We start from the raw sequence: 144,179 nt of genomic DNA on the forward strand, positions 1-144,179 counted from the left end.
GGCAAAAGGTCTAATTGCCTTTGTTGCTGCGGCTCCCTGGACAGCAATATCCGTGGGACCTCTTGTGGACTCTCTTCTAAACTGCATTTTGGGTGTCCAGCACTCGGGAAAATGTTTCTGTGCTCATTTGTAGGTACATCAGAGAGCCTTTTACTTCACATGCCGAAGTGTGGATTCGCAGGAGCTTGACAATAAAGTGCATCTAAAAGGAGCAATAAACACAAGGAAGGAGCTGCATTTTAAGAGAGGGAACTTAATTCCTTAGCGATCTCGTTTGTGCTTTGGCTCCTTTACACAGACAGCAATGATTATAGAATCACAGAACACTTTGGGTTGGAAGGGACCTTAAAGAGCATCTGGTTCTAACCCCCAGTCGAATTGCTCAAAGCCCCGTCCAGCCTGGCCCTGGACACTTCCAGGGATGGAGCATCCTCGGCTTCCCTGTGCGCCCTGTTCCAGCGCCTCAACACCGTCACAGTAAAAGACGTCTTCCTTACAGCCAATCTCAATCTATCGCATAAACATCTACACCATGTAAAGGACTTCTTTGCAAGGAGGGCAGGGACAAGTCAGACGAGGCTTGCTACCTTATACTCAGGCAGATGTTCCTAATACACCCCATCGCATAAAGAGAATGCCTAAGGTACTCCTCCTCCGCCTGCCATTGTTTCTATCCTCCCCTGTTACCTCCAAGGCTACCAGCCCTCACTCCTCCTAACCCCATCCCCTGCCGGCCCTGACCCCGCAGCGCAGCCGCCATTGCCACCGAGGCGGCGGCGCGGCCGCCCCAGCACTTCCGGCCCATCATGGCGGACGCGCTCTCTATGCCCGTCTCTATGGTCAGGGTTCCCGTGTCTGCGGCCCGCCGCGGGGCATTGTGGGTGCCTGGCGGAGTTATGGTGGCGGTGTAGGGCTCGGCCGCGCAGGGTGGAGGAGGCTGCGCTGTAAGTGCCCGGGAAAGTGGCGGGGAGGCTGCGGGAGGGGTCTGAGGGCGGAAAGGCGGCTCCGGGGCAGGGGGTGTCGGGGGGGCGGCGGGCCCGGCCTGACGCTGCGATTTGGATTCCCCCGGTGAGGGCTCAGCCCGGCAAGGCCAAGGCAATCCAGCTGCAGGCCGAGCTCGGTCATTCCCTTTTGGCCAACTCCTGGTACTGCTAAAGAGGCTTCTTCAGGTATTGCTGAAATCTGAGAGGTTTAGGATTGAGTCTGGGTCTTTGAAGGCCAAGCTGAATCCAGACTGAGTTAGTCCTGTGAGGAGCGGCTGGGGCAGCTGGGCATGTTTATCCTGGAGCAGAGGAGGCTCAGGGGAACCTTATCGCTTTCCACAAGTGCCTGGAAGGAGGTTGGGGCCAGTTGTTTGGGATCTTTTCCCAGGACGTGACCTGAAGTCGTGCCAGTGGGGGTTTAGGTTGGGCATTAGGAAGAGTTTCTTCACTGAAGGGGTGATTGGACATTGTATGAGCTGCCCAAGGATAGTGGAGCCGTTATCCCTCGAAGTGTTTAAGGATGGACTGGATTTTGGCACTTACTGCCCTGGTCTAGTTGACAAGGCTATATTCAGTCACAGGTTGAACTCAACTCAGAGGTCTTTTCCAACCTGGTTAATTCTGTAAATAAAGAGAAGCAGGGATGCTTTCCAGATGCTTCCTGAAGCTACTGCAGCCCCACCAGATCTTGTTCTTTACCTGATTTCATGGATCCCCCTGTTACACATAATTAGCACAGATAAGTTATGGGAACAAGTGACTTTCTTGGATCATGGGTCTGGCAGAATGTGTGCCAAGAGATCTAAAATGGCTCACTGATCTTCAGCTGACTGGTACAGTATCACTGAAAAGTGTCAGCCAATGCTAGTTACCATCTCGCTTCTTTTTAAAGGTGTTTCCCTCTGTTAATTTTGGTTTTTTGAGTAGTAGTTCAGTGGCAGTAACTGTTCTGCCTGATGGGGTGTTACTTTGAGCCACAGAATATATTATCATTTTGATGCTGAAGTTGGGTATTTTGTGCTCTCATTCAAAGTGACAAACTAACAAAATAAGCTTGGTTTGGGCTTGCAGGGTCTCCAGGTCCTGTCAGGCAGTGCTGAACACGGTGTGTGCTCCCAGGGTGGCTGAGGCTGTTTGGAGCCTGTTTCACCCTTAGGCACAGAAGAGCTGATAGTAGAAATTTGGGCATCTGCCAGTTTAGTTTTTAGGGCATGCTGGGTTCCTGCAGTTTCTGAGGGAGAGTTGGTGACAATTTTTCCCTTTATCCAAGCTTTTTTCCTTGCACTTTGTTTGTGTTGCCTGGTGTTCATGAGTGGTTAATGATCATGCTGTGGTCTCTGTGCGCCAGCGTTCCTGGTGGTGGCACCAGCAGTGCTCTGGGGAGTGATGAAGGGCTCAGCCCAGCAGGCAGTCATTCTTGAGGGTGGTTTTTCAGGAGGGGAAGGAGTTTAGTTACCAGACTGTACTGCTTGCTTTAAGGATGGGAGATCAGTTCCTGGCTGGTGTTATTTACTTTACAAACGTAGCTTCATACTTAATTAGAGTCCATGTATCATTTCCCAAGCATATTGGAAAAGACTCTGTTGTGTGAAACCTGAATAGATTCTCTCAATGAAATGCTACTTAAATTTTCAGGATCATGAGCTGAGTGACAGCTGGTATACCAGCTGTATGCTACCACTGGGGCTTGTCACTGCTTCTGCAGTTCCAGGAGCAGAGTAGCTCCTAAGGATGTCTTACCCTGTGAATTGTAGTAACAACTTGTTTCATCCCTTGATTCTGTAGGAGTGAAGATGACGACAGCAGCCAGGCCGACGTTTGAACCTGCAAGAGGAGGAAGAGGAAAAGGTGAAGGAGACTTAAGCCAGCTATCCAAACAATATTCTAGCAGAGATCTTCCTTCTCATACTAAAATCAAATACAGGTTAGTATAATTTTTTGATTGTCAGGGCAAAGCAGGCTGGGAATGACTGTTTTGTTGTGAGTGGCACTCTAAAATTTTCTCAGTATGTATTGATGTGCTTGACACCGAGCAAGGTCCAGAGATTGTGCAGGAGTGCTGAACAGATGGGCTAAAAGTGAAAGTCTCTAAAGCAGAGCTGGGAATTCAAATGCATTGCAGGTGATTTGAGTAGGTTTAATTTTAGTGATAATTTGTTGCTGTTTATGTACATGAATTATCAGAAGATGAACTTTGGAGATGAACTTCTTGGGCAGTGAAGTGGAAAGTAAGTTGGCACTGTGGGTGAGCCGCAGGGAGTACTGTCACTTGCAGAGCAGGTTGGGATCAGAGAAATGAAGTTGAGCGCATCTTGAAAGTTGGAAAACCATCATGTATTTGGCAAAGGACCACTGTGTAAGGGCATTGAGGGGAGGCAGGGGAGCCATGGAATAGCACGCAGGTAGTGGGATATGTTGGAAGAGCTGATGTTAACCTGCAGGTAGTTTACATGGGTCCTGGGAGAAGAAATTTCTTTAACCAGTGAGAAAGATAATGTGATCTCAGGAATATTTTCCTATGTTTGAAATGCATAATAATTTTTTTTCTTTTTGAAAGAGTAAATAAAACCTGGAGTCAGTATGATAAAATTTAAATTAAATGTGTCAATCTAAAAATGCTCGTTTTATCTAATTGATGTTACTCTTGTCAGTGAAATTACTGTTAAGGTTTTGCTTTTGCACTTTTTTGTGTAGATATTTACCCTGCCACCTCTTCCCTCCTGCCCCTTTGGTTTTCAGGAATATGTATTCATAAGGGAGCTGAGTGTTTTGGAGAATACCAAAACAAACAACACAAAAAGTGCTGCCAAATGGGGAAAATTTCTGGTGGTTTGTTTTGTAAAAAAAAAGTGGGGTTTGGAGCACCAGTCTGTTGCTTTGGAAGATGTCAGTGGGGACAGGAATATACAATATATGTTTTAAATCCCTCCTTTTGTGTGAGAGGGAGAGATGGAGGGAGCATCAAGTGTCTTCTCTTCTTCCTCCCAAGTAGCTAATAAAAAGTTGTCTTTGTTAAATTGCCAGGACTGCATCACTGCAGGAAAAGTCCAGTGTTTCAATCCCACTCATGTTTGCTTGCATAGCACAGGGTTTGGGGAGATTTTGCAGCTCTAACAATGACACCAAATTAATTTTTTTAATTACAAAAGCAAATTAAAGGCTTCATCATAAAGACGGGCTGTGCACACAATGTGTTTATAATGGCTCACATGTGGGTTTCTTCCAGACACTCTTACTTCCAGCACTGGGTTCACAGAGAGCTGAAAGCAATTGCTGCTTGTTTTTATTCACTAGTTCTTTTCAAGATATCCACAAAAATTTCAGCAGCGTCTAGATGGAATTTAATCTGGCTCAGATATATGTAGTTCACTGGTGTGTTGTTGTATAAAAGAGGGGTGATATGTATTACAAGGTGTTTTGCCTGTTGTCCTAACTTTTTTATTATTGGTCATGCTCGGTGCTCCTGGAGAAGAAAAGGTTCATGGAGTGGATGTTCTAGTCTTGGTCTTACCTGTAAGCCTTAGAGGTTTGGGTTTGCAGCAGCAGCTTGGGGTGGTAAAACAATGGAGAAAGGTGACCATGATGTTTGTAGATGTCTACTAGGACACTGGGGTTGGACTGCTGGAGAGCAGAATATTTCAACCTATTGAAATACAGATGTTACCATGCTGTTTTGTAGGAATTTAAGCAGGGTCTTTTCATCCATTCAAGAGCCACAGCCACCGGAAGGAGCAGGGGTGTGTGGTTTGGCAGGTCTGTGTGTGCAATACACACACAGGAAGGCTCTGCTGAAGAGAGAATAAACGTGTGTATGTGGAACCCTGTTCTTGTTCCCTGTCCTTACCCGTTCAGCCCAGGATTTACTGGCCTCCATGAAAAATTTGTCCCCAGCTGCAGAGTGTCAAACTCCAGGCTTTTTCCCTGTTTGTTGTTTTAGACAGACCACTCAGGATGCTCCTGAAGAGGTGCGTAACCGGGATTTCAGAAGGGAGCTGGAGGAGAGAGAACGAGTTGCTGCCAGAGAAAAGAACAGAGACAGACCAACCAGAGGTAAAAACCAAGAAACAAAAATCTTAACTCCTTTGTGAAACATTGCTCTTGCATGAAATTTGGTGTTGTAAGTAGTTTGCAGTTGCAGACAGCATGTCATGAGAGTAGAATTTAAGGTATTGGCCTGATAGTTCAGAGCTGTTGACCTGCAAGGGAATGTCCATTGGCTTTCACGCTGGCTTCATGCTAGCAGAAATCTAGAAAAGCATGCCCAGCTAATACAGTATAATTGTAATGAATTGGCAACAAGCGTGTACAGCTAATAAAGGGCTTTTTTTGTACTTGGACCAGCAAGACAGGAAGGAGAAAGAGTAATGACTCATCTTCTGCTGTTATAGCACCAGTGTAACAAGAAATCTGTTTGAAAGTATGCTTTCAATTCTTTTCACATATGGTGAAGTAATAACAAAATCGAAGAGCCTTTTGAGAAATACTCATTTTTAGTATTTAAGTACAGCCTCTTGTATTTTAGGTTTAGCTGTGAAGCTATTGCATGGCTTTCAAGTTCACAGAAGAAAGTAGATGTGGTTTGGACCAAACTAGCCAACAATAATGCTTTGGGATCATCCTAAATGGGAACCCTCCAGTTGGATATATGTAATAAGAATGTTTTTCCACTTCTGTTTTTTATGGCTTTTTTTCTGATTAATAATAATGTCAATAATAATGACTTAAAAAAAACTTCTGGAGGCCAAACTGTAAGTGTGGGATGTTATTGCTGCTCTTGAGGCTTCCTAGTGGGAGGAATTAACATGGACATTAAAACTGAGAAGTGAGGGGAAAGTAAGCATAAGCTTGTTTCTCTTACTGTAATGCAAGACAAATTGTGAAGATTTTTGCTTTCTGACACTAGATGCTGTTAAATGACATGACTTAAACGCCTTTTTTTTTTTCTCTTACACCACAGAACATACAACATCATCTTCTGTGTCTAAGAAGCCTCGGCTAGACCAGATTCCTGCGGCAAATCTTGATGCAGATGATCCTCTTACTGATGTATGTATCTTCTTTTCTGTCTTCTTTCCTTTTGTTACCCTGCCTTAAGGATTTGCTGTTAATACTATATGTACTTCTAGGTTGTCTAAAGATTTCAGACAGGTTCCAATGTATTTTCCTTTTGCAGCTTCTGTACTGTGGTGAAAGTCCAGAGTGGTTCGGAGGATTCTGGTCCATGCTGTAATGGTATTCTTGGAAAGCACAAAAATCTAGGAAACTGAAAATACCACTTACAGTATGGGAAATTACCACTGGCTTAGTAAGAATTCCCCAAGAGTAGAACAGTTGAGGTACCTCCAAATGAGCCACCAGTGCTTGCCTTTGACTGTGCTTCTTATTGCTGACATCTAGGGAGTTAAGTCAAAGGCTTGACAGTAAGCTCTGGGCTTTTTAATTTGGTGGTTTTTGGTCCCAGCAGTACTGGACAGGTTAATCAGGCACACAGAATGACTTGTATCACAATGATTGGAGAGTGACAGCCATTCTCTAGAGTCTGTCAGTTACATAGCATTTTTAATTGCAGTCATCCCAAAAGCATAAACATTTTTGTCTCTTGACTTTACTATAAAAGAGCAAAAACCCTATTTGTATTGTATTTGTTGCTACCCAAGTATTTCAGAAATCAGCCACCAGCAAAATTGTAGCCTTAGTTGGGCAGCCTGGGGCCATTTTTTATTAAATGAAATGAGCAAGCTGATTCTTGCTTTCCATTTGTTACTTTTAGGAAGATGATGAAGATGAGGACTTGGAAGACAGTGATGATGATGACACTGCAGCCCTTCTGGCTGAACTGGAAAAAATCAAGAAAGAACGAGCTGAAGAACAAGCTCGAAAGGTAAAATCTACACATTAAAAAGCACTTGGTTTTTTGTGAACTGATATCTATTAAAACTGATGTGCCTTAAGTACTTGGGATGAGTGAGAACTGGTAAACAAAGTTCAAACCTCCTCTCAGATATGATGGATTTGTTTTTCTGTCTAGTAATTATTGGGTTTTTTTCCTATATAAGACATATTGGATGTTTTACTCACTGAAACATTTTATTCCCTTTTCCTACACTTTGTACATGCAGTGAGTCAAGATAATATTGATTTCATGTCTAAGTCCTCTGCACCCAGCTATCATACCAAAGGATGTAGTAGCATTAGTGAGCTGCATGCAATCCAGTGTAATTTAGTTTGCTAACTAGCTTTAATGAAACAAGAAATACTATTTTAATTTATGAAATAAAAATGCATGCTTTTTGGTGCTGCTTCTTATGGCTGCAGGTTTTATACAGTAGTTGTCCTTTTACAGCTTTGGTGCTGCAAGGAGCTCCAATTTGAACTGTAAGACCAGAACTATTTTCATGTGATTATACACAGGCAAATTCATTTGAAAGTTGTCTCTGCAAAAGCAAATAACAATACAGCAGTCTTTTCAGAACTGGGAAACTCCATTCACATGCAGCTTTCATACCTCTCTATAATCTCGCTCTCTACATCAGCTTCTGCCCTTGAAAGGGGGGGAAAGTCCCTGTAGTTACAGATGTTTTCCTGTGGGTGGGACTCAATCCTATGCTAGTGGTCCTTGGTGTAAGAGGGATTGTTGTGTGAAGTGCATTAGAAAAATTCCTAACTATTGATTGGACTTGTAGGTACTGGGAGTTCGGACTAGTTTCTGGGAGTGGTTCGTGTTGTCAAACTTATCAGGTTTTAAGTTTATATTGGGTACTGGTTCTAATATTATATTGCAACAGAATTTAGAGTCCAGATATTTAATCTGCACTGCTGAAACGCTCTGGTGGTGCAACAGAAGTAGTGGGTATGTGCAGCATTCCCTCATCTGCTTTTACTAAGAGCTTTCTGGTTTTAAATAGGGCTTAAATAATTTTAGTACTTTTGTGAAACTTTGGTTCCTTCACCTGGAGTGGTTTTGTATGTTTTTATAAGTATACTTTCCATTTGTGTAAATCAAAACAAATACCCCAAACCATCAAAAAGTCTGTCAGAAAACCAACCCACCTGTCACCTGTGTATAAACTTATCTGAGGTATTTTTTAGAACATGCTAAATAAACACATTAGATGCTGATCAGGAGACTAATCAAAAGCTGCTCTGACAACATAATGCTTTAGTGCTTCTGTACTTGTAACTTTTCCTGTAGCTTAACATACACATTCATAGTTCAGTGTTTTTCATGAATGCTTAGCTGGCAGTGAACAGGGCTGAGCTTCCAGCAGACACTAGGAACAGCTAGGAGAGGATAATGTTTTAGCTGCTGTTGGCAGCATTGTAGTTGTGAGCCTGTTCTTGCCTAACAATATAAAAATTTACCTTTAGAATCAACAAGGCCTGTAAAACAAGTGAGCTCTGTGGTTTTGCACTTAAATAGTACACAAGGCTAAAAGCTGTACCATGCTGCTTCATTGCAGAAATTGTGCTGTACAAGACTGTTGCTACTTGACTGCCCATCTCGCCTGTGAGAATCTTCTGCATTAAAGGATGTCTGAAAGCATCTCTTGTGTCTTTATCTAGGCATTTAAGGCACATCATGAATTTGTCTTTTGTAGTAACAACTTGGTGAAAATTACTTAAAAACACTGCCAACAATTTGGCCATGTATTCCTAGGTGAAATGTACTAAACTACAAATTAAGTTTAGCCATGTGTAGGAAAGATTTTAAGTTCACTTGTCCTTGCACAGTGCTTAAAATGAAATTGTAGGTCTGTGTGGATTTTCCACTTTGTTTGATAATTCTAAGTTATGCATTAAGATTAAACAGCATAACTAGTCACATTTCAGTGTAGAAAACTTGCATTAGGAAAGTAATAGTAAATTGCAGCTCAGATAACCAAGTGCTTGCTTCTTTTATCCTGTGTGGAAAGTAGGAATATCATAATCTCTCTGAAATTCTCATTTTGTCACTAGATGGTGCTAAAAGCCACAAAGTATTTGGGATAGCACTTGTTTTGCTGTCTCTTACAGGTATTATATGTTACTTTCATGGATGTTCTCCTAACCCAGCAGCAGGGCTTGTAATGTCCAGTGCTGCATGCACAGTGAATAAAATTGTGTTATTTATTTGCAATAGTGCCCACTATTGCACAGTCAGAATCTAGTCCTACAGTGTTCATCCTTTCACTGGTTGGTGGTAGGTAGTCTCTCTTTAAAATTGACATCTTCAATAAATAGAGGTGCTCTACAGGTACCTGGATTTTTATTTTCTTGTGGTTTTTTGGGGAATAGGAAGCTAAGACTATTTTGATGGAAAAAGTAAAAGCCAAAATGGGCCACAGCCTTGGTAAGAGTCTTTAGGAGTAAGGGTCATCTTTGGAAAGAAATCTTCTGTTTGTTGGCTTTAGTGTGCAATCTGTTTAGGTTATGCCTTGTTTTCCACACCTTTGGAATAAGGTGCTACTGGCTAAGCATTTCAGAGTTATTCTATATAAAATAAAATCCTTTTCCTTTAAGGTGCATGTTATTTCATGTTACTATGTACTGCAAGCCATGATTTAGACCTAATTTTGTAGGTAACCTTGTATTAATAATTCAGATGACTTCAGGATGGCATCTCATGTAAAGTCTTAGCTGTGCAGTTGCTGTTAATCCAAATCCATGTACAGGAATGCTTTACCTGCTGAAATGCTGCTGTCCACAGTAGACAATGTGGATAAGCCAGTGGCCAGGCAAAGAGAAACTGTAGAGTGAATACCTGTTCTCTCTTCACACTGATCATCATTCTCTGACCCCATTGTTACACAGATTAACGTGTCTCTTCTTGTCATCTTCTTGGAACATCCCAGGGTCTTAACAAGATTAAGTGGGTAAACTACTGCAATACATCCTAAACCTGTGCCATATGTAGATTTTTCCCTGATACTTTAGTTACTTTGATTTATTAAAATGCTGGTCCAATTACTTCTAAGATTTCATTTAGAGTAAACTGTATTTTTGTTAATAGTCTTCACTCATCACTTTGGTGTCCATTATTTAAGTTGCCATTAAAGGAGAATGGCTTCTTTCCAAATGCATCTGTGCTGAAACAGCAGTTAAAAACAAAATATGAGAATCTGCTTTTTATGGGGCGTCCTGTTCTCTGTTAACTTCCCTTGTGGGTAACACCAATTTCCATAGAAATCCTCTAAATCTAATTTTGACAATATTAATATTAAGAGGTTCTAATAGTTTGTCAGTCAAACAGTTCCTCTCAAAATTTGTTAACTTCTCAAAATGCTTAGTTCCCTGAAGTTATGTAGAATCATTAAATAAATACTATGAATGTTTTTAAAAAATTGTTTGAGCATGGGAGTCCTCTTGATGTTTCCTTTACAATTGTAATCTCAGATTGTTTCTGGTAGACACTAAACTGACCAGGAAATTCTAGTTTTGAAAGCCCTTTCTGTGGGATTATTCTAGGTCTGTATAAAACTGTACAAACACTAAATCAGTGTCTGTGTTTACCATCCACGGATAGGTTTCAGGAAACATTTCAATATTCTAAATTAAGCTTTACAATGCTCTTGTTTTTCAGTTTTCAAGTGCTTCCTTAGAAAGTAAGTTGAAATAATTAAAAAGAAACTTCAAACTAGTGAGCAGCTGAATGTATGTGTGCAGTTCTGGCAAACTTGTTTTAATATCTAATTTTTCTTTGCTTAGCTTAGAGCAGAAAAAAATTTCAATTTGTTTTCTAACAGTTTTATTTCACCAAGTTTCTCTGTAACTGAATATATTACTTTACCAGTGATCAGAGTAAATCTTAGCTCTGCCCCTGTTTTAGCCATGTCACAGGCTTTCAAATAAAACATCAGAAAATGAGTCTTGATAGCTTTTAACATTTTCACTTAAATCTCAAGGGTCTGACTAAAACTAGAAGATCAAATCAGTGATTAAGAAAATTTCAGTAAAGAGGCAAAAGCACATGGCAGAGTATGTTTCTTCATTCAGTGTTTGAGACATGCCAGGAATACTTAAACCTTGACAAGAACTAGCGGTAACATCCCTTTCCTTGTGGACAAAATCACAACAAAGCTGCGTGTGGACGCTGCCATTGTGATTACTTGGTGCTCTTTGTTTTTGAAGTTCCAATTAATTTTTTCAATCTCTGTGTTGCACAGTTAGTAACTTGCACAGGGTCAGATTACAGGGGTGTGTCTGTGCATTCTTGAATTTCATTTCCTGCTGCTAAAGGCAGTGCTGTCATAGTTTGTCATTCAAAAATTACCATTGAAATCAGGTTATGCAATTTATATCTTTAAACTTTTTCTAGCCTTTGGTGAAATTGGGTATTTCACGTTTTTTTCAGCTGCTCAACATCTATAAAAGCTGAGTAGGATAACTGACTTTTATACAATGGAGTCATTTGGGGAATTTCAGCACTTTCTGTAAAAGTAATCTTGCTCTGTGCTAAGGGTAGGAACTATGCTCAAAATAAACATGGTAACAATGTTTTTCTTTCCTTTGCAGTCAGAAACAGATGGGCCAAGAAAAGAAATTCCCAAGATTGCCTCTACCAATTATTTTATCTGCCACTTCTCAGTCCTCTGCAACTGTAGTTGACTTAAGTCAATGCAGTTTTTTTGCTAGCAATAATTCTGTAGACAGAATTTACTTGAGCCCAAAAAGCCAAATTATTGGGGCCAGTGTACAAGTTGTGTCTCATAGCCTGCATGGTGGTGCAGTGGAGATGCAGTCAGTAGAGCCTGGAGTGTGGTTGGTCTCCTTTGTCATAATTTAGTGTGAGCAGTAATTTATTGTGAGCTCTAAAAGCAGCCTTGGCTCCCTCTTGTATCCTCTAGGTTTCTGCCAAGGTGTGAGCTCAGGTGCCTATGGGACCATGTCCAGCTGTTGGTGTCTTAACCCAGAGCTAAATCCCTCTTTTAGTCTTACACTAGTGCTTGTAGTATAACACTTCTTAAAAGTGTTATTTCAGCTTTGATTTTTTTTTCTATCACCACATTTTGTCACTTAATGCTTTTCTTTGTTACTAGAAATTGAACTATGTCAGGCTGATTGAAGCTGAAGGATATTATATGGGTTATGTCAAAGCAGATAAAGGTTAGGGTGAGGTGTAATTTCAATTTATTTTTAAATAAGAAATCTTAGTATAGAAGATGTGTAATTTTATTATATGTAATTTCAATTTATTTTTAAATAAGAAATCTTAATATAGAAAATTAGAATGTGCATCTGTGTGTAGGAAGTACATGGGAGTACTGTATGCCTATTTTTTATGATTCTTAATATTGGCTTTATCTTTCTCTTGTGATTTTGAATATTTGCCATTCAAATGACTGAGTGCTTTTTGCTTCTCTTCATGCATGGTGGAGAGTGCTGTAGTGCATCAGTTTTGTAGGAATTGATGAGATTAAATCTGAAATGGGGAAAGGGAAGGAAGAGGAACTGCAATTCCTCCTGAAGAGGTGCTGGCTGACTCCAGTCGATTTTTGACCACTAAAAAAATCGTATGTGAAGTGCATTGTAGTGTATGTCAGTGGTGTGTGGATGCATTTTCATGCATCATAAAAACCCAAACCAAAATAGTAATGTCTGCCTCAGATAAGGTAATGCATGATGCACAGGTTCAGTGACTTTGGAGCATGGCTGCAGTTAATATCTTAGAGGATGAGACTGTGCCATGCTCTACCTGCCACCTTCAGAAGAGTTCACCTGGACTCCAGCTCTAAAATGAGAAACTGCTGCATCTGTTTGCATATAGATGCTTGGAACAAGTTCTCTCCACAGAGCCATTTTTCAAGAGAGGACTATTAATTTCTTACAATGGTCTTAGTAGTGCTGCCTTCTCTTGATTAGGAATTTTTGGTTTGTAGCCTTTTCATTTGCTCTCAGTGTTTTTTCCTGGCCTGTTGTGTTTTCAAAGCCTCACTTTTAGTGGAGCATTGGAGATTAAAGTTAGTGATGCAGAGCCCACCTCATTTTGGACAACACTGAGAAAACTTCACATGCTTGAATCCAGCTGTAAATTTGCTGATGGTCATAAGCAGTACCTGATCACCTCCTGGGAGGTACCTGAAGATCAGTACTGGGTTTTTGCTTGTTCCAGTGCCCAAGATTTTGTTTGGTTTGAAAGCAGTGCTTTGCATGCATGTGCTGTACAACAGTCTGAGGGCTGCTGGACTTCTGGTGGGAGCACATGGCAACAGACTGCAGTAAATGGGATTTCATGGCTCTTGGCTGTTCCATGTTATGTGGAAGGAAGATGGTAAATCAAAGGTTGGCATTCTGTGCTTAAGCAGCTGCATACATTTCTTGTCTCTGATCCACAGTGAAAAGTATAATTTGAGTTTATATTTCTAACATGGGAGGAACTTGCTGTTCCATATGAAATATTTTTGTTCTCCGTGTTACCTTACTTACTGGGGTGATAATAACAGAAGCTGGACTGCAAATGTTAGATTTAGAGCTGTTTGAAAATTCAAAACCTCAGTTGATTTGTGTTAATAACTTCTAATTGTTGTGGTTTGTGTTAAAGCTCCATGGATACAGTAGCAGGAAAGAGCAAGTTTTTCCAAGGCATATATTTTAATAAGGGTATTACAGGGCTTGTCCTGAAGCTGTGCTTTGTTTTTGAGCAATGTGCCCTTCTGGGGAGCTTTTCCCATCCCACTGGCAATTCATTGCAGCTGGTTCTACATTTTGTAAGAAGCAGTGTAATGGTAGGTGTTTTTTCATAACTAAAACTTGAGTAGATTTTGAGAAGTAAAATCTTTACCAGTGATCCTGCATCATCTGCTATTTGTGTGTACATTAAATCCATGTTCTTAAGAAAGCTGAGGTATTTTAAAAGAAAATTTAATAGAACCACAGGATGGTTTGGGTTGGAAGGGACCTTAAAGGTCATCTCCTTCCAAACCCCTTGCTATGGGCATGGACACCTTCCACTAGACCAGGTTCCTCAGAGCTCCATCCAGCCTGGCCCTAAACACTTCCAGGGATAGGGCATCCATCCAAAATGTCACATATCTGATCAATTTAATGGAAAAATATAGTAAATTTAAGGTAATAATAAATAACTTAGTATTGATTAAATGTTTGAAGCTAGGGAACTCTGGCTAGCATCAGCATCAAGTTTAACATTTAAACCTTGTAAACTCCAGCAGCAAGGAAACGGCTTCCTCTCTTGACATCCTGTAGAAGTTTTCAGCAATTAATTTTCTGCAGGTTTTTTTTCCCAGCTTGGAGAAAAACCCTGACCTCATGATTTCTTTGTTTTTAGTTTATATAATTTTTAAAAGCCATGGTTTGATTCTCCTGCAGTGCTAATGAAGCTTCCATTTATTTTTTAACCAGTGTCTTCACGCCATGCTTCAGAGTAGGAAACCTACTTAGTCATCCTAATTTAAAGAATTACTTTTTTTTCCTACTAGTTCTTTCATCAAAGAACACTCTTTTCAATATTTGTGGAAGCTTGTGGAAAAATATGTAAAAATAATATTAAACATTCATTTTGAAGTCTGAAAACATTTAAGTCACTAGATGTGCTAATAGAGCTTGAAAGTGTGGGCAGTGAAATTACTTTGTGCAGTGCATTGCTTCACTTAGGTTTGAGTTATATGCATTTGACAGTACAAGGACAAGAAAATTTGTCTGCTTCTTAATATTGAAACTCTTAAATAGTCTTATGACATCCTCTGTTCATTTCACTGTGGTGAGATTCTCAATATTCTTTTTAATTGGTCCCTAGGGAAGTTGTAGTTGTAAAATCCAAACAGCTGCTGAAAATAGGGAAGTTTTAATATGCTGTATGTTTTCTTCTGCCTACTGAATATTGTATGATGTACTGTCTTTTCTCATGAGGATAAAGAAAACCTTTTAATGTGTATACAGTTTTTAATATAATAAATATGTATATGGCAAAGCTAGAATTTACCTGAATATTTGATGGCACATCAGAGCTAAGTAGAGCCGATATGAGTCTTGCTAGTTAGACAGTTTATTAGCAAAATCAAGCTCTGTAGAGTATCTCTGCTTCTGTCCTTAATCTCCTCATATGCAAGTGCCAAACACTCTGAAAAATCTGAGCTAAGAATTAAAGCTCCATCTGTGTGAATGTTCAAAGCTAAATAGTGTGTATCTCTACCAACTAGAGGAGAAAAGTGGCCTAGAAAAATAATATATCCATTTCTGGTTCTCAGGAACAAGAGCAAAAGGCTGAAGAAGAGAGAATTCGGATGGAGAACATCCTGAGTGGTAACCCACTGCTGAACCTCACTGGGCCAGCACAGCCTCAGGCAAACTTCAAAGTTAAAAGGAGGTACTGTGCAGTCTGTTCAGTGACACCCATCCCCTTGCTGACTCTCACTGTTCAGAGTCAGAAAGTGTTATCACAGTAGCTGGTTTCTGTTTCCTTCATCAGATCTTGTCACAAGTGTGTAGGAGATAGCTTGGGGTAGAAAAATAGATCATCTTAATGACTAGTTGTTCTGTAAGAGGGTCAAACTCCATTTATATGTTTTTGTATATCGCACCTAATTTTCATACAAGCTTACTGAAATTAAAAACTTCTGTTTTCAGGTGGGATGATGATGTTGTCTTCAAGAACTGTGCCAAGGGGATAGACGAAACGAAAAAGGACAAAAGATTCGTCAATGATACTCTGCGATCAGAGTTTCACAAGAAGTTCATGGAAAAATATATCAAGTAGTACAGTTTTATGTGCAGTAGTGCAGAAGGACTTGGTAGGTCGTGGCCGTTCCCTCCCTTTCCTTCAGAATTTAAGGCTGAATGTTTGGTCATGGATTCACAAATGCTTTTCCAAGATCAGCAACAGCTTCATAATCAATAAGTGCTATGTATCTGGAGTTTTTATTCCTGCATATTGTTTTCCTTTACAGTTTTAATTAAACCAGTTTGTGTCTCATGGATGTGTTTTTTTCTTCATGTGTGTTTAGTTTTACTGTCCACCTGTAAATCGTAAAAGAGGGAAGCTGATTTGCAATAAATACTGCTGATCATTTAAATTGCTTTCCAAAATGCCCTCTGTTTGTAGTGATGATGGTTTGTAACTTACACAACTTAGATAGATGTCAGTATTAATCAAGGGTGAGGAAGAGCTGAGTATGGGAAGCAGTGTGAGCTGAAAAGAACTATACTTTCTGTAGCAAACTGGACTTCTTCTTAAAAGCTAGTTAGAAACTTAGTTAATCTTTGTTTTTAGTGTCTTTTTTCAGTCTGTGTGTGTGTCCTTTAGTGGTGGTAATAGAATTGTCAGAAACTTGCAAGTGCTTTTATCAAACAAGTGATACCAAGATACCATAGTACACTTTGTTTACTCCTCTAATGTCCATGTTAACACTCAGGATGGTATAAAATAGGAATGGCTGCAAAAAAAAAAAAAAGAAAATATAAAGGGTTTATTTTTTTTCTGTTCTCCTGTCATCTCAGTTGCATTTGAAATTTTGGGCAAGTGATGCACTGAATAGGAACATAACATTTTCAAAATGGAGCAGTTACCTCTCTGCCTAGGAGGTGACAGTGGCAGAACTCAGATGTATTTATGTAAAATTCTTGCCCTTTTCCTTGCCTATGTTATGCTCAGTTGAGTTCGTTCTCACAGGTGCTGTTTCTTAGCATTATTTTCAATTTCTTAATTTGAAAATTTACCTGATTTTCTTAAGAGAGTAAATGTAGAGCACAACATTTCTGATTTTTGTTTGACTGGTATCCTGTAAAAGCTTTCCTTAGCTTTAGCTGTATTTGCCACCGTTTCACTAAGCCACGCATAGCTTACTAATGCCAGCAGCTCATACCCGCCTTTACTTGGAAATGAGATTTTCAGCATGCTTGGGGTCATGTGAGCTACTGGAGGAATATGTGTTTGTGTTATTTCTGTTGCCTGCCTCACAGCAGAAATTATTCTTGGGAAGCAGAAAAATGGGTGTAGTTTGTAAGTGTTTAAAAGAAAGTGACTAAAATCTTGGTATATAGGCAACATGTTTAGAAGGTGGGAAGAAAAAAAGTTGAGGGCTGTACTTGTCAGGGCCTGGCAGTAGAGAATCCAGCTGCTGCTTCAGGTCCAACCTAGCAGCACAGTTGTCATGGCAACAGCAAAAAAATACATTGGTCTCACAGTATTCCGAAATCTAATTGCTGTGCCAGAGTGAGCACAGTCTTATTGGATAGAGAGTCAGATGGAATGCCAGTTCAATGCCCTCATGGAAAGTCACACATGCAGAGTGACCACCATTTGTGTTCCTGAAGTAATGTAATTTTTCTTGGAAAAAATAACTTTAGAGAAGTCAGATGGCTGGGGTTGAATGAGGTCTTCCACAGGCGTGCAGGCAGCTGTTCTGCACACCTGCAGGAGCATCCCTTCCTTAAATTGAGGCATGACACAAAGCTGTGCTGGGTCATTTCTCCCAGTAGCTGCCTCCCTCATAGGTTCTGGAGAAAGGTCTGTAGGGACTGTAGAACTCCAGGCTGCAGCTTCATTTGAGATTTTTTGTTGGCCTTGTTTTTCAGCTCCACCACAGAATTTGCAGACCCCGTCTCTGATGTTCTCCCTCAAAGCTTTTGTATTTTAGCCTCCTGGAGTGTAAGCTGACCCACAGTCTGAGGACTCAGCAATACATCAACACAATATGCTAATTAAGGAATCTCAAATCTTACCTTTTGGTGGGTTTTATATCATTAATTACTGAACTTCCTTTACTAATACTGGAAAATCTGAAGTGCTCTGTGATTTTCTGTCAGGGAAGAGCTTTCAATATTGATGCTGTATTGATGTTTAATTTTCTACTGTGCTCCTTGCATGCATCTAGGAAAAATAAGCAGGTCATTTGTTTTTGTAAAACTACAGTGTGACTGTGAGTTCTTAAAAAAATCAGGTTGACATTCTACACCTCTGCTCTCAGCAGAGTTTTTTTCCAGGAACCCCTGTTCAGTATGACAAATAGCTTTCAACAAGCACAGTGGACCTGGCAAAAGCAACTTGTTCCAGGAGGTGAAGTGGAAGAAAGTTAATGTTCAGTATTTCAAGGAAGGCATTATTTTGCAGTTCTGGCAATCAGGATTGTTCAATCCTGTATTTTTGTAAGCAACACCTGAACTTACTGTAACTGGTAGGTATAGACAAAGCCTATCTGCTTTATAAACAGTTTCCCTATTGCTTATGGCTACCTTTGGAATAGCATTGCAACTGAAAACTAGGATCTGTTTTCCATGGGGGCTAACAGTTAAACTTCTAAGGTTTTTTACAAAGCCTCATCTTCCAAATTTTTCTTGGAGTATGTTTTGTAATTCTGAAGGGATTAATAGTATGAGGAATAAAGCCTAATGGTAGTCCTGCAGCTGGAAATAATTGTGCTGTGTGTATACAAGGTTCTAAAACATTTATTATTTGTCTTTCTCAAGTACATGGCTGAATATTACAGCTTCCTACTACAACCAGCAGGATTGCTGTCTGAGTTTTTCAGGATTTCTCATTGTTGCAGGTACCAGGTAAGCATCCTATGAATGCCTGGAAGGAGTTCTTTTTTTTTAAAAACCCATCCAAACAAACCTTTTTTGGTGAGTCCCAGTTTCTCTGTTCACTTGCATTTTGTTTGAAGTAAAGTCCTGGGGCAGGGGTGATCTGGTACTTGCTCTGTTTCCCTTGGGGTGTCTCATGGGCAGCCCAGCTGGTGCCTGATGTGGTGACAGCCCAGTGTCTCTTTTCAGCCAGGCAGGTGTCAATTCCCACTGAGGTGCTGAAATTGCTCCCTACAACTACAAATTACTACAACTACAATTACCTGAAGTCTTTCATGCTGGAGAAGAGATCTGAACACAAGGTCAAAGCATCAAATGCATGGGGGATGTTGCCCTCAAGTGTTTCACTTCAAAGAAATCTAGGATTCAAGCCTTGAAGGGATGTGCTGATGCTCAGAAAGTGCTTCAGACTCAAGTGTTTATTCATATCTGCAGCCAGGGCTAGCTGGAGTGTGCAGCTTTTTTTGTTTTTGTAAGGAAAGTCAGAATCACATGTAGGTGCTTCTCTGATTTTCTTTCCTTACGTAGTGCTCGCAATGCAATAGCAGGAGGCAAAGGAATACCCACAGAAATGTTTTCATCCATGTTTTCATTCCATCCTCATTCCGTCTCCTGTCAGCTTCTAGAAAGGAGTTTAATTAGTTGTTATTCAAAAACAAAACTCCCTGTCTAATTTTGTCATGCCTGTTTGGAAGAAAAATTTTGGGCAGCTTCTTCCAAGGAAACAAAGCCTTGTTGTGAGTTTTGTTGTGAGTTCAGCTGTATCTTCCTTACCAAGGCAGATTGACACATCGTATCTAGTGATAGAAGCAATTACAGCCTTGCTACCACACTGTATGTCCCAAGATACAGTGCAAGCAGAACATAAATGGGCACATCTGGAAAATTCATATTCCCTAAGAAAGGCTTCTCTGAGCTCTTTTTTAATTGTTAAGCAGAAAGAAAATTAATGTTTCCATACATGGCCCAGTCACTCAGTTGAAGTAAATGAAAAAAAAAATCAAAAACCAACGAAAACCGCATTGAATTCTTATGTTGTTCAATCACAGATAGATATTACCATTGCCGCTTTCCTCCTTGGACTGAGGTCAGACAGGTTGGCTTTTCTGTATCTCAGACTTGACTTTGTTTTCTTGGCATAGGTGGGTGTATCATGGGATGTAACTCAGGAGTGACAATAATATTGTGGCTGGTGGGGAAAAATTAAATAGTGACTATGTCTAGTTTTAAATTGCTTTAGTTCAGAGTTGGAATATACCAAAGGGTTGTGTAGTAGTTTTCTTTCCCCTTTGTAGCATCTGACCAGTAGCTCAGGACCAGAACCTTCATGTCACTGATTTTACCAAAACTTGTCATTTCAAATGGGGAACTTTCATTAATAAACAAAACCAGATGAAAAAGCAAGCACAAAATTGCTTGGAATTCTAATGTGCCTAGTGCAGCTCTAATGAGAAGAAAGGGTCATGTATATCTAAACAAATTTTATGTCTCCTAATCCAACTCCCAGTTTGCCACCAAGCCTAAGAAATACATTCTGCAGTAGAGGGAAGAGGCACTGTACAGTAGGTGAAAGAATGGAACAGACAAATCTGATTGCTCTCTGTTGAAATCGCTATCATCTGCATAGGAAAAGATTATTTCTAAATTGCACACTAGAGTATCATTTGAAAGACCACAATGGGCATCTGTTATGATCAGTTTTATGGAAACGAAGGCTGTAAAGCAGGCTGTATTCTGAAGAGCTTAAATGCTCAGCACTCAGGGTGAAGGGCAGAATGAAAACAGGGTCTTCAGTGCCACAAAAAGCTGTATTTGGATGCTGAGTATTGAGCTCTTCTCCCTTTGGTGGCTGCATTACTTACAAGTCTGCTACTTCAGCTCTTGTCTCAGAAATACTCCTGTTAAGAAATTGGACTGTTTCTGTTTTTTCTGAGTTGTTTCTAGTGGATGGGATTTCAAGCAGTTGGGCTTTCTCCAGTGAAAAATTGTTATTTTTCCTGCACTGGGAGAACAAGCTGTGAATTTGAGTAGGATGAGGGTGAAGGATACATCTGCCAGTTAGTCTGCTTACTTTCAGATGGGGTCCCTTGTGGCTGGTCTCTTTTTTGGGGCTGCCCAGTTGAAGTTAGTGGCACATGAGTGGCTGGGATTCGTGGTGAAACCAGGCAGCAACAGAGGTTGTCAACACCAAACACAGAGGGGAAGAAATTGGAGTCTTTTGGGAAGAAGTTTGGTTTCTTTGGCAAGAAATTGGGTTTCTTTCTTCTGGTGATAAGAACTGTCACTTACACCCCTAAAAGGACTGTGTTAAACCAACTTCCCCAATTACTCCTCCTAGCAATAGATGGATTCATCACATTTCTCACTGCAACCCTTGTTTTGGGTAGTGCAGCATTATGATTTATTTTAGAAGATAAGACTTCATTGGAACTTCTTTGCAGTTTGAAACTTTGAATGCTGAATTCATTTCATTTGGAGCATAGGTAAGCTGATGGTAACAACAATCATGTTTTGTGAGAACTATAGAACTTATTCGTAGATGTTGAAATCCTAGCTGTTGTATGCCCACCTCATATTTTAATTTTGGCATGCTTTTAAAAATGTATATTCTCTCTTTCAATGCATCCTCTTTTCAGGTGAGAGAATGAATAATTTTATAAAATTCTGGGGCCAAATAATTTTTTTAAAAAGCAAATAAAACTCCTTCTTTATGTAATATACCTTTCTACCATTTGTTCCAATATAGAATAAAAGCCAGATGGTGTCATGTGGACTTTAGAGCAGAGGATTGTAACCAGGGCTCTGGAGTCTCTTTGCAACCAAGATGGTGACCTGGATTTTATTGCTCTTGATGGACTTGTGTTGCAAAATTTGTTATATTCATGGAGTTGGGCATGAAGCAAAGAGATGAGGCAATGATTTTAGCCCTGCTCTGAGATGGGAGGGAAGCAGGGTTCAGGTTTTGGCTCTGCTTCAGCTTTTGTGAATTTACAGGAGTGGCCCAGGCATGTAAACTCTTCCAGTCGCAAGCCTGGATCTGAAGAGAGAACAGGGTGCTGGCATCCCAGCTCTGTTCCTGATGGAACTGGGTGTAGTTTACCCTTGTGGTGCTGAACCGCTTGGAGCAAGACAAGGACCCTCCTTAGAGCATAAGGTGGTCACAAGAGAGATGCAGAAGCTCAGAGTTAATGCTGCTCAAGGCGGGGGATAGCAGGAGAAGTGCTCAGCATTGGTCACCTGGGGGAAGTTCACGCTTGCCAGGTCAGACTCCTGCAGGAGGATGGAGCTTGGGACATTCCTTTGGCTGCTGAGATGTCTCTTAGCTCAGCTGTAGCTGCAGAGCATGAGAGCATGTCTGGATCCAGAGGGAGAATGCCTTTGGCATGAAGATTTCATTAAAATTCCACATTTTCAAAGTCAGTATTTTTCATCAATTAGCAGTGATATGTATCAGAAATATTTTTAATTTTACTCTTCCTTTTAATAGAAAGCTACTGGCAATTGCTGGTTGCAAATGGGAGCATGCATGGATAAAGTTACTCCATTCCTTACTGCTGTAGCCTTGCTGGCTCCTCTTCAGCAGTTGTTGGTTTGGAGTGGGTTTGTTATTTAATTTCCCCCACAATAATTATTCCCTGCCAAGAGTATCAAATCTGAGAACTGGAGTGAGTGTGTTGCAAGAAAATGGAGACATGCCACAAAGTGCCTTGGTACAAGGGAATGTGAGGAGGGATTTCACAGAAGACCTGGAGGGTGTTTGGACTGCACTTAACTGGAGGGAAACACAGTGCAGAACTGGCAGATGTAGAAAAAAGATAATAAAATGGTGAAATTAGTTAAAGGGAATAGATCTTGAAAGCTATAGGGAATAGATCAGAAGGAGTGTGATGGATAAGCAGGAAAGATGAGCAGAGTAACAAGGACAGAAAGGAGCTCTTCCCACTGCTGCAATGTGCTTTAGGCAGAGAGGTGATAACTCACTAAGTGGGACCAGGTGGACTCTTTGTGTGCTCTCCAGGGCTCAGCAGCACTTCCTTCAGCTGCCCCAAAGAATGAGTTCCAGAGTCAGCACAGACAGTTGCTCCTTAGCCAGCTCAGGGGCCTGCCTTTCAACCAGGCTTTCCAAAGGACTCAGCGTCTGTGGGAAATGCTGAGCAACATCTGAGACTGTGGTCAGTTAAGAGCCATCTGAAAGGGAGCTGGGAGATTTTAAAGCTCTGATTTCTGTCCTAGAATGCTCAAAAAACCAATGCTCTGAGATGTCAGTCCTATGACTGGCATGGCTCTGGTATTATCCCAGTGTTTTACTGCTGCCTGTGGTGGAGTTAGTCTTGGTCCTTGCTGTTGTAAATGGGAGAGCAAGACCAAGATGTTTCTAAATACCTGGAATTCTTTTTTTTTTTTTTAGTGAAATACAATCTCTAGAGTGAAAGTAACAATAAACTAAAGAGGTTTTTCAATACCCTGGACATCCTAAGAGTCAGCTATGTATTTTCCTGCCAAGTGCAGGGAGTCCAATAGGATAAGCTGCCCCTGGCAGCTGCAGGGACAGCAAATAACTGAGTGTCTGAGAAATCATCTCCAAACCCAAGGCGACAAGCTGGGCATAGGAAAGGTGGTTTGATGCTGAATGGCATCATTATGGACAAACCCAGAAGATGCTCTTCCTAAGAAAAGAGATGTGTCAGGAATCTGAAAACTCTCCACAAGTTTTCTTGGCCAATGCAGCAGAAACAGAGTGGAGACACTCTGGGGACAGTGGAGTGGGAGCATGAAGGACAAAGTGGGACAAGCACTGGGTCTTCAGCAAAACCAGCTTCTGGGAAATGGAGGAGTGAGTCCAGGGCTTGGTCTTTTTGAAGTTTTTTATCCAGCATTCAGTAGGCCAGAACACATTTTTTTCAATTTCATTTTGTGGCACTTTATTTCCTTTTAATTTAATGAAATAAATGAAATGAAGAATCAAGAAATAGTGAAATAAAATCTTGAAATTTCAGTTAAATAATTTCAATAAATGAAGGATTTTTGTGAAGGAATTAAGTGAAAACAATAGAATGGGATTGGAAGAAAGGAAGTGCATCAAAATGAAGCTAAAATAATGAAATCATTTTCATTGAAATCTCGAGATTTTGTTTACTTTCATGAAATGAAGGGGTTTTGTCACAGCAGGGTACCCAGATTGCTCACTGTACACTATTTGAATCCAGCCATGGTGATGTGGATCTCAGCAGCAGCAATAAGCTGCCATTAGGGCTTGGGTAGGGTTCAGATTGCTGCAGAGCCTGCAGCTCCAGGGACACTGGCACTTGGAAAGGCAGTGCAAGGCATCAGGGCAGGATGCTACACTGCCAGCTCAACACTTTTTAATCTGTACACCTGTGGCAATGAGAACCTCTGCCCCAATGCCAAGCTGCCATTAGGGTTAGGCTCAGGCTTAAGCTTAGGCCTAGAGTTAGGGTTAGGGTTGAGAGAAAAGTCTCTTCTACTTCAAGCACAACTTTAAGCATGTTTTTCACATGGGAAAAATCTTGCTGCTGGTGAAAGATCGAAGGAGAAAGCTGACATGAGTGGGGTGAAGGCTGTTGAGTGCTAGGAAATGTTTACTCTAAAGGGGTGTATGAAATTCCTCTCTAAAACTGAAATGAACCTGGTCAGTGGTAGCTGTTTTGGGTCTGAACAGTTCAACTGGATGATGCACAGAGAACTGTCACACCCAGGGGCTATGTAATAAACTAGTGTTCAAATGCAGACCCAGTTCCCACGATCACACAATCCCATTTTCTTGCTGCAAGCTCAAAGCCCCATGCTTAGGTCGAGCTTTTTTATCTGGAAAGGTCTACATTTGAGCAGGCCTGGCCACAGCCAGGGATCACTGGGGAATAACAGAAAAATTTCCCTTAGCATGAAGGTCTAGCTCACTCTAGAATCAAATTCTTTGTACTCAAACTTTCTTCTGCCACTAGCAATGACCAGATTTCTTTTCCTCCTTCTTGTTCTCCTTCTTCTCTTCTTAATTTTATTGTTCCCTATAATGAACCAAATTTTTTATTGTGCTTATTCCTATTCCTGTTTTTCTTATTTTGTTTTTCTGATTCCTATTCTTATTTTTTATTTATAGCTTTATCATGGGATGATTTGGATTGCAATGGATTTTTGAAGGCCATCTAGTCCAACCCCCATGCAATGACAGTGGACATCTTTACCTCGATCAGGTTCCTCCTAGTCTGGCTTAGTTTTATCCCTCTTGCTCTCTCTCTTCATCTACTACTGCTGCTACTATAATTGCTGTAACTATTATACTACTGGTATTAGCATCTTCATCACATGCTGGACTCACCCTGCAGACCAAAACCCCCATCCCAGAGCCCTTCCAGTTTCAGTGCCAGGTAAGAGCAGGCGGGATGAGCCGGCAGAGGGAGCGGTTCCTACGCAGACGCCTTGTGCCAGCTGGCTTTGCCCAGGAGTTGGCCCATGGCTGCCGGAGAATGGCACAGGAGTGGTGGATGGAGACAGGGATAATGTAGGCTGGTGCTGCAGTCCTGTTTGGGGTCAGGTGAGGCTTCAGAGCCCTGCAGGCAGAAGAGCCAGCACACACAGCCATCTGGGTAACACGATAAGGCACTCATGGCATCTGAAGAGAAAGGCTCAGCCATCTAAAAAAAGCCCTGTGGTGGGGATAAGGCATTATTTAACACCTTAACTGAAAGGGCTCTGAACTGTGCACCAGATTTAGGCTTGAGGAATGTGTACAATGATTTCATTTTAAAAGCAGAGGTGCACAGAGCTGGCATAATAATAATCTTCAACAAATATTTACAGCTTGAGAGTGTGATCTAGGGCTACCACACATGGCCCCACTGTGCAAGGCACTGTACAAGCACCTAGATGAGAGTAGCTCCTGCCTCTTAAGCTGTTCAGTCTTAAAACTGAACAGTAAAACTGGTGGCACATGAGAACCTGACTGCCTGGGCTTTCACTGCCTGTTTCTGGCAGGGTTGAGCTGGAAAAAGATGTGGGAGGCAGCAGGGTGAGAGGGTGCAGCAGAGCAGGGTAGGATGTGCACTGAGAGGATGAAAGCCTGAGCTACAAGAGGGATGGAAAAGAAAGGCAGAAAGGGAGCTTTTACAAGGGCATGTAGTGATGGGACAAGGGGTAATGGCTTTACAGAAGTTTAGACTGGACATAAGGAAGAAAATCTGTGCCATGAGGGTGGTGAGATAGTGGCACAGGCTGCCCAGAGAAGTTGTGGATGCCCTATTCCTGGAAACCTTCAAGGCCAGGTTGGATGGGGCTTTGAGCAACTTGGTCTCTCAGAAGGTGTCACTGCCCAGGGCAAGGGTGTTGGAACTACATGTGGTCTTTAAGGTTCCTTCTAGGAATTCAGATGGGATTTACACCAAGAAGCAATTTTTTTGCGCACCAAATTGCAATTGCAGTTTTAATAGCAAGCCTACCAGAAAGGGTCATCTTAAAAATGCTCCAAGTAACTGGCCAAGCAAGAGGACCTCCACCTCCTCACACCTAACAATACCTTTCTTCCTTCTGGAGCTTCCTCCCAGCAATATTTTCCTACCTGGGCTGCTCAAGGCCCAAACCAGGGACCAGCAGAGGGACGTCAGCTGCCATCACAGTCCCCTCTTCTCATTCTGAGCCCAGCTGTCCTGGAGGAAGCTTCACATGCCTGGAGGGTCACGGGCTGTCCACAGACACAGGGCACACAGGCACCAGGGGAGCCATGGAGTCAAAGAGTCCACTAAGCAGCTGGAGAAGCCACCACAATGGTCAGGTGAGGCGTGAGTATGACTCCCTGAAAGGTGGTAGCACTGCCATCCTCCAATGTTTAGCTTACCAAAAGCTCCATCGCTGCCTCATCATGTGGTACCAGGGGGAAAATGTTCCCTTTCAGCACTACACTTTGCTGCAGGTTCAGCCTCTCACAGGATGGGGGCCAACACAGACCTGGGGCTCATCTCTTAGTTGCTGCCCTGCTTTGTGTCAGACTGGAGGGCACTGGCACAGGACTGGGTCCTGGACTGCAGCAGGGCCATGCAGGGTTACTCTGGAAAATATACACACTGATACTTTGTTCATCTAAAGCTGAAGTGGTCGGTATGAAAGAAAATAGCTTGTGGTCTTCGTACCTCGAGTCAATGAATTCCTGGGCCTTTTATAGCTCAGGAATGCTGGGCACTCGTGTTTGGTTTTACGAGGCTGCAGCTTAAGGTCTGCATGAACATTAATCACAGTGGCATGACGGCAGCTGCTTGTGTTTTTGCCCCTCCCTCAGGTGGGACTGCACTGTGCACACTGTGCCCTGTTTTCCCCACTTGCTTTGGTTTGCAGAGAGCGGGGTCACCACCTTCACGCTGACTTACCTAACCCAGAGTGGTCGAGGAACAGCGGAGTGCTCGAGACCAGCCTGGGTTGTTGGACTGCATCCAGACCCCAGACTGGGGATCCTGATGACAAGCAGGATCCTGGCAGCATCCTTCCTGCTAGGGAATGAGATCTGAACTTTTCATGTTTCACTGCAATGTACTTTAAGTCCAGACCCAGAGGGTATTTAAAGATGTGTAAAATCATAGCTTTTCCCCAAGAACGCATCTTGCTACTGTTTGTATGTTTGCCCCTCTCAAACTTTGGGAGGAGAAAAGCCCTGAAAATGGTAACAAATCAGCACAGAAGAGATGACACAGCTGCACAGTGCACGGAATCCAAGTGAATCCTGAAAAGGTCCTGTCATTTTGGATGGGACTAGATTTTTGAATGCTTCTACATGGCAATCTTGCTAATATTTTTAGCTCTTCTGAGCTCTTTCTTTACACAATGCAGGTCTGTTACTTACTTTTGGAATAATGGACTTTAATCAAACTGACTCTGGAAGTTTGCTTCTTTGTATGTTTATTCCTGACATTAATATGCAAAATATATTTAACCTGCAGACAATGTTACAGTGACATTCTGGTTTTTGGCCAGAGCATCTCTGGTGAAGACACAACCCAAAAGTAAATAAGCCCCCTCCTTGTTATACCTGAACACAGCTGGCCACGAGGCTTTTCCCATCCTAATATTGGTTTGGTCTCTGTTAGTTTCCTTTTCTTCCATGTCTTTGGCATGTATCTTGAAAAACAAGATACATGCCAAATTTAACTGTCAAATCTTGACTTGAAGGAAGTCAAAAAGCCACAATCTCAGCCATCACCAAACTTTGTTCTTGTCACAAAAAATACTGCCAGCTGCCATATCTTCAAGATGGAGTGATCAGATGGGTCAGGCTGACCTGTGCTTGCTTGCATGAGGAACACAGGGTGCTGGGATCTGGGTCAAGCAAACTTCTCCTCAAGCTTCTGCAACCCCCTGGATTTTTGCTGACACACTCCTGCTCAGGACAGGTTGTTTCTTTTCAATTGTGGAAGGATCAGGGGAGAGAAGGTTGGGACAGGCAGAGAACTCATAGGAGAGAGAGGCCCTTAGTGGCATTCATGCCTTTCATGCCTGCAGCTCCCTGGGACCCGATTCAGGAATTTTTTAACAGACACTTTCAAGAGCATGTGAGAGCCTGCTGAGCAAACCTCCCTAACTCAGAGCCAGACACTTGGCTCACTTTTGCTCCCTTCCCCCCATTTATTTCAGTTGCATAAACAAACATAGGAACAATATTTCCACCAGGCTGGAGCATTCCCCTTGCCAGCACTACAGCATGAAATGGGATCTGATCTTTATTCCTTACTGAGCACAGTATATAATTCAAGAACATCTAGATATAAAAAATATTTAGGTACCTCACTCACACTGATCCAGCATCTGTCAAATAAAGAAGTCCCAGACCCTCAAGAAAAAATAAAATAAAAAAAATCAGTGCGAGTTCTATGCTTAGCAGGAACATAGGGCTAAAAAATATTCATATCTTCATCAAAGTATCTCATTAAGTTTCCCCTCTCATTTCCTTCCAGTGAAGACAATCTCACTAAAATCATATTTCTTCTTGATCATCTCTAAAATCATGCTCTTCTTGCTTGGCCAAGTTCCCAGTTTGATCTTCTGCCTTGGAGACCCACAGATTTCATGCCCACATACACCTACTGGTGTCACTTGCTGTGGGGCCTTTCATTAACACCTGTGAAAAATGGAGAAGATGCAACCTTAAAAATCCCTGAGGTATCCCCTCTTAGTCTTAACACATTTTTTGCAAAGCCTCAAGAATTTTTTTTAAGTTCTTTCTTCTGGAGGACTGAATGTATTCACACTGGAAAAGTGAGAAAATAAACATGTTTATACATTTATTATCTACAATAATAAGGCACAAATTTAAACAGCAAAGAATAAGAAATCTTTGGCTGAACAACAATATCAACATTTGCTGGGGGTGACACATAACATCCTTCATTTCCCCCGCTATGTACAAATAACCCTCCAGCTGTAAAACACTGTACACAAACTTCTCTATACAACCAACAGCAATAAAAAATGACAGTATTTTACAACTAGTTACCACTGACATCACCTGGAATGGCTACAGCACAGTTTCCCTAAACCACAAAACAGTTCAAAGAGCTGGGAAAGCCAGCACAAATGGAGCTGGGCCGCTCTGCTCAGCGGGGCTGACATATGGCAGTAGTACTCCATCCAAGTCCTGCTAGTGCTTGGGCTGGAGGGAGACACACCACTCCTCCAGACCTTCCCTCCAGGAAAACTAACATCTCTTGAGTTCAACAGAATTGGTGAGAATTTGGTTTATTTGAGCTGTTGCCTACACACTGTCTCTAACAGTTTCCTATATCTGGGGCAGCATCAAGTGTAAAGGCAGCTTTGGATAGCAGAAACTGGAGAGACTGTGGTCTCCCCAAGGAGGAGTGCTGTACTCTAGCTGACTTGGAGAAATCGAGCTGAACCACTACCAAACATAACTGAGAGCTGATCCATGCTGATCCAGCACTGTTTCTCCTGGACACCTCACTGTCTGCCTGCACACAATTTACTGAAGAGTTTCAGCAAAAGAAATATTACAGCTGGTAACAAAATGCTTAGGGACTTCCAAGCACCTGGGTATCCTTATTTCTTGGATTAAAAGTGATGCCATTAAAAATTCACCAACATTTTACTTGTATTCCCTTGATTTGTCTTTCTCCTGCCCCATTCCTACCACAGATGCTTGAGGAAGAGCCACAAAAGTGGGTCAGTGGCGATGTCACACGTGGTCCCGGCTTTTATGCAAACAATTACAACGTTTAAATTAACTTCAGAGGGAAAAAAATTATCTTACAAGGCATATATTAAGCTGCATAACATCTTCCAAGGGTTTTACACCTTTGGTTTCACAATGCAAAGCTGCTAATACTTGAAACACAGAGTTTGCTTCCTGCACAACCTACCTACCACTACTTTGTTTAATAAGTGCGAAAGTCAGAAAGAGGGTGACAACAACATATGTCTAATTCTAGGTACACACAAAAATAAGTGCATAGCTTTAACATAGCAATTTTGTTCTTTTTAAAAACAAAAGGTATCGGCCAGGCAGTACTGAGCACAAGGCTCTGGCCTGTGAAGGCTTTGAGTTCACAAGGGCTTCCGTTTTTGGCAAAAGCAGAGTTTAAAATGCCTGGTGTTCTCAACAGTCAAGGGCTCCGATTTGTCACCTACGGGAAGAGATGACCTCGAGCCAGCCCTGAGTGCACGATTACTTCTAGCACCCATCACTTTTCCATGCTGGGCAGCTTCACATTAGATCCCATTGCTCCTTTTCCCAAAGCCAAGCTCTCCTTAAAGTGCACCACAAGCAGGAACTGCAAAGCCAATACAGAAATGTCTCGCAGAGGAAAATTTCCCCATCGGCATGTGCAGTGCATGAAGCCACGAGTAACACAGTGGGTGAGCTGGCTGCCTCTTACTGAATTCAGGGACAAGGCTGAAAATAAGAAATGTTCCACCCTGGGTAAAATAAGGTGAAAAGAAACCGCAGCTCAGCACAGAAAACACACGATGCTCACGTACTGCTTTGCAGTTAAACCCTTCCCTGCCTGCTCCTGCACTCCCTAATGTCTAGTCCTACATCAGCTTGAACAGCAGGTTTGTATGCTCAAAGAAGCTAGGATTTGGCTATAAGAATTGAAAGTAAGGAAAAATCTTGTTCTTACCACAAATACACTGATTCTTCAAACATGATGCACCAGTGCCCAGAAAGAGGTATCTTCTGATCTCACATGGCAACCCAGCTTAACTCCTCTAAAAACAAACCCATGCAGCTCCCCTCTGAGGGAACTCTATAACTCACAGCTCTTTAGGGAGCTGCTGGGATCCTCCCCCAACTTTTCCTCCTGAAACTTTCCTATGGTTACAACAGGGTTTGCTTCAGTAGGGTCCCCCCTCCCCCTTCTGCATTCATCCACCAGGAGAATTGCAGCCAACAACTGCTCCTATCAAAAAAAGAAGTCTCAGCAAGCTCTGAGGTTGCAAGACATGAATATTTGTACTGTAAATTCAGCTCCAAGAGAAACACTTGTCCAGCCAGCAAAGAGGCACCTGACCTGCCTGCCGAGGAAAGCCACACCAATGCCACTTCAAACAAATACTTACAAGAACCTGCCGTGTACATCTACAGACCAATTATTCACAAAAATTAAGAAGTGAAATTTTTGAGACTGAAACCTTTGAGAAATGCATTGATACAGAGGAAGATGCAAGTTTTTCCTGGATTATTCAGAAACTTTCTCTGGCCTCCAAAGAGACAGGATTTCACTCCCTGTCCTGGTTGCAGAGGCAGGAAAACAGAGCAGCAGCGTGCAACCAGTCTGTAACTTCACTACTTTATGCCAGAAAACACAGTTTCCTTTTTCCTCAACACTCCCCTTCTCACATCACTTTCCATTTTCAACGACCCTTTCTGTTCAGAAAATGTCTGACGCTTCATTTCATCCCTCCTCTTCAGTGCTCTTGACTTCTCGCCTGGTGAAAAGTCTCAACATGTCAGACTCTAGCTTCAGTTTGGGAATAAACTTTGTCTTTTTTCAGACTCTCAGGGTTAGTTTTCAAGGTTGGCACACCGAGGACCATCTTGGGCCTGGCTGTACACACACAAAACCCCAGAGATGCTGTCCTCTGCTCAGATGAGGACTTCCATCATGTCTGTATCTGGAAACTCAGGCTTGTGGAGCAGGCTGCTCACTCTGCCTTTGCTGTCAGGCAGCTTCCCATGGCTGGAGTTCTCTGCAATGGAAAGAAGAGAAAGTTGGTCTTCAGTCCAAATTCAAGTTCTTCAAAGCAAATATCAACCCATTCCTTGAGGGTGGGGCATGTATTACCTGTACACCCTACATACTGAAAGCCATATTTGTTCAGGACACGAAGCATGTGTGATGCTGAATTCCCAGCACAATGACAGCAGGTGTGCTGGTGTACACAGACCCCAAGGTGGTATTTAAGAGATACACACCAAAGAATCTCTTTAACTAAAACCATAGAATGGTCTGGGTTGGAAAGGATGCTAAAGACCATCTAGTTCTGTGATAGTCAGCCCTTTTAATGATACATAGCATGTTTTTAGAGGGAAATCTTGCTTTTGAGTGGAGAGGATTGTGTAAGAAACAGGCTCTTTCAAAATAACATGCATAAAATAAATATCTCCTTTGCTAGGGCTGCAAACCATCAGTTTCCACCTTTCAAATATAACTAAAATTGTACATCTTCATCCCTCCTAAAAAAAGATCTCCACTTTCTCCTTACTATTGCCCCCAGTTTTCCTTTAAAAATTAAGGAGAAAATGGTGGTTTAACCAACCATGGTTTCAGCTGAAAAAAGACAGAAGAGTTCGCGAACAGGTGTGGAGCATTTTCAAGGTGTGAAATTCTAAATTAATATCTAGCAGCATAAATATCTAGCCTGCCACAGACGAACGGAGCTTTACAGAAGCTGCTGAGCACAAAGCTCTGCAAAGCCACCCTGGGCAGCCTTAGAAAGTTCTCTCTCTACAATTTTAGTTTCCCTGAAGAAACCCCCACCATACCTTACAAACTGTGGCAGCATCACATACCCACACCTTGCCCCCATTAATACTGATGTGCCTCTGGGGATTGCTGATAGCCCCGGGGGTGCTGACATTTTGCACTGACAGGGATCTGGCAGAACTCACCCAGTTTCTCGCTGGCCACCCGTGTCCCCAGGGGCCGTGGGGCTGGGCTGTGTGACGGGGTGGCACCCAGGCGTCCCCGGCCGGGGAAGGAGGCGGTGGCGGGCCAGAAGAGCTCCGCGGTTTTGTCCGTCTGGGTGCTGCTGTCTTTGCTGCCCGTCTTTGTGTGGGAGGCTGCCAGCACTGGGACGGGCATGCAGGACAAGGAGGGCAAAGGAGGAGGCAGAGAGGGGCCTGATGGGTGGTCATGGTGCTCCTTTCCCAAGAGCAGCCCTGAAAACACAGAGAGGTCAGTCACATCCTGGCTCAAATGCATGTGCTGTCCCCCATCCCACCCCGGAGCTACAAGATGCTGGGTATGGCTCCAGTCATTTCATTTGGCTTAGCTTTTCCCCTTGATGCTGCTTTTTCTGGCATCCACATGGTACTTTCCTACAAAACAGCTTTTTGAAAGCAGCTTCCCCTCCCTGGCTCCCCTCCTGCACACCTATCCCAGTGGCACTTACTCCTGACACTGCCTTGCACACCTCCACACTCCCATCCTATATGGCCCCAAACAACAGGCAGTCCTGCACTGATTTTCCCATTTATCTGCCACATCACATCACTTCACGCTGTCCTATCCAAACGGATCCTACCCTCTTGATTAACTTTATTCAGGCTTTATTTCTAGTCCAAATTTACTCCCGTAGTTACAAACATTATGCGCTTGTATCTAGGAGGTCTTCCCTCACCTATGGCTTTCTATAATCAGTGCAGAATGATTTAATATGATTTAAAATGTAATTAAGATACAGTGCAAGGTTAAAGAATTACTAGGTTTTTTTTTTCTTAAGCACAAGGACACACATTCTGCCCATGGAAAGTGCTCTGGAAATGAGCTGTCAGGGCAATGTGTGCCAAGGCACTTTGGCTAAGCTCAAGCAGAAGGATTAGCATGAAGTGATGGATGAACCAAAGCTTAAGCAAAAGCTGAACTCACCTATGCTTCCCTTCCAGAGCTTTTCCTCCTTCCTCTCCTCAGCTATCTGGTTGCTGGTGAGCGAGGTCTGGCGCGAGTGCGCGCCGGCAGCAGCGGCGATGGAGGGCACGGAGCGAGCCGGCCGCAGGCTGGCGCTGTCAGCTTTGCCAGGGTCCTTCCGCGACCGCTGCTGAAGGACCTTGATCATGGCATCCTTCTCAATTATTTTGGCGTGGAGATTCTTTATTCTGCCAAAATATGAATGCTCTGCTTACAGGAATGGAAAAAACATTCATATGGGCAGGTCTCCACACCTGGAGGGAGATGCCCAGGCAGATGCCCTGCTGCTCTGTCCTCTCTGCTTTTGGATACTTGGGCAAGACAGCTCCCAGCAGTTCCTCCGAGGATAACCATGCACTTTAAAACAGACAGCGCTTCTAGTTATTAAGCCAAAACTTTTCTGCAAGGTTAACTGAACCCATCTATGCTATGGTTTTACTAACCAAGCAGGAGCAGCGGGCAGTATCCTGACCAGGCTGCACATTGCTACCTTTACAACAAAAACACATAGGCAATTTTCACCCCTGTAATGCATTGGGGCCAAATCTGGAAACTATGCTTTGGCAGACTGAGTTAACCCCAGGATTCAGGTCTGTTGTCAGCTGGAGTAAAAAGACCTGCTGAAGTGAGTTCCTTTTGGTTTCTCTAAGAGGTGGTCTGGGCTCTTCCTTCTCCCTCACTGCTGCAAAAACAACCAGCACATGGTATTCAGAGCTGAGCAAAGTTCACTACTTCTCTCATACAGACCCTCAAATCACTAAAAAAATGGGATTATCTGAACTCTTCTCCAGGAATGATTAACACCAAATCATACTGAACAACTACAAAACTATGTTTTTCAAAAATCTGTACACTTTGACAGTCAAATGACTAGCCTGACTGTGCTGTACAATATATAATACAATGCAGGTGCATTTTGTGAAGCAGTGAAAGCATTAGTTTTCATCATCACACATTTAATGAGCAATTTAAACACAAGATGTTAATCTATATTTATGAAGGCAGTGGCAAAACTCCGCTACTTCCTTGGAAGCAGGATTAGCTTGCATCTGTGAGTGAAAAACAAAACCCAAACCCAGTAAAAACAATCACTGGTATTTTCCACAGCAACAAATACACCTTTTTTATAAAACTGTCTGCAAATTTGTGTCCTTGCATGCCAGACTACTTTTAATAATGGAACAGCCTCTGCTTTGTAAAAGTGTTGGGTTTGCCACAGAAGGCTTAACAGGAAGGTAGGGAGGAAGTTATGACAACAATTCTTTAATCCCTGTTTGAATGCTGAAGAGCAAAACTAAGTCAAAGTGAAGCCAAGCCCATCCTTTCCAGGCATGTAAGAAGGAACAGAAGGGCATCCTGATTTATCTGAACCCAGCCCCAACCCCACAAGAAGCAGGAATGGCAAGGCATATCCCTTACGTGTACTCCATGTCCTGGCAGCGGCGGTTGGCTTGCACGATCTCCTCCTCCTCCTGCCAGCCCCGCACCTCCAGCGCCGTCTCGCCGTAGCTGCCATTGTGCGAGTGGCTCGGGGCCGAGGCATCCCTGGCAAAGGGTTCACCACAGTCAGTCAGGATCCTGAGACTGTGAAGCTGCCTTTTGCAAGTGACATTGAAACTTGCAAATAAAACCCCAAACCCATGTTCAAAGAGCAAGCCAGGAATGCTGTCCATCAAGTGGATGGATACCTGGCATCGGGGCATCCTGTTGTAGCAGGCTACTCTCAGCTTGGGCTGGGTGATTAATGCCATTCATTTAACTGGGTTAAAGGAACAGAGAGCATGCTGGAATCATGGGTGACCCACACAGGGATAACAGCCACCCAGAAGGACAGGGTCAGACATCAGAGGGACCCACGCACCAGATTCCCAGTCAACAAGACTACATAATGAACCAGTAACAAAGCTCTACGCTTTGGAAGTTGAAAAACAGCACGGTAATTGCCGCCTAGACTGGAGTGCGAAAGAAAAGTCCATCCTGAGTCACACATCTAAATGCATTTCAAAGGGAAAATTCACTTTAGGATGTTTCCTGGGGATTTGGTTCCTAAGAAACTGGGTTGAGAAGTTAACTATCCCATCCTCCTGATCACTGGGAAGTGTCACTGCCTTTTGTGCTTTTGGCCACCACGCTTTGACACAGACAAACTGGAGACAGATATCCAGACATATGCAATGTGAATGGGAAAGGGTTTACATTAGGTCATGTCAGGAATGGCTAAGGAGAAGAAGCTAGTTCAGACCAAGGAAAATACAACAGGGAATATCTGTCTTCCAATATTTACAAGGCTGTTTAAACATCAACAGTGGTCAGTTGTTCATCCTGTATGCCTGGGAAGGACAAGAATCAATGCAGATAATTGGCAGTGAAGAAGTTTAGCTTAGCTATCAGGAAAAACATTTTAGTTTGAAGATTAATGAAGTGGTGAAAAGAGTTATTTAGGCAATAAAATTTCCCTTACTACAGGTTTTTAGAACTAGGTTAAACAATCTTGTTGCAGGCCATGGGATGGGTGCAGCTATATACCATGTCCCTGCTCACTTCGCCGGGGTACTGGGAGGAGCTGCCTTACCTGTGCTGTGTAATTTGGCACCTTCAGGCTCCCAGAAGCCATTGCTTCAATCTGATGTCTAGATCTGATAAGCCTTTGGACCCAGTCAGAAGGATAAATCCTGTCTCAAGCAACTATTCTATCTCACAGGCATGGCACCCAGGAGAAGTGCATTAACCCTGGCAGTGTGACTCAGCAGGGCAAGGCAAGCAACATCCACCCTCAAGAGAACACCCATTCTGTACTATTTTGCCACGCTTTCCATGTGAACAGAGCTGCCTGCTTGCAGCAAGGCCATCTTACCTCTCTGTGGCAGCTGTGGCTGCAGCGTTCATGGCAAAGTGCCGGATCGTACTCTCCTCCAGGTACTTCTGCTCCCACTTGGTCATGTCAGCTTCCAAGGCCAGGATCCTCTCCTCCTTCTCCCGCACCAGCTCCATGAGGGCTGGGGCATTATGCTCTGGAAGGCTGCTTGCCTGGTAGCTGCCCTGCCTCTGCCAGTGGAAACAGTGACAGATATTCATGCCCTGCCAAGCACGGCACGCTGACCCTTTTTTCCTCAGTTTTCTGGCACATACAAAGACACCTCCATGTCTTTTGACAAGGGCAGGTGGAAATCCCAGGCTAAATCCCTTAGCTTGCAGGAGAACAGGCACATTGACCATATGTGTAGCCCTAGCACACGCTTCCCCCGCCCATGCTGACAGAAGCAGGGATTTGGCTGCTATCCTGGATGTGCAGAAATTTCCTGGGATAACCCAAGCTAAGGGAAAAAGTAGAAAAAAAAGTTGATAGGAAAAGAAGCAATGAAGCTTTAAAATACATTCTTCTTGCTGGGACTTCATGCCCATGGCTGGGCAATGCTAAGTATGGACAGGCAGTTATTACCAGAGGGTTTATATATTAAAGCTGAAAAAAAGCACCTTGTGACCTAGTTACATGTACCCTTTTTAAAGCAGCAGCTGGGAAAATATCCCAGCCATGCATTTAAGCTTGTCCCTTCTGGCACATTAGTTCTCTTGTGCCCTCAGGGGATGCTTTCCGTGGTGTAACAGCTAACGTTCTAACTAGGGGGGCAGAAGACTCCCAGGCACCTGTGGGGTGGCTCCCATGGGATGCTGACAAGCAGCAATGGGTGCATAACTCTTTCCATCTATGCTGCAAGAAAAGTGCTTGTCCAGGCAGGATTTATTCCACCCAATTACAGCACTTTAATTTAAGTCATCTAAGCAGCATGGGTAGCTACCCCGAGCTCCTCTCATTGCTGATAGGGAGGCAGAGGCAGATCCATTCCTTGGCTCAGCAGAAGGACGAGTGCACAATGAGGGGAGAGGCATGAAGCTCTGGGAGAACTCAGTAGAAATAAATTAATTAAAAAAATGCAAGAGATTTGTTATACTCCATGGTGAATGGTATTGCGCTAAAGAGGAAACTATGTCTCAGGAGCACTGGCTTCTCATTCATGCTGCACCTTGAAGGTTCCACTGGCACAGCTGTACCACTGAAACTAGAGATACCAGGAAAGGGCTGCAGCCTTTGCCTCTGGTGCAGTAACAACATGTTTGGAAGATGCTTTCTGGAAATGCAGTATGGAGCAGCCCTTGGGAACAATGGCTGTGACTCTGCTCCTACAAAAATATTGTCATACCTCTGTCAGGAAGGTAGTATTTTGGAAGTGTGGTCCTGATCTACAAATGGTATCCTGGGACACCACAGGAGCTTGTAGTCTTCTGAGTCAAAACATCTGCCAGCCCTGCACACTGAGCCTGCAGTGCTGACTGGAAGGGCTTGTTTATTGTTCCCAATTAGTGTGTCAGTGATAAGGAAGATTTGCCATTTGGACTCAGCTACCAGTAAGCCAGGGACAGAAGAGATTCTGGCTCACTGTCTCTTTGTGTGCTGAGTCCCTTCTGCTCACTCTGGTAAAAATGAGAAAGGAAATCACCTTTTTTTCTCTATAATGAGAAAATGTTTCAGTAGCTATAATTTTGATTACTCAGAGAAGACAGCTCTGAAGCAAAAAGCTGGGGTATTTTGAAGTAAAGTGAGTCTCTGCAACATTGTGGTTCATAAACAAATAGTATAGATAAAAATAGTAAAAATACCCCAAAGTTTTCTCCCAAAGCTTATAGGAGAGACAAGAAGTTAAGAGTTATCTTTCCTCTTAAAACTGACTAGATGGAATGGATGCAGGCATTTGAAAATTATGCCAACCCAACAACCAATTGCTAATTACAGTACCAAAAAAAAGTTAAAAATAAACAATCTGTAAATTACAGAAGAATTTTCTGCCAAAATGAACAGACATAGCCTGAACTCGCAAGACAAGGATTTCAGCAACAGTCCATCCCTGTTACTCAATATATCAATCTGTCTCAGCCTTGGTTCTAGTTTTACATTCACTTGTATTTTAATTGTATTTTTCTCAGATGTTCTTTTCTCAAATGGCATTAGCATGTTATATTCTACATAATTCCTTTGTTAAACTGGAAGAGAGCTAGCTGAGGGGGAACTGAGAAGACCTGAACAGCAAGCCTGTGGCGGACTGGGCAAGAAAGACTGAAAACACTTCTATGGCAGCAAGAAAGAGTAGAGATGAATGAGAAGGGTCTGCAGGGAGCAGCAGCAGAGTGAAACCTTGGGCAGGGTGCTGGGGAACCTGCCCTGCCCTGGGACTGCCAGAAGGAAAGGGATGCTCTCAGGTCTGGCTGCTTCATGACTCTGCAAACTCCTGACACTGACCCTGACCGTAGAGCTATTTCCCAATGGCACCCTGCCAGCAGGATCAGCCCCTCTGCTTTCTGGCAGCACAAGCTCTGTGTAACAGCTGCTTTGGTGTCCACTAATGGCTTATAAATAAGGAAAGGTTATAGCAGCAGATGCGTGCGATGACAGATACGGGTGAGTGCTTCAAGAGTTTCAAGAGTTCCAAGAGCATCATGCTTTGCTTATGTTGCTGCTTTTTCCCCAAGCTGTAGTTTGATACGTTTAGCATATCTGCTCACTCTCCTCCAGGGCCAATGCCCATGTATTTGGCATTTGGTGTGGGCTGCAGCCTGGAAATTCTCCCTGCAACCTCATCATTTTTTTTTTTCCTTTTCAAGATGACTGGACTTTGTGACTTTGGGATGAAGGTGTTATAACAAAGGGGTAACTGTGCATAAAATACAAGCATAGCAATACCCCTCTAAGGACACAGGGCTGCCGAAAAGCAAGGGGACACACACAGAAATTCAAAGCTATACTGCTAGCCCATTCTGGACTGGACTGATATATAAATAATTTATTGTCTGAAGATGATATCACTTGGCTCCAGATCTCTCATGGGCTGAAGTTTCTGTGAACCACATACATCAAGCTTTGCACAGAACAAATATGGGCCTAGATCTTGGTCCTACCAGATCCCACATCATCCCACTTGGCCTTTTCAATGAAACATCGGTTAAAATTTTTGGGGTGAATCTCACATGTACTGCACCTTTCCTCTCCTCCTTCTGTGTGGAGCTGGTTTGCACAATCTATCATTGCTAGAGAGAGAAACATGGAAGGACATTTTCCCCTGCCTGCCCTTGGGCAAGGGAGCCAGGACATCTCAGCTCAGCAGCAGGCAGGGTTCAACTGTTTTTAGAGCTCCACAGTAGAATGGCCCCATCCTCTGCTGAAGATTAGGAATAAGAATCATAGAGTGTTTTGGGTTGCAAGGGACCTTCAAAGATCATCTAAATCCATCCCTCCTGTCATGGGTAGGGAAAACTTTATGAGTTCAAAGCCCCATCCAACATTACCTTGAACACTTCCAGTGATCAACGACCCTATCCAAAGGAATGGTTTAGGAGAAAAGCCCGACAACCCCAATCAAAAGATAAGGTGTCACCTGGCAGGACTGCAAGTGACCATCTCTGTTCAAATCAACACCAAAGGCCCCGTGCTGGGGTCCTGCCCATATCACCCTGTGCTCACCTGCTGCATCCTCAGCGAGTCCAGCTCTCTCTCCAGGCGTGTGCGCGGCCGCCGCTCCATCTGCTCCCTCTTCTCACAGGCTGCCTGCAGCTGTGTCAGTGCCTGCTGCAGCTTCTCCACCTTCTCCACGTAGGCCTGCTTCCTGCGCAGCTGTGGGGCACAGGGCTCAGCAGGCTGCAGGGCACTGTACCCCACCCTGGGCTGCTGGGACCCCTGAGCACTTCAGGCACACACTGAGCTTGAGCATGGCTTGGGTCATTTGCTTCCAAGAGCTCCTCTAGGGAAAGGATGGTGTCTTTGATGGGCAGGGAATGTGCACAGCAGGCATTGCTGGGACACAGCTACCCTTTTTGGAAGGAATGCTGTCCCAGATCTTCCACCCACTGGGGATCTGCTAACCATGAACCCCCCAGGCCATTTCTAAGCAAGAGCTGTGATGTTGGTGGACACTCTTTGGGCAGATGCAGGACAGACCCAGTTAAGAGGAATCGCCGTGGGTTTTATTGACTGCTGACACTCAGCACACTGCCTGCACCCAAAGAGAGGGGTTCTTTCTTCACTCCAGCATATTTGCTCAGCACAGGTGGAACAAGTGGAGTGCCAGCAGCCAGAAGCACTCCCACATACTCTATCATGCTCACAGGCTTGTCCATGGTGATCTGTAGATGGGATGTCCTGGCAGCTAAAGCCAGGCCCTCTTTACATCTATAATGCAAGTACTGAAGGGCTAAACCATGACACAAGGATTTTGCAACGCAGTGTTCTACAGCCAGAGATTGCTCAAGCAGCATACCCCAAAAGGGGTACAAATTCCTCTTCTGTCACCCTAAATCCATCCATGTCACAGGTGAAGTGAAATACAGGCTTGCTTACAGCAAAAGCATAGCTTGGTCTAAACAAACCTCCCTAATGCCTGGCACCAACAACTGGCAGAGTGACCTCCTTAGCCCTGCTGCAATCTAGGGTAATGCTTACAGCTCCCTGGGCTTTCCCTGAAAATTAATGAGATTACAAACCCCACTAGTCTCTGGCAGCAGCATGAAGACTGCATTCCTTAGGAGCTCACGACTTGGCAAGACCCATACAGCAGAGGCTCCTTGCTGAAAGTGCTATTTTGGCAGTAAGAAGGTGTTTGTGTCACCTCCAGCCACACCAGCGTGGATAGAGAGGGACAGGGAGCTCCCCCAGGGTCTCTCTTTGGCAGCAGACCTCATCTGCTCCCCCATGTCCTGCCAAATGCTGCAGGGTCCATCTATATCACAGCAGCCACGACTTGGCTTTGGGGTACCCTCTAGGCCTCAGGGTTCACACTCACACACCTCTGCCCCTGTGGCTGAGGCAATGCTCACGTGCCCACCACTGCCTTCAGAAACAATTCTGCAGGAGATATGCAACAAGACAGTTCCCACATTCATAAGTTTATAGGAAGGTTCTCAAGCCAATTCTGACTTTTCTAGTCTGCATGTAGATTCATAAACAAAAAAAAATCACCAATGAATTTAAAACACAAAGTATAAAATGTTGTAATTCAAATTAATTTGGGTTGCCAGTGAAGCATGGATATAAGGGAAGGATGGCTAAAATCAGAGACATGTGATGCTAAGCTCCAACACCTCACAGACACACAGACTCCAAAAAACCCCAAAACTGGATGGCAACTGGAGAGGTACCAATCCATCCTCCTGCTGCTGCATGGTAGGATCAAATGTACATAAAACTTGGCACATATCTCTATAAGCTGTTTACAAAATCACCCAGGGGTAGGAATTACACGACCTATCCCTGCAAACTACTTCACAGCTTATTTTTCTTTACTGCCAGAAAACTTTTACCCTAATGCCTAATCTGGCTTTCTCTTATGCAATTTAAGCAAATTACTTCTTGTTCTGTTTCCAAACTGTGATCTACCAGAGCAAGAAGCATTTAATTAAACAATTCACTTCTTCACTAGATCAGCAAACTTGCCTGAACACTGCCCTTGTCCTGGGGATTAGGAAAATAAAGATAAAGAAGAGCTAAGGCTAAAAGGAGATCATCCAAGCAAATAAATCTGAGTAAAGATGAGTGGGTCTTGGAAAAATATCTGTGCTAGAAATGTAACTCCAGTTTGAACAATTGAATTCTACAGATATGAGTTTTGAATGAAAGACTAAGAGATGGAGAACCCACTATCACTCTAAGTAGATTGTTTCAGTGTTCATTACTCTTAACTCTTTATTTTCACCCTGATTTGTTCAGCTTCAGCCTCCAAACACTGCATCTCATTATTTCCTCTTATATTAAATAGAAATGTTTAATCTCTCTACAACAACCCTTCTTCATCCATCCCTGGATGGATGAAGGGAGAGCAGTGGACATTGTCTACTTCGACTTCACCAGGGCTCACCATACTGTCTCTCACAACATCCTCATGGGTAAACTCAGGAACCATGGATGCATGGACAGTGAGGAGGATTGAGAATTGGCTGAAGAGCAGATCCCAGGTGTCACAGGGTCTGGTTGGAGGCTTGTCACTAGTGTTGTCCCCCAAGGTTCAGTATTGGGCCCAGCTTTGTAAACCTATGAATCAATGACTTGAGGGAAGGTGCAGGTGCCTCCTCAGCAAGCTGCCTGCAGACACAAAGCTGGGAGGAGCTGATGATAGCCCAGAGGGTTGTGCACCCCTCCAGAAGGACCTTGACAGGCTGGAGAGACGGACATAGAGGAACCTTCTGAAATTCCACAGGGAAAACGCAGAGCCTTGCACCTGGGGAGAAATAAGCCCATACTCCGGTACAGGATGGGGGCCGACCTGCTGGAAACCAGCTCTGCAGGGAAGGACCTGAGGGTTCTTCTGTGGGTGATGGAGCACTGGAACAGATTGACCAGAGAGGTTGTGGAGCCTCCCTCACTGAAGATCATCAAGAACCATCTGGACACAATCCTGTGCCATGTGCTCTAGGATGACACTGCTTGAGCAAGGAGGTTGGACCAGAAGACCTGCTGTAGTCCCTTCTAATCGTAACCATTCAGTGATTCATGTTCATGTGCACAGTCTGAAGCTCAGAGAGCTTTTCACTTTAATTCTTCCCAGCAAAGAACAGCTTCTGGACCCCAAATAAATTGTACAGCTGCTTTCTAAGCCCTCTTCAATTATTCAGTTTTCTATTCAAAGCATGGAACAGACACATGATTCCCATAGCAGTCTGCTAAATGACATGTGGTAATAATACCACCTACACATTTTGAATTAAATCCTTCTACTAGCAGGCACTCAAGGATAATGCAGATTTATATAGAACACTATTTTATGCTAATTCAACTTACTCGCCACTGCTTATTTCTCAAGGCTTGATTTAAAATGCTGTTAATTACATGCTGGTGGTAGAAGAAATCTGGGCAGATTTACAAAGCTGTGTATGAGCTAGAGCTCTGCTAACAATAATAACAGTCATTTTGATTTGACTGAATTTGTGTTTTCCTCAATATATTCCAAATTATAGTAAAAATCCCTGGCTTAAAATGAAGGTTTAACACTGCAGCTTATCTTCTGCATGTGTCTAAATAAGATCCAGAAACATTGGAGACTGTTGAAAAGGTGCTTGAATTCAGCCATGAAAACAGGACGAAAGGGAAAGTGAGTGCTGGAGCTTGGGCACGTGCTGGCAGCCTCAGATTAACTGCACTTCACCCAAGCTGCCTGACACTGCCTTGAACAATTAAAACACACAGCTGGGCTAAAATTCATTTGAACTGCCCCTAGAATGAAAAAAGAAGTTAAAAGATACCAGATCAACATGGGTTTGTCAGGCTAAGGACTCTGATATACTCTGGCAAATACCAAGGCATCACTTTCATATGTCACCTCTGAGACCTACCATGCCCAGGGCAGGAGGTTACCACCTCTGTAACACCTACAGTGCCCCAGGCAGGAATTTACCACCTCCATAACTCCTGCCATGCCCTAGGCAGGTTAGGAGCTCCCTAGAGGGGAACATCTAACCTCTGCTCAGCTCTACCAGTCCACAATCCAGGATCCAGCAGAGGCACATTTCTGTTGAATGACTAGACTAAAATCTGACTACTGCCAAGCTCTTAGAGCCCTAAGGCTGCAAACATATTTACTACAACACAGCAGGCACAAGGTAGGTTCTTGAACCACCTGCCTGGAGATCACTGTATAAATGCTTCTGCCTTCACTAGTCTACTCAGCAAGTCAATATTACCTGCCAGTACCACACTGACAGTCTGTGGGCCAGACACAAGCTAAACACTTCTTCTTCCCATCCCCTGCATGATGCCATGAGTGTAGAAGCAGGCATTGCCACCTAAACCATTCCTTTATTCAGCCCTTTGTAATGAAATGCAAACAGAAAACCTCAGGTGGCCTTTCAGCCAAAGAGTGTCAAGTGAATTATGTACAGATTAAAGATATGCTGGCTCCTGCAGCTACCCCAAAGGGACTGCCCCAAATACACCCAGATGGTGAGCAGGCTTTAGCCTAACTAACAAAGGAGCACTTAAACTTAATGTGATCCTCTTCTTGCTGCTGAGTGCATCTATCCAAGGAAATGGAGTTTTTAAAATGTTTCTAAACAGGGAGTCAGAATGGGCCAGTGGTCAGGTACAAACCAGCAATGTCTTCAGCACTCACATATAGCACTTTAAATCTTCCAAACTCTAAGTAACCATTGGTTTAGCCTGACAGGGAGTCTGTCATTGTCATTTTACTGTCAATAAAAAACATTCAAAAATCACAGAGGTCAATTCTCCCTTCATCTTTCCAAGGCAATGAATGGCACTTAAGTTAATCGCAAGTATTTGGGAAAGGCTTTCTCTGCTCCCCACAAGACCCCTTGCATCCCCTGGCCAGCCCTGGGGAGGGAGCAGGTGGAAAATGAGGCTCTGAAGAGGAGCAGAGCTGCCCAAGATCCTGCCAACAGTCTGTGCCAGAGCCTGAACCTCTACCTAATCTGCTAGGGCAGAGGGTCATCAACAGCCTTCCTGTCACCGATGACCTGCCACTTAGGTAGTAAAGATCAGGTTCCTTTTACTTCCCATAAAACATTCTCCCTCTCTTGGTCCCAGGGACAGAGATTTTAGGGGTCTGAAAGGTCAAAAGGGCCTGTTTTGACAGTTTTACCTGATCTGCTACCATGCATAGACTTTCAACTAGTTACTAGATCCACACCTTCTGATTTGAAGGTCCTTAAGGAATACATTAAATTGAGACTTTCTTCACCAGTAATGGAGAACTGACAATGTCACACATGTAGTTAAAACTGAACATTATTTCCACTACGAATTTGTCCAGTTTCAGCTTCCAACTACTAGGTATTGCTCTGTCTGTCAGTTTAAAGAGCACCTGTGCCTGGGATTTCGCTTCCTCTCTGAATACCTATTTTCACTATCAGGCTTATATGATTACTTATTGGGATTCTTGCACTTCTTGGGTCTCACAGTATGATAGGTTCTCTTCAGCTCTCAAATGAAACCTGTAGCTCTAAATCCTGGTCAGTCAGTCTGCTTCCAGCCAGATCAGTCAGATATTTTAAGATGTGAAGTCACCAAGTCCTGCACTGCTGTGTGCATCTCAAAAGCTTCCTGGTATTCTTTGGTGAGAAATGGGATGCACTAACACCACATGTCTCTATCAGTCCCAGGCCAGTGAGTAGTCAGTTTTTTATTCAATTTTTCTGCTAAATCCTACCATGACCTCAGCCACTAGCTAGCTGAATTTGATCTTGTTCCTGGTTCCATGTTGAAGGCTTTGCTCTAGACACAACTATGGTCTCCTTTGCTGCTTGTTTGGTTCAGTATTGTGTAACTACACATTTTCTCTATAAAAGGGCAAGTGCAAGGGAAACAGGAAGACCTAGCACCCTGTGGGTAGAAGAGAATCAGGACTTGGGTGGAGAAAGGTCTAACCATGAGCCATGTCTATCCTCAGAGTACAGAAATATTGTCCATGCCTCACCTCCTCTTCCAGCTTGATAACTTTGGCTTGTGCATTGTTTAGGGCCTGGTCAAGGATTTCAATGTGCCTCCGCTGGTCCTCATTGGCTGAACGCACAGCTGCCAGTTCCATCTCCAACTTTTCCTTCTCCTTCAAGTTCTCTTTGTCTGAAAGAAAGACAGGAACAAGAGCCACTCCATGAGGACAGCTCACAGACCGCACACCAGAGGAAAGCTGTCACCTCCCTAGAAGAACAGAAATTAAGAAAAGCAGCAGCGAGCAGGGCCTCTACAACACAGTGCTGAGATACAGGGGGCAAGGAGCTGCTACTGCCAGGGCTCAGCCCCTCAGTGCCCAGCCTTACACCAGCAGCAGAGACCAGTGGCAGCTTGGGCTGCAACTGCACCAGCAGAGCTTGTGGCCCCCAGCACTACCTCAGAGCTTTCCATTCTGCTGAACTGCTAGCACATCCCCCAGAAACATTCTGGCTTGCACCAGCTACCCCTTTTTTACACAACACCTGCATCAATAGCTGCTGATAGCTGCCAGCTTAAATTCTGCTGCCTGCTGTAATGGGCAAGAAACCTCAGCCCCATGGATGTGGGCTGTGCTGAGCCTCATGCTTTTTATTTGCAAAGATGGAGATCATGACACACAGAAAATTGAAGAAGTCAAATAGCAAACACAAATCTGTGCTGGATAGCCTGAAAATGGAAAGAGGGGAAAACAGTAACAAAGAATATGATAGGAGGCCTCTGTACACACTTCTTTGCCCATGCAAAGAAAAGGGAGGCTGTGGGAGCCATTTCAGGCCTATGGGGGCCCTGGGTGACCTTCCAGACCTGCAGGACTTAAGGATCCAGTGACCAGTGCTCCCCTTCTGTTAAGCATTATGAGTGAGACTAAAGCATGTAGATAACCTCTGTGCTGAAAAATCATCCCTTTTTTGGGTAAGATTTAAAACAACATTAAAAAAATAAACAACTGGCTAAATTCAGTCTGCTCTGCTCACATCTTTGTGTTTAGCAACAAATTGCAGGCCCACCATTGACTTTGCTGGCAAGCTGCCTGGTGAAATGCTTGGCTCCATCTGCTTCTGCCCTGACAGTGCTGAGAAGCCATTTCTGGGAACACAAGTGTCACAGGCCAGTCACTGGATCCTGATGTCAGAACACAAACAGTTAATGACTGAAGTGAGCAGGGGATTGAGGATTCTTTCAGTGACATCTGAAATTTCAAAATCTGGCCTTTGTTCTGAATGACAACAAAAATAGATAGTTGGAAAACCTTCAGGAAGGAAAACTTCCTCCAAAAATTTATTTGGCATCAATTAAATGTTGTTTTGATTTTTTATTTTTAAAACATAGCATTACATAATTTATTATTTTTTAACTGAAGTGAAAAGTTGTTTCAAAACACTGAAACTTGGGAAACCTGCCCCAAACATCCAGCCCATGTCACCCAAATGTGGCCACTCAAGCTGGAAGCCCAACCATCCACCTTCCCCCAGGCAGGGTCAGAAAACTTCTCATGTTCAAAGCCATTCTATTTTAGACCTGAACTACCCCCAGCAGGGCCACATTCTTCCTTAGTGTGAGGTGGGATGAGAACAGGTTTAATTCACACACTATCAGCAGGTGCCTGCAGCAAGGTGAGATGGACACAAGCTGAGCCACAAGGCAAAAGTGGACGAGGTGAGCCCAAACCCACCCACCTGTCTTCTCATTTATCCTACCAGGGGGAACTCAGCACCTCATAAAAACTGCTGGTGGCAATACCATCATGCTGGTCACTGCAAAGCCCACAGGCAAAGCCCAGGGAGTGCTGTGGACACTGCACCACTGACTGCCACCATGAGCCGTCTTGGGATGATGGTGGCCTTCCTCTTCCCTTGTTGGCAAGGGATTTTATATTAGATATGCAGACCTCTTCCTTCAATGCAAAAATATTTACTCCAATCGGATTAGCCAGAAGGAACATTGGTATCTATTGTAGAAAAGTGTAAATCTGGGCAAATTATCAGGGAGCTAATGTCATTAGAGGGTGAGGAAGCTGGAAGATGAATGCTATTTCAGCCCTCCACTCCACCACCTCATGCTGGGACCACACATACTCTGCTCTGGACTTGAAACCCATGTTTCGCATTACACATGGGGATAACATAGCAAAACAGCACTTGGGATCTTCATTTTCAATTTCCATTCATGGAAGTTGAAGTCCTCAGCCTACTCTGTTGCATTGTGCTTTCTATCCTGCCAAGAGGGCTAAATATACACAAATACACAAAATAATTACCACTAGAAAGCTGGCAAGCAAAATTTCCTGAACAGCTCTCAACATTGCTCCATGTCAGCTTCATCCTGTAAAATTCTAGATGTATATTTTATAAGTTCTTTACTTGCATTAATTTTTAGTGATGAAGGACTTAGTTGAACATACTTTAAATTCTCTTCAAGTACAAAGAAAGTATCCTTAAATCTAAAACCACTGTTTTACTGCACTACCCTTGCATACATCTTTTTAACTAAAGGACTCAAATTAATAATTATTTCTGTGTTCTGCTGGGTCACTGCCATACCCCATTACAGAACAGCTCCCAAAAGGCTTCACTGTTGCAGCTCACAGTTGTAATCTCACAGCTTTCTACAGACTGCCTCTGAGTGTTGTACCTCCACACACTGTGGATATTACACTTGTATTCCAGCTGGGAAGACAAAAGGGGGTGAAGCAAGGAGGCTGCTTCAGTACTTCTCAAACAGGCTTTCTGACTTGTCAGGCTGGGTGAGTACATCAAAAGTCTTGAATCTGCTTTGAAATGGAAACTTCAGACAAAAAGATACAGGCATGAGATGACACAGACTCAGTGTAACTCAGATGTGACTCCCACCTTAGCACACATTACATCTGAGTATCAACTTATTTGACCTATTTAATGACCATCTCAATACATCCCAAGCTGATTTTTGCCTTGCTCTGATGCTGCAGAGTGGCAACATGGACATATTTTAAAGACAGTCCTTGCTACTACAGAATGACCACTGCTGGCAGAAGAAAATATATTAAATTACAGCAGCTGGAGACTAATTTGGCCGCAGGAGATTTCCTGCAAACAAGAGTGGTTCCCATAGCACATCCCTTGCAGCACTCCCAATAATTTCTCTTATGCAGGTTTTCATTTCCCAGTGGTGGCTCTTCACTCACAGCTGTTAATTCCACAGATGCCTTCCAGTGACCATGCCTTTCCTCGTGAAACCTGAGGGACTTCTTTAGCCTCTTGTCACTCTTGCAGCTCCTGACATGGCAAGTGTGTGGAGCAGCTCTGTCATCTGCCATCCCTGGTCACAGATGTACACCATGGCAGCTGCTGCCAGTCACCCTTGGACCAGCTGATGTACCAGGATGGGGCACAAGAGTCACCTCTCCTGCTCACCTAGATCAAGCTGTGTCCCAGCCAACTCCAGTGGCCCAACCTTCCCAAACAGCCACGGCTGTGAGACAGGGGATCAAGAGCAGGATGGGCCCTCATGCTCTGACAGCCTCCCCAGACCGACTGTCAGAAGGAATCTGAAAGGAGGACAGGACCTTGTTGCCTGCTCCAAAGACCTCTCAGCAGCTGGTATCCGCCCCATAAGAATAAGTAAAATAAATCAATCAGTATTTATACCAAGCAGCCAAACAGGAGAAGGTTTTCCACAGCTTTACTAAATTCTCCACACATTAAATAGACTCAGATTGACATTTCCCTGCAGAAGAGCAGCAGAGCTACTGTCCATTAGTCCAAGCCTCACTCAGTGCTCTGCAGCTGTGGTTTGATGCTGACAAAGTTGGGCCAAAGGAGGTCTGGAGCAGCAATGCAGATTATTTCCTGATTATTTCCTGTCTGGAAATGGGAACATTTCTTTGCCTGGGATATTTGGGACAGAGATATATGCACAAGTTCATGGCACATGAACTGAACACTCCCACAAAGTGTAAGGCTTTATCAACACACTGCTAAAACTGCCCATGTATCCCCACTAACAGATATGGAACCATGTGGATGGGAACAGACCTCAATTTTTCTCAGACACCTGAAAAAACAGTGCTCCCATAGTTCAGAAATCCAAAAAAAACAGACAGAATTCTCACACTCCACCAAAATATATTTTTCCCAAGATATGAGGATGATAAGCTGCATTGTAAGCTTTCTCTCAGCCCTATGTCCTTGAAACCATCCTCAATCTTCCTGCCTCTTCCTTTCCACAGCATCTCTCAGCCTCCTCCTAAGTGTCTCTTCTCTTGCCTGTATGGGCCTATATGCCTCCATCAGCCACTGCTTCACGGCCTTCCTTAAAAAACCCTTTTCCCTGACAAAACATCACATAATTATCTTTTAAATAATATGGTGTGAGTATTTTCCAGCCCTGCCTAGCACTCAATACTTAGAGGCATGTGGCCTGGCTTTAACTATTACTATTGCAAAGAATAAGATTTTTTTTGTCACCTGCAGTCTCCATCTCAGAGCACATGACTGCTCTGTACTGTTGCACTGCTAATGGAAAGCTCTGCGAGGAACTGAGAAATGATCCTTGAACATCCTTCCTTGCCAGATTACTTTTTCTGCGAGTCTTTCCCAATACTGGAGCTTTACCATAAAAAAATTGCTATGCAGTATTACCAGCCTCAATAATCTTATCTTTCTTCAGCTCATCACCAGAGTGGCTTAAAAATGACAACTTTTAGGAAACTATGAATGTTGGAGTCTTCTTATATAACTTGGGTCATGTTTCCCAGCTGTTTTCCAAAAACATAGGGGCTAGAAATCTGCTTTCCTAATGAAAATTTAGATTTGCATTTACTAACCTGCATTTACGTAATAACCTGCTACTCTTCGGAATAAAACCAAAATATCATCTTCACAACAAAACTTTTTCTCTTTTTCTAAAATGACTGTTTCAAGCTCAGTGCATATAAAGCAGCTAAAACTCAGTTTCCTTCTTCCCAGTTTTCTGCCTGTGCATCCCATTAAAAGACATGAGGAAGGTACAAACTGTGCTTGCAAAAACCCCCAGGTCAGCGGTGAGGTACAGCTGAATCCCAGTCACAGTCTGTCCCAGGGGAAGACTCAGACACACACAAACATCAGGGTATGAGTGCAGTCAGCAACAGTGGATTTCCAAGCAGAACCTTTTATGGACTCTGAGAGGGGTGTTTGTTAGGCAGACACCCTGATACTCGAGGTCAGGACTGTGCATGTCCCAGCAGCCCAGAGAACATTACTGAAGAGGACCTGCTTTACATGTGCCCGTTTTTCTATTCTTGGAAGCACTCTGCATTGCATTAGTAACATTTAGCTTGCTGGCCTAGCCAGGAGACACTCCAAGCATCCAGACCTTCTTACGTGATAGGATCCAAAAAGCTATATTTGTTTGTAAGCTGTGAATTGATTGCAGCAATATGCTGAGTGCACAGCACAAAGTTTCACTGCTAGGTATTTATCAGCAGAAGCACAGAGCATGTTTATGTACTGGAAAAGAACTCAAACTGAGTCCATCCTGGGGATTTAACTCCTCCTTGTAGCTAATAGCATATGGCAACACTGCCAGGCTGTCTCTATGTGAAGAGAGCAGATCCCAGTCTCCAATTTCTACTGAGCAGCTTATCCCATCTGAACTCTTCCCGAGGATGATAAGATTTATACAGCAATGCCATTTCCTTAAGAGATCATCCCATTGCATTTGCAGCAGTATCTGCACACCTTTATGCCATTTGCTAATACGGCAAAGCTAACGTGTCATGGAAGAGATCACTGGATTCTCTTCTGGGTTGTGCACACGTGTACGAAACAATCAGCTGTGCTGGCATCATAGCTGCTGGTGGGAGCCAGGAGAAGGCTCTCCAGCATTTGGAGCAGCTGCTGGACATTGCAGGGCTGGTGGTGAGGCATGTTGAATAGTACCAAACTCTGCAATGCTAATGGAGGTGGATGGTTCTCCACTGCAGTTGCAGCTCATCTTCCAAGGAAGCTCTCGATGTGATAAAACAGAAGGATGAGCTGTACACAGCAATGAGCTTCACTGGGATTTCAGCTCACAAGATCCTGCACAGCTTCCAGGTGGCCAAGCCCTTCTGGAAGCATGCTGAAGATGCTTAGGATACAAAAGAAGCCACACACAGCTACACAGCATCCAGCTGCTCAGGTTGGATGGTCACACACACACCAGTGCATGGCAAGGAAATCGGCAGCACTATGGCCAGTCATTATGGGAGCCTACACTGCATTGGGAACGGATGCTTCCATAGCAATAGAAGCTGTAAAATCTCTGTCACTTCAGTCCTTGGTAAAAAGCATGGTTGAGCTCTGCTCTTTCTGCTGGTAGTCAAACCATGGCACTGACAACTAGTCAGCAGAGCTCGTTCTGAGCTTCTCCCAGCCAAGAGAAGAATCTGGCTTCTCTAAAAAGCATGCATCTTTAGAGATTATCTCTGCAAGCAACACTTCACAATTTCAGATAAATATTTATCAAAAATAAGCTAAGTTGTGTTACCATTAACTCCCACTGCTTGGTTCTGGTGCTCAGAAGGAAAAAACCCTACCCCAAACAATCCAGTCTGCAGCTTAAACAAGCCTGTGTGATGAATTAGCTGAGTAAAACCAAACCACAAGCAGGGTAACAATTAATAGCAAAGTATTCACCTCCACTCCACAATGCATATATGTGTGCATGTATATATGCATATATCTATATTGGCATCTTCCAAACAGATCAGAACAGTACTCACTCTGAGTGGCATAAAGGCCCTCTGTTGCCTTATCCTCGTGCCCATCGAAGTCTCGGCTGGCCAGCTGCCTATTGGCTGTCTCCAGTCGTTCTGCAAAAACACAGGAAATACTTCAAGTATAAATATATGTATATAAAATTGTAGGCCAACCAAGAAAATAAGATGCATGCCAGCAGAGAAGTATAAATAGACTCTCTGAAGGAGGATATTAAAATGGAGGCTGACACATACATAAAAGATGAGGCCTTTGACCTCTTCCATGAAGCTGTGTTATTCAGATTCACAGAAACTGGGAGCAAAGTCTCTGCCATTCACAGCTGACATGCCCAGGCACTCATGTCTCACACTACTCAAAATGCACAAGGCATTTGCAATCTGAATGACCCAGCTGTGTAAGGAGATGGCTGCTTTCCTGCAGCGAAGAGCTGCCCCTGGTGCAGCAAGACATCCTGGGGAACAGGAGCCCCCAGCCCAGTGACACCACTCCTTGAGGATGCCCTGGGAAAGAAGGCATTTTCTGCAGCCAAGGACAGCTTCCCCTGGAAAGGTCCTGCCTTCAGAAACTTCCCCCTTCAAAAAGACAATGTGTCCCACTCACACCATTGCAAAAAACATAAAAATATAAGTCAGCTTGAAAAAGGTACCCAAGTACCCCCCATCAGGAACCTGGATGGGCAATAGGAAATGGAGGATATGTTGGGTAACTTTCTCAAAAGGATACGCTCAAATTTAAGCTTTTAAAAAAAGGGATAACTTTGAAACTGGCTACTGGCCTGTGAAGGCACTGACCTTGGAGATTTATGGGTAACACAGCATTGTTCTACACTGCAATTTGCTCTTTAGGAGTGGGCAGGTGTCTCAGTTTGAGACAACAGGATACTGTGACTGGTGGCCTCACTGTCAAATCCGTATTTTCAAGTGCTAAACACAAAGGCACCATCTGGAGCTGATTCTTACACTTTGCCAGAAGGTTTTTTTGCCACCAGGAGGGTGACAGCAGTTTTGTCTAAGACCAATGAGCAGGGCCTTATTTCTCATGATGTGTATCTAAATATTGTGTGAAGCCACTCCTCTAAAGCCTGCTGCTCTGGAGCTTGTTAGTGAAACAGCATGTCAACCAAAGGGGGAAAAAACCACAAGCAACTGTAACGTACCACGGAGATCCCTGTTGAAGTCATGAAGTCTCCTAATCTCTCCTTCGAGTTTGTTTCTCATCGCTTTGTCCAGGGACTCCCTCTTAGTGGTGGTCTTCACCAAACCCTCATAAGCTTCTGAAATCCTCTGAATCTCAATTTCAAACTGAAAGGAGAGAGAGTTCCTGTTAAAGCCCTGCAGGAATGTGTCCCGTTCCAGTGTTTGCCCAGCACATTCCAATAACACAATGGGTCAGGGCAATGCTCATGTCCAGTGTCACACCAGCCACCAACTCTGCAATGACCGATCTCCCTGGCAGACAATGCCATGAAGCCCCAGCAATGCTGGTGGCTCCTGCACTGGGGACCCCTGTTAACACCCTGTGGGGCAGCTCACCATGTCACAACACCTCAGGACACCCCACTGGCAGCTCCCAAAAAAGCCTGAGGTGGGCTAGACTTGATGGAACTGCTTGGTTGCCTTTGGTCTATGTCCAAGGTGACTGCTTTAATTACACCCAAGAGGAGAAAAAACAAGAAATGGTGTACTTGTGTGGGCTGTATTTTCTCCTAGAAAGGGTGTAGGAGGCAACATTTATTGTGCAACAGGTCCCTGATCCAGAACTTATCTCTGAGCTCTGAATGCCACCAAAAGTATTTTAGGCTCAGCTCTGGCCTCCTGTCACTTTTAAACTACTGTGATCCATTCCTTTCCATCCTTGACTGAAGACTTCTTTATACAAGAGAAACTCTCTGTGACAAACAGAACCAATTGTCTTGGATTTTCAATCTTCTTATCTTCATCTTCTTGAAATGCGGAGAACTGCAGGCAGGGTATGCAGAAGAAGCCCTTAGTGGTGAACTTGAATCTTAAGACCTGAGCCCAAAAGACTGACAGAAGAATAGTCCTGGGTAGAGTTTTGCTGCTCAGCTCAATCCATCCAACTCTTTTAATAAGATAATATCATGTTAAGTGATACAGCTTTGCTAAAATTATTGCTGCAGAGATGATCAATGCTGATGTGGGAATCTGTTCCTGCATGCCTGGCCCTTGTGTTCATCGAGAAAGGCTTGATAATGTGCAGGCTGGAAAACCAGAAGACACACATAGCCTCCCAAGTACCTTTCTAAATCTGGTGCTTTTTTGGCCTCTTGAGTCATGGGTGGGACAGATTCATGATTTTTGAAGCCAGGGTGCAAGCTCACCTCCACTTGCTGAAGAGTTATTAGGTTCCTCTCAGTAAGCTTCAGGCATGATTTTCCAGCTGCAGCACTTGCAGAGTGAAAGCTCCAGCGACACTGGAGCTGTCACCCCACTGGGTGTGTAGGAACGCACAGTGAGGCTCCAGCAGCCTGGACCTGCACCTCCTACAATGCTGGAGCCACTCTGTCAAGATACAGCCCATGGGCAGGCAGCATCTCCAAACCACGCACCAAGGAAGCCTGGCAGAGCCATGATGGCGAAACCTGATTACCTTCCCCAATTTCTGCTTCCAGCTTGTTCACAAGTACAAAAGCTGAAACAAGTGGGGAGATTCAGACTAGCCATGAGAAAGAGTTTCTTAACTGAGTGGGTGGTCAAACCCTGGAACAGGTTTCCCTAGAGAGGTGGTCAATGCCCCAAGCCTTTCAGTGCTTTAGAGGCATATGAACAATGCCCTCAGCAAGATGCTTTAATTTGGTTCTCTCTGAATTGTTCAGGGAGTTGGTGAGCCACTATCTGCAGGAGAAGACGCTTTCCCCAGACAGCTCCTACCAAAGCAGAGCAGATTTGCCAGCACAAAAGTGGCTTTCCACAGCCTAACAGTCTGGCCCAATGCAGCTGGTTAGCACAAGGGCTCTGCTTGTCCCTCTATATGCTGGTATTTCCCAAAACACATCACCACACTCCCTGCAGCCCTGGAGGCAGAAACTTCCTGTAGCAAGTGCTCCATCAGCACTGAACAAAATTAAAGGAGAGCAGAAGAACAGCCATAAATTGTATTGGCGTTTCTCAACAGCTCTGGGATTTCCTTCTCCTTCTTCCATGGAGGAAAAAAAACCCACTTCAGCGTTTTCTCTGCCTGGTAGCTCCTGGAGCCAACCCACTCAAACAACCCACACATGTGGCATGGGGAAGAGCCAGCCCAGCCTAGCAATTAAACTTCAGCAGGTAACACTACTCAGAAAAGGGAAAATCATCCAAAAAGCTCAAAATTAAATGCACACAATTCCTCTTCCAACTTTTTTTAGGTAAGAAAAAAAGGCAACTCATCAAACAGCAGAAGGACTCATCACCTCTCTAGAAAAAAGTCTGTTCACACACAACTGAGAATGTGACAACCCTCAGAACTGACCTGTTTGTACAAATGCCCAGGGAGTCCTACAAGTCGGGCTGACTTTCTCTAACTTCTTCCCCTGTTCTGTAATGAATAAAAGTGATGGGAAGGTTGTCCTACCTAGAATAAAACTCTTACCCACAAACAAGAAGTACTCATTCCTGACCTTTCCACTTGCAATAAGAGGGAAGAGTTTTCACATCCAAAGTACATAATTTAACTCAATCACATTTTCAGAGGCAATGCTTGTGGGAACTGAGGAAGACCTGCCCTGACCTTGTGTTCAAACACAGCAAAAGCAGCATGGGAGGGATACCATGTGTTAGAGATTTGGTTTTCTGAAGAAAGAATGCACTTGAGTATGTGTTTCACTTCAATACTCCGCTTACATTCCCCCAAAGTCAATGGGACTCAAGTCCACACTTTATTGACTGAAGTGAGACTTCAGCCCATGCTTGAATACCTTTCTGTTGGTGTCTGATGCAACAGACTTGCAGGGCATCCAAGATAAAGAGAGAACCATTTCCAAGGGTGAAAGAAACCAGAATATTTATAGGGCATTACACTTAAATACCTTTTACAGAACAACGCAGCTTTTGTAAAATTAATAGCTGGAATATTTCTTTTTGCCCACAAAGGCCACAGGAAGTCAGTAATAAAGTTTTTGCAGATTTCTTCATGAATAGTTAACGTTGCTGCGAAATTTTTTTTAACTGAGTTTAGGAAATTCTGGGAATAAACTCAACTCATCTTGTTGCAGAGAAGGAGGCAGAAAGGACAGCAGTCACAAAACACGTGGTCTTTTTCCTAATCTCTTTGAACAGATTGTCACAAATTTCTCCCAAAGCTAAGGAGAAGTTTCTCCCTAAGCTGGGACGTGGTCTCTGAGGGCTGCTTCTTCTTCTGTGAAGGATGTCCCTAAGAACACCCTGATCCACACAGCATACAGAAAAATTGAGGTCTTATATAGACTCCTAAATCCAGAGAGAAAAGACCTGCAGCCTAAGCTTATTTGTGTATAAGTGGTGGGAAGACATAAATGAAATAGTAGTACAGGGTCCAAAATAAGTTATTTGGTCTGAGCCCTTGGGACACAAAGCCATCAGATCTGGGGAGCATCTCTGATTTGCCTTCAATGCGCCTCAGTTTTAAGCAACTTCTACTTCATTTGATACAACTCTTCATCTTCTCACCCAGACAGTGTGCAAGACATCACCCTTTGGCGCTGAAAAAAACCTGCATATTTATAGAAAAGAACATGCAGGATCTCTTAGAAAAATAGGTTTCAAGCAAAATCTTTATCAAATGGTCCTTTCAGATAAGGGGACAGTGCTTTTAGTTCATTAAAGCAGTCACCAACATGTTCAAATGGATATCTAATATCAGTTCTTAGAAACTGGAGGAGCAGTAACTGAAAGCCTCTAGGACAACCCCGTTCATCAATTTCATAACAATGGACAACCCCACTGGTGGCTGTTACACTTCCAAAGAGTGTGGAGCACCACACGAGCTTATTGTGGTGGACAAGAATGCTTGGGACAAATAAGAACGTGCTCTTCATATGGTTCTCACCTGCATCTCTAACCCCTGTGCAGATGGTGCAGGACCCTGCTGCACCAGGAACATACCACCCATGGGAGACTTCCAGGGAAAGCTCCAGTGAGGCCAGCATGGAAGATGGAAGGGGAAAATACCCAGTTGAGAGATATGTGATGGACTGCTCTGTTTCATCCTAAAGGCAGTAGAGCCCACAAGGCACAGGATTACCCTTCTGTGAGACCACCATGAAGTGGCCAGTGGTGCAAACCCACTGCAGTGACACAGCTACAAAGAACAGCTGCCCAAAGGCAGAAGCACCAAGAGGGTTATCCTGGCCAGGCTCCATTCCAATCTCTACACCTACCTTCTGCAGCTTGTCTGCCTTCTCGTAGTAGCCCTCCAGCTCCTGCCGCAGCACGTGGTTCTCCTCTGAGAGCATCTCCACCATCTGCTGTGCCCGCTCCACGATGGCAAAGGCGTCGGGTGTCAGCGGCTGGCCCGGCAGCGTTGGGGTCTGGGCAGCCACGGGGGCCGGCAGTGGGGGCAGGGAGCCTGGGAGCAGAGGGCCAGCGGTGGCCTGCGAGGACATGGGGCTGTGCTGCTGGGCTGGCGGCGGCGGGAAGGGCGGCGGGCATTGTCGGCTGTGGGAAAGCACACATGGGGGAAGCGTTAGAGCCGCGCGCCCTCGAAATGCTTACGAGAGCTTTCACCTAGTGACTGCATGGTTTATTAATAGTGTTCTAACTGGACAGTCATGACTCCTAAATGCCAACAATTGCAGCAGAGACTGGGTAAATTGTCTCCTCGCCTGCTCTTGACAGTGACATACATGTCTGGTATGAGCGCATAAAGGAAGCACTGACTCAAAACCAGCATTTTTGCCTAGGTGTGCAGCTAATATTTCAGCAGCCACCAGCCTCTTCCTGCCTCCCCTTCCCACAAACACCATGGCTGAGAAGCATAAGCTGGCAGGCTTGAAGAAAACACAACGCATGCATTACTCACACATTGAACACCACTCCCTGCCCAGAGCAAGACCAGTGGATCAGCTGAGTTGGGAGGCAAGAGGAAGTGATGTGAGCAAAGCAGCATCCCTGAGTGGCTCTAGCAAGTAGAAGAGGAAGTGCTGCTGCAGAACTGCTGGAGGCACAGCCCCATTCAATCACAGTGAGCCATGAAAGCCATCCTCCAGCGGGAGACCTCATTGTGTCACTCCCTGATTAAGGGCATCTATCACTCACCAGACTCATATCAGGGAAGAATAAGCAGTGAGCTGGTAGTGGATCTGCTTGTGAGCTAGGCTTGCTGTCAGCAGGCAGCTCTTTAATACACCCGTATCATAATCTGCAGTGGCTGGAAGACAATCCAGGAGGATGTCTCAGCAGTGAGGGTAAGCCTGCAGCTGACAGCCAGGTGGGATCAGAGTCCCTCACCTGATCCACCTCCATCCCTCCATCCACTGCACAGGCAGCCCTCAAAGCCTCGGCCACAGGAAGCAGTCCCAGGCAAAATCTCACTGTGCACAGGCTGAGCCACTTCTCAGTCCTGATGCCAAAGTTCAGAAATTTCTACACTGATCTTGTTGAAAAGACTCAACCCACACCACGTGGTACCTCAGTGTCAGGGCCCAGTTTGGCTGGAAAATAAGTTGGCTGCTGGACCCCACCTGAAGTCTGCAATCAAGCACCTTCTGGATTTGTATTTTAACGTAACCACAAGCTGCTAGGCTTGCTGTGGATACCATTAACTTTATTTCTGTACCCTACACACAGCACAAGACATAATGCACATATTTACCCCACTGGGCCTCAAAGAACCATGAATGCTTTTTCTTAGACAGACAATTTTGTGCTATATAAATACATAGTAATTATGGTTACTGTTGTCTTCAGCACCTACACAGCTTCTCAAAATAGGGTTTTCAAAAGCCTTCAGTGTTGGCCTAATTCTACCGACAATAACCCACCACTTTGTTCGACTGCAGCAGAACAAAGCTGAAAAGTGAAGGCAATTTTAAAATCCTGCCCTAGAAAATGAACAGCACTGCTCTAACAAACTTGTCCCTGCCAAGCCACATGCCAGCAAAGAAAGCCAGCAATTCAGCCTTAATCTTCTGTCCAAACTAGAGTGAAAGCAAATCTCCAGGCCCCCAGACACAGCACACACACAGTCCCACACTCTCATCCCAGCTTTGCCCAGTGCATCCACTCTGTCCCAGAAAGGTACTGAAAGGAAGGAGGAAACACCAAACACAAGTACACTGCTAACTTGGTCAGAAGTACAGACCAGCGTCCCTGGGAAGAAGATCCCAGCAGAGCTTCATGCAGCCAGCAGTGAGGAACGCTGTGCTGAGCTCAGTCTGGCCTTGAGATGGCTTTGACCTGCCTAGCATAGACATGCTCTAAGGCTGTGTCTCTCCTGTAAATTAAACATCCACGGAGACGGCTCAAGAGCACAGGAGAGGGGCCATTCCCCCTGGTAGCTCCCAGGGCCAGAAGGGTTTGCTCTCAGTCCCAGGCACATTAGTTCTCTGGCAGAGGTGCAGGTTAATAACTAAGGAGCTAAATGTCTACTGAAAGAGGATAAAAGACAGGAAGCCAGGGAGGTGCCATATGACACTTCACAACAAAACACACAGGAATTAATAGAATCACAGAATGGCTTGGGTTGGAAATGATCTTTAAAAACCATCTAGTCCAACCACTCTGCCACAGGCTCAGACACCTTCCACTGGATGAGGCTTCTCGGGGCTCCAGCCCACCTGGCCTTGAACACTTCCCATGACGGAGCATCCAGAACTTCTCTGGGCAACCTCTTGCAGTGCCTCACCACCCTCAGCATAAAAACTTTCTTCCTTATATCTAATCTAAATCTACCCTCTTCCAGTTCAAACCTATCTCCTTTTATCCCATCTCTAAAGGCCTTGGTAGAACTGTCCTGCTCCAGCTTTCTTGTAAGTCCCCTTTAAGTATTAGAAGGCTGCAGTAAGATCTCTCTGGAGCCTTCTCTTCTCCAGGCTGAACAACTCCAACTCTGAGTCTGTCTTCATAGAAGAGGTGCTCCAGCCCTCTGATCATGGACATAGTTCTCACACCATCCCCACAATCCCCCCCTCCTTCTGGTGCTCCAGTGTGCACACCTGGCAAGGGTCCTGATGCCCATCGTGGGACTTGAATATTCTTTTGCTCAAAAATCTGAACAATAAATAACATCATGAGTAAGGGATGTTACTCACAGTGCAAAAGATGCTCCACAAGTGAATGTGAACTCAGACAAGCATGCAACATCTCCTCAATGCTGCTGACAGCCAGTCTGTGCTCACGTTTTACCACACCAATTAGTTCAGTTAAGTGTGAACTTGTTTGTCTTTACCAAAAGAAAAGGCACCACTGGTTTTGTGCAAGTAAAAGCCCAACTGTCTGGACAAAGCTACACCCCTACAAAGACACTTAATAGAAAACAGAAAATTTGGAAGATTTGCTGCAGGTACAGATTTTCTCATTTCTTTATGGGAATAGCATAGAGCAATAGAATTAAATTGATCTCTGAATCTAAACCAGTGGAGATACAGCAATCTTTCTTTTTCATTATGAAGCACAGCAGTCTTTGTCCATAGATACACCCTTTAGACCCTTGCATGAACTTTTGACACTGTACTTTTGGGAAATCTTACCCCTTCCTCAATTTCATCTTTTCTTGTCACTTTAGTCTGTCTAGATTTACACTACAGAGCAAGGAAAGACCACAGAGATCTCTATGTTCTTGAACTGCAAATTATTTTCTGAGCTACTAAAGATTTACACCCCATAGCAGCTGCCAGCCACTAGAGTCTCAGCAGCCATGGTCACAGGAGAGATTCTCCAGCGTTTTCCAGCTCAGAAACTGAAACAGGTACAACTGACTTTATATCTCCTGAAGCACAGCTATTCAATAAAATTAATGTTTCTAACTTTCTTTTTACTTGTTTAATCTGTCCCAATTTAGTTCTGACTTAGCCAACTGCAAAATCTCTGAGTACATATGTAATAAAATAAACACAGCAATTCACACTAACAAATCAGCATTTGCAAAAATAGGAATGTTATAACAGCAGCTTAGTTCCTATCCAAATTCTCATGTAAAGCTCCAAAGAAACACAGCAATCAGGATTATCCTGAGGTCCTTTGGGCTTAGTAAAGAATGACATTCTCACAATGCTTTTACTGTAGTTTAAATGTTGATCTTACTCTGCACTAGAGCAGGTTAAAATCTTTCAGCCAAACATTCTAGTTAACAATCATCCTTCTTAAAAGCATGCAGCAGTGGAACATTATGAGTTTTGGCTATCTCTGCAATATTTCAGCTACATTTCTATTAAAAACATATTTTTGTTGGCATTATTGTAGAAGTCAGGCCCCCATAAGCTTCTGCAATGTATTGTAAAGAAGGAAAAAGAGAAAAAAAATTAAGAAAAACAGTTTTTTCAATTAAGAGCACCAGCAGGCCATGAGGCTTTCAAGGGCTGCTGCGCTGGGGTCACCAAGCATTCTCTTTCTTTTCACAGATATAGCATGCATAATAGCGTACAATACAATGTCTTCAGCAAAATACTTGACAATGGACATCACTTTCATAAGAAACTCCTCAAGATGTTGGGGCTGCCCAAGCCCCCAAATTTAGGCATGGTCTTAATAGTCCTCTTACACTGGACCACCTGGGAGCAAGAATTACCAAGACACAGAAATCTGGGGAGAATTTGTAACTTTACATAGAAATAAAAAACCTGGAAAGGAAAATTAATGATAAAGTCCACTTGCTGTTGATGACCAGGAAATAAATACAAAAGAGCTGTTGTTGGATAAAGCAGCACAGTATTAGTAAAGGAAAATGCCTGTAAATGTTCTGGAAAGAAAATTCCACCTCAGCCTTGCTACAGGTACAGTGAAGCTCTCCTCTCTTCAGGGATGGAAAGGGGCCAGTAGAGGAAGGACTTTGTTTCCAACACACCATGGCATTTACATTCATAATTAAAATGCCCTCCTCTAACCTATTTAGCTCATCTTTCTCTGAATGCTCTGCCTTCCTTTGCCTCTAGGGCAGACTGGCCTATTTCATCTTTCAAAGACTCTCCCAAGGAACTTTATCTCACAACTTCATGCATCTTCTGTGGATGCTCTGGATGAGTCAGTGATGAGAATAAGGCGTTTCTGGGGTGCAGTCCTTTCAAGTTGCCTTAGGCTTTTACCTTACAATGGGAGTAAAAAAGTGTGTGAAATGTGCTTATTCCTGCCCATTGACTGGGAGCCTTCAGTCAGGATACTAACCTCAGACCAGGTGTCTACCTGATTTCATTATGATTTCTGCACTCATGAAGCAGACTTCAAACACTATTCTGTCTCACTGGTAATAACATGGAAGAAACAGTATTATGACCATGCAGGAAAAAAAACAGGATCAAGCAAAGTCAGGAAGCCCAGTCTGATGGTCATGGTGCAAGGAAACACAATTATAGATCCATCACTAAATGGTGATACAGAAAGAAATGGGAGAACATTTGCCAAAGCCCAGACATGGCCTTCATAGATGGAATTAGCAATAGTTGCAGTGTTTGTTTCAAAAAACACTCTGCAGACTTGGACTCACATCTCTTGAATTTACTGTTTTGTTGGTGACAATTGTTAGTTCTGGAAAGACTTGGTCCAGCTTCTTTGGCACGATTATGTGAAGATTCTCAGGGCAAAATGATAATCTAAAAAGACATATGCTGTATCAAAAATACCCTTGATAGTAGAGAGGGACAGGATATTGTATTTCCTCACAGAGATCCACACTCAGAACAGATTCTCAGCACAAGGAAAAGGTGCCTTCCTGAACCTCTGCACTTCTAGAGGAACCAGCTGGGATAATGATAGAGAAGGGTAAGGAGAAATGACAGGGCATCATCCAAGCTGTGGAAACAGCTTAATTTCACTTTCATTTATTTTAATGTAAGGCATATTAGACCAGAAGGAAAGGATACAAAGCAAAGCTCTTCTGCAGAGCTGTCAGATGGAAGTGTAGCCTGCAACCCACACTCATCCTTGCGCTATCCTTGCCAGAGAAAAGCCAGGACAAGTCAGTTTGGGTGTAACATCCTTCAGCTTGTCCACAGTGCCAGCAAACCCACCTACCTGGGCTGTCTCAGGGAAGAAAACAAGCTCCTTGTGCCCTGACAGCAGCCACAGACATGGCTGAATCACTAACTATCAACAAGTTGTCTGAAAACAGCAGTAATGTGTGTGGGGGGATAAATACACAAATACTGGAGAAATAGCAGACTATTTCAGTAGTTAATTATAGACTTCTACATCCTGGCCGGGTGGAATTTTATGAGGCACATAATGGGATGTATTTAAAAACAGCCCAGATTTATTCTTTTCATTGATTCTGCATGCTGATTTTGAAAATGGATTAAATCAGAATGAAAAGGTGCCTGCATGATTGTCTTCTGCACGTACCACAAATTAATTCCCCTCTGTAAGAAGCAGAGTTTCCAGTTCAAGGCTTCATTTGCATTATACACTCTTTTTATTAATAGTGTCGATAAAGAAATCATTCTGAATAAAAGACACCAGGATCTGACAAGAGCCACTGGGATCAATGAAGCGGATTCATTGCACCGAGTGATCTGGATCACAGTTTAAGCACGACATGGAGATACAATATCGACTTGAGCTGGTCCAAGTTCATCCATCCAGGAATAAATACAGCAAGGTAAAGTGAAAGGGTGGAATATACTATCCTGGGCTGTGACAGCCCTCACATGCCTGACTGGGTAACAAGCTGTATGGAGAGATCCCAGGGTGCCAACTGCAAATGTTAATGAGCTATGTAAACAAGGAACACTGAGCCAAATCAGAGGTGTTACTACACCTGATTAGCCTCTGGTCCAGCTGGTACTGAACCAGTGTTCAGGCTGGCCTTCCACAGTGAAAAAAAGGAATTTTGACAATAGTGAAATAAGTACAGGGCTCTGGACTCCATCTGTTAAATGTATTAAAGAACTGATAGCACAGGTCTCTTCACTGTATTTTACAAAGATTTTTCAAATCCCTGGTAACTAGAAAACACAGGCTGAAACTAAAATGGAGATCTTTGCCAGAGATGGCAATTAGCTAGTGGAACAAGGCTATAAAATCCGTGATGGATTCTCCAGATGGAGATTGTTATATTCACTAGGACTGAATGTTTCACAAACTGGAATTAATTCATGGCATCATGCAAAAAACTAAATTAGATTAGTTCCAAGCCCTTTTACCTAACAAGCTGTGACTTTCTGAACCTACACCTAAGGAAAGTTAGCAAAGACACCATTCAATAATGGCTGCACATCTAGGAAAGGAAACGTTTTCTAAAGATTATTATACTTGGCTAACTTAAAGCATTCAGAAGTTGTGAGTCAGGGCCCCAAGCACCAAGCAACTGGCTTAAAAATACTGACATTTTAAAAGGAAAAAATACTGGTTCATTTTTATTTGCCTTCTAGTTGTTTTGTCCTTTAAGCTTCAAGGTTCAAATTCTGGTCTGCAACTGTGATGTCCATAAAACAGAAGTCACTAAATCTAATTTATAAAAATGCTGAGACTGCATCATATGACTCTAGGATTTCTTCAGTACAACATCAATTAATAATCTTGAAATTTACAATAAATTTCAAGATTTCACCCCAATGATTATAAAGGCAATGTCTCCTTTAAAACCAGTCATGTGCAAAACAAAAAGTCAAACCAAAAAAGGAAATTAAGCAGCAGCTACAGTTATTCCATTTTCCTTCAACAGCTCCTGGTCAGCATTAGTCCATTTCCAGCCACATTTCCCTTATCAAAGAAGGACAGTGGGGAAGTGGGGGTTCCCTTTAAGTCTTTTCCATCCCTGGTACCTGTGAGTGCTTTTTCTGGATCTATGCTCTCTGTGTTTCTCCTCTTTTGTGGAACACAGAAGACTCTCGCATGGTCCCCATCCAGAGGATGAACCTGCACTGATGGATGGGCTGGGGAAGTGATATGACCAAGACAGAGGGAAGGAGATGCTGGGGTACATGAGATTCCCATTTGACCATGAGCAAAGTTCTGTTTCCATCAGCTTCTTTCCCAGACACTCCTGATCAGATGAAAGCTGAAATTCCTTACCTCACTTGTTCCTCTAACACAAAAACCAGCCCCTCCAAACCCTACCCCTACTGTTAATTAACCTTATGAAACGAGGCAGTCCCCTATCTCAACCTCTTCTGTCACAGTCCAACATGCCAGCCAGATGCCTGGCAGTGAGCATCCCCAGAGCCCAGATAAGGGGAGAAGCAGTGATCAAGTGCAGGGTTCACAGGAAGGTTTATGCTTGGGAGCAACCTAGGAGTGTAACACAGTGCTCCCCCTGCACCCAACTCCTCCAGCAGGGCTCAGACTGTGACTGCTGCCCAGGCAAATCCTGTAGTAAAGACAGAGCTGACTGACATCCCTGAACAGGTAACCTGCCTTTATCCTCTCCAAAGACTGAAATACTTGGCATAGAGACCACTTTACGAAATTGCATTTTAAGCAGCGCAGACATGGGCAAGCCCATCCTGTCACGCGGGCCAAGATGCATGCAAGGATGCACTGGAGCACAGCTGCTGAGATAGAGAAATGACAAGTGATGAATAAGCACACAGTGCTTATAAAGTCACCTCCAAAATGCTTTAGTCAACCAAATCTTCCTGGGGGACAGGACCATACAGGACCTGGGACCAGTTATAAACTGGGATAAGCACAGAATAAACTAAGTGAGTTTATTTCCTGGTTTTTAGTGACAGCAGTTCATAATAATTGAGAAAAGGTAATGAATAATTGAGAAAAGTGTGCTGAAGGAAAGTGAAAAGTTGACATCCTTGTGTTAAAAAATACAGAGAAGCCTGAGATGAGGATGAAGACCACCACTTTGCTGAGACCCAGAGGCTCACTGTCTGACATCTGAAAACAGTCAGATGTTCCCCCATTCACTGACAGAAAACCTCCCCAAAATCCAGGCAGCATATGAAGGAAGCCAAAAAGGCCCCGAAAATGATCACCTGTACATCAGGATCCAGAACTGCCTTAAATAAAGCTCAAGAAACACCATACACCTTAGAGCAAACCCTGACTTGGTGCAACAAGCCCAGCCACACCAACCCCCTAACCAACATCTGTACAAGTTTGCTGGCATAGTCAGGGATAGCAGACTGACAAGTATTAAGGCCCTTGCTGAGTTACAAGAAAGATAGCACTGAAGATTTTTTTAGTAAGTGTGCAAAACTTGGCTCGGCTCTGCTCTGCTCTGTCACGCTGCCAGTCCTCTGCTGCACCGCATATCCCTTCCCCTGGTGCCCCAGGACCTGACAGGAGGGAGATTTCTCCAGCACCATGCAAAGAAAGCACACAGGGGTAGTAGACATCCTCTCTGCAGCGTGATTTGGGGGTAAACGATGCTGCCTTGCCAGGAACAAGCAGTGACCACCATCACGAGCCAGTGGATTTCTCCCCACAGCTGCTGGGGTGATCCAGCCTTTGCTGAGGACTGGAATGGAAATCTGCACCGAATCAAGGAGGTTTCTCAGCATTAACCTTGCTGATCAGGCAACTGGGAAAAGCTCTGGAAGTGGCCCCCAAGGGTTTTCTACTTGACTCCACTGATGTTCCCAGTTAGCTGAAGCAGTGCATGCACCACCCAGCTCCACTCACTTGCACAGACTCAGAACACTCTGCGGCTATTGAACCAGCATTTTCCAAGAGTGATAAAAATACCCAAACCAGCTCCTTTTCTGTGGGCATGAATCTGCTTGGTGCTGGAGATGCTTGTTAGCATCACAAACAACTGCAGAAAAGCATGGCCCCAGTTGCCCTCACATCTCCATAGGTCTTTCTTTGCATAAACAGGCATTTTTGCTGAAGTCTTAAAAATACCATCTTGCTCTGAAAAAATTGCATAAACTCTGCACAGTGGCCATACATGTAGCTGTAGAGGGACTCAGCACAGGCCTGCCACTTGTCACAGCCACCTTGCCCCTGCCACTGAAACTACACTTTGAGTTTCTACCTGTCTCAACACAAAACCCATCTTTGCTGCAAACATGGAAAAGCAGAGCATTCCCTCCTGCATTTCATGGCTTACACATTTTGGACAGAAAGAGCCAGGTTGGTTGCACCACCCTTTCTTTGTGCCTGTGCTATGGTAAAATAACTGTGCAACTTAAAGTGATGCCAACAAAACCTCTGGGGATTCTGGGATCAGTAAAGACTCAATGAGGCAGCTTGCAACATGGAAACTGCTCACATTCACACCAAACAACTTCAGACTTCCAAACCCAACAAAGTAACTGTCTGAGAGGTCAAAGAGACAAGGGATGACACAGACAAACACTTGCATTGGGGTACAACATGGAAAAAGAGCCCTTAACACACCACCTCATCTCTGAAGGCAGGACCTGCACCACTCGCAGGGCTCAGCGCACAGCCAGCAAACACTGGATTATTTTTAATGCGCTTGGAATAAACCTGTGCTCACAGGGAGGCCTGGCATGAGGGGCCCAGTATCGTGAAAGCCCCACGTGAGCCCTGTGGGAAGATGTAAGTAGCACACAGTGGAATATAAGCTTTATAGAGTCCTCTGGGAGATGCAGGTGCCTCCATCAGCTGGGCCTGCCATCCCGGCCACAGGATGTTATGTCCCCACTGCAGGGGGATGTCCCCACCGTGTGCCTGGAGCTACAGCTCACTCTGGCCATCTCTACACGAGGCCCAAGCCCCACAGACACCCGGGCAGGACCAGTGACCCTGCAGACCCCCGCAATGGCCATTACCTGCTGAGCCCGTACTCTGGGGGCGGCTGGTAGCGGACGAGGGCCAGCTCCGCCCGGGCAGGCTGGGGAGCAGCGTAGGCGGCCTTGAGGACATCTTGTGACGATTGCTCACCGTAGAAGAGCCCGTGCTCCTGTGCCTTGCTGCCTGGGGCTGCTGCCTTGCCTTTGTAGGGGTACTCGGGAGGCGGGCCCCGTGGGTCCGTGGCCTTGCTGGGTTGTGGGGCTGCCTTGAAACCCTTCCCACCTCCCGGGGCTGGGGGGTGCTGCTTGGCCCCGTTCCTCTCCAGCGAGAGCTGCATGATCCTCTCGCTCAGCGAGCGGACGTGGCCCTGCTTCAGCTCCTTCAGCGCCTCATCCTTATGCGCCTGCCCGCTGTTGGCCCGGTTCACTGTAGGCCTCCCCTCCGTCCTGGACTTTTGGCTGGAGGAGCCATAAAAACCCGGCGTGGAGGCGGTGGCTGGTGGTGCGGGCTGGCCACGGAAAAACTGGGACTGGGCCTTGGCCTCCTCGTAGGTGGGGAGCTCCTCGGTGCTGTGCGGGGGCTGCGGGGCCCGAGGCTGCTTCTCCATGGCAGCACCGTCCCCCTGGTGCTCCTGCCCCTGTGGTTCCTGCCGCCCTGACGGCTGGACCATTGGCAGCTCTTCGGGAGCAAGGTTTTCTGCGGAAGAGAGAGTGCTGGCAGTGCTGTTAGAGGGGCCGGCGCTGCCCGTCGCCTGGTGCTGGATGGCCAGCAGGTTCATGTTCTCGCTGGGGCTGCCATACCTCAGCCGCTCCTGGATCAGGCGCTGCAGGACGGTGCCGGCTGCCACCTCCTCCGCCCCTCGCATCTCCGCCTCTGGCACACGGCGGAAGCTGGGCGGGCGCAGGGTGCAGAAGGTCTCCTCGGCTGGGCAGGGAGAGAAAGGCACCCATTAGCTCTGCTGCCCAGGAGCTCTAATTCCCCCTGCTGTTTCTTCCTTTCCTACATCCCACAACAGTGACCCCATGCCCAGGATGCACCCCCATGGTGCAGGGGACACCCTGGGAGCACAGGGGACATGGCTGGAAGCCAACAAAGGAGGCAGAGCACTGCTCCCTGCTCATCCTCCACCCCTACACGTTAATTCTGTTTGGCAGTGACCCCTAGGAACACATTCCAGTCCCCTCCCTGGCCTTCCCCTCCATAATATTCCATGCGTCCAGTGCCCACAGCTCTGAACCTGCCTCTAAGTCAAAAAGGGACATTGCATGTCACAGAGAAATTTGGTATTTTCTAACATGGTTAGGATAGGATAGGATAGGATAGGATAGGATAGGATAGGATAGGATAGGACAGGATAGGATAGGATAGGATAGGATCGGATCCTACAATGGTTATCTCATCCCACTGCCTGGCCAATTCGATGCTCACAATAAGATAAAGCATTTTATTAAGGGCCTTGTCCAAATGCCTCTTTAAACACTGACAGGCCTGGGGCATTGACCACCTCTCTAGGAAGCCCGTTCCAGTGTTTGACCTCTCCCTGGAGATAGCCTGCACAACTTACAGAGGCAGCCTGCACGGCAACACCAACTGCTGTATTTTTGATGGCCAAAGGTGTAAGTGAACTGTGTGCCATGACAAAATAAAATGTAAGATGTGTCACCGAAAAACAGTGAAATGGAACTGAAAATGAAATGGTCCTAAAGGTTGGAGAATAATCTGTGCTCTGGCATTTTCCTCTAAGACAGCAATTTCCCTTCTGGATGAAAACACTATTTCTAAGGGAGTCAATAATAACTGTTGCAATTTTACAAGGAAGGTATTATGGTTATATATGTAATGCCAGCATTTAAAAAAAAAGCACAGACAGATTAGCTACACAACCCTAACACAGGCTACTGAAGTCATTCAGAGTCAACGGCACCATGTTTGCACTACATAGGCAGTGGAGCTTGCCTGGAGCTAAGCATCTAGAAGCATTTGGACAAGGCTCTCAGGCACATGGTGTGATTCTTGGGGTGTTCTGTGTATGGCCAGGAGTTGGATTTCATGATCCCAATGGGTCCCTTTCAACTCAGCATATTCTATGATTTAACCATGGCTGAGACTTCTGGAATCCCTCCCTCCCGGAGCCCTCCTTCCATCCCAAAGGTGCTGTAAGATGTCTATCTGGACACTGTCTGAGCTCAGACAAATGCTTCTGAAAGACTCCAGTGCAGACAAAAGTGAAGAGAGTCTTCCAATGTCCCTAGGCAAGAAGGAGGTGCTTTCTGCAGTCTGGTTTCTTGAGGTCACTCTCGGCAACTTTCTCTCCCCTGCTGTTCCCAATTCTCAGAGGAGTTTGTCAGGACTTACATATGTTTCTTGGCATCTGAAAGCAGTTTAAAAGCAAACTTTCTCCTGAGGTCTGGTCATTTCCCTGAGGTTTCATCAGTTGCTACACATGCTGTGGGATAACTTACATACAACCCAGATGCCAGAGGGAAAGAAAAGCCTTTGACTCTTAGCAATGATAAGAGGTCATTTCTGCTAACATTTCTGTGGCAAAGCCTTAAAGATGATTGTGTGGCTCAAGAGAGATAGAAGATTCCCAGGCTGTTTCATTCCACACCTGCCCTAGGAGCTACACCTCTCCTCTTTCTCTGAAACAATGTTATCTGCCTGCCAGCCTCACCCACTGGGGTTGCAGTCTGGCCACCAGCCCTCAGAGGGTCTGTCAGCTCCTCAGGATGGTGTTTGAGGCAGGAAGATGCACAGACACACAGTGCAACTCCATCTACCTGTCTGCTCAACAGCCATGTATCCAGCTGCTTTAAATGCCCCTGCAGTTACAGCAAACTTGTTGCTTTGTTCATGTTATCATAGTACACAGAAGCCTCACCACACTGGACATTTTCACAGACAAGTAATGTCTCCCTAACACATCAGAAAGTTTACAGTCTAGGTTGTTAGACAATGCCTGAGAAAAGCCTGAGGAAAGGAGATAAAGCCAACATCACACAATCAAGGCAGTTTTTTATAATACATCAGGATTTCCACTTCTGTGCTAGTCATGTTATAATCCTTTTATCTGGGAGGTGTACTTTAAATTGCCTCTTATTGAAGTCCAGAAGGATTGACCACAGTGAGCTTTCCACAGTGCCTATGGTCTTGCTCCATCAGCAAAAGAGCCATGGAAATTGGTCCAACTGTGCGCTGAAAAGCAACCATGTCCTGAAGGACAAGTGGAAATGATGAATCCTCCACAAATACAGATGACAAGTGATGGTGGGTCACAATACACGTCAAAGGTAACTTTGACTCTACGAAGAATGAAAAGCTGGCCTTCAACTCTCTAAATATTACTTGTAAATGGTTTAAACTGCTCAATTTATACTTTGGGAAAAACCTGGAAGTAAATGCAGTGCGTTCATACAGAAGTGTGGCCATGCACTTACCAGCTTTTTCTTTGGCACTGATCACTTCAGCTGTTAGCGGGGACACTTCATGCCTGCCAGCAAACAACTGGTGATCCTGGTAGAGAAAGCCAGAGTCTTCCAGTACCTGGACTGGGCTGGTAGGCTTGTAACAAACAGATGTGGAGCCTGTAAGAAAGAAGAACGGAATGCCAGTAAAGAAACCGCATGAATGACAAAATGTGAAGCCATGACTCATGACAGTAGTCCAAAAAAAAATTTCTTGAGCATGGCTAGGTGCTGAGAAGCCCTTCTGAGGCCAGTGGGCAAACCAACTCTTCAGTCTGCACTTCCCAAATAACACATTGGCTCTGGGGAACAAGAGGCAAAACACCAAGTCACCAGTGCTGTTTCATGCATTGACCCAGCCTGGCCTACAAGGTGCTCAGTCCAGGTACAAAGAAAGGTTTATAGGAGCTGACAGTGAAAAGTCACAAGCTCACAAATCAAGGCACAGCCTCAGGACATGAAATCAACAGAGCCATAGTAAAACTGAACAAGGGAGTGGGTAAAAAGAAGGAAAGGTGAGGACACGGTCACACATTAAATAGGACTATAGTCTGGGAAAGGTCTTACCACAAAACCTGCTCATGAGTAATAGTTCAGCAATACAGAAAATTGCTGAGACAGAAAATACAACCAGTGCTATCAAGGGAGAGAGTTTATAAATCACTTTGTCCAGATGTTCTTAATATGGTAAGGAGCGCATGTAGCTGGAGGGCCATGGGAATTTGTGCTGCAGACCAACTGCACAGGAGCTGCATGCCCCAGCATCCCACAGACACTGAGGGCTGCACTGCACTGGTTTTGGCTAGGACAGAGTTAATTTTCTTCTCAGTAGCTACTGCAGGGCTATGTTTTGGATTTGTGCTGGAAACATTGTTGATAATACAGAGATTGTTTTAGTCTCTGCCGAGCAGCACTTAAGACAGCATTAAGGCCTTTTCTGCTTGCAACTTGGCAAACAAGGCTCATCCTATATCTGTTCTCAGGGGTGCTTGTTCTAACAAACTGATACAAAACGCATCACAGCAGTGTTAAGCCAGGAATGACATTGGCTTGACCCTATATTTCAAGCCACAAATGACATTGGCATAATCCTACAATTCAAGGAAGACACAGAGTGTACAGGGTTCTAAAGGAGGGCTGCAAAAATCATCAGTGGGCTGTAGAACTTGTTCTGAGAGGAAAGGCAGAAGGAGTTTGGTCCTTTTTCCCCAGAGAAGAGAAGGGTGTGAGGGACCTCTCAGTACAGTCTTGCAGCATTTAAAGGGAGGCTACAGAGAGGAAAGAGGGTCTCTTTTCACAAGGAGCTACAGTGAGAAGGGGCAGCAAGCACAAGTTGCACTAAGAGATGTTTTATCTTGATGTAAGGATGAAACTTTTTACAGCGAAAACAATCACTCACTGAACAGCCTCCCCAGGGAGGTGGCAGACTCCCCATCACTGGAGGTTTTCAGTATGTGATTAGACACTGTCCTAGATAACCTCATCTAAATGTCTCCTTCCCTCAAAAGGTTAGAGCAGATGATCTGTGAGGTCCCTTCCAACCTGGTCTGTTCTACGCTTTTGTGATTTTTACTTTCTCATTTTTCTGAGAACTTACTCATTTTGTAAAGAGAGGCTGCTTGAGGTTCAAACCTTGGAAATGAGCATCTTCTGGCTGCAAGTACCCTGGCACAACAGGCACACAGCAGGCTCACTCTCCACTCATCCCACTGGTTGTCACAGGTTTTAGGCTAAGGGAATGGTCATCAATCTCTAACCCCAGCCACCTGCCAAGGACTTGCCTGAGCAGGAGGCAGAGTGCTCAAAGCGGCACTGGTGGTGCATCTGGCCATCCCTGTGGGGCAGGAAGCCCACAAGCACAGGGATCCACAGCACCCCACTCTGCAGAAAAAACAGCCATCCATGAATGACCTGGATTTATTAATCCTGACTGCTTGGTTTGTGTTCAGCTAACTGCATGCTGCCTGCCTATATTAAACAGGTCATTGCTAGCCCCATGCAACTGCATGGAGCAAGGCAGCAGGGGGATGACAAGGGGGATAGGATCCAGCCTGTCATTTCTACAGGCACGAAGATACTATTTTCTTCTGTGCCAAGAGGAGAGGAAATAGGCATTTCTGCAAAATGTTAATGAATTCATCACTTTACCATTCATATTATGCATGAATGTGTATGGCAGTTATCTATATTTAGAAAGCAAGAGGGAAAGATTGCTTGCTTGAGTAGATCTAAGCCATATATGTATGTGAAAACAAGCACAGGAGACTGGTCTGTAAATTGTGCTGATGCTGACACAGACCCAAGAAAAATCTCAAGTACACTAATTTCCAAAATTATTGGCCTATTCTGGTAGAGAATAGGATTAAAAACACCCTTCGTTGCTCCTCCACACGCACAGTCCTGCCTTGGAATTTGGAATCCTGTATGCAACAAGCGCACTTCAAACCCGAGCTTGTTCTATGAAAAAAAAAATAGATTGGGGTGAAGCAAAGAAAACCTGCACACCCAAGGAAGAAGACAAGCAGCTTCAGGCATTACAGGCAACCTGGGCAGCCAGCAGACAGCTTGGCCCCGCCACTCACCAAAGAGAATTCAAAAGAAATAAACTGTTAGTAAAATTGCAGCCTCGCCTTCTGCATTTCAAGTCTGTAGGCACCCTTGGCTTCAAATTTTACAAGATGGAGAACAAAGACATGTTTTTTTCTTTAACAGGAGCAGAAATTCTCACCTAACCACTTGTCCCTGGTTGTCATGGCAGAGCAATATTCTACTAAAATCAGGACTGGTAAATGCCAGTATCTGACAAACTGCTCAGTTTCTGATCTCTGTTATATTACAGTCAAAATCAAGTAGCCCCAATCCAGGCAGAAACTACTGGACTGTGCTGTACCCATGTTGATGTTTTATCACCATAAAATGATGTCATGATGTTTTATGATGTTAAAAATGATGTAACAATATTTTATGTTCATTCACAGTAGGTTTTAATAAAATGTCAGCTGTAACTGACACAGAAAACCAGTTTCTGTGTAACACAGAAAACAGCTGCCAATAGATCAGTGCTTGGCACACAGCCACAATCCAGATCATGGGCAATAAGGCACCACTTGAAAGCTTAGTGGAACCTCACAAGCCATTTGGAGCAAGGCACAAGCCTTTTTTCTTTCTCCCCTTGCTGTCACTAGAGCCTTCCAAATCCCAGTTCCCCTCTCTGAAGGGAAATGCTTTATTACATCCAGCTCTGACATGGTGCAAGGCACCCATCCAATGGTTAGGGACTTGCTCCTTTCCCAGACCTCCTCATTCCTCTACAATGGTCACCAGAAGAGCAATTTTCATCCCTATAACTGATTCCTAGTGCCAGAGCAGCAGTGCCCAGCAGCCAGGAGTTAAGAAGCCAGTTGAGAGCAACCTAGAATGAAGATCATCACCCTGCCAGGGGTGTGTCCCTGGGGAATGGCTTTTTACCCATATCTAGTTAACCACAAACCACAGCTGCTGCAGCTGCTGCCCCATGTTCTGTGACAGCCGCTGCCAAGAAGGACTGACCTTATCATGCCTGTAGGTGCCTGCAGGCAGTGGCCAGCTGTGCTGTGCCCTCTGCTCTCACCCTCCCAAAGCCAGCCCAGCCCCCTCAGCCCAGAAAGCCAGGATGGAGCCCAGCCCACAGACATCATGCCTTCAATTGCCCTGTATCTAGTGTCTCTTACAGCCATCTCTATAAGACATGAGCATATTTCTGGCCCATTTCAGTTCTTGCTAAATTGGGTAGCTGCTCCAGGCCTTCACTTCTGCATCTCTACCAACTCTCCTACATCTAAGTGATCACCTGACACCAATTCATTTATTTTCCTTTACTTTTAGATAAGCATGCATTCCACTGTACAGAAGCAGATGTATTATCCTGGAGGTTACTGCACAGCAGTGCAATTCATTTGAAGATTCAGAACTATTCAAATGAATCAGTTGCTAAGATTAACACCAGACAGTCAGCCAGGACCCAGAGACAGTGGAGCAACACTTAAATATTTCCTGTTTCTGATGTGGCTTCAGTCTGGTTTTGAAAAGGATCTAAAGCAAACCACATAGGAAGCTCATTGCTGTGACATGAGAGGAAAGCCATGTTTTTAAAGCAGTAACAGCATCCCCCAGAAACAAATTTACAAAAACAGTTAGAGAAGATGGTTTTCTTACAGCAAACCGTACTACTACTCTTGTCTTCAGCTAAACACCAGAAGATGCCAGTTGTGAAAACACAGCTTGCTGCTATTTAGAGGCAACACCTCAAGGCAGATCCCAGGTAATGAGTTTCTGCATCACACCCACTGGCCACCCAGGTAACATAATGTGGCTGCCCACAGCACAGCCCATGCTGCTGGCAAGTATGACTCCTCTTCTACCACCCAAAAGCCATCCAGCCAAACAAAACCACAGAGCTGACCTTCAAAAATTTCTCTTTCAATCTGTACTCTACTGACCAAGTGGTTCAAAAGAGATTGAGGTGTTTCAGATATGATCCTAAGCAATTATCTGAAATTAAAAAGTAAGGAGGCTTTACACTTTCCTATAAATCCTGCCACAGTATGTAAGAGAAATTCAAAAATGACAGGAGAAAAATTACATCATTTCCAAGCCCACATCTGTCCTTCTGTATCACAGCCGTGCTGAAAAGGAGGATAAACACCTTATTCGACATTTAAATATTTTCTCTGCCCTGCCACTGCATAAAAATTTCAGGTCAAAAAAGGAAGAGAATTATTTAAGGGAAATAACAAAAGAACAGTAAAGCAGTCCACGGCCCAGGGGGCTGCACAAAGGCTGTGCCATGAATTGCCCAGGGTGCACCAATCAGTCCCCACAGTGGGTCACAGGAACCCTCTGTCCAGGCTGGACACCCCTCCACGTGCATCCTGGCCCATGAACCCCACTTTCTCTCCTATGCATTGGCCCAGTCTTGAGAGCAGGGATTGCCATACCCCAGCCACACAGCCACGCCACTCTCCCAAACCTGGGAGGAAGATTTGAGTTTCCTTTAGCACAGAAAAAAATAACTCACGTGTCTCGCTTATTGGTTTAAGTATAAAAATTGGACTCCTAACAATGCCACAAGGGATGCTTTTGGTACCTCCAACAGCACTGGGATTCTTTTGCAGCCACAGCTCCAAGGAAGTGCAGGGGCTCAGGCAGCCACTGGTGATTGTTTTTCATCAGCAGCTCCCCAGTCAATGCACAAGTTTTCTAGGTCACTTTTGGGGTGGCTGACTCATCCTCACACCCCATAATTCTGCCTGGGAACCTCGCATCTGCAGCCAGGGCTCCTGAGCCTTGCGAGGACTGAACAAGCATCACTAGTATCATTTCCATGGGAGCAGAGCAATATCTTGCAGGACGAAAATTCAACATGCATAATGCACACCAGATGTGAATGAGCAGCACCTCTTATTTCCCACATGAAAGCGAGAGAAGCTGCACCCCTGTGCCTGGCAGGATTATCAGACCGAGCTACGCCTCCACAGCTCACCGCTCTGGGGAAAGAGATCCTCATCCCAGTATCAGCTCCAGGATCCACATTGTGCTATTCCCCTGCTCAAGAAGAGTTTCTGGAGTCACCCATCCTTGGTACTGTCATTTCACTCTCCAGAAAGTGCATTGTTCAAGAAAGCACGAGCACGACTAATGGGACTAGGCAATGAAGTCAGCCAAACCCCATCTCTCCCAAAGAATTGTGCTAACACGTCCAAATTTAACTGCCTACAAGGATGAACATTCTCCATGGAACTTCAGCCTCACATGCTTATTTTCATATATGCTTCCCTTCAGCAAAAACCAAAGCAGGGGAGAATAAAGCCCATGAGAGAAGCAAAGCAAATGTGCTTGGAAAGCAGCTCCCAAACCTGGCATGAGATCAGATGGATACAGGCAAGAGCGGAGCCAAGCCTGCCTCCCCGGGAGATCCCCTCGGATGCCCGCACTTCCCCGCCTTCCTGATGGAAATCAGGTATGTGGCGTGTAGGGGCAAACTGTGCCCATCACCACTCTTTCATCTCAGATGGTAACAGGTTTTGTAATGCTAGCATAACACACTGGTTTTTCCCCCCTGACCCAGGCATACCCCAGAAGAGAGGCAGGATACAGGCAGAGTATTCCCATCACACCTCCAGTTGCCAAACATTACCTGGGCATTCACCTGATGGAGGAAAAGATGCATATTCCTAAGGAAGCTATGCTAGGCTTTGCAAAAATATGTGCATTTTTAAGGTCTCTCCATATATAAATGACATGTTTGCCTTTGCAGCTATAACATTGAGTCTACAAATACATCCAGCCCAAATTTATTCGAAGAATTGAATCAATAATTGAAACATTTGCTTTGATCAAAGTGCCAGTGGCACAATGACAGCTCATGTCAGCATTGCTGCTCTGAGATGAAAGGATAAGTATTATTCAGAGCTGAAAGTAGGGGAAGAAACTCCCAGTAAAAGAATGAAATACAAAGGGTGACATGGAGCTTGCCAGTGAGACAACACTTCTGTTACAGTCACACAACTTGTCAGCCCAGCAACTGTCTGCAGACGTTTTCACTACACTATAAATTCTGATTTCCAAGCAATAAAAAACCCTCCAAGATAAAAATGCATCACATAAATTCTTAAGTAAGGAAATCTTTTCCCACTGGGGGAAAAAAGCAAAATCATCAATCATCTACAACTTACAGACAAGACACTTGTAGAGCAGGAGTTTAAGCCATGATAAATTTTGCTGTACTTACTGCCTTTAAGAATGATCACATTACAGAAAAGCACTGGCATGATCCGTGTCACTCCGATATTTAAGCCCTTCCATTAATTAACCAGAAGTGAAATAGGACCTAGGTCTGTGGATCATTCAGTTGTAGTTCCTTGTTACTTCAAGCAACTAAGTTATAAAATTCCCTTCTTGAACTGAATAAACAGCATCCTGAAGAAGAGGAAATTTTTTTCATCACATTTGGAGGGGGTTTTGGGATCTCTCTTCCTCAGGCACACACAAATATTCCTCTTGGTTCCCACTCACAGTCACAGACATTGCTCTTTATCCATCTATGTTGGTTTTTTTTGCCAGTGGTGTCCTTTAGGTTAAATAGCTTTCTCCCTGAGTCATTCCCACAAGCTTGCAGTGTACAAAGCAGCCTGGGATAAGGACAGAACAAAAATAGTACAAAGGCTGTACAGTACTCTCTAACTGAAAAGGCGGGCATTGAACTCTATCGTATGGATTTCTAGAGTGTTTCTTTCCATTTTTTTAACACAAGCAACAACCATCCTAGGGATGTACAGTTCTTCACTTGATCTGTGTGAAGAACTGCTCATTCTTCTCTAAGATAACCCTACACTAAGCAGAATCTTTGCACAATTAAGTGTCATAACTTAAAGCAAAAAGAAATTAAACCTTTTTCCCACCAGAATATATATTACAATTATGATCCTTCCATTATTAAAACATTACATGCAATTTATATTCAGCCACTTTTAAAATGCAGAAATTTAATAAAGGTATTGTACGTAGAAGTGCTAACAAGATAATTGCCTGTAGTTCTTGCTCCCAGATGGCTCAGCTCAGATTTAGAACAGGGAAAATCACAGCAAGAGCCACCAGTGTGGAGCCATCCAAAGCCAGACTCAAAATGTTGCTGGTCACAAGCAGGACACATCCCAGGAAATGGGACGTGTCACTAGCAGGGACCCTCTGTCTGTCCCAGGTAGCCGCCACAGGAAGGAATTTCACTAAAAGCATTTAAAATCATTAAATAATTCATTAAATGAAATTAACAATGTCATTATTTTCCACCCTGAGACTTGATCACTGGAGTTACTGTTGTCTAAAGCATGTTTATATTTGTGTTAACCAACATGGTCAAAGCAGATAATCCCAAGTGCTGCTCAATTATTTAACCCCATGCTATGTGTCCTTGAGACGTGGCATACCCCTGTAGATCACCCGTCTCCTTGGCTGGCGCTGCCTTGACATATGCTGGCTGCCACTGCCTGGTTTGCACAAACATGACATGCTACAACTTCAAGATGCGGGACAGACATGCATCCAGAAAACCACAGCCACACAATGTGGTGGGACACATCTGACCTGGACAAGGCCACTGGAAGCCAGCAAATGCTGCAAGACGTCCCACCACTAATGGGATACACCTTACCGTGTGGCCAAACTCTGCTCTCGCATGCACCAATCCAAACCTGGAGCAGTTTCACTGGCTTCTACAGATCCACCTGAAATTTACACCCACAGTAGCATCTCACCTACTCAAAGAGTCACTAAAATGACCAAAAATGGGCACATACATTTCCTAAATGCAGCATTTGGACAGAAAATTTGCCCTAAGAATTTATTTTTTTAGAGGTAATGTTGTTCTTATTACTATTATTTTCTACTTCCACCTATTTCTACTTCTGCCCTGAGCAGAAGGCAGGCTGTTCCATTTAAAAATTCAGGACACAAATGGGGACCAGATTACATCTATCCCAAAGCTGCCAAAAAGCAATTGCTATATGAAGCCAAAAATCCTCCTGGGATTTTTCTCAAATCCACAAAATATTCCCAAGCACTAAACTTTCCACTGGGACTATTACATTAGCGGATAGTTTGTGTGTGAATATCCAAGTATGCAGCTGTCCTCCTAATGGTTTCCAGGACAAGAAGGCTGCACAGGGCACACACTCCTGCCTTAGCACCAAATAACATTTATACCAGACCTGGCCTTTAAAGTGAGTTACGTGCCTATCAGTGAGAAAAAAAAGCACCATGGACTCCTTCCTGAAGGAAAGCTGCAATGGTCAGCAGTAACATCTCCGCATAATTCTGAAACCAGAAGAGTCAGGTTGTGCCTGACCCTCCCCAGGCTGCTGCTGGGATCCCTTCCAATCCCCTTAGGTGTGTCTTTGCTGGAGAAATGCAAAGCCTTTGGCTCTGTGCTGGCGTTTCCTCACAGAGGAACTCTAGCAAGGAGCACCAGAGCTGCATCCGTGCATCCATCCCTCCATCCAGGCACTGATGTGCAGAGGGCTTGGTCCAGATCGCCGTGGGAGGCCGGGACTTGGAAACTGCCCTCAGGCCTGTCACCAATCCTGCAGATATCTGGACTTAGGAGAGGCCACACGTGCCTCTTTGGATTGAAGCTGCCCTCCTCCAGCAGCTGAGTGCTTTCCAAAAGAAGAGGGAAAGCAAAGTTTCCCCTGCCAAACATTGACAGGGAGAAAAGGGGAGCAATGGACATCAGGACAAATGAGAATGGACATGCAGGTGATTGGGGGGGGCCCAGTGGCCCCACACAGCCTGGGGAAACTAGGAAGCCCAGCCCCAGCAGCACTGTGGGGCACATACCTCCCCTATTTAACAACCTAAAACCTAAAGCCTCTCCTCAGTCATGGCTGGGGAGGAGGAAGTCTGGGCAGGACACAGACCCTCCATGCAGGGCCACACTATGCACTCAGCACAGCCTCAGATGGGGTTTTACTACAGGCTCTTGCCAACCCAGTATTCCCTGCTCTCACCACTTGGAACATTTCTGGATAAGGTATTTATAGAATCCTTGGAAAAGCTTTTCTGGCCATTAGAAATGACTACGTATATGTACACATATATGTGTATAAAAGTAAATATATACACATGGTCTGTATTTTATTTATATACAATATATGCAGCCATATATGTCTATGGCTATGTAAATATATAAAAATACATAAACATACCTCTACATATATTTAGTATCCATATATATAGCTATATACATGCACACCTGTTAGCAGGAATGGCGCTGCCAGCTAGCTGTGCTCAAGAAAATTCACAGCACTCATGCTCACTACCACTCTTCTCTCAGGAAGCTTTTAAGGTTTATTTCTATACATAAAAAGGCATAACCTGAACTCAGTGGATGCACAAGAACGGCCTTACAGACCCTCAGCCACCAGATTCTTGTCTCTGGCTTCAGCTGCCCACAGCTCCCGGGATGCTCGCACAGCACCAGGAAAGAGAAAAAAAAATCTCTTTCCATTGAAAGAGGAAAAAGCCCAAGCAGCGACCTTCCTGTACTTAAAGCTATGAATCACAAAACCTGGCAGAAGGATTCGGGTTAAATTCACGTCGTGGGTTTTGGTTTGTTTTTTTTTGCTTTCAATGCTGATTTTTTTTTTTAACCGGAGTTTATCTTTGTTCCCTGCATGGGTAGGAAGGTTAAATATAAAAAAGTTCCCTCTCACCATCCTCCTGCAACAACAACGTGAGAAAGCGCTCTCCCGGCGTGGGTGGCCCCTCCTGCGTGTCCCCTGCGGCCGGCGCTGCCGCCCCACGCACCCGCGGGACGGGACGGGACGGGACGGGACGGAACGGGACGGGACGGGGCCGGTGTCCCCGGTGGGTGCTCCGGGGCCGCTCCGAGTGACAGCCCGGCGCTGGGGACCGCGGGGACGCTGCGATCGCTGCTGCGGAAACGGCAGCGGCCGCTCCGAGCGCCGCTGGAAACATTCCCCGCGCTCCCGGCCGGCGCTTCGCTCTTCCCGGGAGCGCCGGGGCGGACCCCGGCGTGTTCCTCCGTCAGAATATACTGCGGACACCCCTCTCCGAACGGGGTTGTTTCGGGGCGCGCCCCGCGCTGCTCTGCCCTCCCGGAGCGGGGAAGATTGCCCGCGAAGATCCCCAGGAGCGGAGGAGCGGGAGCAGCGGTGCCCGGCGGGCCGGCGGCTGGGGTCTGCCGGAGCGTCGGGCGGCTCAGCACGGCCCCGGCCCCGCTCCCGCACCGCCTGCGGGCTCCGCAGCCCGGGGCAGCAGCGGGGCGCGCTGGCTCCGGGAGCCGGCGCAAGGCTGCCCAGGCCTTCCCGCATCCTGCCGGGAGGGCGGCGGGGCACGCCAGCATTCACGGGTGGGCATGAGAAGCGACATCCCGCCGCGGCACCCCCACGCACCCCGGCGCGATCCCCGCACACACGTGGACACGGGCACCCGCACCCCCATGCACAGACAGACAGACACACGTGTGCGCGAACATGTACGCACGGACACCGTCTCCCTCCCCCGCCATTACCTCCGGCTCCGCGCCCCGCCGTCCCCGGCAGCACGGCTGCCATCCGCGCCGCTCCCCGCCGCCGCCGGGCGCGCTCCGCCGGCCGCCGCGGGCCGGGCCGGGCCGGGGCGGGCACAGCCGGGGGCGGGGGCAGCCGACGGGGCGGGTCCGGGGCGGTCCAGGCACCTCCCGGCGCGGGGCGGCCGCTACCCGCCCCTCTCGCCCCTCCTGTCGGGGATGGGGGGAGGCGCGTTCGGGGGCGCCTCGCTGACTAGGTTGGAGGCTCGCAGCCCCATCCGGAGCCACTGAAGGCACCAGGGTACGCCCGGGGTGAGCCTGTGTGGCAGCACCGCTGCCCCGCCTCATGTCTGGGGATGCTCGGCATCCAAATTCCGACCTAGAGACCGCCAGAGACTCCCTGTTCCCTTGCGGGGCAGTTGGTGGGGGTTACGCCGAGTCCCAAGCCCCTGAATTAACCCTGGGCATCCTCCTCGTCTCCCAGAGCTCTAGCTTCTCCTTGAGCATGGAGGAGTCGATGGCTGTCGGGCATTGACCGGGGATATCATTTCGTTCACAAACTCAGTGCCACGTTCCTAAGCGCGGCCCCTTGCCCTGCTGCCCACCTGCTCCATCACACGTCTTTGTGGTTTGGCACACCAGCTCCACGGGATGAGCGTTCATTAGGGCTGGAGTGACCCACTGCTCCATCTCCCCAGACCACTCCAGCCCTCCTTACAAGGGTTTGACAGAGTTGACACGGCAGAAGAGCTGCTCTGGTATTTGCACAGCGCTTCATTCCCATCCCTGCAGCCATGATGTGGGCACAGACTGGGTTGGGCAGTCCCAACACACGCTATTCCCAGCACTGCCCCATAGGGTAAGCATCTTTTGGGATGAGTGGCAGTGCCATGACACTGCTTGGGTTTCCCCATCTCAGTGCTTCAACGTATTTCAGTCCAGCAAGCTGTCCAGTGATGCCAGGATTGTCTATTGTGTTTGTGCTTCTTTCTCCCAAGGACTGATGGGTGGCTTCTTCCTCCTCAATACTGTGCCAAATGGATAAAGACAGGTAGGAAGAAATGCAGCAACAGGCTGAAGAAACCACTCACTGTCACCACAGCCCCATAAAGGGGCACAGCAAAAGAGAAACTGGCCCAGTGCCATGGCCACAGGACTGAATGGGTGCAGAGAGGACTCCCAGCAGCTCCAGGCACCGGGAGAGTGCTGTGGTTCACAGCAGCCTGGGGCATTGCTTTTTTGCATCACAAAACCCAGCTTTGCTCAGAGTTTGGGTTTTGCTCAGGTGCAAGACAGAGGGAAGCTATAGGATATGGGAACAGGCAAAGAAAGATAAAATATTCGGTGGTGAAATCAGGTTCCTCAGTTCCTGCATCTGAGCATCTCCCATGACAGCAATTACCCCAGGATGATGTTTGCCATGTGAGCTGGGCATCCTCAGAGGTGCCCTTCCCTCCATGCCTGGGTGCAAGGCGAATGCCAGTCAGGTGCTGCAATGTCTCTCTGAAGCTTTGAAGCTGAAACATCTTTTACCTGTCTCCATGAAGTCACCTAATACAGGCTGAGGTTATGCTCAAACAGGGGAGCACTGAATTGCAAAGCTACTGCTTTTTGAGGTAGGGGGCAAGGGGAACCATCGCATCATTGACCACTTCAGGAGAAAAACTACAGGCTTAGGGTACCTTGGATTAGAGATAGATGTTCTGTTCCTTTGTCATCTGCAGATTCCCTGGAGAAGATTAAGCCCAAATTCAGGTTTTTGAATGCCTAAATCTTCTGCAAAGTCATGGAGAACCTTGACAATAGAGTTAGACACCTTGGTCCCCAAGAGCAATTTGCCTTGGATTTTTCAGATTTTCCTACCTCCCACGCAGAGGTTAGCTTTGCTTATGAGCACGAACCAGCTCAGTTGTAAAATGAAGGTGAAATTTTGCCCTTGCTTGTTAAGTGCCTGCTCACTGAGCCAGATTAAGTGGGATGAGGGCACTGCTATCCAGTGAGTCCACTGAGTCCAGTTCAAAGTGGCAGTTCAAGCGCTACAATTTTTTATACATTTTACATTTGTTTATACATTTTATTAAAATTTATTGTTCAGTCAATTTGGGAATAGCTCGAGTATTTTAATATTTCTTTGTGTGTTTGTTTGTTTGTTTGATGTCATTCTAAGGAATCTGGAGCAGGAAAGAAGTGTGTTTTTCATGCCTTTTGTTTATAACCTTCTCAACCAGGACCAAGTGCCACTAGAACTCCAGTTGTAAGGTCAGCAGATATATGACAGTAATATCTCTTTTCAGGATATGACAGTACCATCTCTTTTTACTGCCTCCCTCCTGCTTCTCCCTGGTAGCCATGGACTCAGGACACCTGCATTATGCACATCTCCATTATACCCTGCTAGGGAAAACAAACACCTCTCATGGATATCCCAAGCATTTTGGTGAGCTACATGGAAAGGGAGAAGCTGCCACTACAGCTTGGTCCTTAGCAGCCCCCTGTGTCACTCAGCATCCCTGCTGCATCCCAAACACCTGCTGGCTGGGGAGCTCTGAGCATTTGCTACTGACAGACCTGGGGCTGGATCCCTGAGGCCCTTCAGCAGGGATGCAGCCATCCCAAACCCCGAGCGCACACGGGCATTGATGCTCGTTACATTTGCAGCCATCCATGCGTGTAATCCCACAGATTCCAAATGCTGCAAGCAAACAAATAATTGTCCCACTCTGCCTGACACTGTGGCAACCCCAAATGCCTGCACACAATTCCACTTCTTGCTGCCTCTGCTGCTTTTAACAGTGGCTGATGGGCAGACTGAGGGGTCCAGCCCCATTAACACCACCTCTGGGGATGGCACAAATAGCTATCCTGCAATGGGGAGACCACAGCAAGAGCTGAATCAAGAAATATGAATACACTGCATAGAAACTTCCACCCAGGCAAATTTAGTAAATAAAAGCCACAAAGTCCTTGACATAAAATATGTTCTTACCATATCTCAGGTGGAGAATACCCTCTCTTCTTGATAGCTACTGGCTTTACCTGCCCTGCAGAGACTTCTAGCTACTAAGCAGAGGCAGATTCTCTTGCAGCACTGGAGCACCACTTTCTAAATCACATCTGCAGGAGGTTTTCAAGTAATCTTGTAGTCTTGTAACCTGGCAGCCAGTAAACTCAGCTCCAGTAAACCTGGAACCCCAAAGGAAACCCATCCTGCTAAATAATTAGCCACTGTTAAGATTTCTACCCCGACAAATGCATACATTTATCAGATTGCCTCTGATACACTTTTCATAGGCAGCATTGTGTTTGGAGGCAGCAGAAATATCTCTGCACATCTGTTTTTCCAGTTCTGCCAAAGAGCTTTCATTTTTCTCTAATAACTTGACCTCTTTGGTTTCTGGCAGAAGACAGCTAAGCAGAGCACTCGCTCCCTGGATTTGCTCCAGTACGGGATGAGGTCAGGACAAGAAAGAAAAAACAGCTGGATGGTTATGAAGCAGTGGGAAGAAACAGGGCAGGGACCAGGGCTTTTTCTTTCCTTCCCTTTTATATCCAATGGGATTTCATTTCTGGGCGTGTTTATTCCCCAGGCAGACAGTATCACCAAAGCACTATTTCCTGCAAGCCGCTGTTGTGGGGAACCTCCTCCAGCAGCTGACCATGCCCAGGGTGCATTTATAAATAGCACAGCCAGCTAATTCCTCCTCTGGTGGGCTGTCAGGAAATGTGAGGCGCAGGTCCTAGGGGTTTCCACCGATATATTGCATCTCCTGTACATATTCATCTCAGTTTTGGCAGAGTGAGGTTCATACCCCCCACTCCCACGTTATTTTTCCATTTCATCACATTCTCTTTACTCTGCCCAGGGCTTTCTGTGCTGGGGGCTTTCACCTCGCATTTTTTATTCTGTCTGCTTCCTTTTTTTCTGATATTCAATTAAATAATCTTCAAGCAGCAAGCAGAAAAAATGCCAGTGGGGTGGGAAGGAGGTGGAAAAGAGAGGAAAGATGAGGAAATGGAAAATGGGGAGAAGATATGCCAAGCATGGGAGAGACAGAAAAGTAGTCTGCATATGTTCCTCTGTTGGGATAGTTTTTCTCTCCCTGATCTCACTTTCTCCATAGCCAGAAATTCCACCTCAGGATCTGCCAAGGCGAAAATGTAGCATTTCTCTGCTGGGCCACAAAGCAAGGGTGAAATGTTCTGTTTTAATCATTTACAGAACAAAAGGAACACAACAGTCACCATCTGATTCATATCTGCTGAAATCCAGCAGCTAAAGCTGTGGGAGAGGAGATGAAGAAAGGAAAGGGTGGTTTGTTTTTTGTTTCTTTTTCTTCTGGTTAGTCACTGTTGACCTAAGACAAGGAGGACCACATTGGATTATTGCAAAGTTTAAGAGCTCCTACTGTCCTCTCCAATATATGAATGCAAAGAAAATACATAGACAATTACAACTACTGTTTCCTCTAGTACATGATCCCATTTCCCTTTGTGAGCCAGAAGGTTTAGCTGCATCATCAAGTTTCAGAGCCCTTCATAGACCTTTCTCCCATGATGTTTTCTAATCACTTTTTGAGCCCATTCATACTTTTGGCACCCTGGACATTCTGTGGCAGCAAGCTGCACAATGGAATTGTGTGCTGGGTGAAGACATACTTCCTTTGGGCTGTTTTAAGCCTTTCCCTCTTTCACAGAATCTCAGACTGGATGAGGTCAGAAGGGGCTCTGCAGGTCATCTGCTCTAAGCACCCTCCTCAGGCAGGACCACCTAGAGCCAGTTTCCCAGGACCATGTCCAGATGGCTTTGGAATAACTCCAAGGATGGAAAGTCCACAACCTCCCTGAGAAATAGTGCTTGGTCACTGTCACAGGAAAAAACTGTTTCCTGATATTCAGAAGAAACCTCCTGTGTTTCTGTTTGTGCCCATTGCCCCTGGTCCTGGCACTGGGCATTAATGAAAAGAGTCTGATTACAACCTCTTTAAAACATTCCTACAGGTATTTATACACATTGATGAGACCCAGCTGTCTCAGCCTTTGCTCACAGCAGAAGTGCCCACAGTCCCTTCATCACCCTTGTTGCTCTTTGCTGGACTACATCCACTATGCCCATGTCTCTCTTGCACTTATTTATTCTATGCCATTCATAATTCTTGTACTGCTACTGTACCTTCCTTCAAGCATCTCTTTTCCACCTAACTCAGCTGTAGTTTACTCAGAGCCTGCTTTCATGGAAGCTGCTCTCTCCCTCAGTCACTTTTGCCTCCCCTGCTGATTACTTCACCAAGGAATGCCAGAAATGCACAAGGTACAGATGAGCCACTGATTTACACAGCAGCAGACCACAGAGGGGTTTTCAAAGGTCAGGCACGGCAAAGCAGAGCACAAATCTTTAAGAAAAGGAGAGAAAGAAGAGCTAGGAAGGGATTTCCCATTCATTGTTAATTCCATCATTGGAAGCTTTGGAATCACCAAAATTTTTGCAAACATGTAGAAAAGGAGAGTATGAGAAACATCCAGCATAGATTCAGCAAGAACAGAGCTGTCAGGCCTCATCTGACCTGCTGCAATGAGGTGGTAAACCTTGGTAGATGAATGAGAGAGAAGGTGCAGATGCTGTGTGTGTTGGTGTGTAAGTGTGACTTCGGGTACTGTGTCATGTGGTGCCACTATATGCAAGATAGGAACAGCCGGGCAACAATAAAATATGAAAAGATGGATGTGTGTCTGCTCAAAACTTTTCTTAGAGATTAGTTACTCATGGTATGATGTGATGCAAAAAACCTCTCATGAATCTGTCCCAAACAGCGTTTCCACAAATAATGCAAAATCCAAGGACAGCTTTTTACATTTGCAGTTGACAGCAAGCTAGGGCAAGCTAATAGGAAGCTGGACACAGGACTAGAGGTCAAGGAAGACATGATGAGCAGGAAAAAAGGCATAGACTCCACTGATCCTCCATTGGATGCCCCCTTCAGCCCCTGCAGAGTGGGCAAGAAACTCTCAGTCTGACCCTTGGAAAGCCTTTTTCCTGCTTATGCCTGCCTTTGGCTTAAATTATGGAAATCTAATTAGACACTGAGGAAACCCCTCCAGGGCAGCAGGGCACTGGGGTGAGTTGCCTGGGAAGGCTGCTAGGATGAGTTGGTCCTGCACACAGGGTGATGTGTGAACAGGAGCCACCATCCCTGCCTCCAGGCAGAAGTGAGATGTATCTGTCTTCCTGAAGTCCTGCTCAGACCTGCCTTTCTGTGATTTTTATCCTGATGACACTTTATTACAATATTGATCATAAATCCAAGGTGCTACTGTGATGGCCTTGTCCTCCACCTCTCCAACCTGTGCTTGCTCTTACCGCCTGCCTTACCTGGCACTGCAAACCAGACAGCTAGGTCTGACTTAGGCCAGGGGACTGATCCAGCCGAAAACTCACCAGCTGGGAAGAACGCAAGAGAAGAAATCATATTTCCATTACTTGTTCTGCTATCTCATATCCTTTGTCTGTCTAGTCTACCTTGGATAGAGTAATCATGCCTTATGCTATGTTTGGAAAGCAGAGTGGAATTGTAAGGTGATATAAGCACTGGTTTGGATAATCTTTTCCAGACTGAGGGATGTCTAAACACTTGGGCAGAGGAAAGTGGTGTCTGAGCAGTTCCTCCTATAATCGACCACAGCTTGTTATTTGGGAAAGGGAGCTTTTTTCTTTATCACTTAGTACTAAGATCTAGAGGGTTTGCCAAGGTTAGAAGAAGCGGGCACACGCCACTGAGGAAAGATTCTGTTCAAGGAACAAGAGACGGAACACCAAGAAGATAAAAGGAGCTGGTGTAAGTTCTGTCACAGAAAATGCATTTTAAAGTTATTTGACATGTTTTAACCACAATCAGGTAATGAATGTGGCAGCCAAAGTAGGGCTCTTGGCTTTATGCCCACTCCCTGTCAAGACACTCCTCTGGGTGAATGCATGTCAGAGCAGTCTCTATCCTGACACCAAGTGGAGAGAACTCACACAGACTACTTTAAAATGTGATCCTCACTGCCAGTGAGGACAGCCACTCGATGTGCCACCCATTCTAGAACCAGTGAGGCATACAGTTTTTAAGCATTTTTGTATTTCTAGGATTTGTTTTCAAGAACCTGTCTCCTAGGAGCAGAAATAAACATTGGAGATAGTTGTACTTGATAAAAACTGCTATCTGGACTCCTGCAGTTTTACCCTCCTATCCCAAGTTTCCACCAGTGCCATACATGGCGAGTACCCAGTGGATGCATGTGGATCATCTTTACTGCGGTCAAGCTGGGTTTCAAGAGCAGCAGGGTAGTCACAGAATCACAGAAAGGTTGAGTTTAGCAGGGACATTTGGAGTTCATATGGCCCAATCCCCTGCTCAAGCAGACCCCCCTACAGCCCATTTCCCAGGTCCATGTCTAGAGAGCTTTTGAGTATCTCCAAGTATGGCGAATTTCTTGCCCTGAAAATGAAGAGGAGGGTGCCTCTTCCTTGTGAGGAAGGGCCAGTGCTCAGTCATGTCAAGGTGAGGCACATTGCAGTGTGCTGTAGCAGTCCCACCATGCCAAAGAGCAAGGCAGGGTACCTAGTCCTGAGGCTGGCATATCTCCCAGTGTATCTCATTGCACAGCATGCATCTTTCCAGCATGCTCTTCTCAGGAGGGGTTGGGAGCTGGTCAGTTCTGGGCTCCTCAGTACCAGAGAGATGTGGGGCTCCTGGAGCAGATACAGCAGAGGGCTACAAAGAGGATTAAGGGAGCATCTCTCTTACAAGGATTGGCTGAGGGACTGCCCAGCCTCCTGAAGAGATGACTGAGAGGTGACCTTATCAATGTCTGCGAGGATCTGAAGGGAGGGTGTCGCAAGGATGGAGCCGGGGCCTTCTCAGTGGAGCCAAGCAACAGGACAAGCCACAACAGGCAGAAACTGATGCACAGGAAGTTCCACCTGAATATAAGGAAAAGTTTATTTACTGTGTGGGTGACCAAGCACTGGAACAGACTGCCCAGAGAGATTGGGGGTTCTCCCTCACTGGAGATATTTTGGAACTATCTGGATTCAACTCTGTGCAATTGATGGCACTTGAGCAGGGAGGTTTTGGACCAGATGATCCCACTGTGGTCCCTTCCATTTTGTGATTCTGTGATTTTCCCCTTTCAATGCACATCAGACCTCCAGTGCTGGGTGGCCAGAAGCCCTCCTTCAGAAGCTTCCCATCCTGCAGCTCCAGTCTTCACCGCACCTTATCTAGAACACCTCTAACTCATCCTGAGAATCACACCTCCTTTGACCTTGGCCCTGGGATTAAGGGGAGATCACTGCCAGATGAGGTTTCCCCATGGATTCAGCCTCTGAAGCCTTCAGCTTCCATTGCTCATTTGAGATTGCTTTCTCTCCGACTGTCTTACTCTTCTCTCTTGCTTTACACATGTCTACTTCTGCCTCCCAGGTGAAGAAAAATCCCTCATCATTTAGCAAGGTGCCAGAAAGTCACAGAAACCCCAGTACCAGCCACTGGCTAAGCCTCAAACTCCCAGCCAAGAAACAACAGCATCCTATAGTGCTCTGCACCAGAAAGGCGACAGCTTTTCTCCCAGGGGAAAAAACCCTGCATCAATTTAACACAAAAAGCTATCAAATACATCTAGTGTCAAGTTAGTCCATCCCTCTGATGGATGGCATTCAAAAACAGCACAGAAAGGAAGCACTGGTGCTGATAGATTTAAAAGCATTTAGCAGCTGCCCTGTTGTTAAAGTCATCTCCTAATTACGCAACATAAAAAAAAAAACATCAGGCAGAGGAAAATGTGTTGTGCATGGACTTACCCAGCTGATCCAGAGCAAAGAGGGCTGGGGCACCTTCGGAGAGCTCATTGTCTGGGGGAAGAAGAACAAACGCTAGGGAAGTCAGCTGGGGAGGTAGATGAGGACAGATGGGGTGACAACGCTGTTTTAATCACACTGCAGATAAGCCCCTGCTCAACTTGTTTCCGGTTCACCCTGACAGCTTTCATGTGCATGTTGTAGGTTTTCTTTTAATTCAGATGTTACCGAAAAACCTCAGAACCAGCTCAAGACAGAGACTAGTCAGGATGAGCCCTGAAGAGCAGAAGCTCCACTGCTCCATCTGTACCCTCTCTGGGATTCCCAGTAGTGCTCCCCTTTTTGTCCATACCACAGCTCTTCACTCCTTTCTTCAACTGAGCCGGTGCCCAGGGCATGGCCAGGAGCACCCTGCCTGCAGCAAAGCTTTCCTGCATGCTACAGTCTCCTCCAACAACAGCAGCTGGAGAAGGTTTAACCAGCAGGAGCGAGAATTATTCAGAGGCTGACCAAACCTATAAGTTATCTGACAGCAGCACTGCAGTAACCCAGTGCCTGTGACAGGTGAGACCACAGGCTCTGGAAATCCCTGAGGTGGTGGCATCTCTCGCCAACAACTTGTAGGGGTTTATTTTGCATCCCATAAATGAGCCCACCCAATCTTGTCTGCTCCCAGCTGCAGAGCACAGCACACACAGATCCCTCACTACCAGTGAGATCCACAGCCACACAGGAGCATGTGAGCAAGCATTGAATTCCATTTGTGCCTTGTAGTTCCTGCGGTTTTGCTATTTTCAAACATTTCTTGCAATGTCAAAAATGCCATTAAATTGAAAAACCCAATGAAAATTTAAAAAAAAATTAAATTGCAGAGGGTGGGGGTTTTTTGTGGTGTTTTTTTTTCCTTTATGATTCATGGCATTTTTTTCAATGAATGGGCTTGACTTAAAAATCTTTTGATCTGGAGTCTGTGGATCCCTGTATTCCTAGAGGTTCCAGGAGGACATTTGAGAAGGGCAGGTGCATGGTACCCTACAGCAATCCCATACCTGTGCCCTTTCAAAGCAATCTTGCCCCCTGTTATAAAATGCTCTTAGGCCCAATGGTTAGAAAAGGTCGCGAGCCATGAGTTTAGGATAGCAATGAGCTGCATACAAAACCAAAAGCCAATGTATAACCACATTCAATTGTTCAACTGGTTTGGATTTCTATGAACCCCTGGTGGCAGTGACCCTGCCATCCTCTGCCTTAGAGACACAAGCACAGTGCAATCCTGAAGCCTACAGGCATTTAACCAATACAGGTATAAACAATAGCACAGACCATGCACGTAGCAAAGACTTTTAAGAAACAATAGAAGCAGAGATTGTTCTAATGGGGAAAAAGAGTGGACTGCAGCAAGCTTCCCTGTGCTGTTGCCCTGGGGCCGCCCTGGGCTGGGTACCTGCAGAAGCAGCAGATGTTCTATCATAAGGATGTTGCCCAGTGGTGCTTTGCTGGGGATGTTGAACCCAGGGCTCAAAAGCATAAATCTACTTATGGGTTCAAAAGCATGGAGCTACTTATGTAATTCAGCTCTCACAGAAAAGGAGGCAATGCCACATCTTGGTTTGTCCCTCTCCCTTCCCCCAGCATCTGGGCTATCAGCGGGAAGCCATGGGAAACAGATGGAGATAAGTGAGCGCTTTACCAAAGCAAAGTGTTTCCGTTCCCAAGGTGCTGCCATCTGGAAGGCTGCGGGTTTATTTTGGTTTTAGTCTGGGGCACAGCACATCCCAGACAAAGAAGGAACTTTGCCCAGGGAGGGACAGCTTCTGCGGGCCCAGGGGACAGGGACCTCTGGTAAAAAAGGTGACCTGGGGCTAAGCAAGGAGCACTTGTGGCTGCTCCTGCCAAATGTTCAAGTGGGGATTAAAAAGCAAGTAAGAGCAGCTGACTGGAAATTAGGTAGAGATAAATTGATAGAGGAAATAGGACTGCTGGCTACTCCTCATTGCATCTGCACCAAGTGCTTTTCTGTAACAGGGAATTTCTAGAGAGCAATAAACCCCAGCCTTGAGATGGGACATCTTGTGTCTGGCTAAGGTGGGCTGAAGCCTTGAACAGCCCTTGCACAGGGAGCCTCAGTTAGGGCAGCCCCCTTGTCATTGCCAGGACAGCGTGTATCCCTGCAGCCAACCTAAACTGTCCTACACAAATATGATTGAAGAGAATATTTTATCAGTTCTCCTGTGACTTCTTCCCAACCATGGTCATCTACAGTGTCCTACTTGTGGAGAGTGAGGGTGGTTATATCTAGCACAAGTGAAACATTAACTGGCCAAAAGATGGGTGTTGGGGCTTTTTTTCTTATAGATATATATACATATTTCTTTTTTTTAAGTCCACTCCAAAACAGGAAAACAAGCTGCAGACCAAGTGGCTGTGTCAGTGTGACTGTTTGGATCTGACCTTTCCCACCTTCATACTAAGTACTGCCTGGCACTGGACATAGCCCAGCAAAACCCCTGGGACCGCTGCAAGCACAGTGAATGGCAGCAGCACATTGGGAAGGCTCTCAGCACCTTCACTGGGTAGATTAAGAGCCAGCAATCATATCCTACCTCCTTTCACATTGGAAAAGGGGTGGATCCCACCATGAGACAACCAGTTTGTTTCATCCAGCTTCCAGTTTTCACCAGGGTCCATCTCTGATCCGCAGCATCAAAGATCTGCTTGCAATGCTTCCTGCTGCTCTCTCTGGGGAATAACCAAAAGATACTCTGAGCATCTGTCATGTTGCTAGACCATAGCCAGCTGCTGAGAAGCTCACATCAGCAGAGGAAAATCTTGTCAATATTTCAGGAAAAAAAGAAAATAATTTTTAAAATTTGAGGAAAAACCCACATGGCTCACAGGGAACTCTTGGACCAAGGAGCTGCTGACTCTACTCAACTTAATATCAACAAGCCTCCCTACTGCATCAAAAGGCCACCAATACTTGGACCTCCTAAATTTCTGTTAGCAGTCTGATCTACACTTAGAAATTCCTAATCCATCATGATACTTGCAGGGATGGTGTTTTACCTCTGAGTGGGATGATGTTTCACAAGGACATCCATCAGGGATGTGTGTCTTGGCTTTACAGGCCTAGCCATCAGGTCCTGGCAAGTGAGAGGAGTGGGCAGGCTTTCCCCACATCCCAGCTCCTCCATGGACAGAAGTTGCAGGCTGGAAGTCTCAGTCAGATATACATTCCAAGGCAATGCTAGCACTGGCCACTTGGCTCTCACAGCTGTCCCAGCCCCAGAGCAGTGGCTCTGAGCCACCAGGGAAGGATGGAGATTATTGAGCAGTTAACACAGGAGCTCTCCACCCTAAAAAGTTCCTTTCAGGTGTAGACACTAAATTATTTTCCTGACTATCAGTTATTCAGCGCAACCCACAGGTTTGTTGCACCTGGGAATCCTCATGGAGACATTTTCCTTCCCTTGAAGGAAATGCAATCCCAGATGTGAGCAAAGACTCTGAGAGTAACTCATGGAGAGCATCCCTGCAGAGGACTTGAGGTTCTCATGGATGGACAGCTAGATATGAGCCAACAGTGTGTGCTCACAGCCCTGAAACCCAACCTCAAACTGGGCTGCATCCAAAGCAGCATGGGCAGCAGGGTGAGGAAGGGGATTCTGCCCCTCTGCTCTGGTGAGACCCCACCTGCAGTGCTGTGTCCAGCTCTGGGGTCCCAGCACAAGAAGGACATGGACCTGTTGGAATGAGTAAAAAGGAGGGCCCTGAAGATGATCAGAGGACTGGAGCATCTCTCCTGTGAAGACAGGCTGAGAAAGCTGGGGTTGCTCAGCCTGAAGAAGAGAAGGCTCCAAGAAGACCATATAACACCTTCCAGTACCTAAAGGTAGCTTATAAAAAGGTTTAGATTTGATATTAGGAAGGAATTCTTTACTGTGAGGGTGGCAAGGCACTGGAACAGGCTGCCCAGCTGGAAGTCCTCAAGACCAGACTGGATGGGGCTTTGAGCAACCTAGTCTAGTGGGTAGTGCCCACAGCAGGGGTGCTGGAACTAGATGATCTTTAAGGTCCCTTCAAAACCAAGAAATTCTGTGATTCTATAGTTCTATGATCCCTCGTGGGGTAGCACATACAGGCATTTAATGCATCCCTGGACCTTCAGGATTACATGGATTTGGAAGGGAACAGAGTCCTTGCAGTATCAGCAACCTCTAATTTATTAAGGAAGCATACAACAGTGTTGTGATCTAAGAACAAGTTTTTGCCTCTGTTGGAAGATGCTGAAAAGGAGGTGACAAGGATTTTCCCTAGAACTGTCTGAAGCAAACCCAGATCCCAAATAGCAGCAATGGAGCTGATTTCATAGTGAGATGAGACCCACCACACTAGCAACTGCTCATCACTACTCAGCCTCTGACTTCCTTTGTCATTATTTGTAGGAATTTTTTGTAATTAATACTGTCACGACCCTAATTCAGGACACTCCTGGTAGCAATAGGCAGATAGCAGTGGAGGTACACCACCACACCAGGACCATCTCCTTAGGAATTGAGGCCAAGAAAGGGATGGACAGGCCCTGCCTCCACAGGGAAGCAAAGCATGGCTGAGCCATCCCACTGCACTTGTCAAGCACTGGTACCTCTCAGCTACCATCTACTGACAGGGGCTGCAGGTAGGGGCAGCAGCTGCACTTGGCTCCCAGTGGCTCCCAGCACGGCACAGCCCAAGCCCCTGCCTCAGCCCACTGCCAGCTCTCACCAGCATGAACCAGGAATGTGCTGGTGCTTCCTCAACTGGCCAGACCTGCAAGAAATCATTTCACACATCCTCTTGCTCAACATCTTAACTGAGTAGAATGAAATACTTGTCTGTATGTGTTTGGTGAGCAGCGAGCAGGACAGGTCATTGCATGCACAGGCAGAGCCGGGCTGGAATTTTTTGATGTAGCAAATTCACCTGAATTGCAATTAAGAGGTACTGAGACTTCAGGCAAATTTGGGTGGACTAAGTAATTAGTTTAAGCTGAAAGAGAAGAAAAAGAGTCCTAAGAAGAGCAGCAAGGCTCCATCTTGACATTTTAAAAACTGATTTTTTTTTTCTTGTTCTTTCAAGTGCTGGTTTTGGCTTGAAAGTGACCTAGTTTGCTTTTTCTTTTCTTTTTTCTAATTTTTTTTTAAGTCATGAAAAGCAGTAAATAATCTCAAACCAGAATGTCTCATGCTATGCTTATGAAAAGAAATCAAAGAAGAAAAGAAACATTCTCCTTTAGGGCGTGATCCAAACCGAAAAGTATTTTCAATTTTTCCCTTCAGCCACTGAAATGAAAATCCTATTGTTTGTACAGCTACACTACTGAAAGGCATCACTTCAATGTGTACTGCTGGCAATTTCTTCTTTCTACCTGCCAAGGGAGGGGTTTGTCTTCAAGTTCAATAAAAGTATAAGAGAGAAATAACAAAAAGGCAATTTATCCACGTAGCATAGGAGATAAAATGGCTTTTCTATATTTACTTGTTTCTCTGAAAGAGGGACCCTCAGCTCTTTGCTGGCTGCCCCACTCTGCTGAAAATGATATAGACATGGAATCTTACACACACAAGTCCTGAGCCCTCATCATACAGAAGATTAATTGCAAAGTGAAACCTTCTGACTTCACTGACATGTAAGGCCTAACCAACATCAGAGAAAGCAAAGGTCAAAATGTATTTGGGTCAATAACACCAGCAGTGACAAACGCCCAGAAGATGATAAACCTCAGTCCTTGCTGTAGCTTTGGGGCATCCATCTCTTCTCTTCACAGCAGAACCTGATGTCAGCAGAGGCTGCTGGTGTCAGGTGTTCAGCGCCAACATCAGAGATCAGAGATGGGTTTGTGGTGCCTGTCTCACCACAGAGCACGCCCTGTGCCCACTCTCTGCTGTGGCTGCCCAACAGAATGGGATGGGAGGGAAAGGGATGGGTGGAAACACAGGGCACGGCCCACTAGCTGCATTTATGCTCATGCTTGCTAAAATACAGAGCTGGAGAAGGAGACATCGCTGCTCGGGCTGGGGTCTCACCAGGGCTGGGATCACAGCTCCTGCTGCTTGAAGGGCTCAGCCTTGCTACAGTCAAAAATCAACACCCACTAACTCCATCTTTCATGAAGACAAATCAAATGTGAGATTTTCTAAAGGGCCTGCACTCAGGTTCTGCATGCAGTCTTCACCTAGGGCAAGGGATGCTCATTTTACACACCTATAGCTTCCACCATGCCTCTGAGGAAAAACATGGTGAGAAAAGACCCACATTCCTCCTATATCCTGATACAATATTAAAAAAGTAATAGGAGCTAAATACATTAAGACACCTTTCACTCTGCAGCTTTTACTGTACCAAAAACAGCAATGCAGATCACAAGGACTGTCCATTTTCAATCTAACCTGCAAATTTAATCCGAGCTGCAGGAAAAAATAGTATAATATTGGAATGACTATTTCACCAATGTTTTACAATCCCTCTAATCTGTTGTCAGGAGTGGCTGCTGGAGCACAAGCCCCAGTTAAGCTCCTCTTCTGGAGCATTTCCAGTTCAAGACAATCTGCCACACAGCCTCTCAGAGCACTCAGCAGCTGCATGGGGATTTTTTTTTAGTACCATAAACTGTAGAATTCACATGGTCAGAACAGCAGGAAAATAAAAGTTAATGACCTGAGATTAACTCAGACAGAAAAGAGATTAAAGCATCAAACCCTAAATGCTACAGCATGCAGGGGCTTGATCTGCTGGACAAGTATAGGCTGGAAGTGTTTGCCCAAACACTGCCCTTAAAATTGGCTCCAGCCACATGGCTCAGGTGCTGCTCAGTGGAGATGCCGATGCTGTGCAAAGGATCTCACATTTCTCTGAACTATCATGTCTCCTTACATATGGTTCAGCTTTAGAGCTCTAACTGCATCCACCTACTTGACTGGGAGTAAAATTCAGCGGCTCTTCCAGAAGACACAGACTCAGCTAGTTCTCCTCTTCTCCATGAGGAACAAACAAGGGCACAGCGTCATGAGATACTCAATTCAATCTGATCCACCTAGATCACCACCAGGGCTGGTGATCACTTGGGGCTGGTGATACTCACACACCACCTTGCTGCTCTGAGCCACCAGAACAGCACACTGGAGCTCTTTGCATTTAATGATTTCTTGATTTAGATGAACAACCTTTCCAACACCTTGTAGCACCTAAGGAGAGTTCAAGTGTGATACCTTCTGGACAGCATCTGTCCTGGGGGAGCCAGGCAGTGTGGGGTGCACACAACTTGTTCCTGGGATCAGGGCAGCCCCAAGCCACACCAAACCATTGCTTGGTGGCCAGGCCAGGGCTGGTGACTGCAGAGCCACTGCCAGCTTGTAGCAGCCTGGTGTGTGAGCTTGGACAGGGATCGCAGCCAGAGAAAGGCCACGCAGCAGCTGAGGTGGTCACAAGTCATAGGAGGTCTGCTAGATGAGGCAGCAGGGAGCACCAAGGAGAGCGGGGTTCAGTATCCCTGTGGAGAGAGAGGCTGGGACAAGGGAGAAAAATCCATTTCTGTTCATGTTGCAAACCCTGCAGGGATGGCTGGGCACTGCTAGTGTGTTCTCCAGCAAAGAGAGGGCACTGATCCTAACACATGCTTCCAGGCAACTTTTGGGGTTTGGGATCAATATTCACCACATTAAAGGGATGATATTTGCAGCCAAGGCAGAACTGAGGCTGAGACCAGATGCAGGGAGTGAAGAAAAGAGCTTGGTCCAGCTGGAGATGAGGAAGAGAGCTTGGCCAGGCTGTGGGAGGAGGTCTCAGGCAGCAGCCTTGCACATTGGATTAAATGCTGTAGGACAGATCCTTCTGCCTGTGATGTTTCCCAGAGCCCTGCAATAATACAAGGATAGCCTTCTTTTCATCAGGCATGGGCTGGGAACCTCCCTGCCCATGCTCAGCAAAGGGGCCTCATGGTGCCTACACAATAACCCAGACCCTTCCCAATCCCAATGAGTCCAGAGAAGTTAAAGTATCCCCTGACACACAGTTTCACCCGGATTGAAAACTGAGTAACTTTGGACAACTTCTGTGTGAAAAAGGCCATGTACTCGGAATGCAAGGGCAGTGCCAAGGGGAAGTCTCGTTACTTGGGCAAGCAGCTGCTGCTCTTCGGCAGGGATCACTGCTCTGTGAGGGCACTGCCTTCCTGCTGCTGTCCATCCACCCAAAGGCAATGTGAGCGGGAATGGGAAGGTCTGAGTGAGCCTTACAGAGCTGAGCAGGGCAGGATCAGGACTTTGAGGGGGACATTACAAATTTGTTTAACCTGGAGCAGCGTGGGCGCAGTGAAAGGCACAAGGTGATAAAGTACTTCCACTGTACCCCAGAGCTCAGCCTGACGGCTGCCTTTAATCACCCACAGCTGTTCTTTACTGCCTTGGATGTGCTCTCCTTTAATTAGCCCAAAAGGTGACTAATGAGCTATTTGTTAATGTCATCAATCAAAAAGCTCTTTTTGTAGCTGGTCTGAAAGAGGTTTTTTTAAAAAGCGTCGAGTTTCAGCCAACTGGCACGGAGCATGATCACAAGCTAATTACATGATCTCATGGCAGTTATCTCAAACTAATACATCATTAATCTGATCTTACGACAGCTAAAGGAGAAGCCCAGAGCCAAGAAGCACTTGAACACTCTACAGTTCTCAAGACAGGAGCCCTTTTTATAAAAGCTGCAGGTTTACACACAGCAGGCACATGTCAGGGCAAGCTGCAAGTTGTATTGCTTCCTTACCCTGACAAACAAAAACATTCACAAGCCAGGAACACACCATCTCCTCCAAAGGGAAACTTCCCTGAAACATACTCACCATCCCCCTGACTCAGCTCAGGGCTGCAAGGATGACCAGAGAGGGAAGAGGTTCAGGGTCAGGATCCCAGCATTTCTCAGGAACCCTAAGCATTTTTGATAAGCTTTCTGTAGGACAAACCCCTTTTGGAGGACTTGTCCCAGTCTAGTCTCAGGGGACAGGTGGGTAGTTTCAGGCACTAATGGGGATGGGCACTAGAAGTGATTGTTATGGCTAAAATATCCTGGAAGCTAATTGCCTGTGAAGATAACTGGCACTAGAAGCTCCTATCTATCCTCTACATCCCTTTGGATGTAAAGGTAGGAGGCAAACCAATAAATAAATTCCTATTGACATGTCATGACTTCATTTAATTAGCTCACCTCTAACTGGGGACAACCATCTACACAGATAACCAGAGAAAATCTTGAAAACCTTTGAGAATAATATCCTTAGATTCAGCCAAACTCTTACTCTCACTCTTGAGCAAGGGTACCCCCAAAATGGTCCCAAAGGAGCTGCTCACAAACCTGTCCCAGCCATCTCTCAGGTATGGCAGGACATCAGGATCCACTTCGCAGTGCTCCAGGACCACTGCCCTGGTGACACAGTGCAGGAAATGCTGGGTGTACATATCAATATAGGTTTAGGGTGAATTTAAGATCTGTAAGGTCCTCCAAGTCACCATGTGGAATAAAATTTCTCTTTCTTACTTCTCTGGTTTTCTTCCAAAGTCAGAAAATTGAATTGCAATTCCTTGAAGCAAAGCTTGTGTCTCTTTTTTGTGTCTGTTGCAGAGCTGTCTGTATTAAACTAGCAGCACCAAAAGCCACCACACCTCAGCTCTGCCAGTTATCTTCAGAGGCAATCAGCTGCCAGGATATTTTAGCCATAACTATCACGTATCTACTTAAGAGATGATAATTTCTCTGTGCTGTTTCCCTGATCTCTCAGAAAACACACTACTACCTTTTTTTTCCTTTTTTTTCAGTCATAGGAGAAAATGTTCCTGTTCCAGCCTCAGTTCAGACAACATAAAAAAAAAGGTAACATAGAAATGGTAAATCTTACCTGAAAAAACACCTGTGATTTCTCTGGTGACAAAAAGCCTCTGTGCCTAGGTGGTGCAAGACCAAAGCTTTCCTGGGAAATGTTTGTCCTCTGTTGGGTAAGAGCTCCACAAAAACTATGTAGCTATTGCCTGGACTTGCTTTAGTTTGAGTAGGTAAGTCAGGGGAATTCAGCTGCTCTTGTGTGTTCAAAGAGCTTCAAAATGCTGTACACCACCTCTCGCATTATGGTTCCCACAAGAATGCCAGGTATGTGTCTGTCTTCCTGAGTCACGCAATTATCTATGGGAAAGTAACCCGTAGAAACCCAGCAGAAGTGGAAAAACCCCAAGTGGCTGTCTAAATCCCTCAACAGTTAGAAGTAGCCCTGCAAGGAGATCTTCTCAAAGAGGCTTTGCTAATTCCCACATCCAGAATGCCAAAGCTAGCAGAGATGCTGAGCTGTCTGCTCGCCACCTTCCTCAGCAGTTTGCAGCACCACACGTGGGAAGTGCCAGGCAGAAGGAGCAGCCCAGCTTCAAAAGCAACTACAGCACTGTAAGAGACAATCTGAAGCTCATTGGATTGCACAGGTTATGGGATGGCCTCTAGCCAGGAGGAAATGTAGGGTGAAATAGTCCCTGATGACTGCTGCTAATGAAGGCTGAGTCATCAGTGACACGGAATGAAAAAATGGTGTGATGCAGCGGTGTCTGGGCTAGTTACATCTTGATAAGGAAGGTGGATGTCTTCCTGGGTTTTCCCTTGAGTCAGAAACACCTGGGGAAAGTGATACCTGGAAAGGGATATCTGCCATGATCAAATGCCACCTCAGGCAGTCTCAGAAGAGGAATAAATAACATGAGAGAATGTTACCTTGTAAGTTAACTTCCCAGAGAAGCCACTTGTTCCAAGCAGATGGGAGGAGACAAGGGTGACAATGAAGAGCAAAGAGTGAAGGAAAATACCCTACCTTCTTGCCTGGAAAAATATGGTCTTACCGTGGTGAGAATGGCTCCAGCAGATGCTCACACTCAGCAATCTTTTTCTAGAGTGACCAATTTTCCTGTATGATTTCCAACAAGGACATCCCAGAAGTGAAGCTCCAATCCTACACGACATCCAAAAGCTCACTTGAGCATAAGCAGCCCACACAACTGCAGCAGATGTGAACAGATCTTGGTTTCTCCTGAAAGATCCTCACCATCCATCAAGTCTCTTGGCAGCTTATGGTACTCAGGAGATTATATAAAATTTTGAGCTCGGTTGTTAAGTGCTTCCAGCTACCAGATCAGACAGAAAACCTCACACCTGGGAGGCAAACAGCCCCTATTCCCAGGGCCAGGAGGGCTTCAAGCACCCCTGTGTACTGGATGATAAAGAGAAATGTGCTCTGCAGCATTTGAGCAAACTCTGAGGCTTGGCTTTATCACCCCATTCCATTGGCCAGCATTGACTAAGACATCTGTCAGTATCTGGCTGTGCTTGGCACCTTCCTGCAGTGCAAGCAGGTTGGGATGCTGCCAGGCACAAGGTGGGTTGTTGCCTGTGTATTCAGGAAGCCAGCAGGTCCAGGAGCAGCAGATGTCGGCCAGGGAAAAAAGACTCTCAGATACCTTGCACTCCCATTCTTTCTCCAATGGCATATCTCTGGCCACAAAGGAAAGAGCATTCAAGCTCTTACCAAGAGACATTTTGGTGACTGCCAGCATGGTGCCAACTGGTTCTGGCTGTCTTGCAGCCAGTGTCTGGACCAGTGAAAGATTCTGGCTGTGCCGCCATCTATGCACAGGGGAGGAGCTGAGAGAGCCCTGGCTGTCCAAGGCCCTCCACACACGCAGGCTCACTCACCACAGCTGTAGAGCAGCAAGAGCAGAACCAGCAGTGTCAAAGCTCTTCCACCAAGCCCCTATGTCACTGTCATATTTTCTGGAAAAATCCCCTTGCCCAGGATTCTTCTCCTGGGAAGCTGAGAAGCCTCAGAGAAAAAAAAAAAAAAGAAAACAGTATTATCTCATTTGCTTCTCCTGTGTTTTGCTGCTTTGGAATGTTGTTTGGAGATTTTTTATCCAACGTGTGAATTGTTTTTACTTAATGACCAATCATGGTCCAGCTGTGTCAGGACTCTAGAGAGAGTCATGGGTTTTTCATTAGTATCTTGTTAAGCCTTCTGTAAGTATCCTTTCTCTATTCTTTAGTATAGTTTAGTATAGCATTCTTTAATATAATATATATAATAAAATAAAAAATTCACCTTCCAGGAACATGGATTCAGATTCATCATTTCCTTCCTGCCACAGGGGCCCCTGAAAATACCACACCCCAGATGTGCTGATGCACCAGAATCCATCCTGGAGGATGGGGATGCCACCAGGCTTCAACTTTGTAGTGAGAGAAACTTGGAGAAATCACAGATTGGATAGAAGTCAACTAATGGCCATTTGTGTGATGGAGTCTTTGGGTTAAGGTTCTTAAAAAAAAAAAAAATACTACATAGTAGGCTTGTAATTGCAGGGACAGCAAGTCCTGATGGCTTTTCCAGGCCTGTTGACTCGGGGCAGGCTCTTACCTTCCTCCTGGCATGTCTGTGCAGGGCTGTGGTTGCCCCACCATGGCACAGGCTCATCCACTGCTGCACAAACATCCTGGGGAGCCAAAACCACCTTCAGGAGGGTGAGAAGCCAGTGCTGCGTAATTCACGGTGCCCCGCCGCTCCTTCGCTGTGAGTCATGAGCTTCCCAGGAGATTTACAGCCAGAGGCACCCATCTGCCTTGACTCAAATGGAGGGGATGGTTTCAGCCCAAGCCAAGCTCACAGGTGAGTCTGGGCGAGGCAGAGATGAGCAGTCATTGCACTGCAGTGTATCTGCTGCAGAAAGGTTTCTCCACAAAGTGGGTAAACCCACTCTATCCTCTCTTCCTACCCTGTACTGAGGACAAGGGATGGTGCTGGATATCACCAGCCTCCTGCCCTTTCTCCAGCCACATCACCTGAGCCGTGCCCCTGGGTGCCCATGTAAAAGTTCCCTCCCTTGCTGCTCATCCTGCTCACCAGTTCTTCTGAACTGCTGGGAGAAGTCTTCACAATGGGGCCTGTCTTCTGCTACGCATCTGCCCAGATGTAAACACTGCATTCCCCCAAAAGAGTGCTGCAAATAGAGACAGAAGATTATACTAGTCAACAGGATGAGAGGGGCTGTCCCAGTGTTGTTGGAAAGTTGTCTGAAAACAGACATTCTTTCCTAGGAAAGCCTTTCTGGGCCCAACCTCACAGGGCAGCTCAGGCATGAGTGAGGCTGGGGGGAGATTGTCCCTATCATGAACACTGGTGGGGTCCTGCACAGCCACTCATGAGAAGCAGTGGAGTTTCCTGGCTGAGGGCTGGTTTGTCCCAGTCCCCACACCTAGACCATGCCATGCCTGTAATGCTGTCTTATACACAGATAGTGCTGGGTTGCGTTTTCCAGGGAGAGGAGGAAAGTGGGACTGGTGGTAGGAAGGAGATAAGCCCCAGGCCAGGTGCAGGCAGTGGGGAGTCTCAGGTTACTTGTGGGGCAGGCAGAGATGGGCAGCAGTGCCTGGGTTATTCAGTGACGGGAGTCAGAGAAGAAGAGTTCTGTCTCATTGAGACCCTGACAGACAGCACAGCCATAATCACCATAATTTTCTCCCTGGTGAAGGAAGGGACAGGCTGAGGAAGCTTCTTTGCTCAAGTATCCACATACATCCTTCAATGCAATTGAGGTTCAGGCAGGATCTCTACTGGCAGGTATACTTCCAGAGGACTGACTTAGACATAAAATATTTACAGCTCCCTCTTTAGAGAAACTTTCTTTTGGGACAATCTTTCTATGCTGAACAAAATCAGAATTCTGAAAAGAAAAATACAGGGGGAATCCAACCAGCCTCTCACTGAATTACTTTCCTCAGGATCAGACAAGAGCAGAAAAGAGGTCGGTAAGGTGATGGTGATGTTGGTGACTGTGGGAGGAATTGATGGCAAATTCCTGATGTCTCCTTACACCCATCAGTCTGGTGCCAGTTTATGAGGGTGTGATGATCTCTGCCTCTGGGGTCAGCCATAACACAGACACCTAATCTCTTGCCCCTGGGATCACAGAAGTGCAGCCAACAGTCGCTTTCTGCTGACCTTCTCCTGGCTGCCTGCTCTTCCCTGTGAGCTGTGGGGTCACACACTGCGGTCACTTCCTACTTCACTTTCTCTGCAGCTCCCTTCTCTAGTTGCAGGAGGATCTGGATGCATCCAGGGCAGAGCCCCACCTGACACAGGGTTCCATCTACCCACTGGCATGGGGGAGCCAGGGCTGCTTCCAGGGTATGAGAATGGTGCAATTATAACCCCACCATTAATGACACTGAGCAAGATTTTGGCCACCAGTCTTATCTAAGGCATGGTGGTGGGTGAGTCCCTGTCACCAAGCCCCTGCCTCGTTCTCTTTGGTTCTCATGAAAAACTAGAGAGGACCTGACACTCTGCATCAGAACAAACCCAAAAGCTGAAACTTCTAAATATCTCAGTAAAGAGAAATTCCATTTTCCAGCCAGTTCTATTCGCTACTTAAGAAAAAAAACTGACTTCACCGGAAAAGCATCAGCAGTGCAGTGGCATTTGTTCCAGCTGAAATTTGAAGCACATCGTCTCGTTTCCTTTCAGTAACTCCTTCAATACTCCTAAGTATTTGTTAGACTTTTATTTTGTATCAATAAGAGTGTTTCAATTTGCGCATGTTATTTAAACTCTCAGCTAGGAACCAAAGTAACAATTATCCGCCCCCTGGTTTGCTGATTCACAAGAGACTCTGACTAACGCTGATGCCGTGCAGCCAGCATGAGCTATCGGTGAGGAACAACCATTAAAAAAGTGTCTGCTTAGGTCAATTATGGAAGAGCAGCTGCATCCTGCAGACTGAGACACCTGGTGATTTAATCATCCCTTGACGTGATATTACTTTCATATGCACATTACTGAAATATTCATGAGCAATCCAACATTGGGGGTAGCACTTCTCAAATGGAAACAGCTCCAGGTGTGGGGTAAAGAGAAACCTAATGTGGTCAGTAATATTTTCCCTGATTTCAAGGAATGATGGAGCAGACCCCCCATTTGCAGCAAAGTAAATAGATGGTGATAGCTCTTTTTTTTTGCTATATGGTACCAAATAACTGCCCTAAACTTCCTAATAGTCAAGAAGATACCTCCAGTAATACTGATATGTTTGTGATGGTGCAAATAAGCTAAAAAACCTTCCTGTGGCTTTACCTCTCACTTCATTGTAACAGGCAGTCCTACCCACATTGGCCATTATGATTCTCTAATCAGAAGTATCGTTGCTATGAACTCTTTTTGGGGTTGCTTAGGAGTTTTTTTCCTACCGTGAATAAACAAAGAATAAGCTTTCAATTCTATTAAATACATTAATTTTTGCCTGACTCCTTCTCCCCCAAAGAAAGCAACTGCTCTCAGGCCTTTTTCTGTTCTTATGCCAGAAGCATTCTTAGTAGGTCAGAGCAAATTGTGGGCACCTTCTTCTAGGAGGTGCCCACAATTTGGAGGCACTATGGAGCAATTGCTCTATGGAGCAATTCCAAGTCTCCTCCCAAAAAGATAGTGTGACAGAGGCTGCACTTTCCCTTTTCTTTCCTTCCAGTAAGCCACTACATTGAGGCTGCCTCCAAAAAATTGTGGCAGTCTTTGAGCGCCTCCATATCTCAGTCGTGTCTATCCACAAAAACAGACACAGTCCCTTGCAAACCCATATTCTCTTCCTCTATGGGGACACTGAACCACATTGAACGCAAGAATGGATTATCTGCAACACCAAGATTTAGGCTTTTCCGTCAAGATTTTTTCATGATGGATGAAACATTGCATATGTTCCATGGATGGGGCCCAAAGGAGACCAAATCTACCTCTTTTCCCCCCACAAGCAAGCTGTAACAGCCCATTCTTGGCTGTCTGTGCCTTGGGCTGTGCCAGTGGGTTTTCCACTGCAGGTTTTTTTGCCAGGCACTGGAGCTTGCCCACCAGTCTCTGCAGTTTTCCAAAGGGCTGCAGTGGCCAGGATGCACAGAGACCTCAGTAATGGTCCCTACCCATGGAAGTGCCTTGTCCCCTCAACACTTGGACTCATGAGGATCAGCAGCAGCTGCTGCGGCCCCTGTGCTCACCCCACTGCGTCCCAACTGCCAGAGGAATCAATATTTCCCTGGAAAATATAAACTAATCCTTTTTTTCTTTTTCCCCCCTTCATCTCAGGAATGTACCACTTTCAACCAAACTTCTGCCAGGAAAAGTTTCTTAGGTTGGAACTTTTAGTCCGTGTGTGGAAAAACCACCTGGGAGGCAGCAGCAATCAGCAGCCAGGGCAGGACAGTGGTGGGACCTCAGCTGGCCTGTTTCCATGCTGGTCTCTGACCTGAGCTTCCTACATCCTTAACCCCTTGGTTACAATCTTGGGCTCTAAGTCTTCTTCCAACAAAACTAATAAATCAAAAAACATATAGATGAGATTTGATCCTCCTGTTAAGCTGGGGGGAGGGGAGGAGCAGGGGGGAAGCTATATAGAGCTCAAGAAGTGTTTCTTCCCAGCCTTAGCTCAGCCTGTTTGACTCCCAGGGTAAGTTCTCCAGAAGTTTCCTGTGATGCTGCCTGTCCCAAGCCAAGATCCCACCATCTGCACCCTCTGCAGCTCAGCTCTGGGGGATGAGAAGAGCTCCAGGCTCCAGGGGGTATTTAACAGTCTGCAGCCAGACTGAAATGCAGAGGTGATGGGTGTTCTGTGCTAACTTGGCTCAGCCCTTCCACCCATCCCTGTCCTGCCCAGGCAGCAAAACATCACATATGGCTGGGACTGCTTTTCCCTACTAGCACCAAATGAGTCCATCCTCGCAAACAACCATGTCCCACCAAAACATCTGCATGGCAAAACTCCCGTTCCTCCCTTCTCGTCCTGATCACCAGTTCTTCTGAATTGGTGGGGGAAAGGTCTTGTGCTAAACATCTGCCCATCTGCAAGCATTGCACTCCTCTGAAAAAGTAGACAAATGGAGAGAGAAGTTTGCACTAGGCAATGGGATGAGAAATTCTGTCACTGTCTAATTCTGTCTGATAACAAGACATTTTTTCCTAAGTTTTTTTGGCCTTCACTTCTCAGGGAGGAGCTGAGTGGGAGCTAGTCCATATCCTGAACACCGGTGGGGTGCTGCACCACTGCCTCTTGGGTTCAGGAAGGGAAGGAGTGAAGTGGATGGGTAGCTGGTGGGGAGCTGCCACCTATCCAGGATTTTTGTGAAATGAGTGCTTTGTTTCCTTTGTTCTTCTTTAGCCGGCACCCAAAGTCAGACAGGTATCTCCAGCACCATCCAACATTTTGTTTTGAACAGAACTTTATCTTCTTTACTTTGCCATTTTACTGATAAAACCAACAACAGAAAGTAACATTGATTTGGATACACACCCGAGTGTGTTTCCCTTCCTCTTCCAATTTGTCAGTTCAACAGCCAAACCAAACACAGCCATCCCTCTGTCTGCTCTCTGGCCATCACTGCACCAATAAATAACAGTGCTCCGTTTCCAGCTTACCTTGAGAGGTCTCTCCTTGCAGTGCCAGCTATATCCAGCTCTCCTGTTGTGAGTTTTCCCAGCCCCAGAGTCTCCTTCCCCCAGCTGTGTGACTGACCCACCTGCACAGAGAAGGTTTAGGGGTCTCTGCTACAAAACTGGGCACTGGGTGCCACTGCTTGGGACAGGATTCAAATCTATGTGGTGGTGGAGTTATTCCTGGTTTACATCAGTGCGTGTGGCCACAGGACTCTGTGCAGGGAGCTAACATGAGCCTTTGACATCACTGGTTAAATTTAGGGAATTAGCACAGTCCTAAAATGCTCCAGAGGGAAGCTAGAGCCGGGTTGACAAGGTTGCACCCTGCAACCACCTGCCACCCAAGCACAGGGCAGGGGATGGAGCCAGGAGTTTCTATGCCAGCCCCAATGCCATGCTGCATCATCCATTCAGAAATAACCTCCCATCAAGGTGCACTCAGCTCTGCTGTAGCACAAAAGCAGACAGCCTCCTAAGGCTTGCCCAGGACATGGACAAACGGACCCCTCCTGAAATCCCACAGCCCCACGGAGCTGCTGGTCCTTGCTCTGCTGGTCAGAGTGGGTGGTTGTGGAGTGACAGAGGTGTCTTCACATGGTGGGGATATGGCAGGGGAGGTAAAGCTGGGCAAATCCCAGCCCATGGACTCCCCCAACACCTCGTGCAGCTGGGAATCCCTGCCCCAGAGGATTCTGCAGCTCTCACTAACTAGAGCGGCCACAAGAGAAGAGGACCTCCAAAGAAAAGGAATGGGTAAAAGTCACAAGAGACGCAGCCTCCCCCAAAAGATGCAGAGGAAACTCTAAAACCCAAGAGGAATCTCTGAACCCCAAGTCTGTCTGATGTTTGTAGAGCTGGGTAGAAGCTGTAGCTGTGTAGTTGCAGTTCAGGTTGGTTTTGGCAGCCTCAGTCCGGCCAGAAGATTGCTTCTGCAATTTGTGGTGTCCTCCATAGACATTTACTTTTCTCTTGATTCTTTGCTGATTTTTGCAAAGGCCTCTCTAATCTCTGTGTGAAGCACATCCCAGAAAACTATTGCAATAATAGCTTTGAATTTTCACATGCCTTCTGCGTGGAGGTTGTGAGACACCCAATTCAACAAGACCAGAAGCAGCAGCTGTCTATTTCTGAGTGTACCATCTTGCACCAGCAGCTGCCCTGCTTTGCTGCAGTCTTGTGGCACCTGAGCAATGGAGACTGGAGTATTTTGGGTGTGAGGAAAGAACAGCTGTTTGTTTTCCTGAAGGAGAAGCTCTGCAGCCACCAAACAGATGGTGAAACTGCAGCCACAAGAAGCGCCTGATTGCAAGGCAGGCTGTGAGAAACAAGAGAACCCTTAACAGCTTTCTCAGCACTCATCACTAGCCTGTGCTAATTGCAAAAGGCAGTGGAGCCAAGCAGGCTGATGGCCCTCAAATCCAGACTCTTATTTTTGGCATTAATGCTGCCGAAGAATATGCTAATACAATCTGTAGAGCTTACTGTTACTGTAATGAAACTCTTTTCAGATCTTAATCAGATTTATTGGATATGTGGGAGGGCTGCTGAGAGTATTTCCAAATTTCTCTGTCTCAAGGAAAATCATCCCCATAGTTTCAGCCTGTAAAACTGTGCCATGCTTATGGAAGGTGGAAGGTTCAAGTCCAGGGTATTCCCTCCACAGCAGAGAGCAAACAGGCCCTTATCAGCACTGTAGAGTATGCCCACTGAATAATATGCCCACTGAATCAGAGATTATGTGTTTCTACTAATTCTCAAATAGTTGCAAAATTCAAATTCTTTTCAGAGAAAAGTCCAAAAGTTTCACTCTTGGGATACAAACACCTGACATCTTCAAGTATCAGGTACCATCGCTTTCATTTTCTTTCCGACATTGCTCTTGTGCATCCAGACATTAATTTACGGGTTTCACAACCACTTTCATTGTGCATCATTAGGCCGTCAAAGTCTGTGACCACTGAGGGCATCTGCTGCAATTTGACTCTCCAGCTAACAAGAAAGACACGGTGTTGTTCTCAGATCAGTCATCCCTCTGCCCTTTGTTGTTCCCACTTTGATTAATGTGCTCTCTTTGATGCTGCCCAGGGACACGTTACAAGCACCTTCATCTTCCCACCTCCCCCTGCAGCCCCTGAGCTCACCAGCCGTTTCCACCAGGGCAATTACCTCTGCCAAAGGACACCTGATTCTACCTCACAGCTTTCATGTCCAAACCTTTGAACATAATGAACTCAATGGTGATTAGTGTAGATCCAAGCACGCCTTGTGAAGAGACACGGTGGTTATTAACATAAAAGGTACTCATTACATTATACTAGAACCAGATAATGCCAGAGCAGAGCTTCTGTGCCATCATAGTCCACAGCTGTCTGCCACGAGGAATCACATCAGGAGATTGTGCTGAACCAGCTGAGGTAGATCTCACAGCTAGTTTCATCCTCTGTATCCATTTCTACTCTCAGAAGGATGTTTTCATCTTCTCATGGTTAAGGACATTCTTCTCATTTCCGGTCTAAATACATTCATGGGCAGTTTATATCCATTTGTTCTAAAACCTATGTTCTCTTCTAGTTTAAATAGTTTGGTCCCATTCCCTTTTCTAACCCAAAAATCTATTTTTGAAAGAGCAATTGCAACCAGTATATACAGCACTAAGCTGTTTTGTACATTTTGGCTGGTATGCCCTAAGGCTCTGACATGTAAACATCCATCTGCCTAATTCTATTCTAGCATGTAGGTCTATCAAAATTAAAGACACTACTTGGAAACCAATGAAACATAACTTTGCAAGAAAATTGGTTGTGTAATTAGCTGCATCTATGTGTATTCTGCATCTAAAAAGTATGTTCTTTTAAAAAGTATAACATGTATTTTCTGTTAAGAGAAATGAATACTCTTTGATTTGACTTCTTTCATTATGAAATTACAGAGCACTATGACAAATTAATACAATTACTAAGGTTTAAAAGATGTCACAAGCATATCTGAAGCTGGAGTGCTTTTACATTAATATTGTGTGAAGCAATACAAAAGCAAAACCAAAGCTCTTCATCGAGAAAAACCCTTCATCTAGCAAGATGCCAAGACAGCAAAGAATCTACATCTTTAATGATAACAGTTCCTTTTGCTCAATGTGCAGCACTCTGTCATTTCTGATTGCTAAATATGGATTTTGTATGCAATTTAATAATGAAAAGCTAAGAAAACTGTGGCCAAGTCAACATCACACCACCCATAAAAGTTGAATATGTGCTGGTTTTACCTACACATGGGCCAGCCTGTAGCTAACAAAAATGTATTTACTGAGTGATAGAGCAACAAAAACCTCCCACCAGCTTCACCTACACAGTACCTGGGCACAAAACTGAATTATTATTCTGCATTATAACGAACTTCTGATACAGAAATACCTATTTCAGATAAAACTGCTTTGCTGTTTTTACCAACATGAATTCCTAACTCTGAGTGCACAAGCACAGCCTCAGCCTGTAGTAACTGGCAATATGATGTCTCAGTGCAGAAAATTAGTTTGTCTTGTGCAACCATGTCGAGCCCTTTCCTCTTCTAACCTGTGTGCTGGAGCATAAAGTGAGCTTCAACAGCTCCTTCCACACCAGTTCATTTGATTTCTCCCTGTGTGTAGGGATAGACAGAAATCTTTCTCATTGTCCCATTGTCCCATTCTCTCTTTCCCCTGGCCCAGGGTTAGACCACTGGCTTGTAGATAAACACCTTGGCTCATGTGTCAGCCCTGTGGAGCTGCATCCCATGTCCACTGATGCACGACTGCCCTGATCAAACAGTGTTTGACGTGCCATCCTCAAGGATTTCTCTGGGAGTCACACTCCTTATTTTATCCCAGATCAGAAAACTTATGGGATTTTATTTGTCTGGCACATGTGTAAGTCAGCTTAGGGCTCACTTCCCCTGCACTTCTGTCCAGTGCTTTCAGCAGTGCAACTACCAAGCCCCAGACTCGCCCTGCTAGCAATCCCTGCATTTCTAGCTCATAAAAGAGTCTCCATATTCCCAAAAAGACTTTTTTCTTCTTTTCAAGCAGTTTTTGTGAACAGTGACCTGCCTTATCAGAAGGCATGAGCATTTCCTAAGGATGATTCAACCATGCAGCCCACCAGCTCTCCCAAAACAGATGACTATCCCACCAGAGGTGCCCATTCTCCTCCACTGATTAAAAAGAGAGCCTAAAGCAAGTACTTTAGACTTGAATATATTATTTCTGAATGTCCTAAAGCAGGGACCAAAATTGTTTCTTCCCCCCCCCCCAAAAATGGATTTACAGCAGCAGACTACTTTCAAAATTTTCTAACCAGGAAAGGGTCCACAAATGGGGTTAGCTTTACCTATTTAATGCTCTAAAATTCACCCAGGAGAATGGAGGAGTCTACTTTCAGGATGAAATTAATGACAAAAAATTCCTGACTTGAGATGATTTGATTCACCCTCAAAAGCTGCATCCCTCTCTCATCTCATTGACACCAGCAGATGGACAGCCGAGATGAGCCAGAGCTGGGGGAAGGAGGCCACCACCTGCAGCCCCTGTGCCCCAAGAGAGCTGGAGCTGGGGCACCTATGACCAGCTTTGGTTTGTGTTTCTTGTGTTTAAAGGCTGTGATCTTTTGAAGTCTTATGATGTCTTAAACTTCAGGCAGATTTCCATGGCAGTGCCCAGTGCCATGGCTGCAAAGCTAAATTAGGCAGGCACACGTCCCTCCTGTGCCTGCTGGGTGAGGCGTGCTGATGGGCAAGGAAGGTTTGCTCAGGAAGAGATGGTGCTCTGCAAACTGTGTTTTCTCCTGGCATTTTTAGATGCTCTGTGGTTTCCCTTTGGGCATTTTCTCATCTGTTTTTGCTGCTGGCATGTTCAGGCAGACTGAAGTGTCAGTGAGCATGGCAGAGGGATGCTGCATGTGGAGCTGCATCTGCACAAAGCAACAGCCAGCTCCAGAGAGAAACGCTTCCCTACAGACTGGTGTGATAGAAAAATGTTCCTCTGCCTGCTGTTAAACAAAAATATCACAGTGAGTCATCCACAAAACTCTAGGGAAACAAACAGGACATTGTGAGTACTCTGGGCTACAATTAGCAGATTTTAATAAACCCGAAGTCACCAAAGCATAGAATCACAGAATATTTTGCATTTAAAGAAACTTTAAATACCATCTGGTTACAACCCACCACATCATGAGCAGGGACACTTTCCACTAGACCAGACTTCTCGGGGCCCCATTGAACCTGGCCTTGAACACTTCCAGGGACGAGCCATCCTCAGTTTCTCTGGGTAACCTGTGCCAGTGCCTCACCACACACAGCATAAAAAATTTCTTCCTTACATTTAATCTAACCTGCTCGCAGTCAGTTTAAAGCCATGGCCCTTTGTCCTATCAGTATCTGCCCATGTAAAAAGTGATCTCATGGTGATGGATCAGGTGGAAAAGACAATTTCTTTCCGTAGCATGGATGTGTCTCTGTATCTGTCTCTCACACACACATGCATTTTGTTATCTTTCTCCGTTCTCCAATTCTTGTTTTTGCACTGTGCCGGTGGCTTCAGTTCAAAGACAATTCACACTTTCTCTGCTTCAAAGTTATTTTTGCTTTACAGCTCCATGACTGCAGGGACCATACCAGTTTTCCCTGACACTTTACTGTGGAGCTTCATAGAGGGTTGCTTCAAACACAGGAGCTGCAGTTTTTTAGCTCATCTGCAAAAGATGACCTCCTCTGGAGGAACAACATGGGTGAATTCCTTGCTTTGACCTCAGCCTTCTGCATCTGCAGCCAGGACCTGGAGGCAGATGCCCCTGGCCACTTTATCCAAAACAGGTCAGATTGGCAAAGTTTTACTGTTTGACTCACAAATTCTATGACAGCCACTCTTGTCAGTGGTGTGCACACCTAGGGTGGTGCAACTTTAATTAAATCAGTGTAATGCTGCATGTTTAAGCAGGTACAACTTTCAGTTTAGCACTGGACATTTGGCATGACATAGCTGGGTCCACACTCAGTTTAACAGAGTCAAAAACAGGCCTCCAAAGACCAAAGTCTTGTAATATTTAGAGTAAATACCATGGGCCTTGTTCTCTTCTGTTTTATTCTGTTATTTATATCACAGTAGTTACACCATTAACTTCAGCCATGCTTCTAAGCCTGAGAAGGGAGGAAGGACGGCTCACACACGCTTTGTATCTTGTTTGGTTGAAGTCACAATTGCTAAAGAAAAATTGGTTTCTGTTTTGATTTCCCAGAACACATAAAAACAAAGCAGGTAGCTGATACTGGCGTGATCCAGTCACCAGTGGTGTCCCTCAGGGGTCTCTGCTGGGGCCAGTTCCGTTCAATATTTTTGTTGATGACATAGATGAAGGTATTGAGTCCTTCATTAGCAAATTTGCAGACAACACTAAGCTGGGAGCATGTGTTGATCTGTTGGAAGGTAGGAGGGCTCTGCAGACAGACCTGGAATGGTTGGATGGATGGGCAGAGTCCAATAGGATGAAGTTTAATAAGTCCAAGTGCCAAGTCCTGCATTTTGGCCACAATAACCCCCTGCAGTGCTACAGGCTGGGGACGGTGTGGCTGGACAGTGCCCAGGCAGAAAGGGATCTAGGGGTGCTGGTTGACAGCCAGCTGAACATGAGCCAGCAGTGTGCCCTGGTGGCCAAGAAGGCCAAGGGCATCCTGGCCTGTTCAGGAACAGTGTGGCCAGCAGGAGCAGGGAGGTCACCCTTCCCCTGTACTCGGCACTGGTGAGGCCACACCTTGAGTGCTGTGTCCAGCTCTGGCCCCTCAGTTTGGGAAGGACCTTGAGACACTCGAGCACATCCAGAGGAGGCAATGAGGCTGGTGAGGGACTGGGAACACAAACCTTGTGAGGAACGACCGAGGGAGCTGGGGGTGTTTAGCCTGGAGAAAAGGAGACTCAGGGGTGACCTTATCACTCTCTACAACTCCCTGAAAGGTGGCTGTAGCCAGGTGGGACTGGTCTCCTTCTCCAGGCAGCAAATGACGGAATGAGAGAGCATAGTCTCAAGCTGCACCAAAGGAAATATAGGTTGGATATTAGGAAAAAGTTTTTTATTGAAAGAGTCATAAAGTTCTGGAATTGTTTGCCCAGGGAGGTGGTGGAGTCACCATCTCTGGATGTGTTTAAAAGAAGATTGGATGTGGCACTCTGTGCCATGGTTTATTGAGGTGCTAAACTCATGGGTTGGACTCAATGATCTTGAAGATCTCTTCCAACCTAGTGATTCTGTGATTCTATGATGAGTTTGAAAGACAAATCATCTGGGAATGGTGCTAAATGTGAAGAGCAATTTTGTATTACTATAATATTCATCACTTTCTGGAAGATCTGAGATAGAAACCTGAAGAAATCAGCCTGAATTCCTCTATTTTGCTGTGTGATAGAAGAAAAATTCCTACTGACTAGAAATGTGCATGAAGAAATTATATTTTTATTAAGTGTCTGCACACTTGCTGCTTTTGGAAATAAAAAGCATTTTACCTTAAGCGCTCATACGTGCAGAAAGCAAACACACCATGTTCTAATGCAAAATGAAATATGACCTTTTAAAACCCTTAAACTTCTGAAGAGTAAATGCTAAATCTATATATAATTCAAAGCATATCAGCTAAATTAGATGCTGGATTCAAACCTGTCCTGAATAAAACTATTCTTGCATTCTTTTTTTTGGCTTTTTTTATTCCCTGTGGTTAACTAAAAGACTTCTGAAATTTTTCTGTTATTAGCCAGTTTAGTGCAGGGGTAAACCTGCTGCCAGAAGCAGAGTGGCTGCTGTTCCCATGCCCATAAGCAGCTCCAGTAGCCAAACTGCTCAAGGGCTTGATCCAGGCAGGAGTACGGTTTCCCAGAATCAGATCCTTCTAGACCCAGCCGTTGTCCTGGGACTGCCAGGATAAAGTCTGGATCAGGTCATGGATAAAATGCAAGGTGAGATATTGCAAGGTGATGCTCATTTCCTGGTCCTCACCACCTCTGCTAGTTAGCTGCTTGCTGAAAAGTTAAGCTATTTCAATAAAAATGTAAAGTATTGGATACTGATGCATGAAGTTCCCATAGTTTTCCTTGACCCACAAATTACTCTGCTGCAATGTTATCAGGGAATAAAAACACTGAGTCAAAACCACTTTTATGATGTTAAAACTCCCACTCCTACTTTGAAATTAATGGACTTACTTGAAAAGAATTTTAAAAGGAAGTACACAAGTGCACATATTGCCTTGGCAGGAAGTGTAATATACTTGTATGTGTTAAATAACACCTCTGATTTAAAGAAAGTCTGATCCAACTGGGTATGGCAAGATAGCAAGGACTTAACTAAATTTGGATTTTGAGAGATCTTTTATTGATGTATCACTAAGGACAGGTACCCCTTGGCCTTGACAGTTCTCAGTAAACACATGCAATCCCTTCCCCTTCTCTCCCTTCCTTCTCTCTTCCCTTTCTTCTCTCTTGAAAAAATTTCCAGAAAGACTTACCGTTTAAGAGTATCAGCAGATCACGTGCCAGTATTTAAACTCATAGTCATATATGGCTCAGGTATCCTATAACCTTCCACCTTGTGGAAAGTAATTGGGGAAAGACCTTGGACCAGCTTGTGGACAAAACACAGGGAGACTGACAAACACAGGGAACAGCAGAGGTGGCAAATGTGGATGCCACTATCGCCAAACCGCCTCTAAATGAAATTACCAACTTGTTACCTTCCTAATATTTGAAATATAAGCAGGAAATACACAGAACATTTCCATTTGAAATGTGTGACATCATCTTTTCATCCCCTTGGATTCATCACCTGAACATCCATGCTGATAGTACAGAAAACCCAAGCCACAGTAGGAGCGTTCTTCAGTGCCACATTTGTATGGCCAAAGGCTGTGCTTCAGATGGGGAAACAGTTTGGACAGACACTCAGTTGTGTCCATCAAGGCTGGATGGAAAATATGCAAACTTATTGCAGAAAAGGCTTAGTCTGAGTTTGTCTTTGCAAGCCAGGTGTTTTGGGAGCTAAAACTGCACAGCAGGCCTGAGCACAGCCCTCCTTCAAGTCACTGGTGGGGGCCCAGCAAGAACAGAAACAACATTTGAGTTTCACAAACTGACACCAGAGCAAGCCCTGGAGCACTTCCTCCATTTGCAGCCCACATGTCTGTTGGTTTTATGTGCTCATCTGTTCCTGCACCACACAGCATTGACATCAGGCCTCATTTTCCAAAACATCTGTGCCAGGGCCTGTTTCCTTACCTTGGTATTCATATTGACGATGGAGTGAGTTCAGCAAAAGCTTCTACATAATATATTTTTTAATCCAATGTTCATATGCATCAAAAATATTCCTACGATGCAATGAAACTTTATTTCTTAAGAACTATTTGAAATTCCATGTAAGCAGACCATAAACAAATTCTGTAAATGGAGAAGTGACCTTGAAAAGAAACCCAGGAGTCAAATGTATGTGCCTGCAGAGTAAGATGTGGTCTATTTATGCCCCACATCTCGGGGCACTAGTGGGGGTTTGCCCCTGGACACCAGAATGTGTATTTAAATGTCATCATTCCTGATGCTCTGCTACCCTGGGCACACAAAGTCCTCAGCTGTCCTAATTTAGAGAACATATGCCTCATTTTAAACGTAAACCCAGAGGTTTTTCCCTCACTAATGAGAAGGGAAGTGAGAGATGTGGAACAAGACTTTACTAGCAGCTTTGAGATTCCAATGAGATTTCAGAAAATCTTTTTTACAGAATTATGTTATTCACTTCACTGAGCAGAGAAGTCAGTCAGGCAGCTCCAGGCTTGGCTCCCTGTGGCTGCTCTGTCTCCCTGTTCGTGGGCATGGGATGCTCACAGGCCAACCAAACCCTGTGAAAAAAGCATTTGAGATAGTAAATTATCGTTTCTTATCTGCACCAGTGCTTCTTCCTTTTATTTTTTTCCCTGTACACAGTTCCCTGCTATGGAGTTGCTCTCCCCATCACCGGTGGCCATAGACCACCCAAGGTCACATTGTGCATGTTCAGCCAGAGACTCAATTTCACATTGAAAACTGTATTTTTGGACATGATATATATAGCTGGTGGAAGGAAAGCTGGTTTTTACTATTTTTGGACTCAACATGTCTAAAAGCTCCTTAAAACTCGGCTGAGGAGCTGTCATGACACCTTCAGGATTCTTCTTTCCACCAGCAATAGTTGGATGCTCTCTGAGGCTGCTGCTTCTGCATTCCTGAGCCCTTCCTCACCCCACCTGGGCTAACCTGTGGTGGTCAGTCACCTGCACTGCCTGTGTCTGCCCACAGAACAGCCCTGCCTTCCTCAGCCACGGCCCCCATCAGGCTGAAAAGCAGGGCTGGCAGCCAAGCACCACCCTCTCATGGTTCCTGCTGCAACGTCCTGATGAGATGCTGTGCAGAGATGTCTGCTGGTCTTCCTGCTCTCCTGCCTGCTGACATGGACTGGTGGGAAGCCTGCAGTGATGCCTGCAGTGCCACTGGGATGGTGCCTGGTGGGATGTCAGCTCTGATGCACACTGAGGCACCATGGTGGGATGCCTGCTGGGATGCCTTCTACATTTAGCCATCTTTCAAGACAAATGAGACCAAACATCTAAATATTTGTATTTTTTATTTTCCTTTACCACAGTGCACAGAGTGTGTGCTCTGTGTAGATAAGCAAAAGCATTTAAATTTTTGTGTTTACAGGCTCTGTCTTGTTCTGGAAGGAATGGTCCCAAATGGCCCAGGCTCCACAACCATGTTCCCAGCCAGCCCTCTCCAAGGCCCTCTCCCCTGAACATTAGCAGAGGAGAAGAAACTACTTAGATTATCTTAGATTAGATTAGATATCTTAGATTCTTCCCTGCAACTACCAGTGATGCTCTTCAGAGCCAGCAGATCTTCATAGGGACACTGCGAACAGGTTCAGAGCAGAGGAACATTCCATAGTTTTTCAGCAGTTGCAGACTTTCTGGGAAGACTTTGCAGAGCCTGGCAATGTCCCCCTTCCCCATGCCCACTGCCAGCCCGGACAGAGCAGCCTGTCCCATACCCCAGGTGATTCACCAGGAACTTCATGGAGAAAGCTGTGTCTTGCTCAGCTCACCCCAGGCTCCCCTTGTGTCACTGTCATATTTTCTGGAAAAATCCCTTTGCCCAGGATCCTTCTCCTGGGAAGCTGAGAACCCTCAGACAAAAATGAGGAAAATAATTATCTGATTGCTTCTGCTGTGTTTTGCTGCTTTGGAATGTGGTTGGAGATTGTTTATCCAATAGGTGGTTGTCTGATTGGTTTCATGTGAATTGTTTTGACTTAGTGACCAGACACTCTCCAGCTGTGTCGGGACTCTGGAAGCAGTCATGAGTTGTCATTATCACTCTTTGTAACCTTCTGTCTGCATCCTTTCTCTATTCTTTAGTATAGTTTTAGTATAGCATTCTTTAATATAATATGATACCATAAAATAATAAATTAGCCCTCTAAGACCATAGAGGCAGATTCTCAATTCCTCCTTTGTCCTGGGGACCCAGCAAATGCCACACCCTTGGACACTTGAAAGGAGCTTCAGCAGCAGCAGCACTGCTTGTGCCCACAGAACCTGAGCTGCAGGAGGTGGTGAGGCATTTGGGTATTATGAAATACTCAAATGCATGCTTCTTCCTTGCATGATTTCAAAATATATTGCATGTTAAAATACCTATTTAATACAGTTTCTTGGCCATTAAGATTATTATTACACTTCACTCTAAAATTGCACTGGCAGCAATGCAGAACTGCTATGAGAAATGGTGGAATCAGATTTATGTGAATCAGTTAAAGAGAAATTCTCCAGTTGTATTTTTCTCTTCCAGGAGGAACATGTATTAGGAATTACCTTTAAAACCTAAGATAACGTGTAAAATTCTCTATATGCAGTTTATTCTATTTTTAATGAGCTGTGATATCCTAAAGCAATAAAAAAAAAGTTAATATGGATTGCTATTCACCCTTTGCAATGCAACTAATGACTCTGTCAGCAAGTTCATACTGGAATTTTAATTTATATCTGTAGTTTTAAAAATATGAGAATTTCTGTAAAATAATACAGTCAAGGCAAGTTTTATTAGATGAAGAAATGCTAAAAATAGCCATATACAGCTTCATTGAGTCTGGTTTGGAATTTAATATTTTCTCAGAAGGAGTGATGGCAGATATTGTCTGAGCCATGTATTCCCTCTTAGCCTGGCTCTGTACTCTGCACCCTATGCAGATGCCAAACATTTCCTCAGCAGGGTAAATGTGTCCTTGGCATTTAGGGTGCATGCAAGGAACCAAGGCATGCACTTGTCCCTGTCCCAAACCACAGCTGTGACAATTTGGGTCTTGAAACAACAGAGAAATCAAAGGCCACATATCCAGGCACTCACATATATATATTTTCTAATTATAAGTGAATTTAAGCTCAGGTTTATCTCAAATGCACTTGAAGCAGCTAAGTCCCTGGATCCTGCCCTGGCCTAAGATCCCTGATGTGCCAATCACTGAAGATGGGCTCAGTCCTTGTAAGGTCTGGTTTTCTTCCAGGACCTTCCTGGCCTTCTTCACTGTTGAGCAATGTACCCTACAGCAACCACACATCTTCACTGTTAATGCAGAAATCTGCTGGGCATGGAAGAGAAAAGACATGTGGTGATATAAAACTAGGCAGTGTCTCTCTACATCTGAGTTCCTTAGAGATGTAAGAAACATTAAGATTTAAAAATATTTGTATATGTGTTTTCTGGGAAAAACCCAAACTCTTCCAGAACAGGTAAGTCTTGAACCTGCTCAGGCTCCTAGGGTGTGAAAAAAAAAACCCTAAAAAATCTCATGTACCCTGTGGTGATGTTTAGGAGCTGGGGAACTTCAACACCTATGGCCATCTCTGTCTGATTTTACTATCAGGATAAAGAACAGAATGGGTGTGTAAGGTATGTGAGTTTATCCACTGTTACACATGCTATTTAAGACATTCTTATCATTGAAGATGATGGCATGCCCTCAGTTTATTAGAAGTCCTGGGTGGCCTGGGATGTCTGATTCCTGGTTAGGGCTGTATTTCTGCATCCCACCACTTCTAGATGAGTCATTTCTTGTGATTCTGCTTATCCATCTGTGCTTCTCACACCTCAGCTGGCGGCACTCTGGCAACCGACTGTATTCACAGAATCACAGAACCACAGAACACTCTGAGTTGAAAGGGACCCACAAGGGTCATCAAATCCCATTCTGAAGTGAATGGGCCATACAGGGATTTAACCCACAACCCTGGCATTATTAGCACCCTGCTCTGACCAAAGTAACAAAGATTTACAACCACTCAGTCACTGCAAAGGTATTAGCACAAGAATTTTAATATAAATTTGTGAAAGTGGAACAAAGTTCAGGGGCAAGATTCACTGTATTACTTACTGTACAGGTGAAGCACACAAAGAATAATCAGTTAAGAATCAATCTAGAATGATTTACACAGGAATGTGTTCTAGTAGTTGATGCAGGTCATGGTGTGGCAGTAAATTCTTCACCAATGCAAGATTAACTCCAATAGCTGGATTGTGAGAATTGGTGGATTGCAAGAGGACCATCACACTGAGCAGATTAAAATGTAAATATACTTTTCTAAATAAAAAACTCTTGAAAAATCTTGCCTAGGGCTGCAAAGACCAGTGTTACCATGAGGAATTATGCTCAGTGTACTGCTGGTCCCCAGCATATGCTCTTATAATAAAACCATTACTTCATCATTTTTTCTCATAAAAATGCTGGACAATCAATGACTTAACATTTAAATGTATTTAAACCTCTCGATGAAAACTGCTCTAGAGTGGAGTACATCTCAAGTGCTGGCTAAACATGCTGGGGACAAAGGATGTGCATTTTCTACTGTGAGCTTACACAAATTTTGCATTATTTGAAATAAAGGTTAAGCCTCTGACTGTCAATTAGTTGCAACACCGTAATGCTCATATGTCGCTTTCACCAAAAGTTTCTGTAATTCACATTTTGTGAATTACAGAGAGATGAGTAATGAAATGCTGCATTTTAGTGAATCACTGTCTGTATCTGACAGTTGCAAAAAGTGCAGTATGACTGTCCATATGACCAAGACATGGGAGCGAAGTGTAATTTCAGCTGCTTCTTGAGGATGGAAGTATTTACAACAAGACTAAGTATTTTGCTGAATATCTGTACAAGTAATGAAATAGATCATTGGAAACAAAGCTGTGGTTTTGTGCCAGGCTCTTGAATGCAGCTCTGTCTGCCTTCCCTGGGCTGTACTAGACCAGGGAATGAGGCCAGCACCACTGCTCAGGGTCACCCATTCAGCTACCACAGCTTGCATCAGGTGGGGCAAGGGACTCACCTGAATATGCCCTCCTTTAAGGTGGATCATATCTGTCAAATAAATGTATTTGATTTAAATACAGCAGAGGACTGATCATAATCCATGGTAACATTTTCTTCCAAAAATTAGAAATCTTATTTAAAAGATTTATTAGTGATTATTATTGACCTCTCTCCTGAATCCATCTAAATTTGATTTCAGCCATTGGATTTTGCTGTGACTTTATCTGATACACTGCAAACTCCACAATCCAATTTGTTCCTCAAATAAACAGTTACAGGGATCAAAGCTGACTCTCAATCCTCACTTCATTAAGCTAAGTAGATGAGCTCATTAAGAGTCTCACAACAAAGGCACTTTTCCCAATACTTCATTAAATCTGTGACTCACCCCTAGTGAGTCCCAGTGTTAGATGACACCGCAAGACTGCCAAATGAGAAGGTGCATTAGCTCATCTACTGGATATTTTCCTGCACATATGTCTGCCCACATCTCCCTTGGTAGTGCTGGGTTTTTCCATAATTTGAGAGAAAAAATCAGGCTAAAAGGGACCTTGGGAGGTCAACTCCAAGATCTGCCTCAGAGGCTCAATACTTCACTTGGAGGGTCTTGACAGCCTCCAAGGAGAGAGGCTGCAGAGCCTTTCTGGTTGGTGGGATGGGTGTGCTCATAGAGAAAGGATTTCTCTTTACGCCCATCCAAACCTCTCATATTTTAGCTTTTGCCCATTACCTCTCATCCTCTTGCCTTTCATCGCCATGCAGAGCTTGAATTAAGCTTCTCTATGTCCTCCCTGCCAGCTCTGGAGGTGCTCTTGGCTCCATCCCAAAACCCTTGGCTCCGTCCCACCTTTGGGCAGGACCAAAGCCCCATGCTGTATAATCAGGCTGACCAGATGAGTCACTACCTCCTGCTATTCTGCAAGAATTCAGCTGTGGCTGGAGGTAATTTTAGCATCTGCAGGTTATGCTCCCTCTTCTTTTACCCATTTCCTGAAGTTTGGGTCAGCTGCAAGTGATATGGAAGGTTGCAAGTCGTAAGGTTGTTATGGTTAGCTGCAAGTGTTATGGTTATTTTGCCATCTTCCAGTTCAGTGATGATCTGATCTGTGTAAGGCAGTCCAAGGAAAAATTAAACCTCAGACTTCCCTAATAAGGAAGGCAGACACAGCAATAATAGCAGCAGTGTTAGCAAAGCCTTACCTCACGATGCTGGAATTAGGGTGGGTCACCAAGCCCATTACCCAGCCTTCTGCACTGGTGGGGTCTTTACCAGCATCCATCACTAGGAATGATGTGAACTGTGAAATAACATATTCAAATTTGGAACAACTTAGTGATAAACTGATTTTGATGAGCTGCTAATGCATTCTTACATTTTCTACATTACAATTTTTATAATGTCTCATGCCACTTCCTGCACCTTGTACAACCCCTGAGTGCTGATACAGGCTCTGAAGGAAATAATTTCGTTTATGTCTGTAACTGGGGTGGGAATCTTGCCAGTACTGGAGCTGGCCCCTAGCATCTCATGCACAGAAGTCAAACCAAATGGGCAGATTTCAATAATGAAGCCAATACTCATAGTGAGGGGTCACTTCAAATCAAAGTGTGGGACTCAATTATGCTGGTGGTTGGACTTCTACAGTGCTGACAAATCTTTTTGAAATAATTAATATGGGGGAGAAAAACAGTTAAGACAGACAGTTTTCCTGCTGATGTGTCAACAACATAGGGGCAAACTTTTCTTATTACTAATACACTGATAAAAAGTACAATATTATTGAAATAATTGCCTAATTATATAACTAAACCACCTTCTTACTTTTGAAGATCAAGAAACATTTTAACACGGGCCTGATCCACCCTCAAATGACCAATTAGAAAAGGAGATGGAATTAACTTATGATCTATTGGTGAACAGAAAGAGCTAATTAGTTTTACAGCATTCCTTCGTGACAGCTACTTCACATAATCTGGCTGAAAGACCCCACACACACAGATACCTTTGTGTTTATTATTTATTATAATTAAATCTTGATGTAAATTTCACAGAACCCAAGGAGACATGGGTCCCCTCCCCAGGAGACATGGAGGAGGTGATGCAGGGCTCTGCTTCCACACACCTCCCTCTGGAAAGGTTTTTCCACTGTTTTAAACACACACAGTTTTTCTCACTAAGTGGGAAGAATTTATCAATTCTGACTGATCTGGTCACCGCAGAAATTTCATTTTCATACAAGATGACAGCAGGAAAATAAGATCCATGTAGCAGAGCTGAAGATATCTGCCCTAATGGACTGTGCTGAACAAATAGGTGACAGCTCCAGACCAAATCCTGTCAGGCCCAAACAAGCTGAAAGCACTGAAGGGGAGACCTCTGTGGTGACAATGCTTCCAGACCAGGGAGAAAATGTAGCATGCTCACTCTTGCCCTTTTCTGGGGGGAAATAAAGGAAATGTACTTCATTAGGGGTGCAGCAGGACAGAGTGTCCCTATAGCTGCTGACCCTGCATCTACCACACTTCCATCCTGCTCCCTCCTCAGCCTCTTCACATCTGTCCTAAAAAACAAAGAAATGGCTGTCCTGTGCACAAATATGCCCTATACAGCTTTCAATCAGCTGCTCTAAAACCAATCACAGCCCAGCAAACCTCCAGAGCAGGTTGCAGGCAGCATGTAGCCCCTCTCCCTTGCAGTCATGCTGTTACCAGTATCCAAAATAACTGCTCTAAGTTTTCTGATCTCTGCACTCTCAACACTCGCTTCCTCCTCTGACTCTCCTCCCTAAGGGCAAGAAGTCAGACCGCATTTTCTTCAAGTGCAAAACAAACTGGTGCCTGAGTAAACAAAAGGCAGTAGTCCCAGCTGTGCCTCAAATTTGAGTGTTTCTGCCTTGCCCCAGGAATGCCACCCTACACTCAAGCACTTCTAATCTGAGCAAAACCATGTGCAGTGAACACATCCAGCCAAGCCCTGACCTTGCAAATACCAGTCTGCTGCTCATTTTCCAAGATGAGGACCAGTCACCAGTGTGATACCACATCTACCAAATATAATTCTCAGAAAACCTGTTTTGTGGTTGGGTTGTTTGGGGTGGTTTGTTTTTGGTTTTTTTGTTGTTGTTGTTTTTGGGTTTTTTTTGGTTTTTTGTTTTTTTGGTTTTTTTCTGGATTTTTGGAGTAACTAGTTCAATTACTTCCAAAATGAGTCTATAAAGGATGCTGCAACAATACCTGCATGCTGTAACATGCTCAACAGCAGCTTCTTCAGGTGGGGTCCCCAGGACGAAGGAGGAATTGAGAATCTGACTCCATGGTCTTAGAAGGCTAATTTTTTATGTACTTGTGTTACATTTAAGAATGCTATACTAAAACTAAACTAAAGACTAGAGAAAGGATACAGACAGAAGGCTACAAAGAATGACAGTGAAAACTCGTGACTGCATCCAGAGTCCCAACACAGCTGGACCATGATTGGTCATTAGGTAAAAACAATTCACACGTTGGATAAACAATCTCCATACCACATTCCAAAGCAGCAAAACACAGGAAAAGCAATCAGATAATTCTCTGAAGCTTCTCAGCTTCCCAGGAGAAAAGATCCCGGCGAAGGGATTTTTCAGAAAATATGACAGTGACACACCTCTGATAAGTACAGGCTGAAAGAGCTGGGGTTGTTCACTCTGGAGAAGAGAAGGCGCTGATGAGACATTTCAGCACCTCTCAGTACCATAAGGGGGCTTACAGAAGAGCTGGAGAGAGACTTTTTGCAAGGATATGAAGTGACAGGACAAGGCAGAATGGCTTTAAACTGGCAGTGTAGGTTTGGACCAGATAATAGAAAGAATTTCTTTACCATGAGGGCAGTGAGGCACTGGCACAGGCTGCCCAGAGGAGTTGTGGATGCCCCATTCCTGGAAGTCTTCAAGGCCAGACTAGATGGGGATTTAAGCAATCTGGTCCAGTGGAAGGTGTCCCTCCCAACGGGGAGGTTGGAACTAGATGATCTTTAACCAATCCATATCATTTGGCAATTCTGTGGTCCCAACCAGTTACCCCAAGTAAGGCTGGCTCTAGCAGGAGCTGAACCTGTGAAACATGCTGGGTAATGAGCACCAGCAAAGCAGAGAGATGCCAGCACAGCACCTACTGATGCCACCCATTTGCCTCCCTACACTTCCACAAGAGCACAGGGTCTCTTCACAGCCTCCTCCAGCAGCAGACAGGAGCTGTCAGTCCTGAGAGCCCCTGTACCTCAATAAAGAGGCAATCCAGTGTCATTCCCTACAGAGCAGCAGCTCAAGCAGTCCCTGCAGCCAAGGAACTTCTATTCTGGAAGCATACACATCAGATATAAACTGTGTAACACGGAATAGCAACCTCCTACATTAAATCAAAGACCATCTTTATTGTTCTTTATCACTGATACAAGCACATAGCTGTCCTTTCTCCAGTAGCAGGCTTTTCTCCCCATGTTTTGAAAGCCCAGGTGTGTTATTATAAAGAACACTTGATGGGCAGTTCCAGACTGTGGAGACACACAGAAATAGAATTTTTATGGTGCAAATTAAGTTTGTGAACTTACTCTCTGCTCTTCTAAGATTTGTCATCTGTGGATCTTGTTCACTCAAACAAAATTGGCACACAATCTGCAGCATCAGACGAGCCTCTGTTTCTGCAGAAGCATTTTATTTGATATAAAAGACAGGAACTTAAGGGCACACTAACATAATTGAGAAACAGCTATCAAATAAGCAAGCTTTAGTTTTCAAAGGATCCTGTTGTATTTCACACAATGCTTGAGAACAGCAACCCAGTATTGGCTGATTATATTGGGTGGCAGCTGCCAACATGGTGTGACCTCTCCAAAGACCCTCTTAGCACACTGCCTGTTTTATCAAGTGGTCCCTTCAGGGCGCAGACGGAGCAGCAGGAGGCGGCTGAGAATCACAGCGCTCTAACCCCATCTAGGGACTGAACCACGGCTCAGCTCCTGCAGAGGCACCTGGCAGCCAGGGCTAGCTGAGAAGGGCACTGCTTTTGAATAAAAAAGCACTGTTCCAGCCCCAAAGCCCCACTTTCCCTGCCTTTTCTATAGACCTCGTTTGTCACACAGCTCTTAAACCCCATCATACCTGCACTATGTCACACTCTTTGTCTTCAGTTTTCATTTAGTTTCACCACACATTGTGCTACTCTAGCCTTTATTTTTCCTGCTTGTTGCCCTCAATAAGTACTGATTATATATAAACCTAAGGATGTGCTTTGCAAAATCAAATGCTTTATGAGGGATTAGACTGGCTAAACATGATTGACGCAAACATTATTTTAAAAAACCCAGTAAACCCATGAATTTACTACAATAAGAAAAAGCCAAATCAAATGTGACTTTGAAAATGAAACATTCAGCTTCTGTACACATCAAAATTAGCAGTGAGGAGTACAGCGCCTCTCCATGTTCCTTCTGTTCATCCTAGACATTACTGAGTGCTCTTGCAGGCAAAGTCCTCAGTTTTAGATGTATGGGCACTGTGCGTCCCACTTTTTCTGAAAAAGGTAGAATTATAGAATGGTTTGTGTTGGAAGAGGCACTCAGGCCCAGAAAGTGTAACATTTAAGGTGCTCACAAAGCAAGTAAGTAATAATTTTTTTTTCTTGCCAAACACACATGCAAAATTGCATGCCTATTTATCTGCCTCAGCAGGATTAAAAGCTTCTAGGTTTTGTGACAGCACCACCAGGTGTTCCTGCTTTCCTATGAAATCCTTTCAGGCTGTAAAGCCAAGCAAGGAGCAGGCACTCTGAAGGCAGTTTTGAGCCTATCATCATGTAGTATTAATACAATTGCAGCCTCCTTGGCAAACCTTACACTATGGAGGCTTGTGTCTGCTTTCCCTTCGGTTCCATTACAGAAATCAGTTTTAAATGAAAAAAATTGTTTTAAGACAATGTTGACAGAAATACCTTAGCTCTTGTTGGTTCATGATAACAGTATCTTCCCTGTGAAACACAAGAAAATTTAAGAAGCCTGAGGTGAGAACAAAAAAATTATTTTTCCACTATCAATTTGTACTACTTTATGGAAATTATGAAGACAGTAAAAATAAGAGAAAATAATAAAAAATTAACTGTAAACCCACAATTAAATATGTAAATTGACACTGAGTTAATATTCAGGGGTCTTCTGAAGGACTATGGAAACAAGGCTCAGAATCAAAAATGAACTGCACTGAAAGCAAACCCAAAGAGCCCTGCAAATCTCTGTCACAGAAGGCAGATGCCTGTAAAACACTTATTTTCAATGTTGTGAGAATATAACAGAGAACTGGGGCTGAGCTGAAGAGCTCAGCACAGAGCCCAGATTCCCACTGACAGCCATTGTAACAAGCCCACACCACTATGGATCTCTCGTAGCTTCCAGCACAATGGCTTTGCTGCAGCAGAGCAGCATCCTCGAGTAAAAATCCTGCTTTGCGTTGCAGCAGCATCCTCGAAGCTCTCACTAGCAGGAGATTACATCCACTGATGGCCCTCAGGAAGCACAATGCCCTAATCCCTTCAGGAGGGATTAGGAGAGGCGCAGAGGGGCTGCCCCATCCAAACAGCTCCCGCTGGAAAGTCAGCACAGAACGCAGCCTGCCCAGCTCCCTTACAGCATTCCATTGCACTCCACTGTGATCTTGAGCCATATCTCCCTGCAAAGGTCTAACCCAAAATGTCCTTCAGGTGATTGCTGATGGGCTCTGCATCTTCCCTCTGCGCCATACCAGTGCAAAAAAAGCCAACCAACAGCCTTTCTGTTGGTTGAGCAATAATAATAATTTGAGCAGATTTAAATCCCATTACAAGAGACAAACAAAAGGATGTCCATAGTGAACAGAGCACAGCAAGCATCTGTTTTTGAGGAGCAGAGAGGCTGCTAATGGGCAAATATATCAGGGTGCCAACTTGGGATGTGCTTGGTGCTTGCCAGGGAAAGGTGGGTAACGCACAGGGGATCCATCGCCTTGATGCTGTGTGTCTGAGGAATCCTGGTATTTCACTCTGCTTCTGAGCAATGCTAGCAGACAGCCAAGATGACAAGCAGCTGTAAATGTAAATTAAAAAATATATATATTTAAATTTGTATTTAATATCTGTAATTTAAAAATACAAATAATGTTTGCTCAGAAAAAAATAGAAAGCTTTCTCTGCTTCTTTTTAAACAGGATTTTGCCCTCGCTAGACTTGCTAAAAACCTTGAACCAGAAAAATTGCAAATGCTCCGTACAACTGTCATGTCAGGAAGGAGTTGAAGCATGGAAAGAAAATTGGGTTGTCAAAAACCAGACACCTCAAAATACTCTCTTGGCAGAGAGAAACTCCTACACATGTTCTGAGCACCCTCTCAGAGGTAATGACTACCTATAACCGGAGATGAGAACTTCGCACAAGAGTGCTTTTGTGTTTTCAAGAGCTGATTGAGTCACTTATGAGTCACTGACAGCAAAAGCAGCAAAGTTACCTCCTTCCAGTGCTCAGCCACTATCCAAACCCCATCCCACAAATGCAGGGAAGGGTAATAAAAAAGTCTTTATTTTACCTGGTTTATGACCTCTGCCATCTGACACTGTCTTCCCAGTATTTATTGCTCAAAGTGAGCCTTCCTCCTTCTCTCTGCCATTGGGAAACTCCTCCCTCCTGCAGCAAGGAAAAAGTGCATGGGGGAAATGGAAATATGGAGAAAAACCTGAAACTATTCCTTTAAATGGGTCCAGTGGGATTGATGACATTTAGATGCAACTAGCATTGCTGTCTTCTGTTTCTCCTGGGTTTGCAAAATGAATAGCAAGTCTGAAGGTTTGTTGTAGTTAATTGTTTTTTATTTGCCCAGCAGAGTAGTCAGCAACAGAATACAAAATTGATTTTACTAAACTTGTCCCAATCAGTTTAATGACTAATATGGCATTAAATATAGTAATTCTTCTTTCAAAAATGCAAAAGACAGATTACTTTGCAAAACATTGCAAAGTTTTATGGCATAATAAACAACAATAAGTTATTTTATAAACAAAGGTAAATGATTTTACAAAACAAAAAGCAAAATTTCAAAAACATTGAAATTAATTAATTTATGGTAGTCTTTGCCTAAAGCTCATAGATACCAATACCTTCGGTCAAAAAATGCTATGTTTCAGCAATCCGGTTAGATATTTAATAACAGCATTATTATCTCTGCTATGACAATACAGGAAATAAAGCTAAGACTGAGAGAGAGAAAAAGAGAGATGTTCCCTGCCCTAATGAGCTTCTAATTCTGTTTACCATTCATTTGCTTAGGCAAAGCAGGGCAGCCGGTCGAAAGTTCCCATTCTGGAGCCAGGTTTGATGCTCCCCTGTGGCCAGACCAGGTGGAAGCTCCTTCCTCAGGCTGCAGGACCTGAGCAGTCTCTGGTTCAGCACATCTGCAGACACTGGTAATCCATCTTTGAAACCACAACAACAACTGGCCACATCCATGCTGTACCGTGCCCACAGCACCACCCCAGAGGCTGCTCCTCATGGTTCCCCTTTGAGCTCCTTCCCTGCCTCACAGCACCCTGACCAGCCCACCTCACCCCTGCCCAGCAACCCTCCAAGCAACTTCAGCTTACCTCAGCACGCATGTCTAAAACAGGCCAGAAGAGGAGAGTTTGGAAAACACTGTGTCTTCTGCTGAGCATGGCAAGGCTTGCTGGTGGCAAGGTGATGGGCAGGGGGAGCCAAGGTACTCACACAACACCCACTGCACACAAGAGATGCCAAAGCACCCCCCTCAGCGAGCCACGACTCTGGAGATATTTGTGGGGGTTACTTCATCGCCTACGATTTTTTTATAACCTCCAGATCAGATTTTATATATAAAATCGATTTGTTCTTTGTTTAGCTTTGGCATAAGAGATCTGATGTCTGGTTTACAAACAGATTTTTCTATCCAAGATGTGAAACTAAATTAAGGAAGAGTAGTATAACAAAAATTGTTACAAAAGATATCTGTATCTGAGATGGTCATTTAAGACTCCTTTTATAGTCACTGGGCAGCAACAGTCCATGAATCATCTAATCCTAAATGTAACTGGCTAGAGAGGCATGGATAAATGATGCTAAAAGATGAAAAATAACCATTTTTCATATACATTTCTGTGCAGCACAGAAAAAACACAGTGCTCATTGCATATTCAGTATAGTAATGTTTTCAAGAGTTACAAGAAAAACAAATCTTCCCCCCCTTTTTTTTTCCGGTTAGAGGAATATAGAGTGGACATTTTCATAATGTCAGTGTAAAAAGATAGAATTAATTAGGACAGTCATTTCTATGTATTTACACCATCCTAATTCATATTGTTCTTGCTTTATCTATCTGAATCTGGCTTCTGCTTAGCAGGGAGAAGGGGGGGGAGCAGAGCTGGCTCTGCTGTCACCTTCTGCCAATACACATGAGCAATGGATTCCAGCTCCCACCCAGACTGCCATACACTAGCTAGAGATATGGGACACTAAAGAAGCAATGAGCAAGGAAACTATCAAACCCCAGCTTTACCTTCTTTACTTTGCTCTTCACTGAAAGCTTTAAGGCTCCAAAAGCAAGACAGTGTAAAAGCAGCATCATGACAGAGGCATGAAAAAGCAGAAGTTCAGTACACCACGCTTCAGTCAAACCAGCAAGCCCAAAGAGGAGAAACCAATAGCAAGAAGAAAGTGGTTTAAAACTCCTCTCCTGCCTGTCCTCAGCTGCATGCAGACATTAATTACTACTTGCAGGATGCCAAGCTGTTGCACTCTACCTCCTGCACTTCCAAAACCTGTTGAACCCAATGCCCTTATCCAGTCCCACCCACTCCTTGTACCCAGGAGAGCACTTACTTCTTCATGAGAGGCAATTTTAACACCCTGCCACCTGCAGCCTGTGACTCTGCAGGGTTCTATAGATACATCTGTAAGCACACAGGACACTAGGCTGGATCACAGGAATTTGTAGCATCATTGTGCTGCAGGAAACGCCAGATCCCATACTCTGTACTAATGGCATGCAGATTAGGAGATGGAGTTTGAGCTGTTTTCTACTGAATCTGAAATACCTGAAATCTGAGATCTCTGAGCCATCTTGGAAGAGTTACAGCAGAGAACATGCTCCTGGAGCAGCTCTGGCAGGTGCTAGTGGAGTGGATTTTGCAATCTAACATTGGAAGCCAGCTCCTCACCTCTCAAAATCTTGACTCGAATCTTGTAACATCCAGAGCCTGCTGTCATGCTTATCTCAGTTGCTGGGCTTTAAAGACAGCTGAACAAGCTGACCTCATAAATGAAAGGCTGCTGTAATTATGAGTTCTTTTTTCTTATCTTAGGTTTCAGGAAGTCTGTATGTTTTCTTGTTTGATACATGCAATCCTTATGTTGTTAACAGAGGTCAAACAGAGACAGTCCTAGAGGAATCCATCACTCTTTTTATAGGTCTTAATGCACACAGGTAGCAGAGGGTTTCAAAGCACAAGTACAAAGCTTGTCCTGGTTTCAGCTGGGATAAAATTAATTTTCTTCCTAGTAGCTGGTACAGTGCTATGCTCTGGATTTAGGATGAGAATAATGCTGAGAATAATGCTGATAACACAGTGATGCTTTAGTTGTTGCTAAGTAGTGCTTACTCTGTGTCAAGAACTTTCCAGCTGCTCACTCTGCCCTGCCAGTGGGAGAAGGCTGGGGGTGTACAAGAAGATGGGAGGGGATGCAGCCAGGACAGCTGACCCCGACTGGCCAAAGGGACATTCCATACCATATGGCATCATGCTGAATAAGCAGACTGGGGAAGTTGGCCAGGAGAGACCAATGTCTGCTCAGAGACTGGCTGGGCATCATTCAGTGAGTGATGAATGATGCGCAGCTGTAGTGAGCATCACTTGTTTTTCATATTCTTTCAATATTATTATTATTATTATTATTATTATTATTATTATTATTATTATTATTATTATTATTATTATTATTAATTCCTTTTCCATCCTATTAAATTATCTTTGTCTCAACCCACTAGTTTTACCTTTTTTCCAAATGTCTGGGAGGTGTTTAGCTGCCTGCCCAGTCAAATCACTGCACAACTACACTGCTAGAAAACTGATAAGCAAGTGAAGCGCATTTATCAATGACACAGCAGAGGGAAGCTGTATCTTTTAACAGAGACCATTCTTCTTGCAAAAGCATGCACATTCCAGCTATCCTCACTGGTAAGAATTAGAAGAAAAACAAAGAAAATTGATATTTCTGAATATTTCTCCATGCACACACATTCTATTTAAATACTCATGCATATATAGTTATCTCCATTTAGCACTTTAATTATATCAAAATGTTTGTTACTAGATGAAAATTTGATGAAGTAAAGGTCCCAGGTGATAAACCTTTCGATCTCATTCTCTTTGCCTATGTTCTAAGGAAAACAAGTTGTCAGTAAACAGTGATCTGATTATTTGCTTCTTGTCTGACCAAGGAAGGGCAGTGACACAAAGGATTCAGTGTTCAGGTGAGTCCTGGCCTCAGGTGAGAGTCACCTGGCAATACTTCTGCAAGGACTGAGACAGCCTAACTCTTTTCTGGAAAGGCACCAGAAGCAAAAGTGACAATTATATCCATGTACCCAACTGATGGGAATCAGCTGCCACTTGTAATACAAGTACAGAACAAAACAGAAGCACTATGGTAGCCTGACCTGTTCCTGGAGAAGGAGGAATTCTCTGTGTACCTGGGCATTTTTCCAACCAGGCCTTTTTCTATGTAGGTTTTGTCTCAGTTACGTGTGCTTATCTTACTTTAGGACTGGATCACAGCAACAGAAGGTTAGAAGATTGCTCTCAGGCTGTGGTATGAGAACCTGCTCAACTGCAATCCAGGCTGGCCTCCAAACTTTTCCCAAGGCGACCCCATGGGCCTTAATTCCACTTCTAGAATTGAATTACAGCTGTGTCTTTCACTTTCTGTCCTAGGACACACTCCAAGTCTCAGACAAAATCCAAGACACTAATTTTTACTCAAAACATCTGGAATGATCTTTGGGACCTGGTGGGCTATGAAAGAGCCTGTGATTCTTTTTGCTCAATGCAGTTTTATTTAAAATTGGCAGCAGCTTTTGAACTAGAAGCCCACCTTCACTATAAAAGGACATTGTCTGCAGTGAGCTCCATTAGCTGGTATATGTATTACTCCTCAGGGCACTTTTATCTCCAAAGCTGGGCTGAGGATCAAGGAAAGTTGTTCTTTACTTGGTAGGTCATGTTTATTCTGTTCAATTTAGCCCATTGTTTAGAGGTTCTGCTCTGGATGCCATGCATGTAAGAGCAAACTAATTTTCTATTAGTCTTTGAAGAGAATAGGGAACTCCACCTTCAAAGATAAGGAAAATCACCTCATTTTACCCAAAATACGTAGCAGCCTGGCCAAGGATGGATGTTGGTGCCTGCCACCATCGCTGTTGCCGTTTGCTCCAAGAGGCAATGGCCCATTGCTCTGATACAGGACCTCCTTGTCCCGTGATCCCCGAGACTGTACACGCTTTGCTGTGTGCAGACACAAATGCATCCCCCATTGTCTGTGTGCATCCCCAGGGGGCAAAGAAAACATAGCACATGATGGGTAGAGCATCAGGTTATTGAAAGTCATGGTGTGTCCCCTGAAAATCAAAACACAACAAGACCGTCTGACATCTCTGCTTTATATTAAAGAGGTGTATACAAGTGGTGAAAAATAGAAACATGTCTTTTGCTCTGGGCTATGGGCTTCTCTGGAACTTTGGAACATAACTCATGAGGTCATGCTCACTGCAAACAAAGGCACACAATGCACTGCTGCTTCCTGCAGACCATGTTCTGTTTGTGCTGTAGTGTGTGAGATTGCAAAGATCAAAGAGATGCAAAACACCAGGGGTATATAAAAATATTACTACACTAATGCAATGCAAACACTGCACGTGGAAAGAACAGTTTGACCTTATTTTCACTTTCTTCTGCTTTCAGAATAAACATCACATCAGCATGGTCACTCTGGTTGGCGTGGGAGCAGCCCTTTTGTTGTGTCTCCTGTGATATTTCTATAGGCAAATACAGCACTGACATGTAGGGTGATGCACCAAGAAAGCCACCGGAGAGTTTTCCCTCGTGCTTTGGTGGGACATGGGTGAACATTTTTAACAGAGCCAGGTCAAACTTTCAGGGGAGTGCTGACACGAAGGGGACGTTCCCAGCTCCATCATGTTTACAATGTTCCTCTCAAAGACATTGTGCAGAGGATGGGGATGGGAATGGGGTGGGAATGGGGATGGGAGCAAGGTTGCTTTGCCTTCTCAGAGCAGAAGTGACAACTCCTACTAGAGCCTCAGATTAGCAAAGATGAGAGTGACTTATCCCATAGAGGTCACAGATCCAGGCTGCTTTAATACAGCAGTCTTCTCATCTTATTGACTGCCATGCACTCCTTTAGTCTCTAGCATCATCTCCTTCATACCACTGTAGTAGCTTTTTTGTTTATAGATCTCAAAGTACTTTATTGAGGGAGGAAAATACCTCACAATCCCCCTAGGAAATAAGGATAATATTAGGTGCATTTACAAACAGAGCGGTTCTATGCCTACTGTAACCAAAGTGAAAGAGAAATAAGAATAAGGAATGGTTTGGGCAGGTCCCACCTTACTCCACTGAGGTGTTCCTAGGGCAAGGAATCAGGCTGTACCAAACATGTCAGCATCCGACCACCATTAATTACTACCATCTCTGGGCTCAGATAAGAACTGATCATGAGCTACATCTACCTATTTTGAGCACTGTTTTGTGTGAAGGACAGCTGTAAGCACACACATGGACCTGAGATACTAGACTGAGTGGGGACTCTCACCTTCACAACTCATACTTTGGGTCACCTACTGAAGGAGGAGGTAAATGCTGGGGAATGTATCATCCTAGAGACCAGCACTGCTATCTCCAGGAAAGTCAGGCTAAAATGACTTCCAATGAACTAGGAATATGCAAGGCTTCAGAAAAGGATAAAATCTACTTGTGCCTCCTGGACTACCTCTTACAGAAGACATAGAATCATAAAATATATAGAATATTGTCCTAAGAGCACAGATCAGGAAAGATTCTGATCACAGGACTTAGGACCCCTCAGATACCTCTCTCTTGTTTTGTATCAGACGTTGTGGAGGCTGAAAAAAAGATAAAATTTTGTGACATTTTCACTGAAGCCAGACTTGCCTTTAGCTTAATTATAATGCTGAGTTTTCATCATATAAACCAAGTAACCCGGGATGTGAGTGAAATTACTTTCTTATAAAACAATGGAGAAGTACCTGTAAAATCAGATGATTGGCAACCCTCTAGTAAGACCAGAGACATGCTATGTCACAGAAACAAATGGATACATTCTCTTCGATGCAGAAGCAGCATTTCAGAAGGCTCAATATCTAAGACTTTAATGTGCTGCAAACATCATGAGATTGTGAGAACAAAGCCAGCATTCCCTTGCAGTGGCATCTTTTTGTTCTCTCACACACCTGTCAGTCACCCAGGCCACATTCCTTCAGCCTTTATGTGTGCACAGGTAAATCTCGACTGCAAGTCCAAGAGAGTACTTCAGTATTCCTGAGAACACCCTGCTGAATGCAGTAGGCATGGACAGAAACAGGAGTCAGAGTAGATGCTTCTAATCTAAACACAGAATCCTACAGATGTACAAATCATGTTTAATTTCAGTATCAATTGAAATGCCTGAGTCCTTCTGGGTCCCAACCTTAATGGTACAGCAGTCTGCTTTGCCTGTAGGATCTCTGCTGGCAAAGCATCTTGCAACACACACATTGCAAAACACAAAAATTATATCCCAGTTACTCTTTCATATCACGCTTCAAACTGAAGTCTGTAGTTAACCCATAAGGAATCCACAAATGCATCAGTATGACACATCAGAGCTGAAAATAAATAAGCGCTGATTAGGATCTCTGGTTTCATCTGAAGAGATGCCAAAATGAGCAAGTGACAAAATCTGCTGCCCACCTCTCACTTGTGTTTTGCCAAGCCAATCCTGACTTAATATATGGGCTCTCATCCAGTCTGTCTTGAAGCTGAAAGGGCCATATTCAGACTGCTACGTGGAAGTGACAGCAGACTCACTCTAACACTAGACAACAGGTTCCCAGTCCCTCAGCTGCCTTTTATTTATGTAACTTCAGATAAACCATTTGAAATTACCCCCTGCATTCTTAAGTTTAAAACTAAGGGTTATAAAGTGGCAGTTTCATCTGAACTCGTGAAATCTATTCTATTTCTTCACTCATTTGCGCATATTTTTGTGGCAGCATTAAAACTGCTAGACTGTGCAAGATATCCAAAAGCAGCAGGGCATAGTACACCAGTGCAGTAAGCGTACTGTCCCAGCATGATTTAAAACACAGATCCTAATCTAGAGCAAGAGAGGTGGACATGACATAGAGAAAGTTATAATTTTTAAAAGTCTTGCTCCAGCTGCTGGCTTCATAGCACAAACTGTGGTCTAGACTGATAAGAAGCAGAAATTTGCATAAGAGCTGATGACACTTTATATACTCCAAAACCACTTATGAAATCCACAGGATACATGGATGCGGACAGAACATTACAAGCACCATGTGGCTGAACAATATCCCAAGCAACCAGAAATTTTTGGCAGCCTGCACATAGTCCAGTTGTTAACATCGGGGAGGAAAAAAAAGCAGCCTACTTTCTCTTTGGCCAGTATAACACTCTGCCTTTTTAAAGTAGCGCTTGCAAAATAAATGAAGTTATTAATGATAAAACACACAGGATGTGGCCTAGATATCAGACTTTCTGAAGTATCTGACGTTTCATAGAAGGCGTACTTAGAGACATTTGGGCTACTTTGCGGGTTTGGCTTGTGGATTGAAGACGTGGGGCCAAGATATGGTCTGCTGTTCTCTCATGGCTTTTCTGTGCAGAGCCAGCATAGCCTGCAAGTAACACTGCTCAAGTATTAAGACAATTTACAAGATGCAGGGGCATAGGGAGACGTGGGAGGAGCTGAACAGTATGGTCAGGTCTGTTTCTGGATCCCCCAGGTAGATATGAGCATGGGATCTGAGATGCCAGCCCTCACACACACAGAGCTCACTGTCCCCTCCAGGCACTACTCATCTGCCAGAGGAAAGCAGATGGACTCAAGGACAGGTTAAAACAGTCCAGATCCCCTTGCACTTCAGCAGGATCAAGCAGATGAACAAGCCATGGTACAAGATGAGGGAGTGCTCTGAGCCCATTAAGGATCAAATCTGAATTTGCAGAGAAGCAGCTGTTTAGAAAATTAGAAATTAAGATTTCTCCACCCCAATTTCTACCACTGTCAGGGGGAACATTACAGGGCAAATAGAGAGAATTTCTTCAATTTGGCTTTTAGAGACACTTATCTTCTAGAAGCTCTTACATTCTTTGGGTATATTTAGCTTTAGGTAAAGCAAAAAGATACATCATTCAGTTCTACATTTCATTTCCTTCTCTGCTCAACTCCAGCCTGACTACCCACAATCCCAAAAGGCCAGCAAAAGAGAAAACCACATACATACCTTTTGTTTCATGATGCTACTTTTCTGTTAAGTATCCAAACCCACCAGTCCAGGTTAACCTGCCAAGCAGCTGAGCTGGCCAGCAGTCCATCGAGAGGGAAATGAGAGCAAGATGTGGAGGTTGATCCATAGCAGAAACGTGACAGGTAGACACATCAACCGCCAGAGCAAAAGGAAGAAATTGAGCATTTTAAACTGTAAAAAGTTTATTCAGATGTCTAAATAGCATGGGTAGCTGTCCACAGCCAGCAGACACTGTTTAAAAGAGTTCATAGCTCAGCCAGCTGGAGAGGTTGGACAGTTGTAAGAGCTTGTCAAGTTCTAAGACCATTGGTTTTTAAAAAAAGGTTGGCTAAAAACACTTCTGCCCTTGAGGCAATGCTCGGAAAAAGATTTTTCCCACAGTATGTCACAAGTCATTAACCAGTGCAAGGAATGCAGCTTATGGCTCTGCCTCCCACACCTACAAGAGGAGGAGTGAGATTCTTCTTTCTTCTGAAACACTGGAGATATACCTTAACTTGTTCCTCAGTGCGCTGTTGATGGTACTCAACCCAGCTGAAAGGATCATGTATCTTGCTTCTATGTTCAGGGTAAAATTATTCCCAGATGTTAAATACAAGAGGAACCCTCCCTTTGCCCCTGCCCTGGTCAGGTCACTCGGGCTGCCAGTGAGGCTGCTGCAATCTTCAACTAACACATTTCTTTTACAGCCTTGGTGATGTCCTTGCTTTCTTCTTGTGCTCTCTTCTGGCTGCTTACCGGGGAAAAAGGCTTATGGGGCCTTTCTGTCCTGTTTCTGCAGCTTTTATGCATAGGAACACATTCAGGCTATGGCAAAGTCCATGCCTGTGACCAAAAGAGTCTCCTTTTGTGTTCTGTTTTGAAACACCTTGCATTCCTCAAATGTTTTAGGCAATGGGGTTCAAAGTACTTCAGTATCTTAAAAAAACCCCACTACTATGGTAACATTTCTTTATCTTCTCTATCTCCCGCATGGAGTCAAGCCCAGGTCTGCTACTCACTCATACTACCTGCAGTGATGGTGCTTCTGGGCTGCTCCAGAATGCTTCTCTCCTTGATTCTGAGCAGGAGACCAGATTTCATCTCCTCTCTATCAGCAGTCCCATAAAAAATTCTTTACTAAAAACTAAGCAACTCCTGTGGATTTATCCTCACTTTAATAAATACCTCAGTAGTAGCAACAAAAATGACCCAACTGTAAAGACAGCACAGAAAACATTCCTCACCACAGACACCATAACAGACAGTGTGATGAACCTGGGTTTTTTCATTAAGGATTCTCATTAATATGCTTTATCAGAGCCTGAACTCAGGACAAATTCTGCTCTAATTAACCTGACAAATTTTTTCACAGCACAGACTTACCATCTCTGTTCATAGTCCATCTTATGATTCTTTGATTCTGAAATAATACATCAGTGGGACTATCTCCGGATACGTGATACAGTACTCTTCACCACTAAATAGAAAACTCACAGCATAAAGTCTCAGCCTTAAAACCTGATGAGAGGTTTCAGACCAAGCTGGGGTATCCAACAAGATGCTGCCCTGCCAACAAGTTGTGCCTTCTGTTCCTTCCGAGTTTCCCTGCGTCCCTGTTTCTTCTGTCCAGCTCCCACAAACCTAAAACCCTCTAACTTTATAGATTCCTACACTGCCCTAAAACATGCTTCTCTGTTTTGTATTCAGCTTGTATTGCTTACTTGATCTACCCCAGAACTCTTGCAAAATACAACTAAAATTTCCAGCAACCATCCATATATTACTTATCTCCTCTGAGCTCTCCTTCTCTAAAGTAATAAGACATTAAAGAAGACATCCTCAGGTCTGTGCACATTTGAGGAAAAACATGTGGATGACAGAGAAAGGAAACCAACAATAGGGCAAACAAAACATACACTTGGGACTGGAAGGGGAATAAAAATGCTCAGAGCTCTGCCTTAATTTCAGCAGACCATTCCTATTCAGAAGTAGATGTAAGCATGAGTACCAGCATGACTCTGAACCTATGTTTTCTGGTTTCAGTTTGGGCTAGAGTCAGCAGTTCCAAGGACATTCTCTGTTTGTTTCCACTTAACAACTTAAAATGTCCACCCATGCTTTCCCACAATTGCATGAGTTTGGGGTTTTTTTCAGTATCATTTTTCCATTTTGAATCCAGCTTTGCCTTTAGGACAATTATTTTGCTGTATTTCATGTAGTCATGTTGTGCTTGCTTCAAATAAATTAATCATGTTTATACTACACAAAGATATTTGGCAGCATTACAAATGCACCAAAATATATTCACAATCTGATAATCTATGTTTTTTATTTGCAATCATCTTTCTGCCTTCTGCTTAAAAGCAAGATGGCCAATTTCCAGTCATAAGCATTCATGTGATCAGGATCTCAGAGCCATAGTAGGCCACAGCTTGGGCATTCCTAATGCTCTGTTCTCCTGTTTTATGAGCTTCTCATAATCCAAAATATCTACAACGTCTTTTATATCAATGACAAATTCAAGGATGCAAATGCAGAATTTTCTTCCATAATGTGTACAGCCAACATATGGGTTGATTAACTTCAAAAGATGTTTTGATAAATAGAGAAAAAATCAAGTTCCAAATGTGGGACCATTTTTCATAGTTATTAAAAGAATATTATTAAAATATTTAGTATTCCTGAAATAAAGTCCAGTTTTAAATCTGTTGCAAAAATTAAAGTCATGCAATTATAAGGACCTAAAATCATTGAAGGAATTCAGAAAAGCATGTACTCCTTTAGAGAAAATTTTTCAATTAAGAGGGGGTCATAGCTTCTTGATGTTTCCTGAACACATTGAGCACCCGTAGTGCCAGCAGTGAAAAATCCCTGCAGCTCTCAAAGCACTCCTGAAAAACAGGTTTAACTTTTTTAACTCAGATAATTTCAGGGTGAGACTCTCAGGAACAGCTGCCATTGTGTGAAAATTAAGCTTAAGTATTTAGCTCAAGACCATTAAAAAATAAATCTTCAGAATGCAAAGAAGACACAGAAATTCTGGCCTGAGGTATTGTTTTTTAAATGACCACACAGAAGAAAAGATATAATTATGCAAATTGTAAAACTGAGTTGGTTACATAAACCAAGCTGGTTACAGGCAAGTTATTCAAATAATGACTTTTTTTTTTTTACTGATTAAAAACAGGCTGTTATACTTGGATCCTAAGCTATCTTTAGTTAAACACCACTTAAATCCACATTAAGTCACTGCATTCTCGTCAACAGATTTTAGATTGAGTCAGGTCTGTGCACCCTACAAAAGGTTATTTACTCTCTTAGAACAAACACCATTCTATATGGCTGTTGGATAGAGAGCTGTGTGAGTTTAATCAGACATAACTCACTCACTCACGCACTCACCAAACAAGCTTGAACAAGCGGTACCTAATATTTGTCAGAAAAATATTTAACCAGTTTCCCAAACCCAGTGTTCAGAGCCATCTGGAAAATGAGCTAAAAAAATGTTTCCCCCCTCAGGCAGGACTAAGCAAGCAGTCAGTTTAAGCTCTACTTAGAAAAGTTAAATATGATAATGATACAAGGAAAAACAAGGTCTGTAGCTATGCTCAGGGGGAAAAGCAAGGTCTGTAGCTCTTTTCCCCTTTCCTG

At 44.6% G+C, this 144,179-nt stretch overlaps 2 protein-coding genes across 3 annotated transcripts; one reads left to right on the top strand and one right to left on the bottom strand.

The window, feature by feature from the left end:
* Positions 1–814: 814 nt before the first annotated feature.
* CWC15 (CWC15 spliceosome associated protein homolog) lies at positions 815–16,001 on the top strand. Its single transcript, XM_030953373.1, has 7 exons — positions 815–944; positions 2,769–2,907; positions 4,921–5,033; positions 5,941–6,029; positions 6,754–6,864; positions 15,164–15,282; positions 15,543–16,001. Exons 2-7 carry the CDS (start codon positions 2,777–2,779, stop codon positions 15,670–15,672), a joined length of 693 nt encoding a protein of 230 aa, XP_030809233.1. The 5' UTR covers positions 815–944; positions 2,769–2,776; the 3' UTR covers positions 15,673–16,001.
* Positions 16,002–28,437: 12,436 nt separating this feature from the next.
* Positions 28,438–102,004, bottom strand: AMOTL1 (angiomotin like 1). 2 transcript variants are annotated; one of them, XM_030951818.1, is made up of 15 exons: positions 101,913–102,004; positions 94,597–94,732; positions 91,997–92,047; positions 72,066–72,212; positions 68,667–69,552; positions 58,203–58,479; positions 54,003–54,147; positions 52,849–52,938; positions 46,108–46,253; positions 40,152–40,301; positions 36,495–36,685; positions 35,060–35,185; positions 33,602–33,828; positions 32,623–32,892; positions 28,438–31,700 (listed from the first exon to the last, which is right to left on the bottom strand). In XM_030951818.1, exons 2-15 carry the CDS (start codon positions 94,679–94,681, stop codon positions 31,597–31,599), a joined length of 2,895 nt encoding a protein of 964 aa, XP_030807678.1. In that variant the 5' UTR covers positions 94,682–94,732; positions 101,913–102,004; the 3' UTR covers positions 28,438–31,596. The 2 variants fall into 2 exon arrangements, with proteins under 2 accessions (XP_030807678.1, XP_030807689.1); XM_030951829.1 differs by lacking the exons at positions 91,997–92,047; positions 94,597–94,732; positions 101,913–102,004 and adding an exon at positions 83,161–83,201.
* Between the last annotated feature and the right edge of the window lie 42,175 nt (positions 102,005–144,179).

This window comes from Camarhynchus parvulus, chromosome 1, assembly GCF_901933205.1.
Source record: "Camarhynchus parvulus chromosome 1, STF_HiC, whole genome shotgun sequence".
Lineage (NCBI taxonomy): Eukaryota > Metazoa > Chordata > Aves > Passeriformes > Thraupidae > Camarhynchus > Camarhynchus parvulus.

Excerpts from the sequence above, each read along its gene's own strand:
- CWC15 (XM_030953373.1), top strand. The coding sequence starts at position 2,777 with ATGACGACAGCAGCCAGGCCGACGTTTGAACCTGCAAGAGGAGGAAGA. Across the intron at positions 2,908-4,920 it reads CATACTAAAATCAAATACAG|ACAGACCACTCAGGATGCTC; the intron begins GTTAGTATAATT and ends TTGTTGTTTTAG. Across the intron at positions 6,865-15,163 it reads CTGAAGAACAAGCTCGAAAG|GAACAAGAGCAAAAGGCTGA; the intron begins GTAAAATCTACA and ends TCTGGTTCTCAG.
- AMOTL1 (XM_030951818.1), bottom strand. The coding sequence starts at position 94,681 with ATGGACCCTGGTGAAAACTGGAAGCTGGATGAAACAAACTGGTTGTCT. Across the intron at positions 69,553-72,065 it reads CAGTGCCAAAGAAAAAGCTG|CCGAGGAGACCTTCTGCACC; the intron begins GTAAGTGCATGG and ends CTCCCTGCCCAG. Across the intron at positions 36,686-40,151 it reads ACTCGCTGAGGATGCAGCAG|AGGCAGGGCAGCTACCAGGC; the intron begins GTGAGCACAGGG and ends TTCCACTGGCAG.